Below are 141578 nucleotides of genomic sequence, written 5' to 3'. Positions count from 1 at the left end.
GGAGGGAGAGGTTATTATAGGTACGGTCACATCCTGTGGTTGTTGTCAATTGGGAAAAAAAAAAAAACAAAACCTATTGAATTTTCAGAAGCCTTTGAATGTGTGAGTGATTACTGCTCCAAAAACTGAGATGCAGCCACAGTTCCCATCTCCTCTGTGATCTCAATAAAAGGCTGTAAATCCATTGCAAATTTTACATCTCTGTTAGTTCAATTTCTGTGTTGAGAAAATCCCTTGGTAAAGGATCTGTCTGGCTCTGGAAGGAAGATTGCAGAGGAAGCATTTGGGAGTCATTTCCTTCAGCGTGAGTACGAGCATGCTTTATGCTATAATAGTTTAAACATTCCACAGGCTCTTGATGGAGGTATCAAGTTTTCCATTCCCAGAGTTACTTTTAGTTTAAACTGGAGGGAAGAACAGGCAAACTCCCATTGTTTTACAGCTGCTTTGATAGAGCTGAAAAAGATGCATTTGCTTAGTTCTTCCTTCCCTCCTTTGGCTTCACCCCTCCCACACACATTTAACTATTGAGAATTTTATTTTGTTTGCTTTTTTTATATTCATCTGAGAACAAAGAGCTTCTTGTTTGTTTTAATCCATTTGTTACATTTTCGAGTATGTAAATTTTTCCTTTTAAATTTCTTTCTTGACAAATATTTGGATTTTTTTTTTGTGCTGTGTAAGATAATACCTTCTAAAATGAGTTGTGTGCATTCCTTTGTGTTAAATTCAAGAAGCTGCTGAACAGGTTGCCGTAAATACCACAAAATCTGGCAGACACACTGGATTTTGTTTTAATATTCTTGGCTTACAGTTTACCATTCTGTAATGTGGAGTTTCCCAGGGCAGGGATTTTTTACAAAAACACTTTTGAGTTTAAGTGTTGGGCCCTACAGAGAAGAGGAAACAAACCAGAGGAGAAGTACCAGGGAAAACAAGGTGATTTCTTTTCCCCACTTCTGTCTTCCCAGAAAATGCATCCTGTACTTCTGGCTGAATTTTGCCCTATTTGAGGTGCAGCTATCTTAGATCATTGCCCTAGAATTGCGTATTAAACCTGCTGTGTCCCCTTTTCTTTCTCAGGTTTGCTTCTCCTTGGCCATGGGGGTTTGGGGTCAGGGGTTTCAGGAGGGTTTGGGGTCAGGGTTTCAGGAGGGTTTGGGGTCAGGGTTTCAGGAGGATTTAGGGTCAGGGTTACTCTCCTGGCAGAGTTGGGTGGTCAGGAGGGGGAGCAGGGAGCAGGGGCTGTGCTGGCACTGCTGGGAGCACTCATTTCATTGTATGGGCACCTGGGAGTGACCTCTGACAGGGCTGGGCACTTTCTTGTTGCCTGTGGTTGGTTGGTTGGGGTTTTTCTGGTGTTTTTGATTTGTTTGTTTTCCCCAACACTTCCTAAGCCAGGCCTTCCTGTAAAACCCTGCTTTTCTCACATGTTAGCATGTGAATTGCCTTCCTCTTCACAGCTCCCTGGGGGAGCCACTGTTGCTTTTTCATTCCTACTGTGACAGAAACAGCGTTCATCCAGGATGCAGTGCAGAAACAGCCCAGGGGATTTCTCCCAAGCACACACACACATGAGTTCAGCAGCCCTGCTATCCTTGGAGTGCCTGTCCCCGTTCCGAGGGATGCTCTGCCTGTGCCAGTGGCAGTTTTTGGGCTGTGGCACGGGGGGGTGGGGGGGTTGAATCCGAGGCAGTTTTTACCTCCTAAAAACCAGTTGTACTAAGGAGCAGAAAGGAGCAGAGGTGCTGGGAACGATCTGGGGTTCATTTCTTTGGGAGGTTTGGTTTGTGTTTGTGCATTGCTTGGCATCCGTGCCTGTCTGGTCACTGGGGTTTGCTCAGAGGTGTGACCCCGGGGCTGGCACTGGGGCTGGCACTGGGGCTGGCACTGGGGCAGTTGGTGGCAGTTGCTGTGACAGTTGCAGAAGGGCATTGCCTGCAATTCTTGGGCTCTGGGGTCGTTAATAAGAGGCTGAAGTTGCTCAGACTGTTCTGTGCCTGGGAGAGCTCTCTGTCCCCAGCCTTGATGCAGTGCTAGCGTTTAAAAGTGACCTGCAAGGACTTAGAGGTTGGCCAGAGGTCACCTGGAATATCCTGAGCACCACGTAAGTACTGGGAAGCAGTCACAGTTCTTGAGCCATAAAATGTGTGATAGTGTTGGTAATTTGGTTTAACGGGAAACCTCACCCCAACAAAACAAAATCTAACCCAGCAGAAAAAGCCAAGCCTCTTAAGGTCCGTGGTCTGTAAAGGGTACAGATTCCTTTAGGGGATTTGAGAGAGGCAAGAAAATGGCTCATCCCAATTCCAGCTGTAAACGAAAATAACCCTTGGCACGCTGGTTTGTGAGAAGTTCTGGGTGTGTAAATGTGGTGCAGCAGGAGGGGCTGTGGCTGTTCAGCTCTGTGCAGAGTTCACAGCCTCCCTGGGCTGCCACTGCAGCACCAAATGGCCTTTGGGTTGTGCTGGGGCAGGAACAGCATTGCCCTGAGCTTCCTCACGGGCTGCTGGAGGAGCTCCCAGGTGTACCTGGAGCACAGGCTGGCTTGGTGCTGTGGCTGCTGCAGCTCAGAGCAGGTTTCCTGTGGGTGCTCACAGATCTGCAAGTGCAGGCACGACTTCTCCTGCAGCAAGGGATTTGAAGAAATTGGTTTGTAGACAGCAGCAATGTCTTGTCAAGATCTGGGTATCGGTTCCTCTCGCTGTGTTTATGCCAAGAAAACAGCGTTATTTACACAAGAACAGAGCCTCACCCCTCACCTGACCAAAGGTTTTGTGTTTAGATAGAGCCGGGGTGCTTTGATGTCCAAGTGCAAACAATGAGAATGGGTTACAGACACTGCTGCTGCTGGGAGCAGAGGGAGGTGACCTTTCCTGCTGGCAGCCCAGCCAGCGATCCCTCTCCTCTGCTGAGACATCTCCAGGTGGCCCCTGGAATTCTCCAGCTCACTTTCAGTTTAAGCTGCCTCTGTGTCAGGTTTTTGTTTTACTGGAGGTGCCCTGGGGGTTTTGGCTGGGGTTACACCACTGACAGAGACTGGGAGACTTGGGATGAGCACTGCAGCTGATGACACACAAGGAAAACTGCTGGGACAACATGAAGCTGTTAGTTTATTCTCCATGAACCTACTCGTTCCTGATCCCCCCTGCCCAAGGCCAGATCCGAGGGGAGAGCTTGGTTTACGTGGAGCTCTGAAGACAGTGTTAAGTCCCCTTTAAACACAGGTCCAGCTTAGCAGGGGGTTAGTGTTAGACTCCCTGCTTGCCTAAAATGGAGAGTTGTGTCGGCTTGGCTTTTAGGAAACACTTGTCATGTTCACATCTCCATGCGTTATTAAAAAAGGAGTTCAAGGCTTTGTGTTCAGTCTGTGTGAGCCACCAGTTCTCCAGCCGGTTTTAAGAACTGACTGCATGGGTGAGCTCCGAGTCAGAGGGAGCTGCTTCCAAGTGTTGGTGGCACCTCTTTGTTGTGAATGTCTCTGGAAAAAAAAAAAAACAATGTACCCATTTAATCTGTATAATCTCATGAAGCCTGTTTAGGGTTAGTTTGTGTTCCAAGTGTTTGGGCACCTGGGAGAGCCGGAATTGCTCCTTTGGAGTGGTTTGGTTTTTCCAGTCGGTGGAATGTTTGTGTGCTCCCTGGCTCCTTCTGTCAGAAGTGGGGAATGCTGCTGATTGATGGGTCTTGTGTCTTGGAGGGATTACATCTTTATTTAATATTCCTCCAATTTGTGTGTCTGTGTTTAATATTCTTCCAATAGGGTCGGACTCGTGCGAAGTTATGAATTATTCGCGTTTGTTATGAGTCGTGCATCTCGAAAGCAGCACATTTTCCAGCCCTTTGAAGATACACTGTCTGTCACTTCTCAGTGCTCAATCTTTCATGAGCTGAAGTGCGTGGGTACAGGATACAAAGTGTTACAGGATTCGGGGGAAGTGCTGAAAGCCCAAAGCTGTGAGTTAACAGGTGCTTCCCAGATTTTAGCTGCGAGAAGAGAAGGTGTGCAGGGCTGCATGTGCACACGTCTTTGAGCAGCGTCAGGAATTACTGACAGCAAGTCAAAGCCTTATTTCTTCAGATTTCCAGCTTCTGTTGTTTATTGCCACGACCTTAATGTTTCTTCAGCTAGGTGTTCTATTTAATTATGATGTTTATAGTAAATATCAGCTCCCTTGGCTGTGTGCTCAGGCCTGTAGCATGCGGAGTGCTTTGCTTGTAACTGCATCCCTTGTCTCAGTTCATTATCTGTTAATGGTACTCGACATGACAGGCTTGTTTTGATAAATGGAGCCTGCCAAGAAAGCTGGGATGGATTTTGCAGGCGGTGGAGTCAAGCTTTGTTGCATTGTGCAACACCAGAGGGCTGATGCACCCTGGATCAAACACCACAGAGTGCAGTGAGAGGTCTCTGGGCAGTGGTTCCAGCCCTGGACATTCAGGGAATCTCCACTCAAGGTCTCCTCTTCCCAGTGTATTTTCCTGACCCACGTGGAAGTAGATTTTGCCTGGTCTTGATGGGCTTTGTGAGTGTGTAACTCACATTTCCCCCCCCTTTTTCAGATACCCAGCTGTCAGGAGGGATACAAAAAGAAATGCTCTTGTAAGTTTATAATGCTGTGGCTAGCAAAGGTGTATTTCATGACCAAGAAAAGATCTTTTCTAGTCCATTTTCAAAAGACAAGATAAAAAGTCCCTGTTGCAAAATGGAGCCTGAGGCTGTACTTGGTGCATGTTTTTTATTTTAGTCTCTGAAATGGGGGCAGATCTCCATATCTCTGAGGAAAGGCAATTAGTGAAAGTTGAGTTGTCTCTGATGTCGGTGATTGAGTGCTGTGGCTGTTCTGCTCATTCAAGGATCTCCAGCATGCTGTATACAAACAGATGGGACTTGAGACGATTTCTCTGCCATCTCCCACACTGCTGAATTCGGAAGTTGGTTTGTGTTGGATTTGCAAGACAGTGTCTGAGATTCAAGAATAGTCTCCAGTTCTGTTGCTGTGTTCAGACTGCCAGATGCTGTGCTCTGCACTGTTTGAACAACTTCATCCTAATGGGATACAAAGAAATCCACACATTGTAAAATGATTATTATCATTATCTGAGTGCAGTTTTCCAATGTATACTGACCTTAGAGATTTGTTATCCAAGCTGGCTGGGTCAACTGCCCTAGAGGGACAAGGTGCTTTTGAACAAGAACCATCAAACAGGGTATTTTTCAAATGATGAAACCTGGCCTGAATTAACTTCCTGCTGGAAAGCTCTTTTGGAAGTCATTAGGAGTAAATGCTGATTTAAATACACTCTGGAGCAGTCAGTTCCCTTCTACGATCTGCCAGGTGTTGGGCCACATTTGATTAGGAAATAGAGCAGTGAGGATAAAGGCAATGTGGTCTCTTTGTGCTGACTCGAGGGTTGAATTTCAGCTCTGGCAGGTTTGGAGCTATCACACGGCTACTGGGTTACAAAGCTTGTTTTGCACCAGGTCTGGCAAAGACAGGCTCTGGTTCTGGAGCTGTTGTACCATGAATATTGCAGGAGTGCAGCTCGTGCCTGCACCACCCTCAATTTGTATTGATCACAGCAGCCCTGCGACGCAGCGAGGGCGCCTTGGAATTAATCAGCTGCTCTGGCTGGCTGGGTGGTTTTTGGGAGCTATTTCTAGAAAGTACAGAATACATTTCAAACTTAGATCTTTGTCTGTTGAAGGACTCCTGGGCTCTAGTATGAAAACGGTGGAAACGAGCATGGATGAATAGTGGGAAGATACACAACTACAAATAATTAGCAGCCTCTGGAAAGATGAAGTTGGCAGGCAGTACTTGAGGGTGTTGCTCTAATTAACCGGGTCTGTGAACCTTAATGATTATCATTTTTTTTTCCTAATTTTTTTTTTAAACTTGGCTTTGTAAAAACTAGCTCGAATGTGGTGTGCTCCCATATTTGTTTTATAGGTAAAATACTACTGTATGGCTAGGAAATGGATTTGCTCGCCAGGGATAAAGTGTACATTGCCCCAAGGTAATGGATTACATAGATGACTTGTTTTGCATGTTACTCTGCAAGGGAAATAGCAGAGCTTTGCTCTAAAATTAAGTCGGAACTAACAACTGAAAGGTCATGGTTGTGGCGTTGAGGAACAAGACAAGACAACATTGGGAGATGAATTACAGGTTTGCGTGGAGATGCACAGTAAGATAAATATTCATTCTTTATAAAAACTCCAATTAAATGCAATTAAAAGGAACGTGTTCGGCTGAGCAGACGCATTTCTGCTCCAACTGCGGAGCAGAGGAGGGGGGGGGAAGGCAGGCAGGATTTTGAACAAAATGGCTCACTAATTGAACACAGCACGGCCGAGCGCCTCAGGACGCGTCCCTGGGCAGGCAGGCACCGCTCCCCGGCCGCACCGGGGCGGGCAGGGCTCCCCCAGCCCCGTTTATCCGCGTTTCCCCAGCCACCCCCGTGCTGGCCGGGGCCCGGGGGATGCTCGGGCTCGCCTCTGCCGTTCCCGTGCCGCTCGCCCGTGCCATTTCCCGCTGACCGCGCTCTTGCAGCGCTGCCATCAATCACGGGGCTCCCGGTTCCGGCGGCGCCGAGCAGGAGGCGGAGCGGGGCCGGGGCCGGGGGCGGCGGGCCCGGGACGGGACGCTCCGCTCCGCTCCGCTCCGCTCCGCTCCGCTCCGGCCGCAGCTGCTCGGCGGCGGAGGGGCCTCCTTTTGTTCACCAGCTGCGCCTGCCGGCCCCGCTTCCTCCGTGCCTGCCTTTCCCGGAGCCCTCCTCTTCTCCTCCTCCTCCTCCTCCTCCTTCTGCTGCTGCTGCTGCTGCTGCTCCTCCCGCCGGGCTCCGCCGGCGGCAGCGGGGCCGGGCTCGGGGCTCGGGGCTCGGCCGGAGCCGCGGTGAGTGCCCCCCGTGTGCCCCCGGAGCCCATGGATGGATTGCGTGACTCGGTGCTTTGCAACTTGTATTCCCCACGAGGAGAATTAAGGCTGCTCTGCGAGTTGACTTAATTGTTACCTGGCCAACGAGAACTGCCTGGATGGAGGAAAGGCTTGGCTTAATTCTCTTTTTCCGCTTTAGGTTGCTCCAGGTTTTTGGGATTTTTTTTTTTTTTTTGGTTGTTTTTTTATTTTTTTTTTCCCCAGAAAAAGTTGGATCGACTTGGTAGGTGAGGCGTGGGTAGGTTTTTATTGGCCTGGGAAGTTCAGAACGCTCTAAGGGTTGTTTCTGGTGTGTGGGTTTTTTTTTTCCATAACAAATGCTTTACCTCCCTGTTGTAAATATAAACAGTTCGGGTAACCGGACTGCTGTGTTTAATTCTGCTTTTTAAAAGCAAATGAGATCAGGAGATAAGGATTGCATTTTCCTTATCCTGGAAGAAAGCACTTTTTCATTACCCTCGGTACAGTGGAATGCCTTTGAAGCACTGACTGGGACGGTGTGCGGTGTAACTTTTTAACGATGTTTAATGGTGTTCTAAGGTAATGACAGGAGACCTGCTCGGCCACTTTGTTTCCTGAGGAAGAAACCAGCTCTGCTTTGTTTTGCGATGGGTTTTAAGCTGCTCTGGCTCCGTGTGCTTTGCCCTGCACGGGGCATTGTGTGGCTGGGTGGCTCCTTACAGCCATATGGGGCTGCTTTAATTGTCGGGGAGTGGAAATGGAGCTTGACAAGGCCACTTAATTTCTTTCTTTGTTGTTTTAAACTTAATGTTAATGTTGGGCATGAAGTAGAAGGAAGTGGCGAATGGAAACCTAGTGAAGTGTAGTTAGAGATGCTCCACAGATATGTTTCTTCTGGGAACGCAGTTTAAAGCCAGCTGGATTTCAAAGCCCACAGACAGCACTACTCCCATGTAAAGCTGTTAATCTGCGGGCAATTCGTTCCAGACGTGCAACCCACTCCACATTTCTCTCAGTTTTTGTTCTTCCAGGCAGTTTTTGGATCCTTGTGCCCAGTGACCATCACCACACAGACGTTTGAGATGCCCGACAGCAAGCTGAGAATGCTGCAGGAGCAGCATTTAAAAGCTTTTATTTGTTTTTCCAACCCTGTGATTTGGTAGTATTGAAACTATTTTATAAAGATCTCTGGGACCAGTGAAAGGTGGTTTTAAGTCCCGAGCACTTGAGTGCTCATTGTGCTCTGGCAGGCTGGGTGCTTGGCAGGCACTTCTGGAAATGTTATTTGATCTGGCAGCACGACAGAATTGACTTGGATTACACAATCTTTTTTCACCCCCCGGTTGCTGTTTGAAAGTGATGCATCAGCGAGTGTTGTTCGAGAGCGTATTTTAAGACCTAAACTGCGTGTATTGGCTTTAAACAGGATTCCAGAGAGAGGCAGTTCAGAATTTGTCTTGTTTTGTGGTTAGGATTTATGAATTGAGGCGAGGGCTGACGTAATCTATCCGACCACTTCCTTTGTGTGTGTTTTAGAGTTGATAGTGCTTTGTTTTGCTTAAAATAGCCAGGACTGTTTCTTGAATACTTTTCTATCTCCTTTCTGCTGTGGCCTTCAGTGTAAGCAGTCAACTTGTTCCAGTTGCATGTGATTGTCCCTTTGAGGAAATGGTTCCTTCCTTTTGTCACTAAGGTTCAGTGAATCGCTTGTATGCTAAGTAGATGAGACTTTAATTTTAATTAACATAATGATGTGTACAGCTGTTCTGTCAGAACGCATCGCCTGTCTTTGCAATTTTACTACAAGTTGTAGAGATTCCCTTGATGCGCCTCTCAAACCCTCTTTGCTTACTTTTGTTTGCGTAAAGGTGACAAAAATGGGGCTTTTTCTCCTGATGTGTGGTTAACAGCTCACTGCCAGAGAGCCTGGGTTTCATTTTTATGTGTGGGGAAAGCAATAATCTGTTTATCACTGAGCTAATCCTAAACCTCCTTGTCTTTTGGGTGGAAGGGTTTTATGCTACCCATTGTTCTGCTTCAGAGTTGCCAGAAGTAATCTCTGCATTTCTTATTATTTAATTCTGTAATGGCTATACACCTTTATAGAGCCAGCTCTGAGGTTTAGGTCGGTGTGTACATGTTAATTGTTCCTTGTTCTGGGACTTCTTCAGGAGATGTTGAGAGGCTCTGCTGATGCGGTGCGTGTTGGATTGGAAGGCACACACTATTTAGTGTTAAAAGAGTGCAGAGCAGCATTTTTGTAACTTGTTGATATATGCGTGGCTAACAGGATTATTTCACCCGAGAGCCAGGGACTGGTTAAAATAAGCAGCTGCGAAGGTGCAGAAATAGGTGCAGGTGTTGAGGTTGTGACATGCTGTTTTGGCCGGGTGATTTTTGGATGAAGGCTGTGTCCGTGGAGCTTTAGGCTGGGCTCAGACAGACCAGTGGGTCAGAAGGTGCTGCCTGGGGCTGCTGCTGGCCCCAGCTGGTGGCTGCCCCAGACTGGAGCTGGGCTTTGGGCTGCTGGTCCCATCCAGCACATCCAGTTGAAGAAATCCCAGCTCTGCTGGGCAGGGCTGCCCCAGGCAGGAGCTGGGATGGGAGCTGGCTCCCAGTGAGAGCGGCTGGGACTTGACTCCAGAGCCGAGTCATGGCATGGGACAGGACCAGCAGCGTTCTGTGGGCACTGGCAGCAGGAATTCCCTGTACCTGAGGTGCTGGAGGCAGTGCTCAGGCTGCAGAGTAGCTCTGGCTGCTTTCCTGGGGCTGGCTCACACCTGGGACAGGGTCAACAAGTCTATGAGTTTTTGTGAGTTGGAATGTTTTGGCCAAGATACCTATTCTTGCTTTAAAGTAACTTTTATTTTCACTTCAGCCATGTGTAATTGAAGTGCCAGACTCAGTAAATGACACGTGAGAGCATGGAGTAGTTCTGTTTTACGATTTAAAGGTAAATAAAATGAGAAATGGTTTTCAAGCCACTGTAGTCCTGAACAGCAGGCACCCTGATGCTCTGCTGGGAGTGGATATAAACGTTCAGTGCAGTGGGGAGACCTTTTCCTGCAGTAATCAGCAGCCCCTAACAGGCAGATTAACGTGCAAATCTTTATTAGTATGTATAAAGCCATGTCAGGAGGGGCACTGGGGAAGGAGGGCTGTGTCAGGGGAGCTGGAATCACAGCTGGCATAATTCAAACTTGTGTCAACTGGACCTTGCTTAGCCTTGCTCCTTGTTTGCCTCATTCTCCAGCATTTCAGAACACAGGGCAAATTTCTCTTATTACTAAAGACTGGAAAGGCCTTTAGTGATGTAACACTCCCAGATAAATAAAGAGGACCCATAAAATACTTGCTATCAGACAACTTGATGAAAAATGATGTCAGGCATCTTGAAATTAATCGGAGGGAAATCTGGTTTTTAAACTTCAGTTTTCTTGGCAGAAGTGAAACTCTTTCCAGAAGAGTGGACACAAAAATAGTATTTATTACAGAGGTTTGCCTGGGGTAGTAGATCGAGTTCTGACCTTTGGATACAAAGTGAGAACAAATAGTGTTGAAAAATGTAAATGATTAAAAGAAGCTGGCCTTCCCTGGGAAACATGTGTCAAGTTTATCCCAGAAAAGGGCTTGGTAATTGGATAAATGTTTTGCTAGTGGAATAGATAGTATTTGATTGTGATGTGTAGATTTTCTCATAATTTATTTTTGTGTAATTGGTGTGTTTGGAATTCAGGCATTTTCTAATGTTAGCAGAAGTACAGAAGTGGAGGCTGTAAATTCAGCAGTAATGATGTAGCTGTGCTCTTCTCTTGGGAAGGAATGGCAAATTTTGAAAGGAAACTTGGTTTAATTAGTCTTCTGTGAATGGATATGATTTTCATTTTCAGAAGATGACAATGCAGTGTAAAATAACAAATCTGGAATGTGTTAGTATTGGGGCCTACAAGTTTGATATTTGCAGGTTTTTCATTCCTTATTTTTTTCCTTTTTTTAAACAAGCTGACTGTAAAAAGCTGTGATTAGGTAAACCTTTCACTGAAAGCAACCAGTTTTGGTGTAGATAATTGCTGCTTCTGTAACACCAATTTTGTACATGAAATAGATTTTGTCTTAAGTGCTGATTTGAATTTTCTTGAGACCAGCAAGAAAGAAAAAAAAGCCTTGGTTTTGGCAGTGTTTCCTTGGTGAGTTTGCTTATTTGTAGAGATCAAAATTACTTGTATTTTTTTTTTTTTTTTAATAAAACTGAAATGTTGCTAATAGGCTGTAAGTGTTCCAGCAGCATCTGCAGTCTGAGGTGTTCTGTCCTCACTGGGGGAAGTTCACTGCATTTCTGTTCTTGCCCACAGCAGGTTTTTTTACCCAGGCACAAACTGAACCTGGGAGCTCAGTTGTGGCTTTTGCTGTTGAGAGGTTTCCTGGGTTTGCTCAGTGCCTGATGAGCACCAGCAGCCCCAGTGAGCAGGGAGATCACGAGACAGTGTGGAAATGACTGAGCCATAATATGAGTCAATACAATTCAGGCACTTAAGGATGGGGACTTTTTTTCCTGAGTTTGACATAGTAACAGATCCCTACAGAATTTATTCTTCCAAGCAGTCAAAACACACTGTATTTGCTCCATTTCCTATTGAAATCCAACAAAGAAGCCAAAAATCAGATTTCCATTTCCTGGTAATAAAGCTATTCCTTTGAGATTAGAGCTGGGAGTGGATTTTATATATACATATGGCAGTTCTGCTTAATAATTGAATGTTCTTCGGTGTCTTGTGTGCTGATGTGTGAGAGTATGTGAGACAGAACTCATTTGTCCTGTGTGTTTAATATCAAACTGCTGTAACAGGCTTAAAACTGGAGCCCCAGCCTGTAGTTAAAACTGGTATTTAAGAGCTAAGAGCAGCCCAGGGTTATCAGATTGTTGGGAAAGCAATTGCCCTTTCCCAGTGCAATAAAGTAATTATGAGTAGTGTATGAAAATGGGGTGCAGGCTGTTGGAACATTCTGGCTGCCTGTCTTTAGCAGGAATTGCATTGTCCCCTTTGTGTTGATCTCACCATTTGCACATTCAGAGCATGTTTGGTATTTGCCACTTGCAGCTGGAAATGCTAAGCAGCTTTTAAAATCCAAATTATGCCATCTGTTTGTGTGGGGTTTTGGGGAGGTTTTTCAGATCCTGACAGTGTTTTCACCTTGGGTCTGTTCTTTTTCCACGGGGAGGAATCAGTGAGGGAGTGAAGTGTTCTGGGTTAAATGGAAGGGATTCTTTCCCGAAGGGATGGAGGAGCTGCAGCTGAGCAGTTTGACAACTTCATCTTTTGGTATTTCTGTACTGCCCTGACATAAGCAAAGGTGGTGTTTGGAAAAAATCAGTCATGATGCTCAGTTTGTAACTCAATGACCAAACGCTCCCGTGAAGTTTTTAAGATTAAAAACAAGTTTTAGTCTTTGTGCAAAAATGAGATCTGTGGTTTGAATTGTTGTCATCTGTGACTACAGTGATATGAAAAATAAACATAGCTGTGATTTTAAATCCTGATTTACCTTGGGGTTGGTGGTTTCACTGGAATTGAAGAGGGTTGGGACCTCGTGTGCCTTGTCAGGTTTGTGCACTGGTACCTGGAGTCAGAGGCTGTCCTTGCCCTGGAAGGTGCACAACCTCCATGGAGTTGGTAAAAGCAGATACTTCGGGTTTTTAGAGCACATTGCTCTATAAAAGTCAGCAATATAAATGGGAATGCAGCTAAACATGTACACGCTGAACTTTAGACTTTGGCTTTTTTTAACAAACGCTGCTGTATAAAGTTCTGTTTTGGCACAAAACTTGATTGAATCCGTGCTTTTGGCTGGGTTCTTCCCTTCTGAGGGCTTGCTGTGGCATGTGAGATGCCAAAGGTAAATATAACTCTTGTTCTGTTCACTCGTGGGGGAGTTCACAGTGGTTCAGGGTTTCAGGAGCATGACAGAGTTCCTGACAGGGGAGTCTTTGCTCAGTGCACATCTCAATTGAAGTGGAGAGAGTTGCTGGGGATGAATTATAAGCTCTGTGTGTCAGGTTAATAAAATTCTGAGGGTTTTTTCTGCTCTGTGGAACCCTCACTGGGATGTCCAGCCTTTCCATGGAAGTTTAAAATGTTTATCTGCCCAAGAAGAACAGGTAGAACAAGTGCTTCAGCCCTGGGGAGACGAGGAATAAAAGAAATAATAAAAACTTCCTCGTTGTCCTTAGGAGAGGGTTGAAACTTTTCCTGCCTCTTCCAGCTTAAGTGGTGCTTGTGACAACTTTGATTTATTTTTGTTTTGAAGAAGAGTGTGTGAGAAAGATAGTGGTTATGTTAGGGGGTTTTTGTCTATATTTATATAGGGATTTTTTCTTAGACTGTTGCTGTGGGTTTTGCTTTGTTTGGGGTTTTCGTTTGATGTGTTGTTTTCTGGAGGTTTTGGTTTGGTGGGGTTTTTTTTTTGTCCCCTCTCCAAAAAAACTTTTATGGGAGGGTTTTTTTGTTTTTTTGTTTTTTTTTTTTAACTCTGAGCAGCATGTGTGGAATTATCCCTATCTGGGAAGCAATAAAGAAATAATGCACACAGCACTAGTGGGAAATAATGAAAAGTTTCTCACTTGGCTATTGGGCTGAGAGCTTGTGAAAGTCCCTTCTAAGAGTTTCTCTTTTCTTGGTCTTATCAATACCATTAGATACTAAAATGCTCTACATTACTTTTTATTTCATGTTTTGAATGAAAAACAGCGCATAACTTTGAGAACAGTTTTGAAATGTCACTTCTAGCAAAGTTCATTGTGATTCAAAGGCCAGATCAGCATATGTGAGAAGCAGTCAGCAAGTAATAAATCTCAGCATAGCTGTGTGTGTTATCTCAGGGGAGAGGCTGGAGGACGGCAGGAGAAAACAGCCTAATCCCTCAAGTGCTGGCTAGATTTAATTAGGTCCCAGTTGCTTGGGCAACTGGCACCTAGTGAATTTTCCTGTGTAGTATTTTGAAAGTAGCTCTTAAGTCAGCTCCTGATTAGGTTAGTGTTTCAGAAAACACTGCCTGACAGGACATCCTTCTCTCTGCTGCTTGTTCAGCTGCTGGTGCTCACGTGCACTAAATGATGGAAACTTCACAGTCAAGAGTCTTCAAAGCTGAGCTTTTACAAGGAAAACTTCAGTGCATCAGATCCCTAATAAATCATGTAATTTGTTTTGCTGTCTTTGGTTGCTGAGGGATCACAGGTTTTCATTTGAAAGAACAAGGAGATAGGGTAACCCCAGTTTGTTATTGTGGGAATAAAGAAGGGAATAAAGACTTTCCTTGGTCAGAGATGGATCAAACACTGCTCTGAGCAGTTTATGGTGCTCTGCTCAGTCTGCTGTCTCGTCCACTATAGAGTACAGGTTGTTTTATTAAACATTTAGTGTTGTTTCAGAGCTGCTAGTGGTGTCTAACCTTAAAGCTTCACCTTGAAAATAGAGTCAGGAGTTTCATATTGTCTCATTTCAGGAAGATAACCTCCATTTGGAACGTGGTGTCAATATGAGACATGGCTTGTGTGATCTTCATTTGCATGCCGTGGAGTATTATGAAAGCTGGGAAGGTTTGAAGGTTTTCCTTTTTTTTTTTTTTTTCCCTTTTCTTTTCTTTTCTTTTCAATTTTATTTCACGTGTTCAAGGCCACAAACCCAGACTGCTGCCACAGCACCTCTGCCATGTCCTGGATTCTGCTGGTGGCAAGTGATGAGGTGTGGTGGTACCTCAGCCTGAACGAGGCCACCACATTTCATGTGTAGCTTAGTGGTTATTTGCACTGGTTATTCTGTGCTTAATGGCTTAAGGTCTTACTCTGCAGCCTTGTTCTCAGCAGCTTACAAGCTCAGCCCCAAACACAGGATCCAGCTCGTGCTGCCACAGCAGATCCTGCCTGAGTCACACTCGAGTTGAGAGCCCTGCCAGTAGAAATGATATTAATGTCTGCAGCGTGACCACAGCCACAAGTTATTTCATGCAGTGTTATGTATTTCCTCTTGGTGCAGATTAGAAGCAGATTAATCACTTGGAGTATTTCTTAATGTTTTTCTTTCTCCTCTTCTAATGGAAGATGGGGCTGGTGGTGAAGCCCCTTTCAGATGGGCTCTCAGCAGTGGGCAGCTGGGCACTGATGGGGTCACTCCTGTAGCACAGAGGTTGCTGTTTGAACATCATTTTATAGAATTGAAACACCCAATGTGTGAGCCCTGAGAGCTGGTCCTTTTTTTAAAAACAGTGCTTAAAATCTTCTCAGGAGCTCAGTTGGTTGGTGCCCAGGAGCAATGACCTGGCTGCAAAGAAGGTGAATTTGCCAGTTGTCTCTGAAACTTCTTTTTATTTCGAAGGAACCTCTGTGACTTCCAGAAAAGTGAACCAGACTTAAGGGGAAAACCTGTGAAAGTCTGTGCAGTGAGAAGCCATTGGATGGCCTTGGGGCAGTGGGAAATGTGGAAATGTGGGGTTTGGGAGCTGGGCAGCGTGGGGGCTCTTTGGGAACCTCACCTCGGGCACTGGGATGGGTGAGAGACTCCGAGATGCAGTTCTGGGGTGAAAATATGTTAGAAGTCAAAGGCTGACATTGACAGCTTTGGTTTCTCTCACTTAAGGTCATGCAAGAGCTCATATGATCCCTTGAAACACAGACCCTCTTCACAAATCCCTTTTAAGACGTGTTTGGAGCCCTTCACCCGCAGGGATAAGGAGCCCTCGTGTAGCAGACAAACTTATTTTTACTCGGCACTCCTTTGTCTCACAACTTCGTGCTTATTCCTCCTTGCACAGGATTGTGTCTGTTTGCTTTTCAAATCATTTTCCTGCTGCCTCGTGGCAGAACCTGCTCGAGATTAAAGATCAAAGGTCAGCCTCGCACCAGCGAGGTTTTAGTGCTTTAAATCCCGGGTATTTATGAGTGTTTTCTGGGAGTGCAATAAAGGAAGCGAGGTGTAATTGAATCCATCTCAGTTGTTCGGCGTTCTGGGCTGGTGAGGAATGGGCTGCAGCCAGGCTCTGATGTGAGCCAGGGCTCAAGCCTGCATTTCACACATGAATAAGCACACTTAATCTCCTGATTACAGCAGCTTGCAGGGAAGGAAACTCTGACGTCTGCTCTGTCATTAACCGAAATAAGCCGCTCCTCAGAGAAAATGAGACCAATGGCTGAAATTAAAGGCAGTTTCTCCAGACAGAAATATCATCTGTCTTCATGCTTATGCATAAAGTGTTTTAAAACAGTGGACAAGGAAAAATGTCCTCTTAATGTCTCTTGCTCATCCTGATAACCTTGTACCATCCTCCACCCTTTGAAGGAGCAGGATTTCTTTGTTTCCACTGTTAGGGAATTCTGTGGAGCGCTTAAGTGGCGAAGCTTTAGTTTGTCTTCCAGATAGTCTCTAAATCTCAGGATGCTGCTTTCTTTAGAGAGAAATTGCTTTAATTATGGGCACGTTTCCCTGGGAGTGTCTGGTCAGGAGCTCGTGGTGGGAGCCCACCCTGCAGTTACTGTTCCCTTCTGAGAAGCTCGGATGCACAACTGTGTCTGGAGTTAAATAAAACAGCTCATGTGGCTGAAGACCAGAGGTTTTGCCTTTCCTGCTCAGAGGGGTTTTCCAAAAATAACCTGATCTAGTTCTTTTTTTGGGTGATTTAAATAACTATAGTTTGAAGCTTTCTGGAGGATGAAAGGATTGCGAGGGGACAGCTGAGTGTTCAGCCATTTAAAAATGAAACATGCAGTGGAGAAAAGCTCAGCTAAAAACATGCAGGGAGGGACAGTTTGGTAGATATTTGTAGACGTGTCCCGGAGATGAAGGCACCAAAATAAAATTTAGAATGGGAGCTGGAATTAGTTGAGAGGAGAGTTGGAGTTGCACCTGCAAAGCAGCAGTGGGCTAGTTCTATAAACACACACAAATGAATGTGGTCAGTATTGTGCAGAGTTCATTTTTGTCTTGAAATAAGTGACTTAGAGGCAGCAAAGGGTGTGATGTACTGGTGACTTTGATACAGGCATCCCATAAAACCTGGGCTGTTGTAAGAGGGACACGTGGTTCTGTTCCATACTTTCCTGTTGCCATTAGCTTGGCTGTTATTGTGTGTCAGGAATTTCTCTTTATGCTTTGATTTCTTTGTTGGTATTTCCCAGATCTGAATTTGAAGCACTTTGGAATGTTCTTATTTCACCTATTTTAGTAACAATACTACAGACTTCTCTTTTTTTTGCCACAGACTTGCCTGTCAGGAAATCCAATGCATGCTTTCAGGGTTTACCCTTGTTGCTTCTCAAAGTCTGTCTATCTGTTCAAAATAAACTGCTGTGCATAACAACGAGTTTTTGTTCAACTTTTTATTTTCTTTTCTGTTTTAAATGTTGTTAAGCAACCTCATAATGCAGATGTTTTCATGGCTCCAAATGACTTCAGGTTCCCCAGATAATTGTTCTTGTTTTAACAGCAGCTTCTGCAGGTCCTGTGGGCCTGTTCTCCCCTAACAGGGGAGTTATCCTACATTATAGGAGGGAGTTATCTTACATTATATGGTCATTTTTTAAAGTTCTAGTTTTTAATGGTGTGATGGGATGGCTGCTCTACATTACTCAGCCCTGTATTGTGGTAATCATTTACATTAAGCCTGAATGACTACAGAGAAGGGTAAATACACAGCTTCATATTTATTGTCTGTTTGCTCCCATGTGTTATGACTATAGAGGCCATTAAAGCAGCTTCTGAAATGACAAGAGGAGCTCTGAGCAGGCACTTAATGGCACGGATCAGTGCAGTGGGATCTGGAGGGCTGTGCTCACTCCTGGCTCTGCAGCTTGGCTGCTCCCTGCATCTGAGCTCCCCTCCAGAGCACCCTGGAGCTCCTCGGGGAGTGGGATGGGGGGAAAGGGATTTGGGAGAGGCTGCTCTCAGTGTTGTGTGTGTCACAGCCAGGGCTGAACAGCTCAGCTGGTGACCAGAGCAGCAGCCCTGGGTCACATCCTTCCTCCCTCACCAAGCTCTAATAGAATAGAAGGCATAGCTCATTTATCTGCCAATTTTGGCACTGCAGACACTTTCTAAGGCTGTATTGATTCCATGTTGCTGCTCTTGAACCAGTGTGGAGAGACTGTGGCTTATTTTGGATGACATTATTTTACAGGAGCCTGTGTGTAAAACTGTCTAAAAGCAGGTGCTGTGGATGTGGTGCATAAATTGCCCATCCATTTTTGGGGGAGGTAGGAGCTGATACCTTCACTCCAGATCTCATCCTCAGCCCTTCAAAGTGCTCTGTGGTGAAAGCTGACTCTTGCAGAATTTCTCACTCAGTCCTTCCTGAATTTCTGACCTGGCACAAATAGAATGTTGTTCTACTTGTCCTCCCTATGCCCATTAGAATAACACAAAGGGAAATTTTACTTTGTCTGGCCAATCCTTAAAAATCCTCACGATTGCCTGGTATTTCCCTGGCAATTTCCTCTTGAAAATGGGACTGAAGACATGCCAAATAACCTGTCACTTCTCTCCATAAATGCAGGGATGTTTTTGCTGCATGACATCTTGCTTTTCTGCTCTTCCCCTGTTCCTTTGAGTAGTGTAGCATCAGGGTTGTGTTGAAGAGAGGGACTTACGATTTTTTCTGAGCTGTCAGCCTGCATATCTGGTGTGTCACCCAGCTCCTCGACCCGGATTTCGGAGCAATGCCACCAATCCCCAGGCAGGGCTGTGTGAGTGTGGCTGGAATGTGCAGGGCACTGCCCGCCTGGGAGCTGAGGTCTGGCTCAGAAATGTGAGATCTCCTGTTTGCTTTGCTCAGGTCAAGTTGGGTAAACAGCAGAGGGGAAGGAAAGGTCACTGCCTGTCATGGGAAACACCTGGAATTGTGTGCCTGGACTGGAGTGGCAGTGACCTCCCAGCTGGGAGGGGCTGATGGAGCCAGGGCTGCCTCTTGTCCCTGCCCTGGATCTGCTGGGGCTGGTGGGCACAGAGCAGTTCAGAGTGAACAAACACGCTTTAATTGCGTGGACTTCAGGGCTGACAGGGGCTGTGGGCTGTAAAAATGGAACTCGTGGTGAGCAGCGCTGGCCACAGCGTTCCAGGGCTGTGTTTGTGTTATAAACTCCAAACCAGGGGAGGAGATAAGGGAGACAACTGATAAGAGGCACATAAATCACTCGAGAGACTCCTAAGAGCTTTTTAAGACTTTAAGCAAATCTGCTTCCCAGGAGGGTGCCAGACTTTACCCCTGAGCTTTCCAGAATAGGCAGTGGGACCCCTTGAACACCCACTGGGTAGCAGCAGGATTGGCACAGAACGGAGGAGGAAAATGAACATTTTTACTGACTGGGGCATTAACGGTATGGGGAGAAAGTTCTGTGTGTGTCTGTGTACTGCTGGCAGGCAGAGATCTGTGTTTTGGCTCTGTGCGTGGTGGTTGGTTGGAAAATTCTCTAGGTAAACGCAGCAGGATCTGGATTTTCAAAGCTGGGGCAAATGTCTTTGGTAAAACCTCACCCAACAGTGACAGACTGCCCAAGAGTAGTGGGGTAAAACTCTTGCTGTGTTCCCTTTTCATTTTTTCTTGCGTTTCTCCCCTTTTATTTTCTTTCTCCTGCCCTCCTGTGCTGGTGTCTCTGAATTTGCCCTCAGTCTGCAGCTGCTGGATGTGCAGGTGTCAGGAGCACAGTGCCTGGCAGTTTGAGATGATGAATGGACCCTGGGAGCAGGGAATATTCTGAGGGACATCCTGCACAAGCTCTTAATAATCTTGGTCCCTCTGAATATCTGCGGCTCATATTTTCCATGGCAAACAGGCGATAGGGAAAGAATGTGGGAGAAAGTTGATAACAGATGTTCCCAGTCTTTCCTGAAGGCTGGAGGTTAAAGGTGTGTGGCTCTCCTGCAGTTAATGAGCTTTATCAGGGGGCTGGGATCAGTGTGGGCTGTGTGGAAATTCCTCTGCTCCAAGCAGGGTGTGAGGGTCTGAGCCACAGCTCCTGGATTCCTGGAGTTCAGATCTTCTCTCTCTGGCAGCTGGGATTCCCTTCCCTTCCCTTCCCTTCCCTTCCCTTCCCTTCCCTTCCCTTCCCTTCCCTTCCCTTCCCTTCCCTTCCCTTCCCTTCCCTTCCCTTCCCTTCCCTTCCCTCCCCTTCCCTCCCCTCCCCTCCCCTCCCCTCCCCTCCCCTCCCCTCCCCTCCTATTGGGGTTATTTTTCACAAATGATGTTGAACCTTTTCTTAAAGCAGTTCTTAAAACCTTATAAATACACAGGGAAACCTTTATGGGCTGTTTTCTCTGTTACCTTTTTTATTTTTTTTTTTTTATCCCTTGCACTTAAACGGAGTTAAAATTCTTCCTTGACATCAAAATTAGAAAAGCTCTGTGGCAGGAACTCTAGCAGTGGCAGCACATAGTTCCTTTAATCTGGCATTTGCTAAAAACGGTGCCTTTTTATCTGGCAATATGAGACTAAAAGCTTACAGAAGAATGGTCCTGTTGTATTTATTAGACTGGTAACACATGACCAAACAAATCTTGTTAACATATTTATCTGTCCAGCTTAAATAAGAAAAAGGAGCTCTTCTCCATATTTTTAGTTGCCCTGCATTCTCAGATGCCTCCCTGCTACAGTCTTGAAGCAATTCTGGTGGACTTGCTTTCACATTATTTTTATAACCTGACTCTTTAATTCTGGTTAAGAGGTTTAAGTACTTAATGTGCAGAGTGGTGCAGTATGTGCCTTTTGGTCTGACAGGGGTTTCCAGGTGTACAGACAGAAAAACTCTGGAGCAAGTAACTTGTGGGAGTAGCAATAGCCTCTTCTCCAGGCTGGGACTGGAGTGTGAGAAGGGTTTTGTGGCTCTAAAAAAGGTTGAAACTTTAATTTGAACTAGATTTAAAATTCTGGGGGGAAGGGGGGAACGGAACCGGGTGAATATGGGGTAATGATCAGTTGAAAATAATGATTATGAACTTCTGCACTTCAGATGATCAGATGAAGTTAAAGGTTAAATTGTGCCCTGCTGGATTTTTCCAACATCCTGGTGGGAGATTTTAATTTCCTCATCACTGGAGACCTGAGCATTTTAACAGGAATATCAGCCTTTGAATATGATGGGAAGTTGTCAGTATCTGCATTTCCTGCTACAAAGCAGAGAATAGGAGACTTTAGTGCAAACACATTTTTGGCTCATGTTTGATCTCTAAACAATTTAAGATAAAAAAGACCTTGCAAGTCTGATAGCAGAATGGGTGGAGATAAAGAGAGTTATCCCAGAGTCCATGTAGTAAACTTACTTGGAGAAATGGCCATATCCTGGGGCTGGAGTGAACAAATAACGACAGAAAGGTCTTAGAGTGTGACTGCAGTGAAGTTAATGTTTCTCCTCCTCCCCCTTTTCTGGTTTTTCAACTTGCATTGAACAAATAATGGACGGGAGCTATTCTCCCACTCCTTTTTATGGCACACTGAGCTATTGTGAAGTGACTGTTCCCCTTTTAGCTTGCAGGGCTTCTTGCTGGGATGAATTCCCTGTGCAGGGAGCAGTGGTGGTGCTGTGCTGCTGATCCCTGAGTGGCTTTGCTGGAGCAGAATGACAGAAGGAGCTGCTTTGGTGGGGTTTGGTGCAGGGAGAATGAACAACTGCCAGGGAAAAGTGATGGGAAGCCAGAAAAACTTGCCAAAACCCTGTGCAGATGTTCAGGGTGTTTGCCTGTGCTGCAAACATCTGGGTTTGACATGAAGTGTTGGCCCAGTTCACTTCAGGGGGCAGAGTAAAAGGCTCCCAATGCTTTTGTACTTTCTGTGTGGTGTTTTTTGGGCCCCATGTTCATTGCTAATTGCACAGAGAGTGGCACAAGTGCTGAGCCCACTCAGCAGCTGCAAGTGGTGAGTGATGTTGAGTCAGCAGATGAGTTTTCACAGTGCTCACATTTTGGTAAAGAGTGATCAGGCAGCACGTGGAGTTTGGAGCAGCTTCCTGTTCCTTGGTGGGTGAAGAAAGAATATGTGAGATGTGGGGTTTTTTCCCCTGCTGCAGCTACTCTGAAAGTTATGGAGCTGCTTTATTCTTAAGCAGAAGTAGTCAGTGCTTCATGGTGGTTTTGGGTTAATCCTGCAAAATCTTTGAAGTTGAGTATTTGGAGCGAAATAGTCTTGGAAATGTGATATATTTACATAAGAAAGCAATGGCTGCGAAAATTATTTTTTATGGGATCACCCTGTAATGGGAGCTGGGAGGAAAGTGGCCATTTGAGTGGAAATTTCACAGATGAACAGACTGAGCAAAGTGTGGCACACACTGATTCTTGCACAGCCCTCCAGTAAATGAAATAATCTGAACATGGTGTTTGTTTATTCAATGTTAGTCCTCTATGCAGAACTCCGTTGTGCAAAGGAAATAAACCCAGGAAAAAAAATTTCCCCATGATAATTGGACTTGTAATAAAACCACTGAAGTACTTTGTTTGAATGTAATCTGAGGGACCTGTGAGGATTTAACCCTGCAGCTCTGGGCAGTTCTGGGAAGGGCTGCAGTGCTGGTCCCTGGCTGCTGGTGGCCACAACTGGGTCCAGCAGGGTCCCAGCACTCAGAGTCACCCTTGGGTGTGGGGGAGCTCCTGGCAGGATGGGGATGGCAGAGCAGGGCCAGGGGAGCTGGTTTGGGCTGGGACTTTGTGTTATCCACCCAGAGGTCACTGGGTTTGCTGTGGTGTCAGCCTCAGGACAGGTTCTGTGGGTGTAAAGGGGTTCACTTGAAATTCACTTTCAAATTCAAGTTTAGCAAGGAGCAGCCTGCACTGGAATCGTGGCTTTCTCAGAATTGTTTGCACAGCTCTGGCTTCCTGAGACTTAGACAATATGAGGTAGAGCTCTGAGTGTTTTAGATGCATTATCTCTCAGTTATTAATCAACTTCTTTATTTGTCATTATGACAGGAACTTTAAAGTAATTTTGCCTTCAAGTTTGGAGGTGTGCAGTGGTTGGCACCCTCTTAGCTTTTCATCCTGAGGCTTCAAGGAGAAGCCCTGGAGCTGGCAGGTTTCAAACATGCTGTGTCTTTTGCTACCCATCCTCAATAATGAAATGGTGACTGATGGGGATTTTTTTTAATTGGAAACGATTTTAAAAAAAATGGACATTTTGCACTCGCCAGGCAAAGGAAGGTGCCTGTGCTGCAGTTGTGCCAGGAGAGGGGTGTGATCCTTTCACTGAAGGGAGCTTTGTATGAACAGCAGTAGAAAAAACCCCAAGCTTGGCTGCCGGGGAATTCCCTCACCTCTGGAAATTTCAGATATTTCTTTCAGAATCCCTGCAGGTGTTGCTCTCACCCTTGCCTGGCAGCTGGCAGGTTCATTGTGGTGCTCTGCACTGCACTTCCATCACATCCCCTGGGAGTTCTCAGAGCCATGGCAGCTGCTGCCAGGGCAGAGCAAACAGCATCATTTCCTCCTGATGGCTTCACTCAGGAGATGCCTGAGAGACCCCAGGCACTGCCTCAACTGCAGCAGCAAAAGCAATTTAATTTGTCTGTCTTGCTGCTGCCAGGAGCAGGGATGTTAGGGCTGAGGTTCCTGTAGGACTGAAGGAATTTCCAGTGCACAGCATCAGGGACTCCTCAGCTGACTTCTCAAAAATCAAACCAGCTTTTTTCCTTCTCTGATGTGGTTTCAAAAGCTTAATGCATGAACAATCAATGCTCTCAGGTCCCTGCCTTTCAGACATTCTCCACCGTGGGTTAATTCTGACTTGCAGCACGTAGGAGCTTCCTGGAAATTTAGGAATTGGATATGGGCAGATTCAGCATTATTGGTGAATTAGGGAAAAAGAAAAAGAAGATAAATTATCTTTGTGAGTTGAATGCCTCCTTTTTGAAATATCCTCCTTTCATGAAAGGTCCTGTTTTTTTATATGGAAAAGCAGATTTCATTAGCCCAGTTTTAACTACTGTGCTTTGGTTTGGTTTCAATTAATTAATTCCTGTAATCTGTGGATTACAGGTTAGCTCTATTTTTGGAAAAGCAGGGTAGGGACAGGACTTGCTAACAGATTGCCCTGAAGTGGCAGATGGCATCTCTTACCCTGTACCAGCTTTGTAGGGCACTGTTTGTGAGTGTTGGTGAGATGTAAAACAGTACAGCCCTCTGCTGAACTCCCTCATTTGCTTCCAGATAAAAGCTGGAGACTCTTCCTCTTTGCACTTGTCCTTTCTTAAATGTTTTATGGGTTCTGTTTTTTTGCACTGGCATGCTCCCTGTTAGCTCCAGGTATAAAGCAATATCTGCTCTCAGTGAGCTCTGCCCATCCAAGAAGTTATTACACGTCTGCAGTGGACTGAAGAATTTTTTTTTAAGGGGTTGAGGGATCTTTTTTGAGGATGGAGGTAGCTTCAAACATTTCCAGACACTGAAGTTACCATTTCTATAGAAGTCTTCAAAAGGCTGCTTTGTATTTTGCTGTTTGTGCTTTCCACGCTGAATTGCTTTAGGATGCGGGGGTTTATTCGGTTTTAATTTTTATCTTCAGGAACTGAAATAATTTGGAATACTAACATGGGCTTTTCCCTTCTTTCTCTCCCCTCACCTCTTCAAGAACCTTTTTAAAACGCTGGGGTTGTTGGAGTGGTTGAATTTTTCCTGGCTTTGAGTGAGAAATTCAGAAGACTGAAGCCCAGGCTCACTGTCTACCTTTCACGGAGGCCCAGCCGTGAGAGGACAGAAGAAGGCACGTGGCGAATCATGACAGCAGACAAGGAGAAAGACAAAGACAAAGAGAAGGACAGGGACAGGGACCGGGACAAGGAGCGGGACAAGAGGGACAAGGCCAGGGAGAGCGAGAACTCGCGGCCCCGGCGCAGCTGCACCTTGGAAGGAGGTGCCAAGAACTACGCGGAGAGCGAGCACAGCGAGGACGAGGACAACGACAACAACAGTGCCACCACCGAGGAGTCCACCAAGAAGAGCAAGAAGAAACCCCCCAAGAAGAAATCCCGCTACGAGAGAACGGACAACGGCGAGATAACGTCCTTCATCACCGAGGATGATGTCGTGTACAGGCCTGGAGGTGAGGAGCTGTGGGTTATTGGGTGAGGAGCTGTGGGTTATTGGGTGAGGAGCTGTGGGTTATTGGGTGAGGAGCTGTGGGGTTTTTGGGTGAGGAGCTCTGGTTTTGTGTTTCCTCTGGAAGTCCTCGTGCCCCAGAGCTCTGCCAGCACAGTGTGCACCTGGGAGCTGGGGTGGTCCCTGTCCTTCCCCTTGCACACAGATGTGGGTGTGCATGGAACAGCTTCTGGCTCTGCCTCGTGGTGTCTGATTTGGGGGAATGAACTGAGCTCTCCTTTGGAAAGGAGCCACCCTTTGCTTTCTACTGCATTAATTATCTGTGTATCATATAGAATCTCTGTCCCTGGGAGTTTGGGAACTACATTGGATAATGCATTAAATGCTTCACTCCCACTTTGGAGCAAGACCTGCTCTGAGCTGGGAGGATATGGAGACATCTTCAGCTTTTCTGGGAATCTCTGCTGTGTGGAGCTCTGTTCCTGTGCTCTGTGAAATATAACCCAGATGTCTGAGGATCTCAGAGCTGCTGTTCCACTGATTTCACCCTTCACCAATGGCTGTGGCTGTGCCCAGCTGTTGGGCAGAGCAGTGCTGGAATCAGGGGGGTTCTGGGGACAGCAGTGTGCTCTGCATGTCTTGGGTGTGCCTCTTAATTACTGCCAAGTTCACAGGAAGATTTTAGGGTCTACACGTAGGGTTTCAAGGTCTAACCTGTGCCAGGGAATGTTTTTCTCAAACTGCCTTTGAAATGACATTACCCAGCTCCCATTTTTTGAGTACAGACTTCCCTGTCTGTCTGCACAGTGCTTCAGAAGTGCTGCTTGGAGTTTGTTCCCCCAGAAGCTGTGGCTGTGTTTGGCTGCTCTCAAGGGTCCTGGCAGTTTGCTATTGCTGTGGTGCAGAGCTGCAGTGGCACTGCTGGGGTAGAGCAGAGATGGCTTCAGACTGAGAACAGGCAAGCAGTGAGGTCAGATCCCATCTGCCTTTGCAGGAGCTGCTGCACAGCTCAGCTGCAGCAATTTCCCGAGCTCAGATGGGAATGTTGGAGGTGCTGCATCCAGTTTTAGTGGCTGGGAGTGCTCAGAGTGCTCGTGCTGTGTGTGGGGACACGAGCAGCTGCACGTCCAGGTGGGAGATGCTGCGTTCCATCCTCCTCATCCTTCCATGGGAGCCTTGAGCAGTCTGGTCTTCACTTAGCTCCACCAACATTAGTCAGAACAGCTTCTTTCTTGAAATGCTTCAGCTCCAATTTCCACTCATTTCATCCATCACTGCAAAGGAGCTGTTCTTGCCATGGTGTCAGGGCTCGTGGCTGAGTAATATTTGTTTTTGAGCAGTGGCAACTGGGAGCCTGCGGAAGCGTCGGCTTTGGTGGCAATCTTATTTTCAGTGTCAGAGGATGAAAAATAATTCAGAATCTGTTGAGAACAGCTGTTGTGTGGGCCCAGGAGTACAGTGTGATACACTGGCTTTATTGCAGAAAGAGTTTGCTTAAAATGAAAATGGGAAATCAGTTTGTGGTCTCAATTTTATCTTGTAGAAGGATGGAGCAGTGGCTGTGGCTGGTCTGGAGGAGGTTGTCCAGGGAAAGAGGAGGGAAAGCCACACTATTTGTGATAATAGGGTATTTTCTAACTGTTCAGTAACTTAAACCCCTGCTTATTGAATTTTGCATTTTGTTAATAATAATCAGCCTAAGAAATGTACCCTGGCATTGAAACTTTTCTGTTGTGTTGGCTCTTCGTGCTGTTGTAAAACTCATCTTGGAAACTGCTCAGAGTGATGAGAGCAAACATGGGCTCAGCTCTGGAGGGACCTGGGCACGGCTGAAACCTTAACTGAATATACCAGTTTTAAAATTTGATTTTAAAGGTAATTTCTTATCAGGATCTTGAATACACATCCCAGTGCTGGAGGTGTTCTAAACCAATGTTAGCATCCATTACAGAAGGAGCTCTTCCAGCTCCTTAGGTACAGAGAGATGTAGTTGTGGCTAAGGGTAAAAAGTACATACATTTTAAGAGGGAGTAGAGAGTTTAAATTAAGGAGACACAGCAAGGATTAGAAAGATGAAAAATTAAAGGTGTGTGCAGAAGGGATAGTTGTCTTCAGTTTATATCTTCTGGGCTTTAAGGAAAGGAAATCCTTTCCAATAATTTGACTCTTTCTCCTTAACTGTTCTCATCTGATATGGACGAAAGTTCAAGGTCTGCATTTCTTGGTTAAAATCTCATTCTGTGTTTACCCCATTGCTGTAGAGTACTTAATCCAGCACTTAATTCTGTTTTTTTTCCCTGTGCTAAGATCAGCAGCTGTATTGGAGTAATAGCAAATAAACTGTAAATAAACAGACAATCAGGATCATTGAGTTTTTTCAAGGGAAAGGTTTCACTGTATTGTTACCATGTAAATATTGCTCTTATTAATTTGCATAGATATAATGAATGCGTGCACAGTTTTAAATAATGTATTAAAAAGAATTGAGTAGGGCTTAGACAGCACTATGCAATTAATCTTCTCTACTTTGCTGGAAATCACACAGGCCTATCCTAAAAGCTTGTTGGCCCAGTTCCCCATCTGTCCTCTCAGTTTCCACAACCTCCCTCCCATTTCCTCCCAAACCTAATCTCTGGGGTTTTCCTTCTGGTTTTTTTTTTTTTTTTTCCCCCTTGCAGTTCTCACCTTGCTGTTGTTAGAATGCCTGTTGGAGTAGAATTAATTTTTGTTGCACAGTGTATATTCAAATTTGCTTTAGGCTTCCTTACCATAGGGAGATAACAATGAAAGAGAGTTTTAGTATTAAGACTCAGAGTTATTTTTTTTTCCTCCTCTTAGATTTCAGTTAGATCATTTAATGCTGATTTTCCTTCTATTTCCCATGCAGACTGATCCCTTCCATGCCACTGGCTTTTACCAAAATCCACCTGAGGAAGGGCTATTACTGACTTAAAGCCATGGAATTGGTGCTGAGGATATTGGTGCTGCTGTGCTGGTACCTGGAGTGCTGGGTGAAAGTCTGAGTTGGTTTGAACAGGTGACTGTCACCTGCAGATGGGGACAATGTTGTTTGCTTTGCCTACATAGAAACATTTGAAAGGATCTGCAGGAATTAAAAGGATTGATGAGGATCTGTTCCTGCAGTGACATCAGTGGCTGCACAAAGAGCCCATCAGCAGGAGGTGAGGCAGGGTGAAATGCTGTGAATCAGTCCTCTAGGAGAGTCTGTGTGCTCTGGGGTTCCATGGGGAGAGAGCAGTTTGTCACAGCATGGAGCAAAGTGAGGTTCTTCATTCTGCACTTGGATCTCTTCTGGTTTAGAGCCTGTGGCCAGTGTTCAAACGAGCCCTGGAGAAGCTGGGGAGCAGATCCCAGGGTGCAGGGACTGACATGTGGGACTGCAGGAGCTGAGAAAAGTGGCCGTGCTAGAATTCAAAATAAAAATACACGTAATACAAACAGGAATTTTTTCTATTAGCTTTGAAGTTCTGGCAAGTATATTTTTGTGCTGCTGAAGCTGGAAGCAGGAAAGTTAATTATTTTCTGGAAGGTTTTTATTTTAATTTGTTGCTTGAGCAGAAGGAAGAAATGCAAGGAAAGGATTCTTTCAGCTGTACATTTTAATTTTAGCAGGTCTTTGGCCAGACTTTGTTCTGTGCAGGCTGTGTGGGGTGACCAAGTTTGTGATGTGTATTTTTTGCACGTGTGGTCTTCTCTTCCCTCGGAAGCTCCATAGTTGATATGAGCACGTGTTCTAGAGCAGTGCAGTCTGTATTTTCCTCTTCTTTTGAAAGTCTGTTGCCATTGTGATAGGAGATTGTTGAAACAATCCAGTAACAGGCTTTCAGCTGCTGTAAATAGAAGGAACCTTAGGAGCTGTGCTGCTTCATGTGGTTGTGACAGTCCCCTTGTTTTTCACACTTCCACCACTGTTTTCAACTTTTTCTGCATATGTGAATAGTGGTGAGGAAAACTAAGCAAAAATATTATCTTCAAAACTTTTGTTTGAATGGAAACAAATGCATCATCTGCCCATTCTTTCTTTAGTAATGAAAAGAGGAAGGGAAAACATTGGAGAAAAGGCCTGGGTTAGTAGGTGAGTCTTAAAGCATGTCAGGAGAGTTAACAAAATGCATGAGAACATGACAGGAGGGTTTTCTTTGAGGCTGGTTGAAGAGGGCAGGGACAGCCTGTTCCAGCCTGCAGCTGCTTCTGGGGACATCCCAGGGCTGGAATTCCTGACTGGCCATTGGGAGAGGGCTGGATTTTAGAGATCAGCTGAGCAGGTGAATAATTCTGAGCGTGGAAAATAATCAAGGCGGCACAAGAGCCCAGATCAGCTCCTGCTGCACAGAGGGAATTTTTGTCCCTGCTGTCAATACAAATGGTGAGCAGGAGCCAGACTGGACAGAAAAAGCCATTTACTGAGTTCCCATTTCCTTCTAGCAGGGAAGGCACTGCTGTGTCCAGGGCAGCTGCTGGGGCTGGCAGATGGAGCCTTAAGTGCAGATCAGGGTTGAGCTGGCAAATGGATTCCTCTGGCTTTGTTTGGCTCTGGATAAATCTCAGAGAGCAGCTCAGAGGGGCTGGGGGTGCCCAGGGCTGGGTGTGTGGCTCTGGGGATGTGCATTCACCATTAGTTTTCCATCCTGACCTCATCATTAGACATGGAAATGAAAGATAAAGGTGTCCCACCAGTGCTGGAACAAAATAAATACGTTTCTGCTGTAAGCTCAGCTTCACAGCTGCTGCCCTGATCTGTTCTCTAGGAAAGGCTTCTCAGAGCTATTTGCAAATAGGAAAAAGCTTTTCCTTTCAGGAGGTACATTGATTGTGAAACATGAAGGTAATTTTCCAGTGGGTGTTTGCAGCTCTCGGGCTGGCAGGCAGGAGTGAGGCTCAGGGTTTGCATCCCCACAGGTTCTGGGGCTGCACTGCTGGAAGCAGCATCCTGAAAATGCTCCTCTCTCAAGTGACACATTTAATTTTCCTCCTCTGGACATGTCTGTTCAGGGCTGCACCTACAGCTGATGGAATGGGCTGCTGCTGTGTCTGATCAGGGACATGAAGTGATGGCTCAGGTAGCAGGGAAATGGGAATGGCTGTAATTTTTCTACTTGGGGATACACAAATAAAGCCCATCCATATGTTGATGAGGTATTGTGCTGTGTTACATTTTAATTGTCAGAAGGACAGCAAAGGGAGAGGAGTTAAGGAGCCACTTGGTGTTTGTGATGGGCTTGGGAGTAGCAGACTTTTCCAAGCTCTCTTGGTGTGCCTGAAGCTGTTCAAAATAAATAAGTGAGGTCATGTTGTGTGTTTTTGGTGCTGTTTGTCCTTTGTGTCTCGCACATTGTCCATGAAGAGCTTTGGGAGGCAGGTGGCTCTGTGGCATTGGTGAAATATCACTGAGAAGCACCAGGGACAAGTGTGGCACCTCCAGCAGAAGATTTCTGTGGCCTGGAAGAGCCAGAAAAAGCCTGTTAAGAATGGCACGTGTGCAGCAAAGCTTATCTGGTGCTGGAGGAGGAGTTTCAGACTAACTGGTTATTTAATTAATTTATTTTATCAGCCTGGATTCTTGTTCCCACCCCTTCTCCTTTTTCATGTGTTTAATTGAAAAAAACAGGGGGAGCCCCTGGCATGAGGTGGGGGCTGAGCAGCCACGGTGTCTTCGATTGCAGTGTGGCATTTTTGGTGACACAGCTTCATGTAAAAACCTGTTTGCTTTGTACCAGATCTGTTAAACCAAGGATGTGTGAATGCTCCTTACAAGGAGAGCTGTGCAGTGTTGTGGACATGCTTGAAAAGTGCAGGAAAATAATTGGTGTGGGAAATGATGTAGCTGGGGGCCTGAGCTGCAGAACAGTTGCTTTTATGAAATTGGGAACTGCAGAGTACAATTAGCTGTCATTAATTTTGTTGAATAGAAATATGTTCCATTTATTGTACAATCAGGAGCCAGGCTTGAATGGGTTTAAATAGATGAAATCTAAATTATACTGACAGTCCATTAAACAGCAGCAAAACCCCTTAAAGAAAATGGATTCACTATGATACCAGTTTATAATAAAATCATTTGCCAAATAAGAACTATAGTCCAGGCACTGGGAATACTCCTGTGAGCTTCAAATGAACACAGTAAATTGGTTGAACCATTTATTGCAGAGCAGGGCTCGAGCTCGTCGTTCCCTGACAAGGAGCCAGCAGCGTTGCTTGAAATCTGCTCAGCAGGAAGTGACACTAAAAGATCAGACTGGCAATTTGTTTGTTGTCAGCCATATGGGGGAAGAGAGGCAAGTGCTCAGCTCCCTACCTGTCAGTGGGAATTCTGCTGGAGTCCAGAGCACGTGTTTGGCATTCCCAGGGCCCTGCTCGCTGTGTCCCCGTGTCTGTCACGGAGCCGCGGTGCCAAAGGGATCGCTGCTGCTGCTGCAGGTTTGTCTCCTGGTTTGCAGTTTGTCTCCAACTCAAAGGTTGCTGACCTTTGTCTGGCAATTTTCCTGCGCTTGGAATGCAGGCAAGTTCGGATTTCAGCCTTCGGGACTCCCTGAGTGCTGCGAGCCTTGGTGCTGATGTTTGGAAGGTCCCCCTTGCTCAGCAGTGGTGTTGTGGCTGCTGTACCCTGCTCCCAGTCCCACCTCGCTGCTCTGGGGGTGCTGGGGGGTGCTGCCCTTTGACCTGCAGCCCCCGAGCCACTGGCAGCATCCCGGGCTTCCCGCTGGCTCTGGCTCAGGGCAGTTTCTGCACAAGGATCCAGGATTGCCTGCTCTGGCTTCCTCAGGGCTGGCACAAGGCACTGGCACCACCGAGCCTTTTAATTCCAGGCGCCAGGGTGGAGGGATGGAAATATTCCTTAATTCAGGAGCGTAAATATCCTTCAATTGCTGCTCCCACGGCTTGAGGTCAGGGTTTATACGTGTCTGTACACATGTGCAGGGTGAGCTTGTGCCTGGTGCAGCCTGATGGGGAGGGATTGTGGATAATTCCTTGACAAAGGCTTTCAAGGAATATCTTCCCTGTGGAAGTGTGCTGCTGTGCTGAGAGCCCACGGCTTTTCCCTTGGATGATGGAAGTGTTGACTCGTTAGGTAAAACATGAAAGGATTCTAGTTGTGAAGATGGTTACTACAAAAACTGGAGCATTTAAGCTGCTAAGGGTTCAGAAAATGGAGCTGGTTGGGGTGTTTTTCCAAGAGAATTTTTCATGTCCATGCATTGAAGCTCTGATTTTAAAAGCAGCTTTTAGTGTGGGAATATTAATGTAACCCTTCAGAACTAGGGCACATCTGGTGAATATCACAAGCCCAAAGGCAGAATGACTCTGTACCATGTGTTGGGGAAATGCTTCATCTCCAGTGGGACATTTTTACATGAAATAGGGAACTGAGCGATGCACTCATGGCTGCAGACAGCCAGGGAATCCACTCAGTGCAGGGGACTCAACATTTCCTTCCTCTGCTTTGCAAAGGTAATGGAAAGCCCTTTTATTTTAATTTTTGTTAATTTTCTTTCCTTTTGGAGCATTGCTGGTTTGTCACTGCTGAACTCTGTGGTTTAACACATCAGATGTTGAACTTAGCCTTGGAAGCTGACACAGGGATGTTACCTGTGGGGGAAGCCAGAGGGGGAATTTGCAGCACACCCATTTCCCCTGTGCTTGCTGCCTTCATCCATGCTCTTATTTCCTGCTAAATGGGGACATGTGAGGATGGCTGTCCTTCAGTCAAAGAAATTCAATTGCACTTGACTGAAGTTGAGTAAGCCTATGCAGAAGCTCTGTGCAAACAGAGCTGAAATTGTTCCAGAAGTGTGTGGTCAGTGGAGAAAAGGGTACAGTGGCACATTCCAGGATGAAGAAGGGGCTATTCTGCAGCTTTCAGTGGTATAAATCTTACCTATACAGATTTGTTGCATATTAGAGAAATGATAATGCAGTTTTCCTTTTCTTGGGTCCGCGTGGGAGCTGTTTGGATTTTTGGTAAATGGAAGGAATTGCTCTTTATGGTGAGTTTTGAGTGGTTGCTGGGAGTGCACCTGTAAATATTCTCCTTTTCTGGGGGGCATCTTTGGAGTTTCTATCATCCACAACATTGCTGTGCACCTGGATAAACTTGTTTTTCTTATCTGCCTGGCCTCCCCTGCTTTGGAGACTTGTAACTGGATGTTATGGTTGTTTGTAGGGCTTGGCAGGCAGCCAGCAGTGCCTCCCTCAAATGCAGCCCAGAGCATTTCTCCATAGGAGATGCCACATCCCCTCACTCTGTGCCAGCCATTTCGCAGGGATGCTCTGTGTTTGTTCTGCCTGCTGCCTGATAAAACTCTGCAAAATGAGGCTTGCACAGGCAAGATACCGAGGGGGGGGGAAAAAAAAAAAAAAAAGATCTTGCAATTTTTGGTGTTGTGTGTGTGTGAAACCTCACAGCTCCCCAGAGAATCCCAGATTTCTCCTGCAGAGGGGTTTCTGGTGGAGCAGGATGGGAATGGATGGTTCAGCTGATGGAGAGGCTGCAGGCTTGTCCAGGTGCATGGAAATCTGGGATAATCAGGGCTGCAGGAGTTCTTGGATGTGCTTCAATCGCTGGAGCTTCCAAATAAATGGGATTGAATTGAACTGTGCTTTGAAACGTGTCTTGGAAAGTTCAGATTTTGGAGGTTTTCTGTAGAAATCCAAAACACATGGAAGATCCCTCCTAGGACAGTGGTGTTTGTCATCTCCCGTGTTTTGAGCAGCAGTTCCTTATCTGGGTGTGAGAGGGGACACCAGGATTGTCCTTTAAATATTTGCTTGGCTTTGGGGCTGGCATCTTTGTGTTTAGCAAGCTGTGTGTGAGTTTGCTGAGTTCCAAGGTCAGGATCATTAATCAGGCACTTCTCTCCCATCCGTGCCATGTTTTCATTCCGAGGGCACTGCTTTTGTTGTAGTTATTGCCAAGACTGTTTTGAATACAGCAGACCTTATGTTACAGCAGCCTTGGAGAGCCCAGTTGTCAAAAGCAAACAAAAAATAATTACTGTGTTTCTGTCTTGTCAAATGTAATTCGAGAAAGTACAGGCCTTCCCTGAGGTAAATCTAATTTAAGTTTACTGGGTTTCATCTATGTTTGGTTGCCTTGGTTTTCTTCACAATTAGAAGAGAAAATATGTTAGTGCTCGGTTCTTAATGGCAAGCTGACCACAAAAAATTTGATTACTTTCCTCTCTTATTTTGGTCTGGTTCATAGGCTGTGACCTGGTCATTGTTGTTAACTCAATCCAGAGTGGTCTTTAAATTCCTTTCTTTTTGTTTTTCTAGCAAAATGTCTATTCAAATCAAAGTTAATTTTTATGCAGTTAATTCCCTTATTTATCATCATAAATAGTTTCTACTTTTAGATCACACTCAGAATAAATTACACGTTATGCAAATGAAATGGTGGTTCTTTCAAAGTTTAAGCTGTATTTGAATTTATCCTTTTCTTAAGTTCTTTCTTGGAGGCACAGAAGTTAATGCCCATTATTCTAAAATCTTGTGTTTTTAAAGATTGCGTTTATATCGAAAGTCGCCGGCCGAACACGCCCTATTTCATCTGCAGCATTCAAGACTTCAAACTGGTAAGGAACATTTTCACATCTCCTCCCTTCCCCTGCCCCAGTCCCCAGAGGGGGGATGTTTCTCAGCCTGGATGCCATCCTGCAGCTCCTTGTGAGTGACTCTTTACCCTGTGGAACGGGAGCTGGTTTTTATTAAACCCCAGCTCTGTCTTTGGTGCAGCCTGAGTTCACTGGGGCAGTTCAAATTGTGATCCCTGTCGTGTTCAGCTGAACAGAAACGTGAACTTTGAGTCCAGTGTTGTCAGGAAACTGTGGCTCAGGAAGTTAAATTTGTCCCGGGAAGATAAATTTGGCTGTGCCTTCTCCAGCACAGCTCTGGGATGAGGACTGGCTTGTGGCAGCCTCTGCATCTCAGCTGACCATGGGCTGAAGGGACACCAGACCAAGGTTTAATCAGGAAAAATAGAAAATAACATTGAAAATCTCATTAGTTCTTCATTCTTTAGCAGTGACATGTCAGGGACCTGAGCAGAGCTGTTTGGCCCTTTCTGTGTGACTCTGCCCTCCTAAAAGGTTCTGCTGTCCCCCCTGGCTGCAGCAGGAGCTGCTGCCTGCTCACAGACAGGGCTCAGGGGCTCCTTTGGGACCTGGCAGAGTTTTGTGAGCAGGAGATTTGGGAACTTCTGGGAATTTGCTACTGCTGCTGTTCATTATTGCTTTATCAAAGTCCTGAGCACATAATAAACTCTCCTTATCAATGTATTGTCTAGAGATATAGATCACCACAGGCTGTTGCTATCAGAATAAACCTTCCTTCCTTCCTTCCTTCCAAGCTTTTCCAGTTATTCTGTGAGCTACAGGAGGGCACGGAGACTTTCTGGGTGCTGATGTCCTGGTGGTGCATGGCACTGGTGGGCTTGTTCCCTCTGTGCTCCCCTTCTTCCTCCCCCTCTTTTTAGGGAGTCACTGGATTTGTAGTTTGCAGTTCTGGCAGTGGGTTCAGCCCCTCCTGCCCACCAGCAGCTGCTTTTGGGTCTGCCTGGAGTTCCAGTGGGATGGTTCTGGGCACTGAGTTCCTGCTGAGTTGCATTAATTGCTCAGGAGATGAACAAAAGCTGAAGCCTCTTGTCAGCTTGGACTGGAGCACACCTTTAGGCTCTCTGCAAGAATGTGGGAAGTGAATTGCAGCTTTAGTACCTTTAGATGTTTTTGAAGTGGTTTCTCTTTACTCGTGTTTTCAGCACGCAAAGGACTTGGCACCAGGGCTGCTGGCAGTTTTGCATAATTTTTGGCATGGAAACAGTGTCTCTGTTCTGTGTTTACTTTCGCCTGCTCAGAGTTCTCAAATTTCTCTGTTAATTTAATTTTTCTTACTGACATAATGCATGAAAGGAACTTGTATAAATGACAAAACCAAAAACCTCTTGATGCTGATTATACCAGCAAAAATAAATCCCCAGTGTGTGTGTGTGGCTGTTGATTTTCCTGTTGGGGGAAAGGGAGGATGAGCAGTGGAAAGGACACTTGATTTCTCTTCTAGTGTGAGATACCAACAGGAAAACAGCCTTGTTTTGCCTTCAGCTAAATATGTCAAGTGAAGCAGGAAAGTTAAAGTCAACAGCTTTGAAATGTCGCCTACTAATTAAATACATTATCATGGTTGTCACAAAATGCAAGTTTTTGGCTGAGTGTGTGAGCCTTACCTTATGCTTCCCCTGGTTCTAGGTGCAGTCTGGGTACAGAAATTGATGGGGGTGTTTTACTGATAAAAACAGAACATAAACTTACATTTAAAAAAAAATGAGAGGGAGTTAAACATAACCCAGCCAATGGTGTGGTCCACTCGTGCATCATCCTGCAGGGTGGGACTAAAGTACCACTGAGTTTCATTCTTCACATAAACTGGGGTTTAATTTGCTGTTTCCACTAAGATCTGAAATCACAATTTATTTTATGTTTCTTGCTGAACTAGAAACTGGTTCTATGAAGTCAGGCAGTTTGTCTGGTTTAGCATTTGGGATCACTCCCAGCCTGATGCAGTCCCACTGCTGCAGAAGCAGGTGTTAAATATCATTTAATAAATAATAAATATCATTTCAGAGCAGCTTTGTACTCCAGTGTCTCAACTTTGTGACTTGGAGAAAGCAGCAGTTGTTTTCCTCTGCCTGCTCCCTGTAGCTCAGCACTTCTGGCAGGTGAAGTGCTGTTCTGTGATGCATGAGTTTATCCTTCCATCACAACTTTCTCTTGACATTAAGATGAATCAATCCTATTAAAAATTGTATGAGAGGAGCAGCTCTTTTCCTTTCCTGAAGAGCAATTGCACTTCAGCAGCAGCCATGAGCTCCTCACTCGTGGGAGGGAGCTTTGCTGGCTGCTGCTGTCTCTGGGAGATGTCTCCTGGGTGAGGCACAGGCTCTGTCTGGGCTGTGCTGGTTGTGTTGAGCTGAGCTGAGCTGAGCAGGACTGGCAGAGCAGCAGAGGTGGTTCCCAGGCTCCAAGGGCACCTGCAGGAGCACTCTGGGTTTCTTTTCTCAGTCAAAACCCCAAGTGATGCCTTAAGGGAGGCCACGTGAGGTGCTGTTAAATGGTTTGATCAGTCCAGTTGAACTGTGTTGAAAACTGCCATGGATAACATTTTATCCTCTCCTGTTTACCATTCTTGTGGAAAGCTCTTTCCAGCTTCCAGAGATTCATGGAAATACCTCTGTGGAATTGAGAAGTAAAATGATTGATGCCTTAGGGGCACTTCAGTTGTTGTGTCCTTTCTGCTCTGCCTTTGCTGCAGAGGTTCCTGAAGTGCCTTTCCCTGCAGGATCAGTGACATCCCTCGGAATCACTTCCAACAAGCTGCTGATGGTCTGGATGTTTTTGGGGAAGGAGCTAAAGGGCAGCAGCACTGAGGGTGTGACAGGAGCACTGCTCTGCCGTGTGTGTTGAAAAGTGCACTGGCTGTTCCTGCAGCTGGAAAAGCACTTGGGAAAAGCTGAGTTTCAGCCCAGTGAGAGCCCCCCAGAGCTCTGCTGCTGTCCCAGGACCTGCTGGGGAACCTCAGCAGCAGCTGATGGCAAAGAACTGCGAGATGCTGATGGGGAGTGATTCCTCTGCACCCTGTCGTGCTCACACAAGGATCAGTTTTTCCCCCAGCTGCCCACAGAGAAAAGTTGCTTAAATAAAAATGACGTGGCAGTAGAGCAGACGCGTGGTCCAGAGGGAGAAAGATGTGTGGTGCTTGGAGGGAGCATCAGGTTCCTCTGCAGTGCAGTGCTGGGCTGCCTGCCCCGTGCAGCCTGGGCTCTCCCCATCATCCCTGGGTTTGCTCTCCCTGGAAAAGCAGGATACCTTTGCTGGACCTGATCACTGAGGGTTCCTGTTCCTCCCCAGAGCAGCTCTTGGGAAGGAAGGAAGGAAGGAATCAAAGATGTAAAAACACAGAATAATGTTCCAGTAGCTCTCGTGCTGTTTTGTTGCTTGTGATGGTTTGGGTTTTTTTTTTTTTTTTGGAATTTTGCAGAACTTTGAGTTCTCTGGGAATCCCACTGGTTTATTTTTGCTCTCCAGCACTGAAATGTTTGAGTGTTGGCCTTTAAAAGTGCAGCTGCTTCTCCTCATGGAGAAGGACGGGGTGGCAGGTCAGGTGTGAAGGTGTGATATCCATTAATGCTTTTCTTTGTTTGCTTCACCAGCTTGAATTACTGAATTTAAAACATTTTAAAAGTGAAATTGCTGTTGTCTCTCACAAGAGTATGAGATAGTTGTCTGTATTGATAAAAAGGGCACTAGATGATTTTTTTCTTTACTGATTGGGTTATTTTGTGCTGCCTGTGTCCCAGAACGTTTTATTAATCTCTTTTTGGTGCTAATTAATTTTCTTTGGATTAATACTAACCTCTTTCAGGATTCAAGGCCAGATTATTCTTAAGGACTTTGGTTAGGAACAAGCTGTGGTGAAGCAGTGATTAAATCTGAGTTTGCTCTCTTGCCTTGTGTTTTTATTGGTTATCAACTCCTTCTCCTTCGTTGCTGATAATCAATATTAGCTCTCCCTCCTGTGTCAGGGCAGCTGAGCCAGTGCTTTGGTTCAAGTGGTCTCCTGGAAATCTGGATTATGCAAGGTCATGATTAGCTTTAAAGAAACTTTTTAAACCTTGTTTTTCCCTTGGGCTGCACTTCTTTCCCCAGTTTAAGCCTGTGCTACGCAGCATACTTTCAAAATGTTGTTTTTTAAAAAAGGACTCAGCAAAATATAATTGGGAAGCTGGAAGGTGGAGAAAGCCTGTAAAGGGGCAGAGTAATGTGGCTTTAATCCTTTCCTGGCACTGCCTGTTAAACAGCTTTAAGAAGGAGGAAAATGGTGTTTCACAAAGTGGTAAAAGTGGGATCCTTAACATGGGATTCAGGGTTTGCTTATTGTGGGGCTTTTTTTGTTCCAGAACAATCTTACAGCTTGGGGTTTAAATTACCCAGGCAAGTCAATAAATTGGAAGCAGTTAATGCTTTGGTGCATTAAAAAAACATAAGTTTCTCTGATTCTTTTTTTTTTCTGTGAGAAAACATTTGGGTTGTTTACATCAGGAATTGTCTCCTGGATGTCAATCTGCTGCTTTTCCCTTCATTCTGCAATAGCACCAGTGCATTTTTAACAATGCAGTTGTTCCCACAGCAGCCTGCTGCTGTCAGAAATCCACATTTCCTATTCATCAGGAACTTAGGGAAGCATACTTCTCGTTCATTTTAATTTGGCACGAGGCAAACGTTTTAAAAATCTCCAGGCTTGACGAAGTATTCCTTAAATACTCTTTGGTGCTACAAATGCCTTGATCAAAGCACAGCCAGCAGAGCAGGGCTGGCTGAGCCTGCTTTAGTTGGCACAAGAGGGGAAGTGAGCTGGGAATTGTCTCCAGCCCTGCAGTTCTGAACTTCCACAGCTCTGGAAACAGGAGCTGGGAATCAAATGTTGCTTCACCCCCCCTGCCCCCAGTGTTAATTTTTCCTGAATTGATCCATTCTTCACTCATTTCTTGTCCTTCAGCCTGGCTGCTGTTGCTTATCCTGATATTGTGGGCTCTGAGCTGCAGCCTGAGCTCTGCTAAGAATTAATCAAACCTGGCCAAAATCACTTTGATCTCCTGAGTTTCTGGCACAAGAATGGTGTCTGGAATTTCTGGAGGAAATAGCAAAGGATCTGCTCAGCCAGTCCTGCTTATCATTCACACCCCAGAACTTTCTTTGTGCTGCTTCCTTCCACCCCACCACCCCACTGCCCCCCAGAAGGAAAGAAGTCCTTTTTAAAAAAAAAAAAATGAGTTCAAGAGTGCTGTGTTTTGAAAGTGGAAATTCTCACTGAATTGCTTTTCAGATCAGGCCATTTGAAGGAACAGATTTGTATTTTCTTCAGGCTGAGGGTATGGCTTCAGAAATAAAGGATTTTTTATTAAATAGTAGTATTTAATGTGTTTCATTTGTAGTTTACACTGATTGTAATGCAAAGAATTATAAACAGTGGAGTTACCTTTTATCTCTTTGTGGTTAACAAGTCCTAAGATTCTGTCCATTCTCTTTATCTTAATTAAAATGTTCATCTTGATTACTTGTGGCTGATGAAAACACACAATTAAAACTTAGCTAAGTGACTTGTGTGAGAAAACACAGTAAGTGTGCAGAAATTCAGTTCCTGTGTGCACCCAGTGGGTTAAGAGGCATTTTATAACCCCACACCCCCCCCCAGGTATATAAATTAATATATAATTAATCCTCCCTGCTTTAGGGAGAGCTCTGACATGCTGTGATAGGAAATCCAACAGGAATATCCTTGTGAATCCATCAGAATCTCAGCAAAGCTCTCTCTGCAGAGAGCTCAGCCAGGGAAGCTTTGTCCCAGGCTCTTGGGGTGTCCCTGGTGAAGGCTCCTCAGGAGTGGCTGGGAGCAAAAAAGAACCCTGCAGTGTTGGTTACAAGATTGTTTTATCCCAATGGAAGTGTCTCCCTCACCTTAAATAGCCAGCTGTTGGTTTTAAATATATGAAGCAACAGCAGTAATTACATTTCAGATATGAATATATTAATTATGTAGTGCCTCTAAACCCATGCGTATCCAGCTTTGATTAAGGCTCAATTTAAATATCAAAAGTAGTGCAGAGCCATGTCTGTGGGAAGGGGCTTTATCTGCCTGCAGAGATCAGAAGTGGGAGAAGTTGACTGAATTTTGGTGTTTTGGGAGAAAGGCACGAAGCACAAGGTGGGACTTAGCTGAGCTCATGCCAAGGGAGGTTGGGCTGGTTTGGGAATGATCCTGGAGCATCACTGGTGGGTTGTGATGAACCTGCTGGAAGGAAGGAAGGAAGGAAGGAAGGAAAAGGAAAGAAGACACTTGCACAAGGACAGGAGCAGTGGGGCTCTCATCCAAGAAGATGGTTTGCATTTTTCTCCAGGACAACAAGTGGAAGTGAAGGGAGAAGTGGAGCACAGAAGAACAGAAGGCAGTGGGTGAGGAGCTCGTTTGTACAATTCCACTCATTTTTACATTCCTGTGAGCACAGCAGAGCTGCAAACCTGCCCTCTCATCCTGCCTTCAGCCCTTTCCTGGAGCGAATTTCCAGCTTGGATAAATGAGTCCAAATTGCCTTTTGAAGGTTTTCCTGTGTTCCAGAGGGACCCAGAACCCGACCAGCAGATGGATTTCAGCAGCATGTTTGTGCTTTCTCCTATCCCGACTTAATTTGGTGTCACATTTAAAATGCTAATGGCCACACTCTGAATCGGAGCATCAGAGGGAAACTTTACAGCAGAAAAACGCTGAATTTGCCATACAAAAGGAAACGTTGTTAATTGTGGTGCTGTTGCCCTTTGTGCCTCTGTGTTTACTTGATTGAAGCATCTCGAGTGTGGAGCTTTCTCCTTGAAGCCTGATTTGAATGGAGTACACAGCTGGATTGCCCCAGGGCCTTGTAACAATTTATAGTCTGGATGGAAAGGCAGAAGTGCATAAAAAGACAGTTGTGAAATGCTGCTAGTGCCCTGTAATAGAAAATCTGTGTATGATGACCTTGGCTGCATGGGCCTTTGGGATCGCTTTACTCCGATCCAAAGGATTATAAAATGGGAAGCATTGCATCTCACCTGGAATAAAGGAGGGAAAAAATCAAAAGAAATTTGTTTTTCTAAATTGCACCGTTCGTGCTTCCTCTCCTTTGCATTCCTCCTGCATATGGCCTTGCATTTTAGAAAACATGTTAAATTTGTATCTGTTATTCTCTGCACTGTTACAGGAGCTGGGGTTTTTGCATGCAAATATCTGGGTGAGGTTTCTGTAGCCACAAGCATTTATGTATTTAAAAGCCTCATTCTGTTTGCAGATGAATTGATGTTCTGTTCCTGAACTGCAGCTGAATTAATTTGTGGCAAATTTTTCCTGGCCAGTTCTGAGGCAGTGTGACCTTTCCTTTTTGGTGTGGAAAAAATGCTGATTAATGCAGATTTTTTTTTTTTTTTTTTCCCCCGCTTCTCCAGATTTATCGCTCTTTCTGTGGCCAAGAAAAGGCAAAAAAAAAATTTTTCTTCTTCCTCCAAATCACTGCTAAACCTTTTCAGGGTGAGGTTGGACAGAGCTTGGAGCAAGCAGGAGTGGTGGAAGGTCCCTGCCCATGGCAGGGGTGGAGCTGGATGGGCTTTAAGGTCCTGCCAAGCCAAGCCAAGCCAAGCCAAGCCAGGCCAGGCCAGGCCAGGCTGATTCCATGGCTCTGGAAGTGCTGCTCAGTTCTGCCTCAGCACAGCTCAGCTGGCCATTAAAGGACAGAGCAGCCTTGCTAATAAGAGCCAGACGAATGAGGCGTTTGAAGGAGCACTGAATTATTTAAAATAAAAAATTTAGCCTGCAAATGAGATTGGCTTTTATGTCTAATGTGCAGCAGATTGAAGTGCTGCTGTGATTGCAGTGGGGCACGTGTGGGGTGGGAGATGAGGATGAAAATGGGGGTGCAGGGCTTTGGAGGAAGTGGCAGGAGTGATGGAGAATCAGAGGTGACAGTTTAAGGATTGCATGGCAGGGGCTGCTCAGTGATTAAATCCACTGATGCTGTCACTGAGCCGTGAGGCTGCAGATAACATTCTCTCCCTGTGCTGGAAACAAGAATCAATACAAACTCCTTGACAGGGGCTAAATTATTAAATAGAGCCTTCCTTACAATGTTTCATTATCTGGGATTTACCTCAGCTGGTGATTTGTCAGCAGCGCAGGGAGATTTGCTGGGTGTTTTGTATTAAAGTAATTCCAGATGCATATGAATCCATTTTGATAATTCCCCTCCTTTTTACAATTCTTCCCTGTGTATTTTTTTTTTTTTTTTTTTTTGGTTGCTATTACCCAGATGCCACTTTGAATTTTCCCACAGATCCTAAGCTGTGCTGCACAGTGAGGTTTGGGCTTGTCACATCTGTGTAAAAATAAATTCTTTTTGTATGGCAGGCTGTTCTGTAAGTGCTGCTTTCTGGCTGTTAAATTAGCAGGGGATTTGCAGTGTCTCTCAGGTGAGCTTCAGAATTGAGGGAAGAGGCATGAGGCTGCTCTGTGGATTTATGGGTACTGGAGTTTCACTGGACTCGGCTGAAATATAGAGCAACATTCTTTTTATTTTGTTGTACATCTTCTGAAGGGAGGCAGGAGCAGGAGCCATCCATTCTGAGGCAGCTAACACAGCATATTTTGCATTCCCAAGGTGCTCAGGGCTGTGTGTAAATGCTGTGCTCAGACCTGGCTGAGAATCTGTAATTTCATCAGTGCCATTATTTTGTCAATTAATGCAAGTTTAACATTTTTGTGCGATTTTTGGGGTTGTTTTTCTCAGTAGCCTTGACAGTGTAATGCACCAATGCAACTGAATGAATTCCTACAGAGCTGCAGTGTTATGTCACAATTACATCATTTTGAAGAGGCAGAGTGTTCATATTTGGAGGTTTGAAGCAGATGGCAGCATTGTTCAGAGCAAGGATTAAACAGCTGGAAGTTAAGGCTGTATCTGTGTTTTTGAGGGCTGGAATCCAGCTCTGCCTCCATTCCTTCCATATGGCCTGGATCCTTGCAATTGCAATCCAGACCTTACAACTTAGGGGCTACATAAAAAACAAACAAACAAACAAACAAACATACAAAACCACAAAACAAACAAAAAAACCCCGCAGAATAATCCACAGGGGGGTTTTTTTTGTTTGTTTTTTGTTTTTTTTTTTTAATATGATTGCCCTGGTGGGCAATTTTTGTGGCTTGTTGGCACAGGAGTACTGGGGCTGTGGGGGATTATTCCCCCTGGGCTGGCAGGGCTCTGGAGCATCCTCTGCTCCCTGTGCTTTTGATTTGCCCATATTTATAATTTCATCAAGCCCTTTGTCATGGCAGTCTGGTCTTTACCACCTTTAACTGTTTATTTTACCTTTTTCATGTCTTGTTTCCTCCCCCTTTCCTACACCTGTGCTGAGATAACTGAGTGCTAAATAAATCATTGTGTGCCAGCTGGAAAGTATGGAGAAAAAAAAATGTTATCTCTAGCTTTTAGGAAAAAAAAGAAGTATCAAATTTTACATTAGCTGGGTTTTATGTAGCAAGAGAAAATGGAGTTAGAATAAATGTAGCTGTGTCCTCTGGTGTTGAATAGTGAGAGCATCTGTCATGTTTAATAATGCTTCTGACCTTTAGGATTATTGAAGTCGAAATTTTCTCTCTGGTCATTTGGGGGTACTTGAACACTGTCAGATTTCTTGTGGCTCTGCTCAGCTTCCAAAGACACATTGTTATGCTTCGTGAGCTGCTGAAGATAATTCATTAAAGAAATTTGTTTTCCTGCTTTTGGAAGGGTTTCCTTGAGGAATGTGAAATGTCAGTGTGGCCACTGGACTCCAGTGTGTGCCCATCCCTCAGGGATGTGCTTGGAATTGCTCTTTAGGATGGAGGTGATGCTTCTGGTGCTCTTGTGGCAATAAAGGGCCCAGTGCAGGCTTTGGGGGTGTGGGACACCCTAAACCCCCCAGTGCCAGCCTTGCAGGGTGACCTGAGCAGAGCAGGGCTGTCCTGGCAGGTGAGGGGTTGATTCCCTGTGGGGTGAGCCTGAGGTTTGGGACCACGCTGTGCCAGGAGGGGCTGCCCTGTGTAAGGTTAGAAGATGCTGGGAAAGGTCTCCAGCAGGCTGAGAAGGACAGAGGAGCTGGCACAGGGTGGGGAAAAGGTGTGGATGGATGCTCTCTGAACCTGCTCTGTGCTGAGTGGCAGGAAAGGCAGAATCTAATTTTTTTTTTTTTTTTTTTTTTTTTAAATACCTGCTCTGTGCTGAGTGGCAGGAAAGGCAAAATCTTCCCTTTCATTCAGCAGGGACTGATGGAGCCATTTAGGAAAACGCTTCAAGTCAGCTCCACCTTGTGTCTGGCAGAGCTTCAGATGCTCTCAGGCTGTGTTTTGTCCCCTGCAGGACCTGGTGTCACTTCTGGGGTGCTGGTCCCTGCCTGGCATTCCCAGGGATGTGATGGATCTGCATTTTTGACACTGCAGTCACTGCACACTAATCCATGGAGAAATTGGACTTGTAATTTTGATTAAAGTGATTGATTTTTAAAGCAGCCTCAGTTCGTTTTGGGCCATTAGAGGGTATTTGAAAGGAAAATAACTTTTTAATTAAATTAGTAGTGCACAAGCATCCTGCTCTGCTTTCTAAGCAGAACTTCTGGGGTTTTAAAATCCTATTCCCTTCAGTTGTTTGTTGGCACATTTTAAGGTTAAAAGTGATGCAAAATTATTAAAACCAACAAACTTGTGCTGAGCAACTCTTAAATTTCAAACAAAGTTTTTCCTTTGGGGAAACACCCAAGTTATGTTGTGTAAAGCAATTCTTGTCCATCCACCTGCACGTGATATTAATATACCCCATGGAAGGAATGCTGTGTAAACAGCAAAGTGCTTCCCTTTTATTTGTAAAACATCCTTTTTAGACTACAAACACATCTGAAACGTTCAGTTTGTAGAAAGAATCAAATAAGTAAGATAAAAGAATATATATGTTTCACTGCTGTGGAATAGAAAGACATAATTTATGCTCTGTGTCTGCGATTAGTGACCTGAGGCTGTTGAACTTCCTCTTTATGGATTGGGAAAATGCTGTGACAGTTTTCAAGGGAATTGCTCTCTTTGAGTTTAAAAAGATGAAAATGGGTCTGCTAACAAGGACCAGCTTCAGTGTGTGCTTTCATATTCCTCATGTTTAAAAAAAAGAAAAAAAAGGAAAAAAAAAAAAAAAAGCAAAGGCAATTGGGTGCTTTGATATGTGTGAACCCCAGGACCCTGCGAGGCAGAAGCTGCAGAATGTGGAATATCAGACAGGGCTGCAGGGAATCTGCTGGAAGGTGTTCCCTGGGATGCTTTTTTGCAGTGTCTGTGGCTGAGAAGATTGAGAAAAGTGTTTTCCAAGAGGGGAGCTGCCGTTTGCTGCCAGTTTTCCTGTTCCGAGGTGTGGTGGTGTTTCCCATATTGGTATTCCAGGACAGGTCCCAGACCAGGAATTCCCTGTGTCTGTGCTGGGCTCTTGCAGCAGGGTGATGATCTCCAGCCTGGACTGGGATTCAGAGCTCCCCTCCCTCAGCTGGGGCAGATTTGTGAGGAAATACCCAAAAATTGCATCCCGATTTCAGGTGAGGCTTTGTGGGCGTTGCTGCAGCCTCAGAGCAAAATTCCATTAACTGTGGTGAAATCTCATCATGAATCTCTGATCTGGAGGTGATTAAACCAAGGGGCTGTTTGTTACTAAAGACATTGGGCCAGGAAAACAAACAGCTGGGAGCACATCTGGAGCGTGGCTGCGTTTGAGACAGGCACGGTAAATATTGAAATTTGAGCTAATACTGCGTTTTATTACAGATTAATTTATCATGTGCTCATTGGGAGGCACTTGTAGGACGAGTGCTGCAGTTTACACCAGTTCAAGTGCCAGGAAATGGCTTTGGATTTGTCACTGGTGCTTGTGCCAGGGCATGAATATTTGATTTCACTTTTGCGAGGTACTGAATACTCAGGGAGCTCCAGGACTTTTGGGGTCAGGTTCTCAGGGAGGTGGCACAGCCAGAGCTGCAGAGAACTGCACAGGCAGCTAAAATCTGGGTCCAGTTTGATCTGAACTGGCTTCTCCCTAAACTTGTGTGTCACAGAGAGGCAGAGCTCCTCGTGTGATCACATAATCTCTGCCACTTCATTTCCCCAAAGACAGGCTCCTCTCAGCAGTCTGAAGAACCAAGTTCATGGAAGTGTTAGGAACAACTTTCTGAGAGGATTGTCTCTGGTGAAAGGAAGCTGATGTAAATCATGAGCTCTCTCTAAACCATCAACCCAAGTTTGATACAAATCCCCTGAATAACCTTTAGTCGTTTTGCTGTTTTGTAAGGTTCCCTGCCAGTTTCTGTATTTGTGGGTGATGGTAGCACAGAGAATCCTCCTGTTCCCAGTGAGTCTGTGGAGAACTGGCTGTGCTGATTCCCTTGGGGTAAATCCCTGTGGCCAGGCAGGGGGAGGACATCCCCTCATTCCCATGGCAGGAGCATTCTGGAGTCAGAGCCTCTGGATGTGGCACTGATGGGTTCCATCCAGTGCCTCCAGTAATAGAGGAAATTAATTTCAGTTCTGCACGAGGACTGAGAGCTTTCTGCTGCTGGTCCTGGGAGTGAATTAACACCTTGACTTCTTTAATAGAAGTTATTAGTGGCTTCATTTGTTGAAGTTGTAATGCTGTGGTGATTATATGGCCCAAGACAAATGATTAACTTTGGAATTGTGCGGTAGCTTGGCTGGCTGTGCTCACTGTAATTCAAACCAGAGTGCACATGGTGGCCATGGGATGTGCTAGAGGTTTAAAAACCACATTTCTTTATCTCAGAACTGCTTTTCTTGTGGACCATCTCAGTTGTCTGTGTGTTCACACTTCCAGCACCCAAGGAAAGTGGTTTTTTTTAATTAGTATCTATCTCCCAACTTTTCCTTTGAATTTTTTTTTCTCTTCTGGCAGGTAAATGTATCCCGTTTATTCTCAGTGTAGTTATTTCTGATTTTAGTGTTTTCAATATCTGGCTATTTCCAGATGAATGGAGAGAGTCTTTCCAATCTTTAAGTTTAGATTAGATTGCAGCCTGTGGAGCTGGTTTGGGGTATGTTTATTTAGTACTGATTTACATATAAATACAAAGAAAAACTCTAAAGCCCAGTGTTGCTAATTTAGCTATTGATACCAGGGCAGCCGGCACCAATTTGTATTTTGAATTCCCTGTGTGGTGAGATACAGCCGTGTCTTCTGCAAATTGACATTTTTAAAGATTGCTGCTTTGTTTTCTTGATGAGCTGCTCAGGGTGTTGCCCATTAATTACTGGCAGGGTTTTTGTTGAGGCTGTGTCTGGTCCTGTTTGCTCAGCCCCCTCGTGTGAATTTTGGGTGAAAAGCTGATTTTGCTCTGCTTGGAAACATCAATAACACACATGTTGGGGCACTTTCTGAGAAGATGTAAACATTTCAGTAAGTGACCATTGCGTAAGTAAATGACATCCTCTGGGGAGCTGCACAAGGAAACATTCACTTTCCAGCCATTTATTTTCCAAACACACTTTGTTTCCTCCCAGGAACAGCGTTCGCTTTTGTGGTGAAGCAGCCAAGTCACAGGACCTGGCTGATCAGTGCATTTTCTTTCCTTTTCTTTTTATAATTTCCAACCCCAGCCTGTTGGCAAAGGTGCTTTAATTTTTGCTGTTCTAAAATCCCCCTGCCCACGAGGTCGTATTTTAGCAGGCAGTGACTGTTCAAACTCCAGGCTGGGTTTGCAGAGCAAACTCTCCTGATTGTTTTATCCTCCAGCTCTTGGTGTGTCTTTGTTCAAAGGTAAAGCCCTCAGTGAGACAGTAAAGAAAATGTGGCCTCTTGATATTTAAAAGGTGAGAAATCTATTTAAACTGTGTATGATGGCTTCGAGTAGCCCCGCTGCTGAGTGCTGCTTGTTTTAGTAGAAGTGATAAATACTGTGGCTGGTGCTGCTCTGCAATTAGATCTGAGCTCTGTGCTATAAATGACATTTAATGGCAAATGTCAGGCGGGGCCCGAATGGTATCTTCATTTCAGTCCTGCACTTCTTTAGCTTAACGCAAAAAAACCCTTAATGGAATTTAATTACTGGAGCATCCATTCAATGATCAGTTAAATGCATTTGTGATCCCATTAGCTGCTGGTGGCTGCTGCTCCTGTGCTGTGCTGAGCCTGTGCAGGGGGAGATGCTCAGGAGGGTCCTTGTCACTTCTGGGTCAGCAGCTCCCTCCAAACCTGCTGCTGTGGAAAGGCAAAAAAAAATCTGTAAATCTGTAATCAGAGTGGGGCTGGGAGCGAGCAGGAATACTGTGATCAGAAATAGTGCTTATTGCTTTCTCTCTCAGTGGTTTTAATTACAGCCCATTAATGACTCTGGGCGTGTGTCTCATTTTGGGATATTTGTGCAGTAACAGCAGGGATGTGGCTCCTCCACGGCCTCAGCTGGGATATATGAATTTATATGAAATATGGATTTGGAATTTATTGTCAAACAGGGTTTCCCTGCCCAGCTAGGTGTAGTGTAATGCCCTTTAGAGGCACATGTACTGTGGAGATGTGGGTGGGAAAATAAACCCAGGAAACCTGGATGGGAAAAAGGAAACGGAGCAGAAAGAGCCCACAAAGGGATTAAATGAGGTATTAAGCAATGACCCATAACCTTCATGGAAGATCTTAGCATAGTTTTATTTTAAGCCAGTCCATTTTTAAGCCTAACTGTTTTGGGTTTTTTTAACAAGATGAAATTATCTTTTGTCATTTAGGATTGCAATGAAATTGTAAGGGTATTTTTTGCTTGAGTGTATTTCACATAAATGAAAACAGGTGACTTGCTGGTTCTCAGCACACTGAGCAGCTTTGTTTCTGGTAAAGCTGGAAAGTTGATGGAATAAATAGTACAGTTTATTTTAAATACAGAAATCTCTCACGGTCATTGCCTGAAATGAATAATGTTCTTTTTCTCCTTTAAAACCCTGGGTGAGGCTGTGTTCAAGGTGAGACGCAGGAGTGACACTAAATAAAATAAAGGGCTTTAGGTGACACTTGTTCCGTATCAGTCAGCTTTTGCCAAAACGTGCTGGATTTGTTGAACTGTGCCTTAGAACTGCAATATTCTCATGGTTGAAGCACGAGGAATTGCAGTGCTGACTCCTGGTGAAGTGGATATCACTGCTGGGTTCAGCAATGCTCAGGCAGCCTTTGAGTGCTGTTTGTTGAAATTCCTGGTGGGTCTGTCCTTGCTTCAGAGCTGCTGTTGATGCCTGGAAAGGCTGCCTGGAGCAGAGACAGGGCAGAGTTAAAGGAATCAAGTAGGGATTTATTCACAGGATTCACCTTGGGCGCTGCGAGAGCCCGGCCGTGCCTCCCCCATCCCACCCAGCCTGGATTCAGAGTCAGGAGTTCTCACTGTTTGGTCCGTTCACATGTTGGGTTCACTGTCCAATTCTAGCTCCGGGTTCTGCAGTCCCATCCTCCCGGATTGTCTCCTCAATTCTCTGCCGTTTGCACTTTTTGGGGCTGGAGCTGCAGCGGTGTCCTTGGTTGTGGGGCTGGAAAAGGATTTTGTGTGACTGAGCTGTGAGGAGAACTTGGAACACTTTAGATGGAGTTCAGAGTTACACACCAATGCAGTACAGAATCTGAAAAACACAAAAGCTAAACCTTAAGGCATCACCATCATTCTGGTGCCATGTGCAGCCCTGCCTGGTGTGTCCCAGCAGAATTCTGTGCTCACTCCGAGCTGTGCTGGAGCAGCTCTGTCGAGCTCAGGGCTGTGTTTTTGAGCAAGTCTGGCAGCTCTGATGCCAGCCACCCACACTGGGAGACAGCATATGGCATCTCCTCAGCATTAACTGCAGATCAGGCAGCTTCCACCCTGTTCTGGAGAATGCTCCAGCCTTGATGGCTGGGCTTTGGGGCCATGGCCTCACAGGCACCAGCAGCCCTGCAGATGATGTGCTGTGATGTAAAACTGCTCTTGGGCACGTTTTGCAGTGTTTAAAGGACTGCTGTTGGGTGTAGGCTCAGCTTTGCAGGTGGGGCTCTGCTGCCTTCCCCTTTCCTTCTGTGAGAAACAAGGACATAAAAGAATGTCTTTGTGCTGTTTGCAAACAGTGCTGCTTCAAATTTTGTAGAAACTGCAGCAAAGATGTAGAAAAAGCCTTCTGTGAGCAGGGGTGTGCATCCCAGGTGTGTCCCTGCAGGTGTGCAGTGCTCCCTGCACCTGGGAGAGGCTGCAGCTCAGGGCGAGGTGAGTGTCAGGAGTGTTCTACATCTCAGAGTTACTCCTGTGCCAGGCTGAATTAATTTCCAGCACGCTGAGGTGACTCAGTGAATTCCAAGAGGAGTTTTTATTTGTGAATAAAAAGGACACGAGAACAGTTCTCACTGTAAACAGTCAGAAAATGTCAGGCACGAGCCATTGTGAAAAAATCCGATATTGTTTTGTCAATAAATTATGCTGTGCCCTCCATAGATCACAGAAATGGGCCTTTACCCTGGAAACAGCAATATTTGATACCCCAGGCAGCTTATTCCCAGCTCAGCTCACACTTGAGTGGATCTGCTGATCGATTATCCGCGGCTTTCCCAAGGCTTCTCATTTCCTGCCTCCCATTACTGCGCTCAATCAGCCCTGCTTTGTGCCCAGATAAGCCATCGAGGCATGTTTTATTAGAAAAGCCCTTGTAGATGGAGCAGGCATTAGATAACAGGAGCAGGTTTGGAGGTGCAGGATTTGTGTTGGCTCAGCCCTGCCTGGGCTGCTCCGAGCAGGGGCACAGAGGATTAATCTGCATGCGGCCACATTATTGCTTTTATTTCACATTTGTATTTCTTGCTGAACACTGACAATGCTGCTCTGTTTGCAAGGAGTAATTATGTGTTGCTATGCAGGCGTCTGAATTAAATAATCAAGCTGCAAAAATAACATTCATTTGTAGTAATATCCTCTGCATTTCCAGGCTGGGTTTGCTTGGCTTACAAACAGCTGATCAGTTTTCTTAATTAATTAGCAAACAGCCTACAAAAAGATACCTGAGAACGTGCAATTAGCGCGTGCTGTTGTGGAGAGGGAAGAGAAATAATCCTTGCTGTATTTCTTTAGCTCCTGATTTCCAGATAGGTTCATTTATGTCCCCTCTCTGCTGGTTTATTTTTTTCACCCCACAGTGAATCTGAGCGGTCTTTATTTTCCCTTTTCTCTCCTTTGACTATTGGTAAATGTCAGAATTGACCAAGAGTAAAAAAAAAAACCAAAACAGTTCTGTGGCAGGAGTGAGGTTTTGTGATGGAAAACGTGTTGGGAAGGGAAGATGTTCTGTTCCTGTTCTGTTCCTTGTCCCTGTTTTGCTGTTTGTTTCTCTGGAATTGCTGCTAGTCCCAGACTCCAGCGTGCCCATCTGTCATCTCCAGCATTTGGCATTTCTTCCCAAAGCTCGTTGTGATTTAACGTGGCTCTAAATAGGGCAGGGAGTGAAGTGCAGTGATTAAATCCCTCTGGGAGGATCTGCAGGACATCTGTGGTGGTTTGCAGTTTGGCTCCTCACCGCCCTGCACCGAGAACCTGGAAACTCTGAAGATCTGCTTTAGGGTGTGCAGTAACTCTCTTCTGAAGTGTGTCCCAGGGCAAACAGGCACCCTGGAATGGTCACAAATGCTGTGGAAATCAGGACATTCCTGCTTTTTTAAAAGAGAACTGCAGCATTATTTTTTTTCTCCTTTAAGGCAGACGCTCATTTTGAATAGAAGTCGACCAGATGCTTGTGAACTGAGATGCTTTAATCCATTTACAGATCCCATCTAATTCTTGTTCAATGTCCAAAACTGATTCATGCTGTTTAAAAGGAGCAAAACCCAAAATGTCAGCGAGAACAAAACCCCCAAATGAGCACTTTGTGAGTGCTACAGCAAAAGACAATATTTTCATTAAAGAGGAGAATGTGGTTTTGTAGCACAGGGAATCGTTTTGAGCTGACAGAAAGACCCTTGGAATTTAAAGCTCTTGCCATGGCTGCAGTTTCTGCAGGCCTGGATTTGGCATGTGACAGTCTGCAGCTTTTCAGATGTAAAGGTGTAAAAAAGGAAAAAAAAGTCACACTTTGGGAGGTAGGGGACACTTCTTTTGTGTGCACATGGTTTGAAAATAAATAGTCTGCCACAGAAGTTGGCGCCTTGACACCTCTGAGTGTAGTCTGCTTTCTAAATGACATACGTCTTTAGGAAGTTGGCTGACAAAATAGCATGTCTAGGAATTTCTGTGCCATGAGGGATGTAAATGTGAAAAGGGAGATTCTGACAGACGTTTTGTATTTTTAGCAAGATTGAAGCTTCAGGTTAAACCCCACAAAATCGTCTGTGTTAGAAAGTGGGCACAGAAAAGGGGTTGTCAGGGTGCAGCTTTTAAATGAGTTGGACCAAAAAAAATCCCAAAGAAACCCAGAACCCACAAGCCAACCCCAAGTGCATCATTGTCACAGACTTTCCTGTAAACAGATCCTTGCACATCTCATTGTAAATGATATTTTTGTTGCTGCTTTGCCTGTGTGTTGGAGGCAGGGAGCCATTCCATAGGCAGCATTCCAAATCTAAATGGGGACCAGTCTGAGAATTGTTCTGATCTTTACGGTTGGCCCCGTTTATCTTCCCATTTCTACAGCACTTAAAATGCCTCTCTGATAGAATTGAGGTGTTAGGAGTTAAAAGCCTGAGAAGTGAGTGCAGATCACTGAGAAATGGCTGAGAAATGCAGCACCTTTGGGTTGGTTGTGTTATGGTTGTAACTATATATATGTGTGTGTGTGTGTGTGTGTATATATTTTATGTATATATATATATAAACTTGTTTTGGTTATAACTCTAACTTCGTGTGTTTCCCCCATAGCTTTAGAAGACACACTATTTTTGTTTTCTGAGGTGAAAGAAAAGCAGTTTGAGTGTAATCCCCTTTGCTTTGCAGTCATGCCCTGTGCCCAGTGCCATCAGTCCCACCCTGATGTGCGATCTCATCTCTGAGTGATGAGCTGATAAAACTCTGCTGAACACCGTGAACACTTTGCCTTGTGTGTGAATATTCCTGACGAACTCTTGTGCAATCCCTGCTATTCCAGGTTTCAGTGCACATTGGGTGTTTGAACCGGGCCTTCCAGGAGTTGTGGCAATCAGCAAAAACTTCTTTTTGCCTTGCCTGCAGGACCAAATGGTTTTTTTGGGAGATGGGAGAGGATGAGGTGCTCCTTTATGGCAGCAGGGGGAAAAGCTCACTTTGAAGCACTGATTGGAACCCCCCAAATTCCCCCAAAGTCTGGAATTTGCAGTCCTGCCAGGTGTTTCCATGTGCAGATGTGCCTGTGCCTCCTTTGCAGTGCTGTGGAGTTGTGTTATTTGAAAGTCTGCAGATGCACAAACGCTGAAAATCAGAGCACTGATGTTTGTTGTAAACTGTCCTTGTGTGTGTGAATGGGTTTGGTGCCAGAGTGAAGCTCTCTGAGCATCCTCTCAGGGTTTGTGTAACAAAAGAATGGGTTTTTTTGTGCTCTCAGCCGAGAAACACAAAGAGAATTTGCAGAGAAATGCTGGGTTGATGTTTCCAATCATAAATAAATAGAATTTGTGAACTCTTAGCGAGAGGGTAACGGATTATTTACTCGGACTTTTTTGTCTTCAGAATTCAGAGAGACCGCTCATAAAAGCTGTGGTGCACAGAGCATTATTCCAGGAGAACAGACGAGCCTGCAACCCCAATTTTTGAACAGCAGGCAGCAGAAAGCAGAGCCGCCTCTCACTCGTTGTCCTTTTGAATTTTTTCCCGTGCATTAGACAAGCTTTGATTGGGAATGTTTTGTTTCCAGAGGCACGGTCGGGCTCGGGATGCTGGCGGGTTTGGGATGGGATGTGGCAGGGCTCAGTCCCAGCTTTCCTGGCACAATGCTGCCACTGGCAGTGGTGTGCTGGAATTACACGGGCTCTGCTCAGCGAGCGCCTTTCCCAGCAAGGCTGGGATGTTGTTTATTCAGCAGAAAAGCTCTGACACCCAGGCTGGTGCTCCGAGAGGCAATTCCCAGCCCAGAAACCTGCGGTTTAACTGGGAACTGGTGATGGGTTAGGAGCAGTCTTAGACGGGGATTGCAGAGGAAAACAAGCCTGCAGTTGTCTCATGGCAGAAGAATGTTCCTTTCCCTTCAGGCTTTTGTTTCTTCAAGTGTTTTGGAGCAGCAGGAAGAATTGCAGACCAAGGGGTTTGGAGATAAATTGAGCAGAGTCTGTAGTGACTTGATCTAAAAATTCTCTTTAAGTGGTGTTTATGCTTCGCTTTCCTTCTAAGAAGGAACAAATTGGTGGCTGGAGCTTCAATGAAAAAAAGAGCATTTGGGGAAGAGAGATTTGTGTAAATTTTGCTGTGAGGTTGATGAGCAGTCAGAGCCTGTAATTATTGTGATTGAAGTGCAGTATCCTATTCTTTTGTGTAATAAAGAACATCTATGATTATGTCTGGATCCATCTGTCCTTGGGGGAAAAGAAATATCTATTATCTCTTGGTTTCTACTGCTAAGAATGTTGCACTGAATGGTGCTACTGTGGGTATTCTTTTTTACATGTTTGGCCATAAATACTTCTTATTTGTAGAAATGAGCAGAGTGCATGAGGACAAAAATTGCAATCCTTTTCTGATCCCTGCCTTTTTCCTTGGGTTAATGAACACGAATGAGTAGATGGGGGTTTGCTGGTCAGATGCAGAGAGACACAAGCGCAGGGTGATGCAGGAGGCTCTCCCTGCCTTTGTCTGGGCTGGAAATCGATCTGTCACCAGCACAGGAGAAATGCTTTCCTGCCTCTGGGGCTGACCTGGGGTGAGGGCTGTGGGCTGATTTCCCTGCCAGTAACGCCCAGGGTTGTTTTTCAGAGCAAGAGGGACCATCTGCTGATGAATGTGAAGTGGTACTACCGCCAGTCCGAGGTGCCCGACTCTGTGTACCAGCACCTGGTGCAGGACAGGCACAACGAGAACGGTGAGTGGGCTCTGCAGGGCCAGCCTGGCCTCCTCTGTGTCCCTAATCCCAGTTCTGACAGATCCAGGATGGTGAGTGGGCTCTACAGGGCCATCCTGGCCTCCTCTGTGTCCCTAATCCCAGTTCTGACAGATCCAGGATGGTGAGTGGGCTCTGCAGGGCCAGCCTGGCCTCCTCTGTGTCCCTAATCCCAGTTCTGACAGATCCAGGATGGTGAGTGGGCTCTACAGGGCCATCCTGGCCTCCTCTGTGTCCCTAATCCCAGTTCTGACAGATCCAGGATGGTGAGTGGGCTCTGCAGGGCCAGCCTGGCCTCCTCTGTGTCCCTAATCCCAGTTCTGACAGATCCAGGGTGGTGAGTGGGCTCTGCAGGGCCAGCCTGGCCTCCTCTGTGTCCCTAATCCCAGTTCTGACAGATCCAGGATGGTGAGTGGGCTCTGCAGGGCCAGCCTGGCCTCCTCTGTGTCCCTAATCCCAGTTCTGACGGATCCAGGGTGGTGAGTGGGCTCTGCAGGGCCAGCCTGGCCTCCTCTGTGTCCCTAATCCCAGTTCTGACAGATCCAGGATGGTGAGTGGGCTCTACAGGGCCATCCTGGCCTCCTCTGTGTCCCTAATCCCAGTTCTGACAGATCCAGGATGGTGAGTGGGCTCTGCAGGGCCAGCCTGGCCTCCTCTGTGTCCCTAATCCCAGTTCTGACAGATCCAGGGTGGTGAGTGGGCTCTGCAGGGCCATCCTGGCCTCCTCTGTGTCCCTAATCCCAGTTCTGACAGATCCAGGATGGTGAGTGGGCTCTGCAGGGCCAGCCTGGCCTCCTCTGTGTCCCTAATCCCAGTTCTGACAGAGCCAGAACACAGGGATATGGAACCAGGACATGGTGTTAGAAAAAGGGTGGTGGTTTCTTACCTGCCTGGTCTCACTGCTGTGTGTCCTGTTCCTGTAATCCAGGGGCATTCCAGGTATGCTGGAAGTGCTGGGCTGTATTCATAATAATTAATAACAGCAGCAGCAAGAATATCAATAATACTGGGGTTTTTTTTAATTCTCTCCTTGAGAGAGGATAGAAAAGCAAAATAACCCTGGATCCTTGGTAGGCCTCCTGGACACTGTACTGCTAATGAACTGAGCACCAAATTATCTGCAGAAATTGGGGGTTTCTGGTTTTTGTGCTTCTGCCACAGTGTCAGGAGACCTGTGTCTTTTACAGCCATGCTTACACACATGAATATTCACTGAGATTAATATTGCAGTGAGGGATGGAACTGAAGCATCACTTGGAGCTGAGTTTCCCCTTTTCTCTTTGCAAAAACAAGTGTGATCTTGGGTTTCATAGAAGCAGAAGAAACTTTAGTACATATCCCAGTGTCATTTATCTCCTGCCTCCAGGGAAGACATAACATTTGCTTCTGTTCTTACCAGGATATTTCCTTGAGGCAACTGTTAAAAATGCTGAAGATACTCCAAGGTGAACTGTGATGATAAAAGTTGATGATTGAAATATGGAATGCAGCAACTTTCTGGTGCCTGACAGAACAAAGTTGAGCACACGTTCCCCTTTTAAAGGACATTTTGTGTGTGCTTTTAGCAAAAGCTCCACAAATCTAACATTTCTGTTACTAATTTATTTGAAACTTCTAACAATGAGATTACAGGCACAGTGTCAAAAAGTACTTTTGATAGCATGGCTGCTTTTTTATGCAGTCTCCTGTGTGTAGAGAAGTATTTTTGTGTCTTCCTCAAAGGTATTAGAAAAAAAAAGTAATGGAAAAAGTTGTCTTCCAGTTCTTTGTTAACACTCAGAATTTTCCGTGTTTGAACATGAATATCAATATTTACCTCAAAGCCAGAGCACTAGGCAGTTACCACTGTCAGGATTTTGCTGAACATTAAATATGCACCGAGCCAATACCTTATCCTGGGAACCAGAATCCATTTCCTTGGTTCCTTTCACCTGGGGGTGACTGCTCCCAGTGCCCCAGATGTGACACCCAGTGCCCTGAAAAGCTTTTTCCCTTTGGAAATCCCGGGAGAATTGATGGATAAGGATAGATATGATATTCCTACACATGAATTCTTCCATCCCATGCACACTGAGCACACGGACAGCGTGTTTGTCCCCTCGGAGTGTGCATCTGAGGAGCATCCCTGAGCTGTGAGCTGCCAGGAGTGGCACTGCCTGCTGGCCCAGCTGCTGTGTCAGGGGCTGTGTTTGTGTTTTTGTCCTGGGCAGATTCGGGACGGGAGCTGGTGATCACAGACCCGGTGATCAAGAACCGGGAGCTCTTCATCTCCGACTACGTGGACACGTACCACGCTGCTGCCCTCAGGTGAGGACAGGATGGGGACAGCCTGGGGCTGGGACAGAGTGTCTGGGGCTGTGGGGGGACAGCCTGAGAGGGACAGAGGTGTCTGGGGCTGGGGGACAGCCTGGGGCCAGCCTGGGGCTGGGACAGAGGTGTTTGGGGCTGGGACAGAGGTGTTTGGGGCTGGGGGACAGCCTGAATGGGACAGAGGTGTTTGGGGTTGGGGGACAGCCTGGGGCTGGGACAGAGGTGTTTGGGGTTGGGGGACAGCCTGGGGCTGGGACAGAGGTGTTTGGGGCTGGGGGACAGCCTGGGGCTGGGACAGAGGTGTTTGGGGCTGGGACAGAGGTGTTTGGGGCTGGGGGACAGCCTGAGTGGGACAGAGGTGTTTGGGGCTGGGACAGCCTGAGTGGGACAGAGGTGTTTGGGGTTGGGGGACAGCCTGGGGCTGGGACAGAGGTGTTTGGGGCTGGGGGACAGCCTGGGGCTGGGACAGAGGTGTTTGGGGCTGGGACAGCCTGAGTGGGACAGAGGTGTTTGGGGCTGGGACAGCCTGAGTGGGACAGAGGTGTCCGGGGGCACTCGGCCCCAGCCCAGCTGTGTCCTCCTCCCCTGCAGTGAAGCACTGTGTTCTGTGCTCTGCTGCAGCAGGGAGCTGCACTGGTGCATTCTCCTCTCCATCCCAGTCACTCGCTGGTGCTCAGCAGTCGTTGTTTGCCATCGGTGCTGGTTCCTGCAGCAGCACTGCCCTTCCCTCAGAGCCTGATGAGCAGTGGCACCTCCTGCAGCCCCGGCTCTCTGTTGCCCTGGTTAAATTGCATTAAAGGCTTTTCCTGAGTGCTTTCCATGGCCACAGCTCAGCCCAGAGCAGAGGAGAATCTGCCTGCCCAGGAGGGAGTGCATTGCCCAGATGTGTGCCCTGCACTCTGCCCTGCCCTGGGGCTGCTGCTCTTCCACCCTCCAGGCTTTTGGCTGCCCAACCTTGACAGGGCTGAGGAGACACCCTCCCTTCAAATGCTTTGGGATCCCAACAGCAAGGCATTATTTGTCAGCTGATTTTCGGCATGCCAAACATGCATGGATATTGTCAGGATGCAAATTGAATAATCTCCCTGATAATGGTGCTCAGATGGTGTTTCACCAGAGCCATCTGGAGACATTTTTTTGTTCGGAGTCACTTTGCTGAAGCCACTTACTTCAAGACAAACTGGCTTCTGTTCTGGCGGGGGAAGTCTTTGATTTACATATTAAACCTTTCTTATAAACTCAGAGCATTCCAGCAGTGTGTCAGGAGCCCCTGGAATCCCACAGTGCCTCTGCTGAGTCCAGTTTTAAATCAGGAGCTTGGCTGTTCTGATGGAGCCAGGCTGGAAATCTGCTCAAACACAGAGAAATTCAACTCTGTGGCTGCAGTTTTCCCTGGGACTGTTCTAACTCCCCTTCTCCATCCTTTCACTTATTTTTTTCCCTTTAAAGAAAAGATAGAAACTGAAAGATAAAAATGGAATCTACGTGTGTGCCAAACAAACTTGAAAAATAACCTCTGAGTGTACAAGATGAGCAGAAGGATAATTGCACATGGTGTTCTTGCAGAGAACATGGGGAGGCAGAATGTGTCGTGATGCATGAAAGGTTAACATGAAATTCTAATTTGTTATAATATGAGATTATTTCTCTGCCCTCTGCAAAACAAATGGCTGTGGACACACAATGAATTGATGACAAACTGGGGAATAAAACCAGTGATTTTAACTACTGATATTTTGCTCTAACCGGTGGAAAAAATTAACTAGAGGGTACTTGTAGATCTCTGTGGAAGTGTGCAGTAAACATTGTGTGCTTTTTACCTCTCTGGTAAATCTTCCTGGTGAAATGCAGAGCTCCTGGTCTGGAGTGCTGTGAGCAGGATGTGCTGCTGCCATCCATAGAGATAATGCAGCTTGTCTAGAAAATGCTTATGAGCTGGCAGGTGAATTATTGAAAGGAAGCTAAACCTCTTTCCCCAAAATACCTTTAAAATGTGAATTTAATGTGAAATATCAAAACAAACCCCCCTGCTCGTTGTGTGTCTCTCTAAATTACTAAATTTGGAAAGCAGCATCAGCCTCCAGGGAGAAAATCAGTGTTAGTGAGCAAGCCTGGCACTCAGTGTCTGTGTGTGGGGCTCTCACAGACCTTGCTGCTGGTCCTTTACAACCTGCCAGGACCTGGCCAGTGCCCAGGGCTGCTTTGGGTCTGCCAGGAGAGCATGGGCAGGGAGCTTTTATTAAACTGAAGTTTTATTTAGCTTCCTGTATAGAAAGCTGACTTCAACAATGTGGACAGTAGAATTTTGGAAGATGCAGCTGTAACAGGGCTGTAAAATCTTTGCAACTTGGAGTTTGCCAGGACTGCATTTTGAGCTATTGTTTGTTGGGCTGGTTAAGTTTGGGCTCCTCAGGACTGTGCTGGCTGAAGAGAATTAATGAATGTTTGTAGAAATGCAAATCTAACTGCATTTCCTTCCCTTCCCACCGTGGGAAGAACCCACATGGATTTTTGTTAAAGCAGCCTTGTATTTATGATGTTTTGAACATTTATGAGAGCAGGGATGCCTGTGGCTTCTACCCAGATTGCAGTGGCACTTAATTAAAGTAGCTGTTACTCAAGCTAGAATCCTAATGCCATTTTCTCCTCTTTCTTTCAGAGGGAAGTGCAACATCTCCCATTTCTCTGACATATTTGCTGCTAGAGAGTTCAAGGCACGAGTGGATTCATTTTTCTACATCCTGGGCTATAATCCAGAGACAAGGTAAGTGAAAATGGCTTTTAAACTCCACTTCACCACTGACCTGTGCTGGTGTTCACTCAAAGGTTGGACTTGATGATCCTGGAGGTCTTTTCCAACCTTAATTCTGTGAAAATTACTCAAGGGAAGGAAGGTTAAAATCCAGCTGGTAGAAGGCTGGGGTGGAAGGGGTGCCAGGGAGAAGATGCATCTTTCTGAGTGTGTGTTTATATAGGAGAAAAATAAGAGTAGAAAATAAAATTGTGCAATGAGTCCTGATATCTGGGTGCATCTCTGAGTAAATAATGTACTGCTTCTAAACAGCTCCTTGGAAATATGGAAGTTTTCTAAAGCTTCCAAACTTTAGCAGGAATTCTTGGCTGTCTTGCTGAATGTACACCCCTGAAAATACTTGTAAAAATAATTTGCATATTCTAGTCGGCAAGGTTGAAATTTAGATACTTCTAAGAAATCAAATTGAAAGTTTTTAAGTGTGGAAATTCCTGGTTTCATGTGTAAATAATCATCCAGGGTCCCATATCAGGAATACCTGGTTTATTGCTGAACTAGAACAAATTAAGAGGTACAGAAAGAACTTTTTTGGGAATCAGTTCATATTTGAGGAAGGTGTGTCCAGCATGCTCTTCAGTCTGCCTGGGGTTTGTCAGCTCTGTTTGGCAAGCTCAGTCCAGGCTGTAGCTTTGTTATTTTCTGGGTCCAAACATGACACTTTCCCCATTTGTGGGATTTTCTAACACAGAAAATGCCTCACAAGTGCCAGCCTTGAGGAGTTTGCTGTTCAAGGGGGACATTTCCATGAGCACTCCAGTGGAAGATGAATAATTTGGCCCAGGCCTGTGCCCACTGGAAGGGAATTTTTCTTTCAGTGCAGAACACAATCAGAGGGATTGTCCACAATATGGACCTTGATTTCCAGAGATCTCGTGGAGAAAAGTCTCGTTTGAAGGGGGGTTAGATAAACATATAAGTAATAAATATTTGAATTGTTCTGTGGTAGACTTTCTGTTTCTAATGCAGCTCTGAATCTTTGTGCTTCAGGGCATTGCCTAGCTGTTAGGAATGAGCTCCCTGTGTGGGTATTTATTATGAAATTGCCTTTTTCTGAGGCTTCCTGTGCTTGCACTGAAGTGTCTGGATCTGTCTTCCGTGGCTGGGAGGGGTCTGGACTGGTGGAACTCCCTCCTCGGGCATTTCCCATTCTCTGGGAGTCTCTTTAGGGTGGTGCTGAGCCCTGGGAACATCCCAAATTCAAACACCGTGTGTTAAAATGCTTCTGGAACATCACTGGTGTATTTTCTTTGGAGCAGCCCACCAAGGCAAGGCACTGATGAGGTTTTCATGGTGCCCCTCTGATACTCAGCACCATCCTGACCTCTGTGTCTGTCACTGCTTCAGTGCATTTTGGGTTGGAGTGTTGGTGTTGGTGGCTAAGGGATGATTTCTCCTGTGAAATGGCATTTTTGTTGCTGTCACTGGGGTTTTAAACCCACTTTCTGGGTAGAAGTAGCTGTTAATTCTTCCAGCTATTAGAGAATGACTGAGCCTGAGAGGATCGATGAAATGACAAAGCAGACACTTAGTGATCAGCTAATTACTCAGACTGGCCAGCTCTGCAAAGTTGGTTTTTCTTCCTTTGGTTGCAGCCAGGCTTTTTTTTTTTTTTTTTTTTTTTTTTCTCTTTCCCCATCCCTCCTAATTCCAGCTCTTCAAGCCTGTATTTTCTCTTGGAATGGGGGAGGTTCAGAGAGAGGAGCTAAAGGAAGGGGTTTTTTTGGTAATTCCTGACCTGTGTGTTGTGCTGATGCACGTGGCTGTGAATTTCTGCTGATTTCCATTGCTTTGGGAAGTGGAAAGTTGGAGGGAACATTTCAGGCAGGCTCTTGGGCCTTTGGCAGTTTTATCTTCACTTGATCTGCTTTCCTAAAGCAGTGTTTTATTTCACGTGGGAGGATGAGAAGCACTGCTGGCTGTTCAAAGTGATGGTGTTGAAGAAGGTTCTGGATGCTGCAGTGACCCCCAAACTGTGGGAATGTGGGGTGGGATCCACCAGAGACCCAACAATCCTGAGCTGGGGGTTGTGAGTGCCAAGGGCATTTCTGTCTGAGGGACCCTGGGTCCAGCAGGAGATGCTCAGAAACTTTCTCAGGACTTTGAGATGCAGCTCAGCGTGGTGGGAATCTATTTTAGTGTGTTTACATGTTTGCAAAGAAGCTATTTTTGTGTGTTTGTATATGCAAAATAATTTGAAAAAAACACAGACTGCAAAACCATCCCCAGCACTGGGGGGATGTGTGGGACGAGGCCCTTTTGTTGTTGGAGGACTCAGAGTTCAAGGAAAAGTATTTTTGTCCTTTCTGTGCTGTTTGAAACTTGTGATTCTCAGGAATATCAGCCCTGGTCCTGGTGTGCCATTCTCTGCTGTGGCATTGGTCAGCCTGGGTCTTTTGGGATAACTTCTGTACTTCAGGCTGGGTTTTCTCAGAGTTCAGCACAGGACTACGGATAGTGTGCCAGTAATTCTCACATCCCTGAGAAAACTCTGATTGTGGAATAAAACCCTGAGCTAATCTAAAAGGTAGAGGCTGAGTATTCTCACCTTGAGCAGTGTTAATCAAACCAGAGCTGCCTGGTGTTCCTGCCTCTGCAGAGTGGGGGATGCATCTCAGCACTGCCAGCTGAGCAAAAAAAAAATGCATTTTATGTCAAGGACTTGAAAGTAATTAATTTTGTGTCTCTTCAGAGGAGTGACTGCTCTGACAGTGACTAATTCCACTAAGAAGAATCCCACTGCCACCTCCAGTCCTTGCTTTTGTGCTCTGGCATCCAGTGAGGACCTGGGGAGCATCTCCCAGCTCTCCTGGAGGATGCAGATGTGCCAAACCCACCGGTGGCAGTGGCTCAGCTGTGTCATGCTGGCATCTTCCCAGCCAACACTGCTTTGATCCCAGGAGTAAATAAAGATACTAAAAAGTTTTCTCTGACATCTCTAAATATACACAGATTAGATTAAAAGAGCTGCTGAATTTTTGCTTGGAACTAGAAGTAGCCAGGTATTATTCTACAAAGAGTTTTGTGGATCAAAATTCCTCCTCCCCAGTGCTTTTTGGTGTTGTAAAAATAAATAATCCCAAACATTCCAGGCTTGAGTGAATTTCAGAATGGATATTTTGGGAAGCATTTGTTTGTGTTTTGGTTGTACAACTTTTGCTTTTGCTTTATTTTTAATCTTGTGGAACATTCTTGTTGGGGGATGTTGTGAGCTAAGTGAGTATTGGGGTGTTCTGCATCCTTAGGGATTGGCTTTAGATCCTTTCAGCAGAGCTGAAACACTCAATTTACTGAACATTTCAATTATTCTGGCGTGTTCATGGAAGGATCCAGGCCGTTGGTGAAGGTTCCCAAGGCAGGGTATGGGAGGTAACAGAGAATAAGCAACAAGGAAATTGTGTATCCACCTCTGCTACAATGAAAATTCCTCACTGGATTATTGTACCAGAAAATTAAGGCTTGTTCTGGGGCCTGATCTGTTTTGCTTACTCAAAATACAGTATTTAGGGAACTTTTTATCCTTCTTTAGCCTCACGGTAGATTGAGGCATCCCAGGAGGTGGAAAATAGAGGGATGTATCCCAATGAAAGTGCGTGTGCTGTTCCCTTCATGAAAATGGGTACCTAAGGGCATGTTTGGAATTTCCCAGTAAATGGAGGGGTCAGAGATGCAGGTTGGGCCAGGAGGTTCAGGCACTGAGTCAAGCCTGGCTCCCCCAGGGTTCACACTTTGTTCACACCTGCTGGCTGGGGGCAGAATATCCCTTAAATGCTCCCTGCGCTGCAGTGCTGACAGGAGAAGGGCAGAGTTCTGTGTCTCAGCTTCCTGCTCCACTTCCCAGCACACAATTGTGTGTTCAGCCAGGGCTCCAGGCCCTGAGCCCCTCAGAGCCTTGGCATGAAGGACATGAGCAGCAGCAGAGCTTTGAGGTTGCTGCTGGATCACACCTGGGGCAGGGCTGGACTGGGACTGATGCTGGCCATGAAGGATCCCCCAGCCAAGGCCCTTCCATCCCATCCATCCTCATCCATCCCTTCCATCCTCATCCATCCATCCCCTCCTGAGGTCAAAGAGGGCTCAGCTGCTCCCAGCTACATTTATCAAGCCCTGGCTGGGGTTGATTGATCTGTTTTTTAGCAGATCCCTGCCTTTATTAGTGGATCCCGGCTGTATTTATTAATGAATGGATCCCTGCTGTATTTAATCGTGGATCCTGGCTGTATTTATTAATTAATGGATCCCAGCTGTATTTGTTAACAGATCCCTGCTGTATTTAATAGCAGATCCTGGCTGTCTCAGTGGATCCCAATTGTATTTATTAATGCATCCCTACTGTATTTATTAATTATCCCAGCTGCATTTATTAATGGATTCCAGCTGCATTTATTGATGGCTCCTGGCTGTATTTGATCACAGATCTCTGCTGTATTTATTAACGATCCTTACTGTATTTATTAACAATCCTGGCTGTATGGAATCGTGGATCCCTGCTGTGTTTATTAATGGATCCCGGCTGTGTTTATTAATGGATCCCGGCTGTATTTAATCGCGGATCCCCGCTGTAGGAATGTGCGGGGCAGCAGCAGCGGCGGTGTGCCGTGCCGTGCCGTGTGCCGTGCCGTGCCGTGCCCCGTGCCGTGCCGTGCCCCGTGCCGTGCCGTGCCGTGCCGTGCCGTGCCCCGTGCCGTGCCGTGCCGTGCCGTGCCGTGTGCCGTGCCGTGCCGCGTGCCGTGCCGTGTGCCGTGCCGTGCCCCGTGCCGTGCCGTGCCGTGTGCCGTGCCGTGCCGTGCCGTGCCGTGCCGTGCCGTGTGCCGTGCCGTGCCGTGCCGTGCCCCGTGCCGTGCCGTGCCGTGCCCCGTGCCGTGCCCCGTGCCGTGCCGTGCCGTGTGCCGTGCCGTGCCGTGCCGTGCCGTGTGCCGTGCCGTGCCGTGCCGTGTGCCGTGCCGTTCCGTTCCGTTCCGGAGGAGGAGGAAGGAGGAGGAAGGAGGGAGGGAGGGTCACAGCACATGCTCAGTGCCGCCGGTCCGAGGGCGAAGTTTGTGCGTTCTGCGTGCGGGCTTAGGTCACAGCACAAGCTCAGTGCAGCTCGGCACTGCGAGGTCTCGCAGCCCGCATGTGCCTCCATTTTGAGTTGGTAGAGTGGAAAAGGCAGAGTTTGGGCCGGTAGGAGAGGGCTCAGCGATCCAGCCCAGCCCACAGTCATGGATGATCCATTCAGCCCCTGCAGGTAGGCTCCATCCCTCCGGCCTCCCCGAAACCACGGCGATTTCTGCTGTGTTCGTGACTCTGCGCTGCTGATGAGCTCGGTCCGTGTTCTGGAGAGCCCTGCCAGCACTGCCAGGGGGGCACGGGCACCTGCCAGGGGTTGGGGCGTGTTTGGGGCTCCAGTGCAGCTGTGGGCATGCAGCTGTGGGCATGCAGCTGTGGGCAGCTGCAGTGCAGTGGGGATGTCCGGGTGATGTGACAGCGGGGTCACAGCAGCTCAGCACAGCCCTGGGTGCTGCTCTGGGGGCGGAGGGCTCTGACCCTGCTGGCACTGCCAGGTGGGAACAGCAGGAGCTGCTGTGCTTCTGCTGGCCTGGTAGTGCCCTGCAGGTCACACTGGAGCATCTCAAGTGCAGCAGTGCTGCCCTGTGCAGGAGAGCAGCTCGGGGGCAGCTGCGCAGGCACCACAGGGACTCATCAGGCTGATGGAATAAAGTGCAGGGTTTGGTCCCTGAGGTGCTGTGGGACAGGCAGCAGTGTCACTGTGACAGGTCAGGGATGTGAGAGGAGCTGGGTGTTACCTGTGGGACAGGCAGCAGTGTCACTGTGACAGGTCAGGGATGTGAGAGGAGCTGGGTGTTGCTGTGGGACAGGCAGCAGTGTCACTGTGACAGGTCAGGGATGTGAGAGGAGCTGGGTGTTGCTGTGGGACAGGCAGCAGTGTCACTGTGACAGGTCAGGGATGTGAGAGGAGCTGGGTGTTACCTGTGGGACAGGCAGCAGTGTCACTGTGACAGGTCAGGGATGTGAGAGGAGCTGGGTGTTACCTGTGGGACAGGCAGCAGTGTCACTGTGACATGTCAGGGATGTGAGAGGAGCTGGGTGTTGCTGTGGGACAGGCAGCAGTGTCACTGTGACAGGTCAGGGATGTGAGAGGAGCTGGGTGTTGCTGTGGGACAGGCAGCAGTGTCACTGTGACATGTCAGGGATGTGAGAGGAGCTGGGTGTTACCTGTGGGACAGGCAGCAGTGTCACTGTGACATGTCAGGGATGTGAGGGATGTTGTGCAGCGTGGTCTCGTTCCCAGGGCTCTGTCCCTGTGCACAGCAGCAGGGTCTCTGCCCTGTCCTGCAGAGGTGACCTCTCCCCTGGGCTCTGGGCTGGGCGATGCCTCACTCAGGGCAGCCTTTTCTGGAGCTGGGCAGTGTTTGGGTTGAAAGGGGACAGGACTGGCTGTGCTGCTCACAGTGACACCTCTGGCACTGGGAGCAGGAGGGTGGCCCCTAGCCCTGCACACATTGTCACTCACCTGTGACACCCCAGTGTGGCACTGGGGCTTGGGGACAGGAGGGACAGCAACTTCTCACATGGGCACAGAGTGACAGACAAGGGGGAGCAGCTTCAGACTGGCAGAGTGGAGATTTGGATGAGAAGTTAAGAGGAAGTCCCTCCCTGGGAGGCTGGGCAGGCCCTGGCACAGGGTGCCCAGGGCAGCTGTGGCTGCCCCTGGATCCCTGGCAGTGGCCAAGGCCAGGCTGGACAGGGCTCAGAGCAGCCTGGGACAGTGGAAGGTGGCCCTGCCATGGCAAGGGGTGGAACAGGATGATCTTTAAGGTCCCTTCCAACACAGCCCAGCCTGTGATTCTTGTCAGAGGAATGAGTGATAAATAAACCTGCAGGATTCTGACCGTGTCAGTGCCACATCCCTGTCTGTATCCTACCCTAAGGGTCATTCTCATAATTCCCATTTCCTTTTATACCTGCAGAGCATAAAAGAAACCAAGGACACCTATTTCATGTGGATCATTGGTCACTCTTGCCATTGGCTGAAGCAAATTCCTGCTAATGATGAGAGAGCTCAGTTCCCCTGGCTGGATCACCTCATAGTTTGGAGAGGAGTCTCCATAGGCTGAGCTTTGGACACATTCTTATTCCTAATAAAGGAGCTCCTTGCTTGTGTGCAGGAATCCACCAGTGCTCTGCAGGAGCACAGGGATATGGCAGCTTGTGTCCTTAGCACTGGATTTAAATGTTCACTTCTAGGCAGAAGAGAAGGGCTTGGGCAGCCAGTTCATGACCAAGCAGCTCCTCAGGTTTGTGCGTAGGTGCACAAGGCTGTACACTTGGGTTAAAAAGACCAAACAGTATAAATTGAAACCCAACCTCCCTGTTCCCCCCACCCAGGCAAAACCCCCAGACCCCAGAAAAACCAGCCTGGGTGGCAGTAGGGGTGGCTGGGAGGTGTCCTGGTGCTGGCAGGGTCTGCAGTGCTCTGAAGTGCCCCGTGCTCCCTGGGCAGCCTGCAGCTGTGCTCCTGCAGTTATTCTGTTCCTTGGGGACACTTCTGTCCTGGCTGGATGCCCAGCAGATTCTCCCAGTTCAGGCACTGCTGGGAGGTGGTCTGGTGAGTTAATGCCACTCCAAACAGCTGTTAGAAATTGCAGATACATCATGGGAAGTGCTTGAATATTGTCCTTTGGATGAAGAATAGGCTCTTCCCTTTGTTCTGCCTTCATTTCAGCTTTTTTTTCCTGGCATAAATCACTAAGATTACCTCTTTCCCCTTCCTTCCAATTCTTTAGGATGTAATTTGTTTTAATTAGAGCTTGTTTCCAGGTGCGTGGTGGAACTGGGGATACCTTCCAGCTCCTTTCCTGCTTCCCATTCTTCATGCTTATGACCTCTGACACGAGCTGTTGCTGCTGCCTGTGGTTGCTGTTCAGCAAAGCTGCAGATCTGTTTTGTGAGGCAAGTTCAGAGCCCCAGAGGTTGATCACTGCCTCTGATCTGCTGCAGCTTTATGGAGAAGGTCCCTGCTGTGCTGCTGCCCAGTTCAGCTGTGCTGCCCAGGAACTGGGGCTGTGCTGGAGCAGTGCTGCTGCTGTGGAGCTCAGCCTGCTTTACCAGTGGATGTTTGCTCTGGGGAGTGCAAAGGCACTGCTGGCCATTTTAGAAACTGTACAGGACAAACACTGAAACACCATCAGTCCATGCTGAATTCATTTACACATTCACTCACCAGTGTCAACAACATTCTTGTTCTATTAAAATCACATGTAGCCACATAAAAACCTTTGCACTATGCAATGGTTCCCAGTAATTTTTTTTTTTTAACTTAGGATCAGAATGTTGGTGTCTGCCTTATCTGGAGGTAAACTGGTGTTGGAGAGGTGCTCCATGCACCTGCCAGCAAAATATTCCCCACACAGGTAATTCCTGTGTGGAGAGAACCTTCCTTCCTTTGCACTAACTTGGCTGAATTATTGTCACCTCCATCCCACCTTCTGGGGAGGGGACAACGCTGAGGACTCTCTGTAGGCTTTTTTTTTTCTTCTTCCTCTATAAACACGATGAAAAAACAACTTTATCTAGAAAAAGCTTTTCCTGAGTCGAGCTTGTGCAAGTGCTTCCTGCTGCAAGCAGCAGCAGGGTGCAGAGCAGCCTCCAGTCCTTCCCTGCAGCCAGGAGCAGGCTGGAGCTTGCTCTGGAGGTGCAGGTGTTGGGACATGTTTATTCATTCCTGCTCTGGACTGAACAGGGACTGAAAAGGTTCCCTTATAAGCTCATTAACCTGAAATGCAGGTTGGATTTTTCACCCAGAAGACAAAATTGCTTCTGCTTTTTTTTTTTTTTTTAATATTACAAGACAGTTACAAGAAAATATTTTCTGAGCATTAGGATACTATTTCTATAAAATGAAATTTAAAATCTTGCTTAAAGAATGAAGGTTTAAGACACACAGGTGAATTCAGGGCACTTGTTCCTCTGAGGTATTTAACTCAAGTTTGAGGTAGTTGTGGGATTTTTTTTTTTTTTTTTTTTGGTTAAAGGTTGAGTGGCCTGAATGTGTTTGTCCCTTTTGTGTTTTGAAGGGTGCAGTGTTTGAGCATGACATGCATAAGATAATTTGGGGTTAAAATTAAGGATCCCCTTGGCTCAGTATCCTGCCTCCCAACAGTGACCACAAACAGATGCTCTTGGCTGCACTGCCAGTCACTTTCAGGCCCTGATAAACTGATTTTTAATATGCTGAAGTTCGAGTGGAGTAATTTTGTTCTCCCCTGTTTTGTCCCTCTGGAGCTTGAACAAAATGATCCTTGCCAGATGTTTTTAGAGCTGCCTCTGAAGAGCAGGGGTCTTTCATCTTGGGTATTGGACTATTTGAATTAAAGGATTTTTTTTTAAAAAAAAGCCTTTTCTTGGGAGATTCTATTAATTTTACAGAAATCACAAGTATCTAGGAATTGCTTTGCTGTGTCACACTCTCAATGGATGTGAGTGATTGTCTGGCCATGAATAATGGCTGGTTAATCAGTGCTAAGTGTATGACTGCAGTTTATAATCTATTCTGTAACACCTGTATCTAACATGGGCTTGGTTTTATTCACTAATGCCACTGGTGTTGATCCCTGGCTTTATACATAACCCCAGATCTCATCAGATTCATTGTTCAGTGCTACAGCTTGTTATTGCTTTTTAAAAACAAACATACAGCCCAAAACCCTTGATATCCTGGCTTTAAGATGTGTATTTCTTATTTTAATATTTATTAAATATTATATATATATATATATATAGTTGATTACCTTTTCCAGCTGTTTTTGGACACTTCCTTGGCCAGTGACCTGTCCTCACACGGGGAGGGCTGAGAGCACAGGAATCCCTGTCCTGGGGCCACCTCTGGTGCCAGTTCCACACCCTGAGTCTGCTGCAGCTGCATTCCAGGCTGGGGGCACTTCAGAGGAGGATGGCTGAAATTCCTTCTGCACATCAAGTTTGTGTCCCTGATGTGCCCATGTCACACCAGGCCGTGGGTTTGCTTTGAAAACCCTCCTTGGATTGCTCCAAAGAGAGTCAGAAACGCTGTTTGAGAGGAGCCTTGTGGCTGAGTGGAGTGGCTGGTTTAAAACCCTTCTGTTGAAGCATCCCTCTAATTTAATTAGGGATCCCCTCAATCTGCAGAGAATCAGGGATGCTGCTGCCCGGGGTGGTTACGTGGGTAGCACACAATGCTGTCCTGTGTGTGATGTTTGGGTTCTGGTTTTGTTCTGGGGTTTTGTTCTGGGTTGTTGATGTTTTTTCAAACTTAATGGCAGCTCTGAGTTATCTCTGTGGGGTTGGAGCTGTTGCTGGCTGGCACAGGAGCTGTGAGAGCACCGAGGGCAGGGTGACCACAGCAGGACAGATCAGCCCAGCCTGTGCTGGCTGGAAGGACAGGGCTGGGCACAAACCCCCAGGGGCCTTTTGTCATTGCCTCCAGCCTTGGGAGAGTTTTGCTGTGAATTCCCAGCCCTGGATCCTGCCTGGCTCTGGGTATTCTGTAACAGAATGCTGAGCCCAGATTGTCCCCAGGGCTGTTTCACTGTGTTTTGGGGCAGCTCTCATTGCCATGTCCCAGTCCTTCATGGCACTGTGTCCATGGCCAGAGCTGCCAGCTGTGCCAGCCTTGGGTAACTGGTGAGTGAACAGAGGGAGAAGCTCATTTCTGTGTTAGGAATTGTGCAGGAATTGCTGTGCCAGCCTTCCTCCCTGTCTCCTCCTTCCCAGAGCTGGAGAACGAGAGCTCTGCCCCAGCCCATGCTCAGTCCTGCCCATCCTCACCTCTGAGCTGTTTTGTCTCGGTGCTGCTGCCCTTGGCCCTGGACCCCTCCCCTGCAGCTTCAGCAGGGAGAGGATGAGGCTGGATGGAGCTGGAGGTGCTCCCTGCTCCCAGAGCTCTGCCCGTGGCTCTGTGGGTCAGGGTGTGCTGTTTGCCCTGCTCTGCCTTCTGCCTTTTTGATATTCCAGCGCTGGCTCCCAGCTCCTTTCTGACCAGCCCCTGTTTACTTTGCAGAGCACAACGTTGCCATGGCAGCAGGTTACTTTTCAAAGGGAACATCTTGTCATTATATTTAATCCACTGCAGCTGAGGAGGACTGAAATATTAAGTTGTTGTTGCTATGGATACTGCTTTGTTACAGCAGTTTCTTTTGTGTCACATTTCATATACAGTGTTGGCTCCTTTTTTTCCCTTTCCCATCGAATAAACACAGGATGCCATTCCATTCTCATTGTAATTGCTCTCACCAAGATGATTTAGCTTCAAATCTGCAGTGCATTTTAGTTTCCATAGCAAGAATTTTTCTTTCCATTTGAAGCCCATTCCTGGGGATGTGGAAACAGCAGAAATTCTGGAGCAGATCGTGTGTCCTTGAGGAGCCAGGGGCTTTGTGCCCTGTTAAAATCCAAGTGGGATGTTGAGCAGCCTGCCAGAGCTTCCTGCACAGCAGCTCAGCCCAGCCCTCACCTTTTGGGCAGGGGAGGGAGCACCTTGAGCTGTGAATATTCCCAGGAAATGGTGACTGGGTGAGAAAGACACACAGAAATATTTGTGTCCACGCTTCATGAGGAAGGGTTGGAGAGCCCCACTGAGTTCCCACAGAAAGAGCTGGGAGCAGAGATCCCATCCCAAACTTTGCTTTTCACTTTGCAATTACGGGATGTTCCAGCCTTGGTTCTTAAATGTCCTGTTTATCACGTTCAGTGTGGTGCAGCTGAAGAAACTGGGAGCTGGGGAATGTTTGGTTCTCCCTGTCTGAGCTGAAAGCAGCCCAGGAACCCTGCACAGGAACCTTGTGAGCTTTACCTGCACCGATGAGTAGGGATGTACATGGCCTTAAAATCAATTCTGGGAGGAAAGGAGGAGCATCAGCATTTTCTGTTGTCAGCTTCCCCTTTGCTCCTCACAGGGAAGAATTCTGACACCTTGTAGTAACCTGGTATTTAATGTATAACTTTGTAAATAGAAAATTGATTTCCTAGTTCAGTCATTTCCTTGCATAAGCTGAAAACAAGAAAACAGTGTCAGGTTGTCTTGCAAAAATGTGCATTGAGGGAAACATATTGATATGTTCTCACTGTTTTCTGGAGGCTTTTGGCTCATATTTGGAGTGGATTTGCTTCGTGGGGGGGTGGCACTGTCCCAGTCCCTGCCAAGGGTCACCTTCCACAGATCAGGTTACTCAACACACCTGAACACATCCCCTCTTGTTTTCTAAATAATGTGTTATTTCTGCTTCTGCTCCATTTGCATTGGAAATGCAATGACCAAAAAAAGAATATGACCCTGAATTTCATTAATTGCAATTCTTCCTCATTGCTGTTTTTTCTTTGCATCTTAGGAGGCTAAACAGTACCCAAGGTGAAATCAGAGTTGGACCCAGCCACCAGGTAAGGGGTTTTGTGTTCAGCATGCAGAGATGCTCTTCCTCTTGATCTGTGCAGATGACAGTTGTTTAAAATTGCATGTGTTCAGATACAGTGAGGGGTTTTAGAATCATCTTCAGATGATTTTAGAGAGTTCTTTAGTATTCCTAGCTCAGTTACTGAGATTTTTCTGTGTCACATGTTGATATGTTAATGATTTTCACTGGTAGAAGTGCTATGGGGTTAATTCTTGAATAAGACTGAGGGAGTGTGAGTAACTGCTGGAAGTTAAAGAAGTGCTTTAAGTCATTTGGATTGTTAAAACAGAAGTTGAGGAGGCTGCTGAGTGTGTTCATGGCACTGGGAAGCAGAATAAGGTTAAGACTCTAGATGTCCCTGGTATGTTAATTCTAATTTGAGAGAAATCCTTCATAAGCATTGGAAATAATCTGTTCTTAAAGAGTATTAACACACAACTTGCTCTGGTTCATAGGGCCAGATCTGTCACTGGGAACTGAGGCCTCTCCTTTTCCTGAGGAATTGACTTTGTAGTGTCCAAGTGCTGGAGTTTTACATCCAAGTGATGAATATTCATTCAGGCCCTCTTCAAAACCTTGTTTAAGAACTAGTGAAAGTAAATATTTATGGAACCTGATGTCACATTCTTGAGGATGTTTTGCCTTCAGAGGAAAGAAGTCCTTGGCAATTAAACCTGTAGTGTTCTTTTCAGGAGTCATAACAAGGGTACTGTAAATGATACCTTCAAAACAACTTTCATCTCAAATTGTCATCTAATATTTTGGCAGGCATTAGTCACCGTGCTCTAAGGTATAATTACCATGTGCTTTATGGATGGGGAAAAAAAGGAGGAAGAAGGTCCATTGATTTAGAATACTGTTAATTCTTGCTTGCTTCATACTTTAGACTTCCATTGTTCCCTCACTCATCCTTGTTTCTGACAAATGTCATCACTGACACTCCCCTCAGGGAGCAGAAGGTGAAAGCAGCAGAATCCAGAGCCTGAGGTCCCAACAGGGGTTCCTGGTGGCTCTGGTGCCTTGGTTTTCCCCCAGCTGTGCTCATCCCAGATGTCAGGGGTGTTGGGTTGGGTTGGGTTTTCCTCAGTGCACAGATCCCCACAGCAGCAGGAACACCAGAGATAAATGTTCTGTGGGATTGCAGAATTCTGAGAATTCTCCTCCCAGGGGAGCAGAGTGGGTCTCTGCTGAATGTTCTCCTGGGACAATTTCTGCTACAAATACCAGCCAGGGAGGTTTGGAGTCCCCAGCCCTGGACGTGGCACTCAGTGCTCTGGGCTGGGGACAAGGTGGGGATGGGTCACAGCCTGGAGCTCTTCTCCAGCCTCACGATGCTGTGCTGAAGAGGAAGCTGCTCCTGGGAGTACCTGCAGTAATGAAGCACATTCCAAGGGTACAGGAGGCTGGACATGGGCTTGTGCAGCCCCTGGTGCTGGAGTGCCTCTCCCTCACAGAAATCCCAGTGCTGGCTTATCCCTTGCCAGAAGAGAAGTTCAATGACATACCCATTTTCCCAGGCAAGAAGTAAAATAAAGTACAGATTAAAGAGCAGAACATGAAAGACATCTGAACCTGTGACTTGTAATTACTGGTTATGTATAAATGTTGCCTCTCAAATACATTTAGCGTTGTAAGTATAGGAGGTAATTATAGGGCTTAAAAGCTGTTTCTGAAGAGGCTCTCAGCTATCTCATCTCAGAGCAGGAGATGACTAAAGATGCTAATTGGGTCTCTGGATAGAGTGTAATACTTGTTTAGAGGCAGTGTTCATTTCGCTGAGCTATCTCCCTTTCAGGAAATGTCTTTGTTTCTCTTCAGAGTTCTATGATTTACTGAGCATTTAATGTTAAACTTGGTGTCAGATGTGTAGGGTTTCTTGCTGATCTCAGAAGGGACACATCTGCTCTGTACCTTCCTGCCTTCCTTCACGTGAGTGTGTTCTGTGAGGGTTGCAGCCTGGCACAGCAGTTGGATCAGCATCCCTGGGACAGATGCAGCTGCTGTGTCTGGGGGGAATTGTCCATCAGCTCTGCACTGCCAAAGCTCGGGCTGTGCAGTACCAAATGCTTTCCTTTCCATCTCTGCTGCTCCTGTGTGCAGAAGGGCTGCACTGGCAGTGGGCTGAGGTGCTGTTAGCCCTGGATAATGGTCAGGAAAATCACTGCCTTTCTGAGGAAGGGATGCTGGATGAAGGGGATGGGTTGGGGCTTGATGCCTCAGCGTCCTCAGAGCCCTGAAAGTTGGAACAAATCCCTTCAGCACTGTTGTCTGAACATCTTCCACCTACCAGATCCTGCTATTCCAGAGACTGTATGAACCTGTGTGTCCTCCTGACACGAGGAACAAGTGCCATGTGTGTGTGTGACTTCGTTTTCCAGGCCAAGCTCCCTGACCTGCAGCCGTTCCCTTCCCCGGACGGGGACACGGTGACACAGCACGAGGAGCTCGTGTGGATGCCAGGAGTCAACGACTGTGACCTGCTCATGTACCTCAGGGCAGCCAGGTGAGTTCAGCCAGCATCCTGCCGTGCCCGTGGCCTGCTGAGGTGGGGATGGGCAGGGTTGTGGTGGCTGCAGCCCCTCCTTTACTCTGGGGTGCTGCGGGTGCCGGTGGCATCAGCTGAGATGTTCAGTTTGAGAGCAGAACGCTCGGGTTTGGGCCAGCACAGCCCCCTGCCATCATCTGTGGCTCCGGAGTTGAAGTGCAAAGCCAGCAGTGTTGCTGTGGGATGGCTGAGGAGGGAGGAGCTGCTCTGGGTGGAGCAGCTGGGACAGCAGAGGATCCCTGCAGGGAATCCCTTTGGGAGCTCCGGTTTGCATTTCAGTTCTTCCCTGGTGGGTTCAGCAAACCCACTGGTGGGCTTCACAGTAATTCAGAGTCTCAGTAAATTACTTGTAGCTTACAGGAATTCAGAGCCTGGGGAATCTGTGGTTTCAGTCAGTTTTTCTGGTATAATAAAACCAAGATGACAGCACAGAGTTTGCTGTCTCTGCTGAGACTCTGTTCTCCTGTGTGCAGGTTTCAGCTTCTGTAATCCTGATCAGGCTCTGCTCCTTTGGCAGTGCAGACTTTTAGCTGATGAAAGCAAATTAGATTGGATTTTAATGCTGGATTTATTCTGTTTGCTGGGGTGACTCAGCTTTGCAGTTTTCTGGTGCCTTATTTGATCCACAGTGTCGCAAGGCCCTAAAATTCCTGATTTAAGGTGTAAATACAGTATTTGTGTGGTGCACTGTGGGAGCTGAGGAATTCACCCTTTTTCCCTGGCACTGCAGGAGCATGGCAGCCTTTGCAGGGATGTGTGATGGGGGATCCACGGAGGATGGATGTGTGGCTGCCTCCCGGGACGACACCACCCTCAATGCCCTCAACACAGTAAGTGACCCTGGGGAGGAGCCTTCCCTTCCAGGAGGGGCTCCTGGAGCAGGGAGAGCATCAGAGATTTCTTGTCTAAGCCCGATTTTGGGGTCACGTTTTTTGGTGGTAACTTCCTCTCAAATGCCAAGTGATTTTCAAAGCTCTGAGCTGCAGGAGTTCAGTGGGGAACTCGTGGGTGGTGCCTCGAAGGTGACCCCAGTTTTTGGGAAGCTGCTCAGGTCAGGGCCACCAGCTGGACCTGGCGCTTGCTCCTGACCTGGCTCGTGGGGTTTCCACTCAGCCCAGCCAGTGTGGGGTTTTAGCTGGAGTTGAAATGCCTGCACTCTGCACAGGGAAAATGTTCCTTGTGCTCCTTTCCCTTGCACTGGTGCCTCACCACTCTGCACTTGGCTCAGTTGTTCCCTGACTTCCTTCTCAGAGACTCAGACTTCTGTTAAGGACAGTAATCATTAAAGAGGTTTTGGAATTGGAATTTCTTTCCCCTTATCTATAATAATAGCCTAATGCAGAAAATTCATTTAACTTCACTGCTTCTCTATCTACTTTAATTACTCCCTTTAATCGCTTGGCAGCCCAAGGAATCTGCAGTTGCAGTTGTAGAGTTCTTGCTTCTGAAATTAGATTAGTCCCAAAATATTTTGGTTTTGTTCTTCTGGTTCTTTTCTCTTTGTGTTTCTAGTGCATGTCCATTTTAGAAAATGCTTTCCTTGTCCACTTTGAATTTTTCTAGAAAAGAATTTCCTTATAAATAACAGTTCTGTCAGGGATATTTTAAGAAACTTTTGACTTATTTCTGAGACCCTGCTTTTTTTGACTTTAAACAGTTTAGATAGGTCACCTGTTGTCCTGACAAAATGAGACCTTTCTTATCTTTCACTTCACCACCTATTTAAAAGAGATCCAGTTTATCAGATAAATGATTTGTGAGCCTCTTAACCTGCACTAAGTTGTGTCTTTGTTTAGAAATTATCATATGCAACCCAGAAGATGAATGTAAAAGAAAATGGTGTGGTATGATTTCTTATTATGGAAATCCAATAAACTTCAGGCTAGCACTTCACATAAATCAGTCTTGACAAGCTCCTTTGCTGCTGTTTTATTTATGTAATAACAGGTGCTGTAAGCCCCCAGAATGATTTATTGTTAATTATGCCAGATAGAAATGAAGATTATGGAAGGTAGAATGCAACATGCAGACATCACATACATGTATTTATATCTCAGCTCACTGAAATGAAATGATTATTCACTCAGCATTCCAGGAGAATTCCAGCTCCTGTTCCTTTGTTTGGCTCTTGGGGTTTCCTGCCACATTTGTAACCCTTAGGAAGGAAATAAAAGTTTTCATTTGGAATTTGCTGCCCTTGTGGTGGGTGCTGGTGTCAGACTGGGAGGGCTGGAGGAGGACACAGCAGCTCCTGCAAGTGTTTCACCATAATAATGGTGAACAAATGATCCCAGAAAGCTCATCCTGCTCTGTGGGGGGAAGGTGATGCCAGGTCTGACAATCCAGGGAAGGGTGGAACAAGGTGAATATTGAGCACAAACCTTGCTGCTGCTGGCAGTGCTGAGGAAGGAGAGCTGGGGGAAGTTTTGGAGTAGTTCTTCCCCTCCTTCCTTCCTTCCTTCCTCTTTGCCCTCCAAACTCTGATTTAGCATCAGATGTGGTTTAAGATTATTTCTGTGTCCACACCAGTGCAAAGCCACAAAGTCATGACCTCTTTTATCCTTGTGACCTGTGCCTGCTGGTCAGAGGTTCTGCAGTGCTGTTCCCAGAGATCCCAGGAGTTCATTCACAGCTTTGTGCTCAGGTTTGACAGAGCTGCAGAGGAAGAATTCATTCCCAGAGGTCAGCCTTGCCTGCTGTTCTGTGGAACAGCAAAGCCTGGAACAGCCCCTGGGGCAGACAGGGTGCAAACTCAGTGTGGAACATGGAATCTCTGAGGTTTGGTTCATGACTTTGCTGGGGAAATCAGAGCCAGACACTCCTATTTATCCTCTTCACCACTTCAGCTGGTGTAGTGCTCCATGGAGGAGAGCCCCAACAATGATATGCTAATATTGTGTAAATCTCTCTTTACTAATAGTGTTGTTGTGCCTTCTCATGGCTCTGCTGCATGGGAACGTGTCATTATGAGTGACAAACATGACAGGCTAATCTCAGTGCAAGGAAATTCAGTTCTAACTAAGATGTCACCCAGACAAATTACTCCCTGTTTTAACTTGCCCTTAGACCAGATTTTCTTGTTCATTAACTACAGACAAGGTTGAAAGCATAAAAAAAAAATATTTAAATATATGTTAGCATTTCTCCTTATGACTGGTTTTCCTTGTGGATGATGTTAATGAGCAGCTGCTCTCCTGGTTCACATGAGGCAGGGCCAGGCTCCCTGCCCAGGCTTGTCCCAGGCTGGAGCCACCTCAGTGCAGGAGACAATTCTGCCACCTGGAACTTCCATCCATCCTCATCCTCGCTCTTACAGGCAGGGAAAAAAGGGCCAAACCCAGCTGCTGTGATTGCTGTTAAAAGTTTTTGGTGAGTATGCAAAATACTCCTGGTTTTTTGAAAGGTATTTTCAAAGTGCTGTCATCAGTTCTGCAGGTAATTGGCAAGTTGTTGCCTGGCTCTGTGTGGAGCACTGGCCATGCCTGTATTGCCCTACAGCTGTTTTGCAGCTGCTTTTTGGGCTGTTTTGGCAGCTCCCTGGCAATGCCAGTGCAAAGTGGCTGCATCACAAATATTTTTAATGTTCATCATCAACTCTTCAGATGCTTAAAATAGATTAGAACTGGGGGAGAGAGATGGAAGTTGGTTTTTTTTTTTCCCCTTTGGTTTTCTCTGATAACCAAATTATACCCTAAAGGCTGCTCGGGGCTCTTGTCTTGCTGGGTTTTAAGAATGACTGATAAAAATTAAAAGGAGCATATTCTGTTTTCATAGTAGGGCAAGATGTCCACAGCTATACAGAATATCCACAGCCACTGAAATCTGTCAGCTCTGCTACTGAAAGAAGTGACCTGAATTGCATTTTGTATTAAATGAGGTGTTAGGTTGGAGTTAACCACATCCAAAGATGGAGCTGCTCATAATCCTCATCCTGCTCTTCCTTTTCCTTGTGTTTTTCCTTCCCCCTCATCTTGGGATGTGATTTGTCCAGGACAAGTCATCATCCCATGGAAGAGCCAGTCCTGGAACCTGGAGAACTCTGGAATTCCAGTGTTGTCCTATCAATGCTGGACATGCTGCAACTCCATAAAAATGGGTTTGGCTGAACAATCCCTTCTGCTTTAAGGTCCAACCCAAACCAGGCTAGGACTCAGTGACTGTGAAGCAGTGCAGTAAAACTCTCATGAGATAGCAGCAATTTTTCCATGGAGAAAAAGGCTCTGGGACCTCAGTGTTCTTAATGGACTGCAATTATTTAATGCTGAGCCCTGAATGCAGCCTCTCTGAGCTGGGATTTTCAAGGAAGAGCATAATGGCTGTAATTGCCAAAGGAAGCCTTGCTGGAGCAGGAGCTGCCAGATGCAATGGCACTCTGCTCTAAAAAGGTCACAGGAAAGGGACATTTAAATTAAGTTATAAATTACAATTGAAGAACAATATTTTGATGAGTAAGCCCAGAGATGTCAGAGCTGCAAGATGTAATTCATGGGTTCATTACAGACTGGAGGTGCCTGACAGCTGAGCCATGCCAAAGGAGAATTTATTTGCAGCATCACCCAGGCAGAAATGGCAGCTCTGCTCAGAGGCTGCAGCAGGAACTGGAACCTTGTGGGAATGTGCAGCCCTGATGGTGAAATCCCTTCCCTGAGACCTGGCTTCCTTTAACAGCAATGTAAAGGAGGCTTTTGGACATCCAGAGAATGCACATCCAGAATTCTCCTTTAATCCTGTCCAGTGGTGCAGAAGTTGCTGCATTTTCTGGTTTAAGGTACATTTGTGCTGGTTCCCTTTGTTGCAGTTGTTCACAGATCAAATCTCACGATGGTGCCAAATTTGGATGCAAAGTTAATGCTAAAAATGGAGATTCTCTGGCTGGCTGGACAATGATCCAGTGTTTGTAGAAATACCTGGAGAAGTTCAAGCAGAAGTTAATGAAACCAGAGGCAGTCATCATTAGCTGTTATTTTTACATTTGAATCTTGCCAGTAAAGTGCTCAGGAGCACTAAATGGCTGAAAGTAAAAAGCAGAGAATGAACCAAACTGCAACATGAAAATTTAACTCCAGCACTTAGAGAAAATATTTTTCCTTTCTGCTGCATTATTCTACTCCTGGCATTTATAAAGCGTTTTTGGTTTTGTTTTTTTTTTTTTTTCCTCACTCCCAGCTGCTAAAATTAACATTTTTCAGGAGACTCTAAGCCTGTATCATGTTTTCACTGGGGTCTTCTCTGTTCTGTGGCTCTTCTGGCACGTCTGTGCAGATGGGGTTTGGGATTGTCATTAATTACTTGCTCACAAGTTAATGCCCATATTATCTGGTGCTGATCTGGGACAGCCTTGCTGGCCTGTAAACTTTTCTTTTTCTGGAGTAGTTGCCTGTCAGACCAGGCTGTTCTTTCTGGGCTTGTCTGGTTTATTTTTCTTGCAGATTGAGCTGCTTGGGCAATGGGGCTGCCAGGGAAAAACACGTGTTGTCCTTGAGGCAAAATAAAGATGCCCTCCAAGTTACAAAGAGGCTTTGGCATCCCTCCTGTTTTGGGAGGGAGCAGGAGGGGAGGGAAACAGGAGCACCATTCTCCTCAGCACTGTCACATCTCCTGAGTGAAAAATCTTCTAGGTAGTGGCATGCACAGAAAAGAGGCATTTGCAAGGTGAGCTGGCAAAACAAACTGTGCTTTTTTTCTTTGAGATGGATTTGTTCCCAGTGCTGGAGTGCAAACAGGGAGGAAAATTAATGTGTACCCAGCAGAAAAGGCAACATCTTATTTTCATGCCTGTAAGCAGACATTGCATACCAGGGGAGCCTTAGAACTACTTTTCTTTAAAAGTTTTTAGTTTTTTTCAGGAAGTTTTGGTGCTTGGGCAGAGCCAGGGAGGGCTGGCAGTGCAGGCTGAGCTCTGGGCTGAGGTCCCTGTGCCCCTTGAGCCCAGGTTTGCATCATCCCCTGCTGTCCCCAGGGACCTGCAGGGCTCCAGTGCAGGGAATTAATTCATTAGTTACTGCAGCCAGTGCCTGTGGCCTCCCTCAAGGTGCCAAATAAAAGCTCAAAATTAACAGAAAACCACTGTAGCTTAGTTTTCTTTCTTGCCCACCTTCTGTTATTGAAGCACTGGTTTCGCTGCAGAAACCCTGCTTGTATTGTTGTTTTAGTTGTTGGTGAGGAAAAAAAGTTCTGGCTGCCAGTGAAGGACCATTTCTGTTTATTCCAAAAAAACACACTGCAGGTAACAGCAGATGTCTGGGCCCAGGAGTCACCTTTTATTTTTAGAAGTAGTTTTTTTTTTTCTCTTTTAAAATTCCCCTAAGTATTCCAAACTAATGAATGCCCCAATAACTTGGTGGAGGAGGAAGAGCACCTTCAGCAGTTCAGATCTGTTCCTGCTGACGACAGGAGATTTGAGCCAATTTGTGTGAAGTCTAACCCATCTTGTATTAATTTTTATTGTATCGTGGCTGACATCACACTGAGCCCTGTGTGTAGAAGGGAGCAGCATGACTTTGGCTTAGACATTACCTGGGACAGGTTTAGGAAGGAAGGGTTGGTTCAACACTGCTTCTTCTCCTGATAAAACCTCAGTTACCCTTCAGGATGGTTAAACTTCACTTCGTAAAAAATACAGTAAAAATAATTAGGCAGAGAACATCTCATGTGGCTTCCCTGTAGTGGTTTTTTTTTTTTTTTCCCTCCAATATCAGATCACTGCTAATTCTTTTGAATGATCTGTTTGTCTTCTTTATTTTTCAGCTACATGAAAGTAACTACGATGCTGGAAAAGCCCTGCAGCGCTTGGTGAAGAAACCTGTGCCAAAGCTGATTGAGAAGTGTTGGACTGAAGATGAAGTGGTAGGAAATTATTTATCTCCTCCAGCCTTAATGGTTCACGTTGCTGCTCTTGCTTTTTTATGTTTTGTTTTTTTTTTTTTTTTCTTAAAGAGGTTATCTTTATGAGCAAGAAGAGGGTAGGTGTGAAATAAAAATGCAAATGCATGGGTATAGAAATGAAAAAGCCTAATCCAGTGCATGACAGAATTGCTCATGGAAAACTGGCAGGAGAAAAGTCTGGTTCTTTATGTTTTGGTTTTGTTTTTTGCCTTGAGTGGGTCAATTTTTAAGTTGGCTAATTGGTGAAGTGTTTAAGTAAACAAATGAGAAAGTGATCTTGTTAAGCTACTAATAAAGCTGGCATTGGTGTTAGAAAATAGAACCGATAAATGGAGGAAACTTTCATGATCTCTTAGTGGTTTTAATTATTCAGGCAATGGCTGGAGAGGTTTTTTTAAGCTGTAGGTTCTCTGCAAGGCTTTCAGGGAGTTGTTGCAGTGTGCTCTGCTCTCTCCTCATGTAAACCTTCCTGCAGGAGGGCTGGGCCAGCCCAGAGCTCCTGTTTGGGGCTGGTTCCAGCCCAGCAAAAAACCTTTGTGGCTGCCTGGAGCCAGGGAGGGTCCAGTGCTGGCAGAGGTGCCAGGGCACGAGCAGAGCCTGGGACTGGCTCTCATCAGTACTGCACTTCTCTTGTCCCAAAAGGGAGATTTGTGTGGGGTCTGACTGCTGGAGCATTGGCTTGAGATTGCTCCAGGCTGTTCTCTGCACACATCCAGGGGTAAATTGTGCCAGCACCTCTCTTCTTCTCCCTGTGTAGCCTTTTTTCCCCCCTCTCATTTTTTTTCCATCAGCTGCCCTGAGCTGTGAGTGCTGGAGCTGCTGCACTCAGGGGTTTTGATGATCCACCCATGTTAAACAAGAGAGAATTGAGCCTTACCAATGGAAAAAACCAAAGTTTGTTGAAAAGTGAAGCATTACTGCAGAAGTGCAGCCTGTGAGCACAGAGTAATGATCACTGCTCTATAAATCATTGTCAGCCCCAGCTCATTTTATCATATTTGTTCTTGTTCTGCTCCATCCAAGTTTCCAGAAACATTTGGCAGCCCTCCAGCCTGGGCAGAGCCAAAGATCAAACTGTGCTCTTATTTATAGACAGCAAAGCTCCACCTGCACAGCCTCAGAGCCTCTTGGTCCCTGCAGCTCAGAGACAGCTCCAGCCTGAAGCAGCTGTGCTGCATTTTGGGGCATTTTGGGGAAGTTTCTTTACTGCAGGCTTGGGAAACTGAGGAGAGCTCTGATCCACGGGGTGCTAAAGCTGCATGGGAATGCTACAGTGAAGTGTTGGTCAGAAAATATTCAGGTGTCAAACCCTAAGTCTGGCCAAAACAAACTGTGGTGACAGCATTACCTGTGTGTGTCCCTTTCATCTCAGGTGGTGAGGGATGTGGTGGGTGATAATGCCAGAGTTCTCAGGGAAATGGAGACCCAGGTCCAGTACCTGGCCTTATTTGGCCTAGGCTTGTCATTAATCTCTTCTTGCAGCCCAGCAAATGTGGCTTACTTAAATTTAAATACTTCAATTTAAGTTTTGCAATTGGATAAATAAGCAGATCCCACACCTGATGCAGAGCTTTGGTCAGTTAACCTGAATAATAATGATAATACCACCACCAGATTTAAACCTTTTTTTGGTGGACTCTCAGCTGCCCAAAGACAAAGCCTTTGTTTTTCATTAGAATAGCTCTGCTGCCTGTGTCCAAAGTGTGAGGTAGGAGCTGCTTGGCAGTGTCAGACCTGATTAAAACAAAGGATGGGAGTTGTGTTATTTTTCTTGCTGCTGATGTGGTTGCAGATGTTTAGATGGAATTAAACAGGGGATAAAATTGGTCACTGATTGAGTTACACGAGGGCTGTGTAAATATGAAGACTGAGGTTTGTTGTCTCCCTCGTGTTTCTGAACCTGTGGCTATTTTTAAGCCTTTTTTTTTTGTCCCAGCATGTAAATTCAGAGGCTCAGAGTGAGAGGCAGCCTTGCACACTGCCTGTGAGAGGGCTCCAGCCCCTCCTGCACTGATGTGTGCAGCTCTGAGCAGCTGTTTCCTGTTTGTGAAGGCTCCTTCCCCACCTGACAACATCCATTTCCAGCAGAGATTTGATGGGCAGGGCTGGGTTTCTCTTGCAATGCTCACAAATTCACTTCTGTGGGCAAGTTGCAGCAATTGTCACATTTAATGCCTGATTGAGGCTGGTTCTGAGGACACACCAACCTCCAGCAGCATCACCTGCTGCTCAGGGGCTGCAGTTTGCTGAAGGCAGGATGGAGGAGGGCATTATTTGGGGACAAGCCAGGAGCAGAGTTTTCTGGGTTTAATGCAACTCCTACAGGTTTAAATCTCCTGTCAATCCCAGCCCAGGATGTCAGAGCAGTGAGTTCTGCTCTGCACCTCGTGGTCACCTCAAAAAATGCCCCTTTAAGTCTTGGCCAGGTGTGGGGTTTTGGATGCAGGCAGTCAGAAATCCCCCCTAGGATGGAATGGTGCTGCTCTGTTCTTGTCCACTTGGGAATCTCTGGAGCTGCTGTGGGAGTGGAGTTTGGAGCCACGGGATGAGTTTGACAGTGCCTGTTTCCTCTGGTGCTTGCCCTGATGATGGAGTTGGGTCCTTTCCACAGATCCCAAATCTGCTGCCAGGATCAGGAACTTCTTCAGCTGAGGTTGAACTGAACATCCCCATTCCCTGCTGTGGTTGCAGTGGGAGCATCTCCCAAGACAAATTGTCCTTACAACATTTCCACATGTCCCAGGAGAAAATATCTGCAAAATGGCTTTTATACCTCAGGGACCTTCAGTACAATTCTGACCCTGCACTTGCTCCTGGTCCCAAAAGGAGCTCCCATTTTGGATCAATAACCTATCAAAGAGCTGGGATTTATACAGGGTACACTGATCATCTCTAGCTTTGGTAACCTAATGGTGACCTTCTGTTCTGGAGTGCTTCATGAGCTGGAAATGTGGAAGGAGAGGAGCTGGTTCTGACTGCTCCTCACCCAACAGCCCCAGTTCCAGCTCACATTTTTATCTCTTCATTCAGAATGTGCTTTTTTCTCTCTTTATCAAAAGTTCTGAGGACGAAATCAATAGGGCTTACAGGAGAGAGAAATCCGAATCAGAACTAAAGGAACCTCCAGTTTATTAGGTTTTTAATTAAACATGATGAACACATTTTAAATACCACAAAGGCCTGGGGCAGAGCTGCATCTAATCGAAACAGATTAAGTCACCCGTCCACACTTGGGTAGTTATTAATTCTGTTTATTTATGCATGCTTGCTACAGGCAGAGTTTGCTGCTGCTCTGCTGCAGTTTATTGCACAGGGATGCTCTCCTGCATGGAGCTGTGCTCTTCATTAGCATTCAGATGTTGATCATGAAGAACTGGTGAGGTTTAATTGAAGCACCTTTGGAACTCGGGGCTGTGTCTTCCAAAGTTAAAGGAGATCTGGGTGAAGCAGTACTTGAACATCCTTTATTGGGCAGTTCCTCCCTTTTCCTCTCCACTTTGCTCCATCCACGTTCAGTTCTCTAAAGGAAGTTGCCAAGTGTTCTTAGGAAGGTTCTTTCACCGTGTGCATCTCTTTGCAGAGCTGTCAATGCCTCCCTGTGACATCCCTGATAACTGCCTTTTATCTGCAAATATTCTGCCTTTTAAATATTTTACATCGCTCTCGATGTCGAGTAGTTGAGGTAAACAACCTCCATTCAAACAACCTCCTCAATTTATCTGCAGGGTAGTTAATCCTGCCTGGTGCTAAATCCTAATTGGCCGTGTACATCCATTTACAAGTTCATAAATTTTAAAATATCCACACCTGGCTTCAGCTTAGATTCGTTTATCATAACATACAAGTGGAGATCTTTCTGCCAGAAAGGACAAGATACAGCAAACGACTTTCCTGATCTGTTTGCAAGTGTTTGTAATCCAGCGTGGCAGGTCAAGGAGTTACTTATGCAAAACCCACAGACTTATTTGCTTGGCTTCTTTGCCTGGAATCCTCCTCAGATGTCTCATCCACCCTTTTCGGAGTGTGTGCTCATGAAAACATTGTTCTCATGTTCTCCTTTGAAACCAGGGCTCTTCAGATGTGCTGGGAGACAAAGCTGCTTACTGGGGCAAAAACACCATGAATTTTATTTACTGTTTATGTGGCAGCTATAGAAAATGGAATTCAGAGCCAGATTGAAACAGAGCCTCTGGAATGGCTGAATGGAAAAAAAAAATCATAGAGAGGTATTGGAAAAGCTGGGCAGCATTGCAGGGCTGACTCCTGGAGTGGGCCTGGAAGGTTAAGACAGCAGTTAGTGCTCAGTTTCATTGTTTTACTCACAAAAAAATAAACATTGCAGCTTCCCAGTGGTGTGAAAGTCCCACTAAATGAACATTTTCTGGGATTAAGTGATCCAGCCACGTTTGCAAGTGTTGAAACTCAGCTGAGCACTGAGATGAAAATCCACCAAACTGAGATGGCTGTGGCCTTGCAGGACCTGTGTTTTAAGAATAAATAAGATTTTAGTCTAAGCACGTGTGGGAAGGTCTTGTCTGAGTCTTATTCTAAGAGCTCAGAGTGGAAAAGAACCATCAGCCCTCACAGTCAAAAGTGCCCAGTGAAGGGTGAAATTATTCTGCTTGGGGGAAAAAGTTGTTATTTAAAGGTTGCATAAAATTACAGTTACTGAGTAGCTGGCAGGTTTACAAAATGCTGAGGTGCAGTACAGCTGGAAAATACAAGGTGTATTACAGCTCAAAAAGGGGAATTTGGTTTAAACACAGGTTCCTAGATGAAAGATAACAATCTTTTGTTTGTGATTAACTTGCATCAGTCTTTGATCCAAGCCCTTGTTGAAAGGGATCAATACTGCACATACAGCACCGAGTTTATTGTCAAGTCCTTTTGGAAATAAGGCAGTGAATTAAAAATCAATTATACGTGCAGAAAAGTTTGTGTAGGGCAATCAATTCTGTCCTTTTAGTTTGCCAAAAGATTCCATTGTTTAACCAGCTGTGAAAAGGAATGAATTTTAAAAGCCTCCAGCAAATGAGGGAGCCCAAAGGGGCGGGGGGAGAGATTAAAACAAAAATTATTTCAGCATTTCATGTTCAGGAAAGGCTCTTCAGGGATAAATCTGTAAATCCTGTCGGTGACCTTGGCTTCAGAATGGGTGATTTCTCTGCTTTCCCTGATGTTGATCTTTGCCCAGCTGCCAGAGAAGTTGCTGTTTTCTTAACAATATCATTTTGGGGTTTGTTGAACTGCCATGTGCTTCTTGCTCTGCCGTCTCTCTGCCTTCATGTGGAATATTTTTATCTGTTAAGCACTTCCAGTGCTGCTGATCCCAAAAAAACAACAGCACAGCTCCCTGCCCTGGCCAGGAGCCACGGCTCAGGAGCTGTTTGTAGTGGGATGGAAGAGAAACTCCAAAGCCCAGCTCCAGCAGAAACCAAAGCATCCCCAGGTGCCTTCAGGAGCTGCTGGTTTGTTTTGCAGGGCAGGGGCTGTGCTCCACAACCCCCCTGAGCTCCCTGTTGCCAAGGGGAAGGGATCTGCAGCTTGGGAGATTAATAATAAACACGGCAGAGGTTGATTGTCAGAACCGCGTTTTTCATCTCATTTTCAAGGGCATCTGAGGAATGGCACATCCTGGTGCTCTCCATCATCCCCGTGTGAGCATTTCAAAACTGAATGAGTGCTGGGGATGTGAGGGATTGCATTTGTCCTCCCAGAGGGCTGGGTTTATAAACAGGGGCTGTTTGGTGTCCGTGGGTCTGTCCCACCCCGTGGGCAGAGCAGGAGCTGGTGCCCTGTGCTGGGCACAGAACAGCCCTGCCAGGGACACGGCTCCTGCCTGCACCACCCTGACCTTTTATCCAGATTTTATCTGCTCAGGGATCCGGAATCTGGGTTAAATATAGCCTCGTGCTGTATCCTGTCCTGCTCCGAAAGGAAACTGAGTCATGACATTCTGAAGAGCAGCTGGGGAGTGCAGGGATCATCACAATTGGGGATTTTCTGAGCTCAGTGCTTCTGGCATAGCGAGAGAACCAGGGAGGGATTGCAGCTCACCTCTGGTGCTTGTGCTGAAAGTGCAAATGAAATACAGTCATAAATAGTGAGGTGCTTTGATATTTTTCTGGGTTTAGTGTATGATAGAAATCTGCAGCTTCTTTCCAAGTGATTTTGGCTTAGTCCAGGTTGATATAGGTGCAAGTGTCTCCTTTTCAAATGTTTATGTTGGAATTATGCTTTATTAAACTCGCAGAGCCTGGGAATGGATTACTTGACGTGGCAAACGTCTGTTTTATTTTGGAGGAGTTGTTTGTTGTCTAAATGGCAATTTGCTGTTCCTAACAAGATTGCTTTACAAACACAAAAACCCCAACCCCTAAAACAAAGTGAGTGCAAGCAGATGACAGCATTGTCTGCAACTTGACAAGCTGATGCTTGATTTTTGAATGTTTTTTCCCTAGTAGTTTGGGTGTCTGTCTGAGTCTTGACTTTGATTCTTTGTTTGAACACAGAGGCTGACAGCCCCAAACCCCCAAACTTCCTGAATGCCACTGGATCCTCTGTGTTCTGCCCAGCAGCTTAGCTTGGAATTATTTTGTCTGGCCCAGTGGCCATTGCAGCTGCAAATGACAAAATGCTCTTCAAATGGGTGTAGTGACATAATTCCTATTGAAGAAATGTTGATTACTGTCACAATGTGGCTGCTCTGTGTGCTTTAGTGCTCAGGGCTTATCTTTCTTGCACAACATAAGCAGTATGAATGCCAAAATACACCTCATTTGCAAGTGCTGTTTGCATGATAAATTTTATTTTTCTAATCTCCCCTATCAACAGAACCAATTTTTTTTTAATCTTTCTGATGACATAAAAATGCATTTTAATGAAGCAAATTATCAAGCTTTGTCTCTTCTGTGTATGAGCGGGGCGGCCACATTCAATTAGGCTGAAAAATGATCATTTGTTCTATTACAGGCTGTAACAGCAAGTGCAAAGCCATGATCCATCACCAGTTGCTCAGCTTTATGTTACTTAAATCACTTGCCATCCTGTCAGGGGCTCGGAATCCTCCACGGGAGCCATTATTTAATTTAAGTTTGTAAAGGTGTCACTTGTTTGATAATAGGCTGCTTCTGTAGTAGATGAATAGGGACTAAATATTCATCATTTTCTGCATCCATCCCAGATCCCTAATGAGCTACAAGGATGGCAGTGCCAGTAGAGCTAATGATGATAGTGCCACAAAAGGAATTTGACAGCACTGAGGACTTGATCCAGGGGGAACCTCCACACCTTGCAGTGGGAAGAGGCAGAGGGTGGTGGGCACTGGAAGGCTCCCCAGGGAATGGGCACAGGGAGGGATTGCTGGGGTGTCCTGGGCAGGGCTGGCTGTTGGATCCACCCTGCTGTGGATCTCTTCCAGCTCGGGACATTCCAAGATTCTGTGAGTTCTGCTGGAGCTGGAGAGGCTTCCTTTGTGAGCCTGGCCCCATGAGGGGATTCCTGTGAGCTGCGAGGACACCCAGATTTGGGAGTGGAGATGCCCCCCTGGAAGGGGGCTGGGGTCCATCCCTGGCCACTGGAGCTTCCTCCTGAAGCCGTGGCTGGTCCAGCTGAAGGCAGAGCAGCTCCTGGATGCTGGGCCCAGCTCCTCTCTGCTTCCCCCTGTTCTGTGCTGTCTCACAAGTGCTGATCTCTGCCCGGGAGGCTGCAGTTGAAAGCTGCTGCTCCTGCCCAATGTTGTTTTTGTGCCTCGTGCTTGAGACTGTTTTGTGGTGAAGGCTTTGTGGTTGTTGTTCAGCCTCTCCATACCTCCCCTGCTCCCCCTGTGCTGTGGGTTTCCCCATCCTTTTGTTCTTTCCTGCTGCCCCCAGCCCTCTCTGCATCCCTCAGATTTATATGGCTTTTAGGCTGCGTGGGGAGATTGATCAGCCAGGCCTGATGCATTTAGAGGGGCTGATAAATGACAGGGCAGCACATTCCCCTGCACTGCTCTGGAATAACTTCAGCGCTCAAATCAAACATCCCATTTGCCACAAATTGGGGAAGGCAAAGAGGGCACCTCTGGTTTATTAAGGTGCATATTTCATTTATCTGGTATGGGAGGTATTGGCCAGTTCTACGTGTCTGGGGAGGTAATTCCACAGTCCGAGCACCACCTCCCCCCTGCCCCCCTCCCCTAAAATCCACCCTCAAGGTTTCCTTTCCAGCGTTCACCTTTGTTACAGCTGTGTTTCTGGTCCTTCATTTTCAGGTCTTTAATTGTTTCCTCTTTTATTTGTGGTCCCTTTTTCACAACTGGCCCCATGCTCATCCTCACTGAGGATGTGTCCCTCAGCCTGGGATGTGATTTTGTCGTCACCAGGGTTTCTTCCACCCAGATTTACATTCACTCCACTGCAGCCAGTGGCAGACTTACTCTGAGAGGAATTTAAGGAGTTTCCTAAAGTTGCCTGGTGTCATTTTGGCCAGGGTCAAAAACTGGAATTTGTATCTGAATTCCAGCCTGGGCATTGCTGCAGTCACAGCCCCTCTGTTAATGATTTACCTGGGAAGGCACCGACAGAAATCCCTGCCTCTCCAGAGGGATCATTTCCATTTTGTCTCATTTTTCTTGGATTTGTTCATTGCTCCAAAGTCTGGGGGCTCTTGAAGTGCTTTTATTTATTTCCTTCTGCTATTTGCATAAAAATCCCTGTTTGACAGCAGAAACTGTCTCCAGAATAATTGATAATAGTGGTTGAAATCCCAAGGGAACAACATTTCTGTAGTAGGGAGCAGTCCTGAAAATGCTGTGTTTGAGCCTTGAAGGAACACACAAGATATTTCAGGTAGTCCTTGAAAAGGAGCATGTCCAGCTCTTTCTTTTTACTTGCTCTTTGGTTTTGATGCACAAGAAGACTTTTTGTATATTAGCATTTTAACAGCAGTTTAAAATCACCAGAAATTAATCTCTTTGTGTACAGAAAAGGCAATCTGAAGTATAATCAAAAGCTTTCTGTTGTCTCTTGTCAGCAGCACACTGTTTTGCTTTTCTGGGTCACAAATGTGCCAGACCTTTGTTCTGTTTAACTCTTAAAAGGCACCTTTAAAAAAATCATTTCTGTTAAAACACACTCAAATCATTTTAGCTTTGTTTGCATCACTGAGAAACTGTTGATTGCAGGAGACAGAGAATGTTGGATAAACAGAAAGTTCTTTTGTTAGCGAGGGCAGGCCCAGGGCTTGTTGCTCCCTTTGGAAGATCCTCCTGCCCTCACTGGTTTGGAAAGGGAATGCCTCCTCTTCCCACTCTTCTTTGAGCAGAAATTGCAGACTGAGCAGCCTTCAAACGAGAGGCTTCATCTCTGCCTTCCTCTTCATCCCCTGCTGGAATGTGGGACCCTCAGTGACCTCACCAGGCTGGTAATTCCTGCAATAATCCAGGAGCTGTTCTTTGGTTCTTTGACAGTCGAAGCTGTTTATCCAACACCCCTTGCAGAGCTGCAGGAAAGCAAAGCCAGGTTTCCTTTTCTCCTCCTCCTGCTGCTGCTTTAATGCCCAGACAGGGTTGATCCAGCATCAGCTGCTGGGCTCAGGTTGGGTTTCAGATTTTATCTCGTGTAGGGAATCACATTTCTGCTGCCACACTCCGTGGGATTGCTGTGGGATCTGTGGGATTGGTGTGGGATCACTGGGAGATGTCTGGGATGGCTGTGGGATCACTGGGTGATCTCTGGGATCACTGGGAGATGTCTGGGATGGCTGTGGGATCACTGGGTGATCTCTGGGATCACTGGGAGATGTCTGGGATGGCTGTGGGATCACTGGGAGATGTCTGGGATGGCTGTGGGATCACTGGGTGATCTCTGGGATCACTGGGTGATCTCTGGGATGGCTGTGGGATCACTGGGTGATCTCTGGGATCACTGGGTGATCTCTGGGATGGCTGTGGGATCACTGGGTGATCTCTGGGATGGCTGTGGGATCACTGGGTGATCTCTGGGATCACTGGGTGATCTCTGGGATGGCTGTGGGATCTGTGGGATTGGAATGGAGCAGGGAGGCTGTGTTCCTCACAGAAGCCTTGGCAGTTGGACTTCACAGTGGTGCTGGAGCAGGGGCAGGGAGGCACAGGGACCCTGTGTGTGGGTGCAGCCCCTTGGCTGTTTGTCAGCAGCTGCCATCCATCCATCCATCCGTCTGTGCATCCCTGCATCCATCCCTGCATCCCTCCTGCACAGGTTGCCTGGCAACCCAGTGCCTGCTGGAGCCTCCCCAGCAGGTTGGGGATGATTTATTGATGATTTATCGGTGATTTATCAATTATTTAATGATTTATCGATGATTTATTGGCAGGGCTGGGTAGGGACCCACAGGGCAGCACCAGAGCTTTCAAGAGGAACTGCCTGGAACTGAGGGCTTGGGAGTGTTTGATCCTGGATGTGCAGTGAGAGCACCCAGAGCTGATAATCAGGGTGCAATTAGAGAAAACAGAAAGGATCCTCGTTTAGACAGAATTGATTTTTATTTTAATTATTATTATTTGTTTTCTTGCTGGTGTTTTTTTTTTCCTCTTTCCTGTTGGGACTCCCCCACAGACACAGGTACAGAATGGGAATCCAAGTTTTGCCTGGTGCTTGGGGTGAACCTGTAATCTTTCTCTTTATAAAAATAGCTCTGGTAAAAATCCTGGTGGGAAAATACAGCTGGGGTCAGCACAAAAGGTTAGCAACACCCTGACAGCTCCAGGCCTGGGGTGAAGGAAAAGCTGAATTCTCCTGCAGCTCTGGAAATGTCTGAGAGCTGTTGTGTCACCTTCAATATCATGTTGCCTTTCATGCACTCTTGCATTGATCCCTGGCATTAAACAGAGGAGGGGAAGAGCAGTTTTGTAGACTGGCATTTAGGTAGTGGTTCATGCTGTGGTCACAAGGATGGCTCTCACCCCCTTGAAACATCACCTGCAAATAAAAGAAATGGGAGGAAACTGGGGCAGCCTTTGGAGTGGGCACCTCAGTCCAGCTCCTTCTGCTGCCTGGAGCCCTTTTCCCAGCCTGGCTGTGAAGCAGGGTGGGCAATCCGTGCAAAGCATGTTGACAAGAGCATTTGTGTGTGTCTGAGGAGGCAAAGAGGAGAAAAAGGATGATGGATCCACTCTGACCTCCTGAAAAGCAATATAAATACTTTATTGAAAATTCTAAATAAATGTGTTTGTAACCAGTAATCCTGCTCTGCATGCAATCTCATTTAGCCAACTGGGTATGCAAATGTGCTATTAATGTGTTTGCATCCAGTATAAATACACAAATCTAATCTGTTTATATATGTCATTTACACACAGCTGTGCTCACGCTCACTTAATACCAATATTTCCAGCCAGCCAGAGGTACCATGGGAGCTCCATTGTTCCCAACAAAAGCAGCTCGGTGCAAGGGGGGTCATTATCATGGCAGAATCTTTTGGCATCCCCTCGAGGGAGGCTGCTCGTGACTCTGTGGCTGCTGTGGCTTCTCAGAGCTCTGGCTGGGAGCTGCCTGTCCCCCAAAGCTTTGGGCTCAATCCCCCACACTTTGGGGGCAGCCGCTCGTTTTTCAGGATCGTTTTTCAGGAAGACAAAGCGATGCAGTTGGGAGGGAGAGAGCAAATTGTTGGGCACCTTGAAGGCTTTCAGCTGATGTATTCCTTGTCAGTTTGTTTGGAGAGGACACTTGATCTCACGGGCAGATGGCCTGGGGAGTGTAGGGTTTGTGTCACTGTGGGTGACCAGGGCTGCACTCTGCACAGGAGCTTGGAAATTCCAGTGGGAACGTCCGTGCCTTGTAATACTGAGTGGTATCTAATGAATACCACCAAAATATTTTGGTTTTCTGTGTCTTTTGAGTGAGAAAACTGGGTGAAAACATGATTTTATTGTCAAATATCTCTAAATGTGTTGCACACTGAACAGAAGTTTTGCAGCTTGTGAAGGCCAAGAAGTAAAGATGCTTTCATGTATTTAGTGTTTATCTGCTGTTAACTATGAAAACCCCATAAATTTTCCTACCATATTTATTATAAGCTTTAAAATGCTTATTAAATATGGAAGGAGGTGACAACTTCCATTGTCATCTGCCTGGAAAACCTCGGGCCTTTCCAGACATGCATTAAACCGTTTGCTTTCATAATAACATTTTGTTTGCTTAGAGTTAAAGAAAAGGTTGAGATAATAACTTGCTGTTCTTGGATATAGGTTAAAGAGGTGATTTTATTTTATTTTTTATTAGAAAAGTTAAGAAATAAGATCCTTATTTCCTGGATTGAGAAAGATCAGAAGAGGCCCTGTGTGTTTGTAAATGTTTTGCATTACACAATGCTCTTCACTTATTAACCAGGTGGAAATCCTAGGGAGGGAATGAAACAGCACATGGAATTTCTTAGAGGAAATACATTCTATCTAAACTCGACTGCAGCACCACATCAGAAGAGACATCAGTAGCAGTGATGAATTTGCAGGTTCATCAGAGTTGTGCTGCCTTTCTGAAGGTTTCTCTCGGAAACCTTCAGTTGGAAATGGATTAAACAGATCGCTTGTTGTTTTTGCAGTGGATGTTGTGGGTGCAGGAGTTCAGCCACCAGCTTTATTTGGGGTTTTTGAGGTGGAGAAGCACTCGGGGAGCTCAGCTGGCAGTGAAACGTGGGGTGCAGGGTTTGCAGCAGTGCCAGGCTGTAATCTGGGGATAATGGAAACCCTGACGCACGAGCTCTGCACTGGCACTGCCAGCCCCGTGACAAACGTGCCAGCTGAGCTCTGTCAGGCACAGCAGAATGGCTTTGTGTATCTTGTCAGGAGATTTGTTCCTCGGGATAAAATATGGGACCTGCAAGTAACACACAGGCAAACATTAACATGCTTGTTCCTTGTTCTCCCTGGGTTATTTATAGCTCCCTGTGTACAGGCAGGATGCTGCAGCATCTAATGCATTTCATCAAATTATCAGATGGTATTGGGAGGCCTCGTGCTGGGGCTGGTCAATAGCCATGGAAACCACTCCATAAAACAGAACCGTGTCTGTCAGCACCGGCCGCCCCACAGGCCGTGGGATTTCCTAAAGCTGCTTCACAGCACTCATTATCCAGAGCACTTTTTAAATTGTGGCACAGTTTGTCTTCAGTGAGCAGCACAAACAATAATGCTGACAGAATCCTGTCATAAGCAATCTTTTAAAGTTGAACAGAAGTGGTAAAATCGAAATGTTTGTCCTAAAAATCCAAATTATGTACTTGTAAAAATGAAACCATTGTGCTCCAGAGCCACTTGTGCTTCTTACCCAAACTCATCCATAGGTCTGAGCCTCGTTCTTCCCCCAGCCCTGTGTTTGAGGCTGCTTTAGCTCAGCAGCTGTCGCTCTCAGATGCCTCCTGTGAGCAGTGCAGCATCTCCTGCAGTGTTGACACAGGGACGTGGAATTTGGTACATGTCATTTGTGCAGGGGAGAGCAAATTCAATCAGTGTCAGGCAGTCTGCTTTGTGAGACACTGGGGAGCAACAGGTCACCTCTGATTTGGTGTGCAACTATTTCCTTCCTTTATATTTAAAGCCATTTTGAGGTCTCTCTTGGGTTTGGCTTGGAGAAAAGGAGTAGCTATTCTTGCTGCAGGGAGAATGGGGCATGATGCTGAATTAATGGAAGACTAGAATAGGAAGGAAAATCTGAAAATGTTTTTTTTTTTAAAGTACTGTTAAGCTTTAGAATTTTTGTCTGAGTTTCTGAAATTATTTTATGTGTGCTTTGTTGTTATTTGTATATTAAGAAGTGTCTCTCACCTTTCCAAGAGGCACAAAGCTCCTTTATATTGGGTACCTCACAGTGCCTCAGTGGCCCAGGGATAGTTCTGTACAATGTCAATAAAGGTGGCAGCAGAACTGGCCAGAAGGATTGGCTTCATTCCTACTTGGAAATTTGGAACAGCATTCCAAGGTCCCTCTAATTCTGTTATTTCAGATGGGCTCTGTGCTGGGCTTACATTTCCAGTAGGGACTTCTGACATCCCATGGGGTCTAAAGGAACACAGTTTGTCACAGGTTTTGTTAATAGAGTTGAATCACAACACAAACCAAATATAACATAGTTTGGTTAAAAGGAATCTTAAAATATGAATTAAATGGTTCCCTAAGACTTCAAGAGCGCCATAGTAAGTCTTGGGCAGAATAAGGAATAGGAATTGGGTGTTCTCATTTTGTGCCATGGACCAGACTGAGCTCTCCTGTCTCCCCGAGCTGTTCCATCATTGGCTGCAGAGTTCCAGCTCTGGTTTCTCCTTATTCCCTGCAGCTTTTTCGGTCACCTTTTGCAGTGTGTGCTGTGAAGTGATGCTGCACAGGCAGTCCCTCTGAACCAGCCCAGGAGGCAGTGATGGCAGAGCAGGGACTGAGAGCATCCTGCAGTGCCCTTTGCAGTGCCTGCCTGTCGATGTTTCTCCATTTAGCTGGTTTCCATCCTTTGTGAATTCCTGCACAGGGGAATTGGGATGTTGGGAGCGGTGTTGGGCTGTGTTTGTTACTGCTGCTGCCACCTGCTCCTGCCCAGAGCACCAGCCAGAGGTCTCTGGTGCCAGGGAGTGATCCACCCACCCACCGTTCTGCATAACGAGAATTCCTTGGGAAAATTCACCTGATAAAAATGAATACGTGAGTGCATTAGGAACCAGCTTGTGTACACCTCTCTGTGTACTCAGTATCCTGCTCTGCAGGTACTTGGGCAACTTTTGCCTGTGTCTGGGGGCTGGTACCTCGCTCTCAGTAAAATTCTCTGTGTTTGGGAGCTCAGGCACCCCTTGAACACTTAAATCCCGGGTGCTGCGTTGGCTGGTGTGGAAGGAGCAGGTGGGTATGAGTAAATCACACACTGGAAGGGACTGTCATCTCCGAGCCTTTATAACCCGTGGTTAATTCTCCTCTCCGTGCCCCCGGGCACGTTCTTGGCAAACTCTGCAGTCTTGCTGGTTTTGAGGGTCAGGGTTAGGTGAGGATAGATCCCTGTGGGAGCTAACCTGCAGGATGCTGAGCTGGAGGTTTCTTCTTCCCTCGCATCCAGGGCGGTGGTGGGAGCTGCTGGGGTGCTCAGAGTGCTGTTTGAGCACTGAATTTCACCTTTCTGGGGGTCCTCGTGCCTTTCACAACATGGAACTCTGATCACTGCCCACCTCCTTCCAGCAGATGTTTGCAAAAAGATGCGATCCAAAATGCATTACGCCAACTTGAGGCTCGTTTCTCTTTAGGGAATTATCTCATCTCCCTCCCTTCCCTGGAAATAGTAGGGTCCACGTACTCAGCATCCATTATCTTTTTCTGCAGACAGAATTTATTATTTACTCATTGTTTATACCTGTACACAGTGTTGACAGGAAAGGAAAAGGCCTTTTATTTTCTTGCTTGTTCCTTTTTAGGGAATTATGAATTCTCATTTCCCTCCTTCCTCTCGAATAGTAGGGCCCAAACACTCAACATCCCCTGTCGGTTTTGCAGGCAGAAATCTGCTATTTGCTTGTTGTTTATACCTGTGTACGGTGTCGACAAGGCAAGGAAAAAGCCTTTTTGTTTTGGCGTTCATAGGAAAGGAAGAAATCCTTCTCTAGAATGTCCCTTGCAGAGAGAGGCACTTTGTTTACCTTTAAACCTCCGGGTGCAGTTTCGAGCTGCGGGGGTCGTGAGAAGGGGCCGGGCAGGCGCTGGTGCCCCGCGGGCCGGGCCGAGGGAAGGAGCGGGGGAGAAGACGGGACGAGGACGAGCGAGGAGGGAGCGGTGCCGGCCGAGGGGCAGCGCCGGGGCCCGGAGCTGCCGGGGGCGGTGTCGGGGCCGAGCCCGGCGGGCGGAGGAGGCGGCGGGGCCGGGCCCGAGGCTGAGGGGGGCCGGCGATCCAGGCCGCCTTTTGCGGCGCGCCCCGCGGAGCCGCCCGCCCAGCCCCGCCGCCATCACACGCTGGGCGCCGCCGCCTCCGCCCGGCCCTGCGCGGCTGCTCCGGGGCTCGGCTCGGCTCCGCTCGGCCCCGCTGCCTGCACGGCCCCGCTGCCTGCACGGCCCCGCTGCCTGCACGGCCCCGGCCCCGCCGAGGAACGCGGAGCTCCGAGCTTTAACCCCTGCGGCACCTGCTCGGCACCCCGAGCCCGGCACCCCGCATTGCCCCGGCCCCGAGCGGCTCCGGCAGCCCCGGCTGTGGCGGAGCTCGGAACGCTGGAAGTTGGACGTGCCAAGGGGATGCGTTTGGGGGGTTTTCGGTGCCTTTGCCAAGCCCTTTCCCCCGTTCGCAGCCTTGTAGGTGCGTTCGCTTCCCCGGCAGACCTTGGGTTCCCGGCGCCGCTCGGCTCCGCTGCCGATTCACGGCAGCCGTTCAGGGGATTTTTTTTTTTTTTTAATCTTCTTCTTTTTTTTTTTTTTTTTTTCTGCTGCTGCTGACACGCTGTTTTTGTTATCTTTCATCACAGAAACGGTTTATTAAGGGGTTGAGGCAGTACGGCAAGAACTTCTTCAGAATCCGAAAGGAGTTGCTTCCCAATAAGGAGACCGTAAGTACATTCGGACTTTATGTAATTCGCTTTTCGCTGTTTCTCTGTTTGATCTTGCGAAAGTCTTTCCTTTTTACCCCGAATTGTCCTCGGATAAACGGAAGACAAATCCACGAGGCAGCTGCTGATTTTTTTAGTGCAGTTTTTAGGTCTTGGGGTATTGAAAGATGTTACATAAAATAATCGTCATGGCTGGACGGAGCCACTGAGCCTGGGCGAAGTGTATTTATGGAGACCGAATCTAATTTTAAATTCTGACATTATGACTGGATAATATACTTTGTGTCACACGGTCGGGCTCGAGTGGCATCGGGTAATTAATTAAAGAAAACCTAAACCAAGAGGAGATGGGGTCGGGCAGCCCGAGGTGCGCTGTGACCCGCGCGGTGCCGGGCTCTGCTTAACTCCTGCCGTGCCCTGGAGCTCGTGTTCGGGGATGGAGCTGGGAGCTGCCCAGCCTTCTCTTACGTAACCCTTCAACCCTTTGTAACCCTGTCATTGCACCCGAAATCCCAAATCCCGGCAGGGCTCCGGAGACTCCTGCAGAGGACACAGGCTCTGGGACGCCTGCAAAGCCCGCTGACTTTTCCATTTATCCTAAACCAGCCTGGCTTTCTGTCCTGCAGGTGTCCTTTAACTGCCAGGAGCCTTTGGGAAGGTGCTTTCGTTTTGGTTCTGGATTTACAAAGGAGGTAGCTCCATGAAAATGGAGTTGGACTGTTTTCTAGCAGTGTATTAGTGATGTGGAAAACACCGATTTAAAGCATCGCAGAGTGTTTGGACTTGTAGGTGTGGAGTCTGGATGTGCACTGGGGAAGAGCATTGCTGAAATAATATTTAAAAACCTCTCAGTTTCTGTAGGATGATTCCATTCTCCTGCGGGAGGTTCCTGTGAGACAGTGCTGTGATAACACAAATCTTTGGGTGGTAAATAGTAACACTGTGTGAGTTAAAAAGGAAGGGGAGGATGAGACAATTACGAGTTCACTCATTCTGAGAAAGGAAACTCCAATTACTGCTCGGGTGTTGGTGGACTGAGGATTCTGTGGCATTTTGAGGCGTGGAGGCCCAGTGCTGGAAAGGTGACAGCTGGGGAGGAATGCTGGAATAGGATGGATCTTATCAGTGTCTGACAAACCTAGCACATCATATCGTGCCTTTCCCCTTCCTCCAGAATATCTCCCAGAATGGATTTAGAACAGATTGGTGGTTGCTTTTGGAAGTGAATTCTGCTGATGCTAAAGTTGCTGAGGGGCAAAAGTCCTCTTCCAAGTTGGAATTACAGCAGTTCTGAAGTATATAGTGTTTTTATAAATTGAAATTTATATTTTAAATATGAAATGGGGGTGGGGGGGTTGTGATGGAGAAAAACATTTTGCAGGCAGAAGGAAAAAAAAACAGCTCAAAAATAGAGAGTTGGGGGCAGGTGCCTGTCCCTGTTTGTGCTACTTAACTTCTTACACTGGAGCTTGGATATCAGGCTTAGGGGTTTGGTAAAAGTTTTGCAAGTGGTGTTAAACCTCACACAAGGTCTTTTTTTTTTTTTTCCCCAAGTGTTATATTATTGTTTCATTAGGTCTAATTCTTTTACTACAGAGAAGACTAAATATTAAGTCTGAGCTGTGGGAAGTATCATGTTGATGGGTTTGGGCTTAGGGTTTTTTTTAGCCCCTGTGGTAACTGATCTACAAATAACCTTTGACCTACAGCGGGTTGTTTATAATCTCCGCTTCCTATTTTTGCCCACAGACCTCACTTCTGCTTTCTTTAATTCCCAATTTCTTTTCAGTCAAAATTTACAGCCCTTTTGCTATAGGAAGACATTGCAGCATAAAGGATGCAGTAAATATTTGACTGTCCAGTTTAGCTTCTGTTCCTTGAAGTGGAATAATGACTAATGTAAATGACAAGGCTGTGGGATTAATTTGTCTGCATTTTTTCATCACCAGAATAATTTCAGATACTTTGCTTGCCATTTTTCTGATGCAGTGTGAAGTAAGCCTGTAGCAATTCCAGGAACACCAGAAAAGGGCTTTATTCTCCCATTCAGCCTCCATATTAACATCAGTGAAACTTCAAAAAGTTGTTACATGGATGCTAAAGCAACTTCCAGGTACTTAAAGATGTGTCAGGGGCAGTCTTGGAGTGACTTGTCCTAATGGCTCTTGGGCATCTTACTAAGAGTTTTTCTTTCTGCTCACTGAAGGTTTTGGGGAGGAGACCCAGGGGGTTTTGCCTCTGCAATCCCCACCAAGAGTTAAATCTCCTTATTATCATGATTTCTGTGAAATGTGTCCTTTCCTAGACCCTTCACTGGGGGAAAATTCTCCCTAAACCCTACAGCTGGAACACGGGAAACAGTGGAAGAAAAGGAGTGCAACAGAAATGCAGAATTCTTGTAAAGACCAGGTCTATTTTATGTTAAATCAAGCTGAGGCTGCTGGGCAGAGTCGGGCTGTGGAGGTGAACATGACATTGTATTTCTTTTCCACTTTGGGAAGGTGTAAAGTGGCTGTGGTGAGAGATGAGAATCAGGCCATGCTGTACTGAGCTTTCACAAGTGTGTTAAGGAATGCCCTATTTGAGTTGTGCCTTGGCTTTTTTCCCTTCCATAGTCAGTGTGCAGTACCTTTGGAGAAAACCCTGTGCTTAACAACGTGGGCTTTAACATAGCTTTGCAATAGTTTTTAAATTATTTCTTCTAAATGAGTAATCCTCAAGAAAAGAGCTTTATGAAAGAGAATGTTTATTCCATATCTGAGGTGTGTTTGTTTGGGTCTTCACTCCGCTGGTTGATTTTGCATTTCCAGTTTATTTCCATGTTCATGTCCAGGAGGGGTTCCCAGTGGACGTGGGAGTAAATAACTGCAGTGGATCAAGGAATGTGCTGCTTTTATGCTGGATCAGTGTTAACCTGCTCACACTCTGGAGGAAAAGTGCCTCTGTGTAGACAAGCCACGAGCTTTTAAATGAAACTTCTGAAACTTCCTTGAGTTTCCAGTGAGCTGTCTGAAATGCAGTTCTCCTCTATTTCCATGTAGCCTTTTTGCCTTTTATCTTCCTCTGGGTGGTTTCCCCTTAGTTCCCCTGGCACAGCTGATGAACTGCCCTGCTCCCCTTTGGTTCCTTCTTAGCAGCACTTCTGATTCCTCTGCATGGGAAGAAGTAAATTTAGGAGGCTTTTCAGTGACATGAACGGTTTTCAATAATTACTTTCATTTAAATTCCCACGTTGTGAGAATGAAAGGTGCACAGCTGGCAACAGTTTTCTTAACTATCCGGTTTGGCTTTAATGTGGTTTTATTCCCCTGCCATCCAGCCATTTTGGGATAATTTGCTAAAATTTCGTGATAATACAGGATTTTCCGAGTATTTAACATTCTGCTCTGAATTCCTTAGATGATTACACTGAGCTACTTGAATTTGAGAGTTTCAGAAGCACCAGCATTGTGATAGGCCTGAGATAAAAGTACTTACGTGGCTCCAAGGTTGGGGATTGCCTTTCTGTGTTCATGGGAACAGCTCAACTCTGTGCTGGCTGCATGCAGGAGGTAAATAGGAGCAGGGAATGGAGGGGAGCTCCTGCAGGGCAGTGCCTCCTGGTCCTGCCAAGTGCTGGTGTCACCTTGCTGGGATCCAGAGCTGGCTCCTGTTCCTCAGCCTGTCCTTGTGCTGCTCTCTCAGAAACACTCCTGGGAGCCTCAGGCTACACTTGAAGTTTGTTTGAGCTGTTCAAAGCCACAGCCCCAGCAGGAACAGAACTGTGGCTGTGGTTCCTGCAGCCTGCTTTGGGGCAGGGGTGTTGTCTGACCAGTGGGACTCCAGCCCCCAGAAATGGGGATGTGTGTGCCTTCCCTAGGTCCTGTAATCCTGCCAGACTGTCGTGGCCTTTGCTGCTGTTGAATTGAGATTTTGGAGCCCCCTTGTCTCTCTTGGGGATGGACCTGAGCACTTTGGGCCTTTCTGGGAGCTGGGGTGAAAGTTCTGGGGATGTTGTGGGGCTCTGCAGAGGCTCCTGTGTTCCCCCAGGACAGTTCCTGGGGCAGTGCTGGGCATGGTCCTGTGCCTGTCTCTCCTCCTGGCAGCCTCAGCTCCTCCCAGGGCCCTGCAGGAAGCCCAGGAGGAGGACAGTGGATCTTTGTGCAGGCACGCAGACTCCAGGCTAATTTTGGGTTGAATTTCCCTGTTGAGCACATAGGTATCTGTGGTGTGTGTGATTTTTGGTTTGGCTGCTGAGCAAGGGATGACAGAGTGCAGTCGGAAGATCTTGCCTCAGGGTGGATGCTCCTTTATTTAGCTCTAAAGCACGGTGTAAACAGGAGTTATGAATATTGGCTGTTTCCTAACACTGAAATACCTGCAGTGTGCTGTATTTATGCACATAAGAACTAAATATGCATCATTTCTTCAGGAAAAATGGTCTCTCTCCTGATAGTAAAATCTTCCTCTTCAAATTAAATGCTGCTGGGACTTACCTCAGAGACTAAATAAGCTGTGCTCTGTTAACGTTAGGAGGCAAAACGAGTGCAGTGTGAGCTTTCAGCATAAACTTCTGTTTAATTTTAGATCGGGGTTTAGATAAACAATTTTATTCTTGCCTCATTAATGCTTAATCTTGTGTTACATAATACACAATATTGGCTTCCTGAGTAGCTCTTAAATGTAGTGCAAATGTGTAGTAGCTGAAAGGTCAGTGCAGTTACCATATGTGCAGGCTGGCAAGGTGTCTGTCCCCTGTGAGGACAGACGGAGCCCTCCCCATGTCACTCCTGATGGCAGCCAGCAGCCCCAGGAATATTTGTGCAAGGCTCTCCTGAGCTTCTGAAAGGTAGAGCTTCTCCCTCGACACAATTGTTCAAATAGCAGAGTGCCTTTGATCAAAGGAGGGGGATAATTAGATGAATATCTCTTGGTCTGTTGGTATAAAGTGGTTACTTAGCCCTGCACTGGCTTTTTAATATTTGCATTTAGTGGTGAGCCTTGTTTGTAGCAGGAGCTGCATTGTGGCTGTGGCGTGGGCTTTATCCCTGCTCTGCTCTCCCCAAGGAAATCTGGTTTATTTGAGGCCGTATTCCCCTAATGATGGAATATTAATACAGTGCAGTCAAGGCATATTATTTCCTGCCTTGTCTTTGCTGCGGGAGCATTCAGAGAGGGACAAGCTGTGGAGGCCTTTTCTGTTTGAAAGCTGAACCTTTTTCTTTAATAACTTGTTCTAGCCTGGATGCAGTCAGAGCTGAAATTTTCCATTAGAGTTTGAAGCGACTGCCAACATAAACAGCCACTGCTTCTTTTCATTTCATCCTCCTCGCTGCTGCTGCTTCCAGAGCGTGGCCATTGCAGGCACAGGGCTTTGCTCTTGTTCACACAGGGGCTTGTGGGCTTCACATTTCCCAAATGATTTCAGATGATAGGCTGAGCCTTCAGTCACAGCAAATATCCTACTGGGCTTCAGTCCAGTTAGCAGAAGGGGCAGAGGCAGCAGTTGCTTTTCCTGTGTAAGTGAAACCACTGAATCATTTGCATAACAAACTCTTCTGGAGGGAACGTGCTGCCTTTTTGTTGTTTGTTTTTTTTTCCCTGTTTTTGTGAGCGTGGCTGTCTCAGGTGAGGGAGGAAGAGCACTGCATTAATGTTGGACTCAAGGTGAGGCAGGGTGCAGGGGCAGCTCCCAGCCAGGAGCTCACCAGGAGCAGGGGAAGGAAAGCCAAGGAATGTAATGAAATGCTGAGCTCATAGGAGCTGAGCTCAGATGGAGATATTCCTGAATTTAAGTGGCTCTGAGCTGAAGGCTGTTTGCAGAGGATTGTTCAGTGTGTGTGTTCACTGTGATCTGGTTTGTTTTCAAAAGTTTAACTGTTAAACCTATTGCAAATGTCATAACTTTATTGGATAATAAACGAGGAGGTTTGCAAAGGTCTTTAAAGAGACATAAAGGTTTAACTCACACACACCATGGTGTCTTTCTTTATCTGTAAATAGGTGTTCAGGTGAGCAGGCTTGGGCCCCAGCTCCATGTTCATACCCTTGTGTTCCTTTAGTTCCAGTTCCCTGAGTGGATCCTGTGAATTCCCATGTTCTGGAGGTGCATCTTGCCTGGCTCTGAAGAGCCCTTTCACCTGGCCTGTGCCACGTGTGTGCTCGTTGATTAATGATTGATTAATCACTGGCTCCAGCTTCCAAAGACCAAAATAACCCTTTCCCCAACATGCCTGTCTCAATTCCAGCTGAAGAGAGCAAAACCAAAGAAAGGAAGTACCTAAAATGTGCTTTGTTTTTATTGTTCTTGTTTTAAATCTCTTAAGCGTTCTCTCAAGAGAATAAGAGGATTATTTTTCAATTGTATCATTTTACTTTTGTATTCCAAAGGTAATTTACAGCGTCATCAGCTCAAAAAATGAGCTGCTTATTTGACTTCCTTCCTAAGAAACCCTCATAGATGGAGAGCATAAAAGCAGAAGGTGTGTTCACTGTGCCAGCTGGACTCTAGAATTGACTTCAGCATGGGCAATAAATCAGCTCTGCACTCCAGTGGCTTTTTTTTTATTATTATTTTACATTACAAGATTGGATCTCATTGTTTATTTTCCTCTGAAGGTTTAGAGGTAGGTAGGAGTAAAATATTGTTGCAAGTAAAAGAGGGCCATTAGGCAATTGCATTGAATTCTGTCAGGGAGCCAGCAAGGACAATTTCTGCTTTGTAGGGAAAAGTCTGTAGACAAAGATACAAGCCAAGATTATTTGGGTAATTGATACAATATTGTCTGAGCCTTCCTCAACAACTGAGAGAACACAATGCTGCTCCTCAAGATTTCTGTTCCACTGCATTTTCCTTACTTTCTGTTTATAATTCACCATCCTAAGGAACTTTGGTTTGTTTATTTTCCTGTTGTGAATTCTCTTTTGCATCTGTGCTGAAGGGTATGTGTGACTCTGGTTAAAATGCTTTTGTTCATCAACAGCTGTATATTTATTCTGTATTTTCTTTCCCCGTGAGAAAAACCAGCAGCTTTTCTTCTTCCCTGGAAGTTGTCAGATTGTATCAAATACTCAGACATCAACCCTGAGGTCCTGTGAATTGCAGGTACATAAAATAGGTGTCTGGTAAAGGATTTGTGCAGTTTATTTTCATGGTTGAGTGTCCCAGCCTGGCAAGACTCTTTTCCACGGCTGCCATGCATCAAACCCTTCCTGCTGTTTGTTCCCCATCCAGTCAGTGACTGAAGATGAGCTTTAAAACTTGAAAATGGCTTACAGAAAGGCAAAAATAAACCAGGCATATAAGCAGCAGTGCCGTTTGTGGGACCTCCTGTCCCAGAACAGTGCTAATGTTTTAAAATCTGGGTAACTCCTGGAAGAAATGAATCTGTATAATCCTGCCTGGGGACTGACTTTTGAAATGGCTTAGGAGAGAAATACTCTCCAGGTAATCCTCTGTGTGCTGCTCACTGTGTGTATTTACAGTGTGTGAGACAGAGATTACAGTTTCAAGAGCTACTGCAGCAGTTTGCTTTGAATTTTGGAGTTCAAGGAGTAAATAAATACAAACAGCTTGGAGTCGTTGTGAGCCATGATCCAGGGGAGTCAGAGGAGCTCTGCAGAGCAGAGTTTGGTTCCTTGAAACACACAGGGAATTGTGCCTGGCTTGTGTTGGGGCAAAGGATTGTGCACTAGGAGAAAAACCCTCAGCTGGCAGAGAATAAATAAAGTGTACTTGGAGTGTGCCTTGCTTCCACAGAGCATGGGATGAGCTCTCTTCTTGCCCAGGAGATCACTGGGCTCAGTCATCACCTCCTACCCCTGGGAGAACAGCACCCACTGGCTCCAGAGCAGCCCCCAAGCACATCAGTCACTCCTAAATATCCTGTAATGTGCTGCTGGATCTGGGAGAAAAGACAATAACAACTCCAGGAGACAGATGCACTCATTTTGTCAGTTTTGTTTCCACCCAGCTGTAAAAAAGAAGCAGTGCTTGATTACTGGGGTTTTTTTGCTGCTTGGTTTTTTGTGTTGTGTTTTTTTTTTTGTTTTTTGGTTTTTTTTTTTTCCATGCCAAGGAAGACTCCCAGGAATTCTAGAAATGGTGGAATAAAGTGAGAATGAGGAGTTAGAAAAGAGTCTGTGCCATAGGGGAGGTGAAGCAGTTTGTGGGTAGAACTGGCTCTGTAAGCATAAGAAATACTTAATATCACAGGTTGAAATCTGCTGCATTGACTTTGGCTTTTTTTTCCTTTCCATTCTGTATCTGAAGGAAAAACACTTAGGATATGGCAGAATTGAGATTGTCAGGGCAGAAAGATGCTGGTGGTTACTTCTAGGTGAGGATGATGATGTTCTGGGTGAGCTTCTGTTTTCTCCCAGCACAGGGAAGGGTGGATTGCTGTTCTGCAGGGTGCCAGGAGGGCTGTAAGTGTCAGAGCCCTGCACACCTGCACCAAGGTGGATTTATGGATAAATGGGATATGGAGGAGTTCCTTTCCCTGCCAAGAGGTGCATTAACGTCTCCTGGTATGTGGAAAAGCTGTGAAATGCTCAGGCTTTGGGTTTCCTACTCCTGCTTGTGAGGAATAAGGGTCTTGCAAGGCTGGGATCCCCCATTTATGGTGTTTGTGCCTTTTCCCTGGAGCCAGGGGTCCTGCAGGACAGAAATCCAGCCCTCCTTCCCTTCCTGCTTCAGGCTGCTGAAGAGGGTGCAGGTGATGTCCCAGCAAGCCCTGAGTGATCAAAGCAGATTCCACAGGAAACCTTCTGCTTCTTGCATCTCTTTTTAAAAATCCCATAATGCTGGCAGGTGTGTTTCCTTCTGATTCAGGTCTTTCAAGGCTAAATCTGTTGATTGCCCTTTTCTTTGCAAACTTTGTGAGCTTAGGAGCTGGGGAGGTGTAAGTGAAGGAGCTGCTCTCAGACTAATTGCTGTGTTTGAGCACTTGGAGTCTTAAGAAACAAACCAAGTGTTACAAGAACGATGACAAAATCCCAGCTGCTGACGGTGGTGGTGGTGGTTGGGAAATCCTTCCTGACTCTGGTCACCTGGGATGAGGAACACTGGCAGGAATATTGTTTGTTTTACACCACCAAACTCCTGTACAGCAGGAAGGGATCTGGCGTGGACAAGGTGCTGGCAAGTGCTTTTATTGCCATGGTGGAATAGTTTGTCCTCGGGTGGAACAGTTGAGCTGATCCTCCCCTTCCCCCAGACACTCTGTGGGCTCCCTTTTCCCTTGCAGTGCCCCTGACACAAACAGAGTTATTTTGTAGGGTGCCTTCAAAGAGAGGAGAGCACATTCCAGGTTATAAAGCAGCTCTCTGCTCCTGCAATCTGAGAAGTCCTCCCTGGTGTTTAACCCGGAGCCTGCTTTGTGCCTCTTGTGTAAAGCACCAGGACATCCCACAGGAACTCTTGATTTATTTTGCTAACTCTGCCCTTCTCTGTGGTTCACAAACCTCTAATGGGCTGTGAAGCTCCAAGATTTCTGAGTTGAACATTAGAAGTTTTAAGATCCTCCTCTACTACATGAAAGACTTAACACTTTCCACATGCTGGGTTTTTGGATCATGAAAAGCTGATCTCCTACAAGTAGAGTTTGTAAAGCTGAGGCATCCTGGGCCAAGGCTGGTTAATGCTGTTGTGAAATTGGGGGAAAGGAAAAAAAAACGCAATGAAAACTCTGGGCTTTGGGCCAGCAAGGAAGATCTGATACAGTGAACGTGTTTCTGTTGCCCTTTGTTACTGTTGAGTTTGATTAGCTTTGTTTCTGCTAAGTTTAATTACAGCTCTTTTTTATTTTTATGGCTAAGGAGGGGATCTTTGCCAAAGCTTAAGTCTTTCATTACTCAGTGGCAATGAGAGGGAACTGGAGAAATAAATCATGCCAGCTCCCCAACAAACAAGCCAAAGTAAAACCAAAAGACACCCCACTAAGCTATAAACCCAGCCCTTTTCTCTCTCCTTGCCTTGTTCCTGCAGTCTGCTACTTTCCATCTGCTATTTTCCCTTTCTGAAGCTTCTTTTAGGCTTTTGGGGTTGGGGGTGAATTTCCTTAGTGCAGTAAGTTGTTTTGCCTGGCCAGGGTTCTTCACCTGTGGTTGTTGTGCTTCCCTGGAGCTTGTCTGGCTCCTCTGCAGTTTTCTGTCATACAGACAACACTTCCTACATGGATTCCTTCACTGCATTGCAGGAATGCAGCTGGGATGGGAAATGGCTCAGAACCTGGGAGAACAGAGTGGACAGAAATGGGAGGGGTTTGGTTTGGGCCCGTTGAGATGTAATTAAAAATATTTGCCATAAATCTTGCTCAGTTTGGTCTCTAAAGGTGTATACAGAAAAACTCATTTCTCTTGATCCCCACTGCTAAAGGAGCTCCAGACTGTGGAACAGCTCTGGGTTGTGTAACTGGACCTTCACCTTGCTGTGGAGAAGTGACAGGGACAAAGGCCTCCCTCCCTCAGTGCTGTGCTAAAGTTGTATTGATTTAACAATTCCACCTCGTGTTCTTACTCTGTGCCATTTGATGGGAGAGATTTTTTTTTTCTTCTTGTTGTTGCCCGGCTTAAGAAGAACATTGCTTTTAGAGCTTCTGAAAAGAAATTGTCTGCTCGCTGTGGGCATGAAACTCCCCTTCCTATCTGCCACCTATTTATTCTATATTAAGGTTCATAATGGTTTTGTTTCAGACAAATCTGTGTGCCTGGAACTTGTAAGACTTTAAAAATGATGCAGATGATTTTCAGCTAAAGGATGACGAGGAGGGAAGTCTAGATGTGAGCAGCCAGAGAGTTGTAACCCAGCACTGGCAAGGAGATATTTGGAAATCCTGCATTTACTTTGGGAAGGTTTTATTGAGCAGGAGCGTGGCTGCTGCAGAGAAACACGGACATTGTGAGTGGTCGTGCATGGGAGTGACCCCACTTGCTCCTCTCTTGGGCTGTTTTTCCACAGAGCACATCACCAGAGCTGCTGAAACAAATCCAGGGGTTGGTCTGTGTGTCAGTGAAAATTCCCTCCCGGCTCCCACCTCATCCTTTACAGCCCTGAGTCACAGCCCTGCCGTGCTGGCATTTACAGATTGCAAGTGCACGAGTTTGCATTGCTGCAGCAATTAAGGAACACGTAACAAATGCCTGTGAATCATGGCTGGGTTAGGTCTTTGTGTCTGTGCCAAACCAGCCTTAAGGTTTCAGGTTTCTTGGAGTTGCTGAAGTTCTGCTTTGACCTTTTCAAGGGAACTTACCTAGCAAAGGTATGGGAAATGTTTAAAACTGAGTTTGGCATTAGGTTTGACTGCTTTAGTTGTCATGTCTGAGCTGAAATGGTGGATGGAATCCTGCAGGCTTGTGGATAAACAGCGTTTCTGCTGCACTGCTCAGTCTGACTTTGCCATTCCATAAAGGTCATGTCAAAATGAGAGGAAAACCCCAAAACAAATCAGCAACAACAACAAAAAACCCAAACCCAGAGTAGCAGGGACTTCATGTTTTAGGAATTAGAAGTTCTGATTTTTCAGGTATTTCTGCTTCAGTCTCTCTCTAGCAATGCACCCTCTCTCCTTCAGTGGTGAGAAGAGCCCGTGGTGTAGCGTAATTCCCAAATTCCTTGTTCCATCAGCCTGGAGCTGTGAACTTGCCTTGTTGGCACCAGGACAGCTCCTGAGGAGGGGCAGTTTCTGCAGTTGGCTCTTTACAGATGGAGCAGGGAAGCAGCTCCTGGAAATCAGTGTGTGGACATTGATGGATCTGCTTTGCCTGACCCTTAAGAACACCTGCAGGGTGTGAATGGTTGTCCTCAGGTAGGACAGGGCTGGGGACACCTGGGACACGAAGCTCCCTGGGGTCATATCATCCCCTCCAGCTTCCCAAGGTCACCTTGATCTGCAGGAGAGAGAGGGAATTTCCACTTTGTGTCACAGCAGAGTTTGGAAAGGGCAGCAGGGAAGTGAGGAATGAAGTCAGGGAGATGCTGTTTTGCCCTGTCTCCATTATAATTAGTGTTGACAAGGCTCATTCCAGGGCTGCTGGCAGCTCTGCTCCCCAGGGATCCCTTGGGATGGCATATCTGCCCTCAGACATGCAGGGAAAAGAATTTGCAGGTCCCTGCACCTTTGAAGAGAGCCAGCATGCACCCAGGAATAAATTCCTTAGGGGTGCAGAGCCCTCCTGCAGGAGGAGCTGAGCTCACCTGAGCTCCACACCTGCTCTGGGCCCATGGGCTGCAGGTTTTCCTAAACCTGCTGAGGAGCCTGAGCACAGCAAAGCCCAGCCAGTGAAGCACAGCCAGGGCTTTCTTTGTTGGTGTGTTGGACAAGTGGAGTGGTTTCAATTAGGAGCCCACTCTGCAGTAGCACGGGTGTGATGGATTAGGGGAACACGAGCAGCACAAACCTGTCCTGCTGCTTTGGGGCTCTCCTGGGGGGAGCCTGCTGGGCAGGGGTGGGCTCAGCAAGGAGTAGGGGTTTGGAGTAGAAAATCCACCAAAATAAATACAGCCACTCTAAGAGCTTAGCTGTTTTAATTCAGTTATGTGTGGTACTCACTTACAGACCTTTTACCACCCTTAATGTGGTTTTGAGAACTTGAGTTTTCATGGGTGCTGTGGGAACTTCTGCCTGTTTGAGCTCTGGTTATTGGGTGTTTGCCTGCTCAAGGCAGCTGCTGTGATTGACTGTGAGGAAATAATTTGTATGATTTCAAGCTGCAGGTTTGCTAGGGTTTTTTTTTTTGTTTGTTTTATTTGCAAGGAGTGTTTCTTTGTGTCTGCTCCCTCATCTCCCACTCTTTTTGTTAATGTTGTAGTGTTTGCCTAGTTTCAAGTGTAGCTCCACCATACCCATTTCATTGCAGTGGGAGGGTTTGCAGTGTTGTCCTCCTGCACCCCTGAGGCAGCTCAGCCTCATTAGGATTTACACAGACATCACAGGAGTTGTCCCTGCTTTTGTCTCCAGTGTTGTATGTGGATAGGTGGGAGTGGGGTCAGACTCCTGGATTATTCTGCTTCCCCAAGATCCTGTTTTCTCCTTGGGATGCTGCTCAGCTCTGCTGTCACTGATGTCCCTGAGAAGCAGGGAGCTGGAGGTGAAGAATTCCTCATCCCTGCAAAATCCCATTCCCTCCACGGGGCTGGGAAAGGCCTGGAATTCCCAGGCACTGCCTGTGCTGGACGAGGGTATTTTTATTTTACATGCTGGAAAACAAGCACTGTAGGAGTCCTTACGTGCCTGGGCTGCCTGTCAGGTGTTCATAGAGCCTCTTGAGTGTGTTTGTGCATGAAATATTCATGGGACATTTGAAAGAGGTGGCAGTGGTACTGTGAGAAATAACACTGTGGAAAAATTCCACTCAGATCCCAGGGTTTTAGTGCATCATTTTCAGTGTTTTCCCTTCTAGTTTTATCATTAGTACCATTTGCATGAGAACACGTGTCTTTATTTGCAGCTTTTGTTTCATTCCCACCCAAAGATGCCTCTTTTTGTCCTGTTTGCTGGGTAGCAGTTGCTGACAGCAGTGAACAGACACAGGGAATCCTGGTTATCCTCACATCCTATGGGAATGGGCTGAATTCCAGACTGATTGCACAGTGAGGCCTGAGCAAGAGAAATAGGTAGAGAAATTGCTTGTTTTCCTTACAAACAACACCTGCAAGAATGGACCAAAACCAAATTCTGTGTCTTAGCAGTGTTACTGTGATGAGTTTAATGAGGAGGGAAAGCAGGAGAGTTGGAATTCCTCATGGAATGATACATGAGACACCCAGAACATCCCCTGTGCTTACATGTGGGCAGATCAAGCATAGTAAAGTGGATTTTTTGAAGGAGAAAATAGCTTTTGTGGTGTGTCTTTCACATGGCATGGGCTTTCTTTTCCAGAGCTGTGTAATGTCTCAAATCCCTGTTATTGCAGGATCTGTGCCTTGGTTGTGGCAGCTGCTTGGGTCGTTGGATGTGTTTCTAATTAAACAGGAACTGGCATCTTGAGTCTGTTTTTTCCTAAGGCTGTGAATCTGGGGGTTTGTGGAGGGTAGAAGCAGCTTAGGAGAAGCTTTGGGAAGACCAGGATGGGTGAGGAAAGGCAGGAGACAGGAGCTGGGGGTTCCCAGGGAGGTGTGTCACCTTCTGAGGCTGTTCCTGCAGGATGGATGTGATGGGGCAGCACAGACAAACCCTTCACAGAAGGTGCAAGTGTTCATGTCTGCAGGAAATGTTCCTTGTGCCCTGCCTCTGGTTGTTCACTGAGCTTGGCCACAGGCCAGGCACCGTGTCAAACACTGCTCTTGTTCCACAAATGGAAATCTTCCTCAGCCAGAAGGGAAAATCACAACGTGTCCCCCCAAATCCGCTTCTGTCACTCCAGTTTCCATACATACACGTGGCAGCCAAATCAGCACCCTGAACATCCATGTCAGGCTTTTCTCCAGCACTCAGTTGTGTCTCTGGGTCTCTGCATCTTTCTGAAGAATTTAAGTGATATTTTGCTGTAGTTAATGAACTCCAGAATGAAATGAAACTTTCTAATAAATGAAAGCTGTTGTGCTGTGTCTAGAACCACAGGATGCTTGGTTTGTTTGCAGGGGACGTAAACCTGTTTCAGAAAAACAAAGCTTAAAGAGAAAGATGCAGTGGGGAATTTTGGCTATCAGGGATGTTTGGCTAGCAGGATGTTTCTGTGTGCAGTTTTGTTTGCAGACAGTGCACGGGTTGCAGATTAATATTTCAACACTTTCAGAAACTCTGTGGCTTTAGCTTATCAGTTAATAACAGTTTGTCCTTCCAAGAGCCACACAAGTAGAAACATCAAGCAGGCAACTTCGCTGTCTCCCAGAGGAGGAGGCCAAGTACTGATGGAACATCTCCCTTTCCTGTTGGTTTGAAGTTCCCTGTTCTAAGGGCTTCTCTCTTGGTTGCTGACGCCTCGCTGCTGTGTTGAATTCAAGCTCTGATTAAGCCAGGCTGGGCAGGGGCTCAGTGGTGTCACGTCCTGCCTGTGGCAGTCCCTGTCCCCAGGGCTGCTGGCACAGTCTGACTGTCCCAGCAGAGAATTCCTGAGCTGCCAGGGGTGAGACCCTGCAGGGTTTTTGTGAGGGATGGGCTGTGCCATGGAGAGGAGGCTGACTGGGGTCTGCCCCGAGCTGCAGTTCCATTTGCAAGACCTCAGGAGTCAGAGCCCTATGTCCTGAATTCCTGCTGCCTTTTTGCCTTCCCCCTGATTGTGGGGATCAAATTCACCTTCCGAGGGAGCAGCTCGGATTAATGTTTGCTGGAGACACCAGGGCGGAACAGAACTGCAAAGAATTGGTAATTTCTTTCACTTCTGAGCTCACTGTATAGGTATTATAGTGAGCTACAATGAATTGCTCTTCCTAATGCTGCTTTACAACTCTTAGCTTTGTCTTCTAGTTACATTTTGCTTGCTAAGGATTTTTCCTGACAGAAAGAATTTGAGACTGGAGGGAAGCAACAATAACTGAGGGATAAGCAGCTTACGTGGCAGTTCTTTGTGGTTTGGGGGTGGGGGGGTTGCTTGATGTCCTGCTTCAATATTCCTTTTTTTCTTATATTGCTCTGATAAACAGGAAAACACTGAAATACCCCTCAACCTTCCACACTTAATCTAGAAAATCTACTGGTTTAGGGAGCTGTTCTTGGAGAGCAGTAAAAGGAAAACAGCTGTTCAGGGAGCAGATCTGAGAGGAACAGAGTCTGTTTAAAATCAGGGCTTAATGACAAGGACTCTGCTGGGAGGTTGTGCTTGCTTTGTCCAGAACTCAGGGCAGGAGCCCGTCCTCCCTCACCCTCCATGCCCTGGGTGAGTTTTTGAGTTTTCAGTGATAAGCTGCTGCTTTGTCTGACTTCAGTTGATACTTTCCAGGTGTAAAGTGGACAGGATTCTTCCTCTGTCTGGCCTCTTGGACATCCTGTGCTAGTGATGTTTATTATGAGGTCACATTCTGTCTTCTGCATGGAATCAGAGGGGTTCATAGTTTTCAACGTGGAATAACCAGGTTGTCAGGACTTCTAAAATTGTTGTTTCCAAGGGATTAAATCTTCCCATTCCTCATTAGCAGTGAGGATAATTTTACAGAGTTTGTCTCCTGTATCTAATTTGCAGTGTTTTCTGATTGCTGCTGTATTTGTAATAAAGTCTTAAACCCCAGCAGCTCCCCCACAGGTCACGAGCTCAGAGAGGAGGAAGCTGTGTCAGGGAGGGGAGTGTGTACATTTGACAAGCCAGGCTTTGTGTGATTCAGCACAGATGTGTTTGGAAAACCTAAAACATCTGGTGCATGAAGTGTGGAATGCAGGTCAGTGGTCAGACACATCAGGAGTTCAAACACTGCTGCTGGCACAGTTGCACTGCTGGTGGGTGTCACAGAACCAAGTGGACCTGCAGTTCTGATCTCTGTATTTTAATAAAAGCAGTTAGAGAATGTGACATTGGAGAAATAAGTGGTTAATTCTTCCTCACCTCAGCTCTCCTTGCCCTATTGAAAAACAGAAAATCGGCTCAAAATTTCAGGTTCTGTATTTGTTGTTTATTTGAGTGGGTTTGTTTCCTTGGTTTTGTGGTATGTTGCCTTCTCAGTGTCCAGCACCTGGTACTGTAAAACCTGCCAGTACAATGTATTCTAACTTAACCTGGGGAGGCCAGGGAACAGCTTCATGCAAGGAAGCAAAGAGAAGCAGCAGCTCTAATGAACAGGAGTCATTTCCAGCTGGGCAGGGGGGATTCCCTGAGCTCTGGAATGCTGCTGGGGCTCTGGGGATTATTTTGTTGGCCCTCCCCAGTGCTGCAGTGAGAGAACCCCAGCATGACTCTGAGCTGCAGGCCAGTGTTTGCCATCAGCCCTGCAGGGCAGGGCTGCACTGATGAGAGCAGTGATCCCAGGTGACAGTTTCCTGGGAATGGTTTGGTTGAAATAACCAGCTGGAATTACTGCTGTGAAGTAGTTACCTAGCAGCCAAAAACAGCTCTCAGGTATAGCTCAGGAAAGGTCTTGGTAAATATAGTTTGATTCTGTCTGTACAACTGGCATGATGAAATAATGAAAGTATTTTTGAAGTAGTAAAACTTTCTTAATAACTGCAAGCCTAATTTCAGTTGTTGGGAAACAAATGAGCATCTGTACACCTTCCTGAGATGCAGGGGGATTAAGTCCCCTGCTGAATAGCAGAATTAAATTTTTAATACTTTGTTTAAACAGGAATTATGAAAGTAGACAACGTTCTGTCCTTGTGTTTGGAGTGTCCCTTTCTCATGCACATGCACAAATTGGCCTTTCACTTAAATTAATTGAAGCTGACATGCAAACCACAACAACAGGCAATCTGGGTGGCAGATGAAATGACCAGAATCCTTTGGTATTTTTTTTTATTGGCTTGAGTGGCTGATGGTCCTGGTTGTGGTTCTCAGCCCCGGTGTAAAATCCCTGGAGCAGAGGAGCTGCTGTGGCTGAAGGAATCATTCCCATTTCCTGGCAGCCATTACATGCTGCCAGCACAAAAACTGTTCTTCCTTAACAGTCCTTTCCGAGGCTCAAAAATGGATTTTCCTCCCAGCCACTGTCATTCAATTATCACCTCAGGAAATGCACAGATATAACTGATGATCCCTTTCAAACATCCTGCGGTTTTCCACTCCTCCCATCCTTCATTTCCCTGCCTGCTCCAGTCATTAGATGTAACATTGCCCATGTATATTTTATAGGGTGACCCTGACGGCTGTCGCTTTGAGGATGTGCAGAGATAATAAGATTGTGCATGTAATGAAGGGCAGATAAATAGAAAAATGTTTACAGGATGGAGTGTGGTGGTTGGAAGTGCTTTATGGCTTCATGGCTGGCTTCTCCCTGACACGCCCCCACAGGAAAACCACAGGTACCTTGGCTGGAAAGAGTGAAAATGGGATGGGTTTTAGGGCAGCAGCAGGGAAATGGGGTTTTGTTCTACAACCTGAACTCCAGCAATACCCAGTCAAGAAACTTAATTACCAAGCTAGTGCAAAAACAGAGTGCAGTTAAAGGGATAATTGGCACCTCCATTGAGCAAATCCTGTTCTGGGCATTGTGCTGCTGAAGTTCCTTGTACCGGTGTTGATGGGGAGGTGGAAGTGGAGTGGGAAAATCACAGTCCAGTGCAGAGAATGCCCTGAAAGCTTTCCTCAACACCTGGCATGAATGTTTCTGGGTATTTATCCTACTCTCCCTTTTGTCCTGCGTGGGAGTTCATGTATTGAGAACTTGGCCCTTAACAAGAGGCTGGCAGGGAGATGCTGCCTGGGCCAGCTGTGAGCCCCAGGACTTTGATGTGGGCTGTAAAATGGAGCAGAAGCATTGCTGGCTCAAGAAAACAGCACCTTGTGCCATCTTTCAGAGGCATTTCAGCTCTGTTCCTCAGAGCCATGTTAAGCTTCATTCCGTGGCCCTGCATGTGTGCCCAGGGGTGAGAACATCCCAGCAGTGCTGCAGAACTGGAGAGGCTCAGAGGTGTGTGCAACACTAGAGGGTAAAGTTAAATTATTGGAGAGAAAAGTGGTCAAGAACATCGGGATTTCTAACTCCAGAAATGTTGATAATGCAAATTACAAAGGGAAGGCTGAGTAGAACATAAATACTCAGCAAATGTTGTGTAAGGCTGAGGTCCTGAAGTGTCCCTGTTTTGATAACCCTGGGTGGCTCCAGCCCCAGAGATGGCCCTGGGACGTTCCTGGTGACCCTGGCAGTGCTGCACAGGCCTGGGGAGCCACCACTGCTAAAGACAGGCTCTAATAATTAATAATGGATGCAGCCAACAGTGTGTGAGTTCCTGTGGGGATTGGGAGCTCTGTTGATTAACAAAGGGGAGTCTCTGGAGGAAGAAGCCTTAATTACAAAAGCTTTCTTTCCATTCTGGCCTGATGCAGAGAGGGGCAGCAGCTTTTAACTGGGGGTGAGCCTTAAAACAATGCCCCAGTGTGCTTTGCATTTGTTTTGCAGAACTGTTAAAGCTGGTACTTAAATCCCTAAAAATGGAGGGGAAAAAGAATTGTTTGTGTAGAGCCGATAGCGGAGGGTAAGTCCATAAAATGTTAATTATCTTACTTGCTGCCAGTTTGTGCAACCTTAATTACAAACACTGGAAAAGATGAACAAATAAACTGCATGGAAATGGGGAGTTAGATGTGGCACAGAGAGAAGTTAGTGCTGCTTTTTTTTGGGGGGGGGGAATAATTCAGATTTCTCCATGGTTTGCTAAAGCCATTGAGGCAGGAGGCAGGAGTGAAACAGGGATATCCAGCTGTAAGAATGAGCAGCTTGTGTTGAGAGCAAAAGGAAGGTGAGTGTCGAACATTCAGCCAGTGCTGTGCTTAATAAGGATGGATAAGGCTGCCCAGTAGGTCTGGGTTGGAATTCTGAAGGAATTTCAGAGGCTCTCAGTGTTGGAGCTGCTCACAGAGTTGAGGTTAATTGGCACAATCGTCCTTCCCACTTAGGATTGATCTCAGCCAGTTTATAAATCTTCTGTCTCTTTGTTGCCCCACACCATAAAACTTCAAAAGGATTTGCTGGGACTTGATTTGTAAAACTTCATTGACTTGGTCATCAAATGGAAGATGCTGTACAGTGTTGTGAGTGTTGCTGTGTTACTGCAGATAATGTTTGTTTTGAAGGAGAGATTATTTACATCCAGCTCATGTATTCCTTTCCTTTTTCCCCCCGATTTTGCAGTCCCTGCACTGAGTCTATCCTCTGACAGTGATTCCATTGCTCACCCATTATGTGGAAGAATTAGTAGGAGTTAAGAAGGACAAATTCATTCTCCTGGAGCTGATACAGAAGCGTGACCTGTGTGTTTAGGTGACATTATTCTAGTCTCTTCACTGCTTGAGGAACTTGGGAGTGAAATCTTCAGGTTCCAAGCTTATTTTAGCACTCCCAGGAGTGCCCCAGCTCTCTCAGGACCTGTGGCAGCTCTTCAGACAGAATCTTCATTTGTGAGAGAGAGGAGCTCCCTCTTCCCCTGGTGAGGGGAGGACTAAGCAGGGTACCAGTACTCATTTAGCAGAAACAATTAGAAAACATAAAGCTCTGTCTGACTGCAGGTTTTTTCCACAACAAAATGAAATCCAGAAGATGCAGATGGAGCCTCGGCTGGGTTCCCAGGAAATTCTGTGGCTGTTCCTGTGTTGGGAGTAAATTGACAGCATAAAACCCAAGGAGTCAGCCTGGCTTTGTTACACACCTGTCTCCTCTTTGGATTCCCACTTGCCCAGCCTGTTTGCCAGGAGTTTCAAATAAAAAACTGAAACCAGAGAGCTTAACCTTTCTGTGTGCAGAGCAGGGAAATAGTGGGGGCAGCCAACCTCCCAAAACTGGAGCTGGAGTTGTGAGCAGGGGTCGTGGGGCCAGGGCTGTGCTGCCATGCAGGAGATAACAAATGGCCAGGGGAGCTGCAAGGTAAAATGGCTGCACTTGTAAAATCTGCCAGAGAGCTGAGACCTGCAGGGGATTCTTTAGAGAGCATCCCACGATTTTTAATGGGTTGAGGGGGTTTTTTGTTTTGTTTGGTTTTTTTTTTTTGTAGTGTTAAGTAAAATATTGTTTGATTTTTTTCAAAGCCTCTCTTAAAACCTCAGTAATATGTTTGAATATGCAGGATTCCTGTGCACCCAAGGTGGACATTAATCAGTGCTACTGAACAAGCTGCTGAGACTTACTGCTTAATTAGAGCATGTGCAAACCTATTTGTCATGGCTGGCAGAGGCACCGAGCCCGAGCTTCGCACTGGAGAAATGGCCAAGTTCAACTCCTGGAGCTGCATCCAGCTGCTCCTCTGGGCCCTGCAGTGTTTTCAGTCCTTCAGCTTGTTCAGACCAAGGCAAGAGTTTCCTCCTTTCCTCTCTCTGGGGATGGATTCATTAGAAGAACCAGCCATAGAATCATTAAGGCTGGACAAGCCCTCCAAGATGGAGTGTAGGCTTTAACCCAGCCCTGCCATGGTCACACTGAACCTGTCCCCAAGTGCCACACACCCTGCCCTGGGCAGCCCCTTCTGCTTGCAGCTCTGGCTGTGTGATGGAAGGGATGGGTGGTCTCAGTATTGTCTCCTCACAGTGCAGGGCAGTGTCCTGGGTTATTCTGTGAAGCTGTAGGAGCAGTGTAGGAGTTCCACACCCTGCCATGATCCAAACCCATGTTCTGATCCTGCCCCGGAGCAGATGCTGGGACCCAGCCTGTGCCAGGATATCCAGTGGAGGAGGGAAGCACTGGACACTGTTTTTACTGCAGGACTTTACAAGAGTATTAGCTGAATTGAGTTGACTTAATAAAATCTTGAAGCATTCCAGAAAGATTGTGAATTCATTAAGGCCACAGCTGGACAATCTGTTCCCCTCTGCTCTGCCGTGGCTGGTTACAGCCTTGGAGGAGTGCTGTCATTTACCTTTTCTCTTTCATTACTGCAAAGCTATTCCCTTCCCCCATGATTTTTTTTTTTCTTTTCCCTGGCAGAGCTTGGCTCTGGGGAAATTAAAGAGCAATTATTGTGTTTGCTCACTGTGTTATACCCTAACAGATACTTGAAGGGAAGTTGATGTGTGTGTGATGGGCTTGCACAGGAGCTGTGCTCTGCAGGGCTGTCAGAACCTTCCTGTCCAGGGATGCCCACCCAGCCTTAATCTTTTGTTTACCCAGGACAGGACTAAACCCCAGCACGGGGCACAGCTCAGGATGTGGATTTTACATGTAAAAACTGCTGATAAGAAGTAGGAAACCAGGGACTGCTGAGGGTGTGCAGGTAGAGGGGATGCTCCGGTGGGGGTGATGTGCTTGGGGGAAGGATTGAGCTGGAAGAACACACAGGTGGGAGTGAAAGAGTGGGAGAGGCAAGGGAGAGGTGCCCCTGGCAAGGACAGTCCCCTGCTCGAGCAGCAGGGCTGGCTTGGGCAGGTGAGAGCTGGGAATGGCAGAGAAACCTCCCCTCTGTGAGCTCCTGCAAGGGGGATCTCAGCCACATCTTCTCTGCACAAATCATCTGCACAATGGAGCTAAAAGGAGAGGAAGTGTGACTTTTTTATATGCATCTATGTGGGGTGAAATGGCCTTGGCAGGAGGAGGCAGGAGGCTTGAGTCGTGAGCTCAGGATGTGTTTCAGAATTGGGGAAAGCTGATCTGGTGTTTTTAGTGAGGAACATAATCCCCTCTGCCTTGTGAAACTTGGGAATGTCGATGTTCTCAGGGAAATGTGGCCTGAATAAAAGCCTGAATTATGCTTCTCATTTTGCTTGATGTATGTTTGGGACAGTTAATCGGATGTTAACATGTTAACTCCATGGAAACATGGAGTTGTGTGTGCAGAAAAAGAGGTGGTGGTGTATCAAGTGAAGGTGAGGCTGCTGTGAACAGGAAGGGATGAATCCTGGAAGGGAAAGGGATCTTCTCCCCACACCTGTGGAAAAGAAAAAGCTGGGCTTTGGAGTTGGTTTGGGAGGGCATTAACAGCATCTTCCATGGATGTGGCACGCTGCAGTCACCCTAGGGGTTTCACCCTTCCCGACTGAGGAATAAATGACATCTCCTTCGAGGGGTGTCACTCCGAGGGATGGCTCAGGCTGCTTTCACTTGGCTCTGTTGGGTGTTGTGGCAATAGCCAGCCTGCACAGGGCACCCAGAGGAGCAGGACAGTGTGCTGGCAGGGCAGGGCTGGCCCCGAGGATGGTCTGGTAGCCACAAAAAAGAGCTTTGGAGCAGCTGCCCCAGCCCTCCCCAGCTCCACATGGGGGATGTGGGATGTGCTGACTGCAAGACCTTGTGGTGAGGTGAGGTGAGATCACCGGGAGCAAAATGATCATTACAGGCCATTCATGTCCCAGCTCATGCCTCTGTGTTTGCTTGTGAGCAAAACCAGCAGCTAATTTGCAAGGCAGCCTTTTGTCCCAGGGCCTTTGATCAATGCTGGCCCGTGTTAATGTTTCAGGAGGCTATTGATTTCTGCAGCAGCTTTTGTTCCTGAATTTATGTGCCCTGGCTTTCAGCAGCACACACTGTGCATGTTTGATTAAAGCTCATTTGACTTCCTTGCAGTGAGGCTGGAAGCTGTTTTTGCTCCCTGTTTGGGGAACCAAAGCTTGCCTGACTTAATCCTTTGTGCTGCAGCTTGTGCCACCCATGCAGCAGCAGGATGGTGGGTCTGACCCTGCCAGGCTGGAGCCATCCAGCAGTTCATCCCTCAGGCAGGCAGTGGCATCCTGGGCAGCCAGGGTGAGGAGATCTGGCATGGAGTTCTTCCACTGGGGTACCTGTGGAAGGTTGCATTCTGTGCGTGCTCCCCCTCTGACTTCTCCTTTTCTCCCAGATCCCTTTCCTGAGTGCTGCATTTGTGCAGTCTGACCATGAACTGGAAGTACAGAATATTCTTTAGTCCTTTAATCTGTCCAGATATCTAGCTGGGGTAAAACTGGTTGTTGAATAAATAGACTTTGACTTCATCTTTATCCGTGTGCAGTTGTGACTGCACTTCTGAGTGAGTCTCAGGGGGGAAAAAGCATTATGGTCATGAGGTTGGCATTTTCTATAAATATCTACCATTTCTTTTTTAAAGTTAGGTTTATGATCTGCATGTATAAGTTGTTAAACTTCCCTTGGGACACGATGGCTTTGCAATGTGTAAATTGAGCTCTAATAGGTTCCCATTCCCTATTTTATGATGGAAAGAGAACAGATTGGTTTGTACTCTGCTGTTGCCATGTGTCAGAAGACACATTAATTCACTGACATAAAGACATGGAATTTACTGACTTGCTCCTTGGTGCTGACACCTCAGATTTGATACAAATGAATTTATAGGTAAAAAACGACTGGTTTCATTTGCAAGAGACTTTCTGCCTGTGCAGAGCATTGCAAAAGCCTCCCTGCAGAGCCCAGCCTGGCTCCTGGCACAGGCATATCTCCCAGTGGACAAAGAGCTGGCCTGGGTGGACTTTGAGCCCACTTAATGGGCTCAGGGAAATGGTATTTCTAAAGCAAACACGTGCAGGGAGCAGGCAGGAGCAGAGCAGGGTGCTGAGCTCAGAACTCTTGTTCTATCTGCCCGGTTTGCCATGGCTTGTGTGCTCATCACCAGCCAGCTTCAGATTCTCTGCAGGAAACACACCTTTAATAGTTTTAGTAGTGTTTTTGTCCTTCAGAATCAAGAACTGTAGGTAATGTTTTGCCCACTCCTCCTCTTCACCAACCATCACTCCGAATATATGTTATTTTAATAAATAATACACGAACACAGTTCAGGTCTGTGGTGGGGATCAGTAGCATCATCCCAGTCCGTGGCAGCACAGATTAAAAATGATCTGTTCTGCCTCTTGCCAGAAATCACCATTGTAGGCCTGTTCTTTCTTCTGGAGTTTCTATTTTTGAATTAGGCACTGGTAAAATTCTTAAGTGTCTTAAATGTCAGCAGTTAATGTCTAGAACAACATCCTCCCTTTGTCTTTGGAGTGTTTCAGTGGTGCAGGTATTGGTTGTGGCTGTAATTGCTTGTTTGGGGCCCTGGGGAGGGTTTGGATTCAGGCAGGGTCGTTATTGGAGTTAACTCCTGCTCTGCCCGGAGCAGGGGCTGCAGGATTTCCCCACGGAGGCAGCAGGCTGAGGTTATTTGATCAATAAAACACAGTTCAAAGAAACCCTTTTTGTGGGCAATTCAGGTATGTTTGTTCTGATGTCGATTTTTTTCAAGGGGCTGGTTAGAACTTCTCCGTTTTTCTCTTGCAACTTGAAAGCAACAACACCTTTTACCTTAGAGGCAGACGAGTCGCCAGGAAATGATGGGGTTTCAAAGTAAGGGAAAAGAGATTAAAACCACATGCTGTTCTTTGGTTCAGCATTGCATCCGAGGTTTGAATGGCAGCTGCTGCACTTCCTGAATATAAGCCAGATTCATTATGCTGTGAAATTATCACTCATTTCTCTAGGTGTACTCTTTTAACTGCTTAATTAATTTAGATGTGGGTATATATATTCAAATTAAAACATGATTTAGTGTGGTAGGATTGTGTTACGGTTATAGACTTGTTGTTGAACATGTTTTTACTCAAACTTTCAGCTCCTTACACAGGAATATTGAACAATACCTGTCTGTGGAATGTAGGTTGACAAAATGGCAGAGTCTGTTTGGGCTGAGCTGTGTTCTCCCCATGGACAGCAGGAGTTGGGCAGGTTTGGGGTGGTTGTAGCTGTGTTCTCCCCATGGACAGCAGGAGTTGGGCAGGTTTGGGGTGGTTGTAGCTGTGTTCTCCCCATAGACAGCAGGAGTTGGGCAGGTTTGGGGTGGTTGTAGCTGTGTTCTCCCCATAGACAGCAGGAGTTGGGCAGGTTTGGGGTGGTTGTAGCTGTGTTCTCCCCATGGACTGCAGGAGTTGGAGCAGGTTTGGGGTGGTTGTAGCTGTGTTCTCCCCATGGACAGCAGGAGTTGGGCAGGTTTGGGGTGGTTGTAGCTGTGTTCTCCCCATGGACTGCAGGAGTTGGAGCAGGTTTGGGGTGGTTGTAGCTGTGTTCTCCCCATGGACAGCAGGAGTTGGAGCAGGTTTGGGGTGGTTGTAGCTGTGTTCTCCCCATGGACTGCAGGAGTTGGAGCAGGTTTGGGGTGGTTGTAGCTGTGTTCTCCCCATGGACAGCAGGAGTTGGAGCAGGTTTGGGGTGGTTGTAGCTGTGTTCTCCCCATAGACAGCAGGAGTTGGAGCAGGTTTGGGATGGTTGTCGGAGCTCAGCAGAGCGTCAGAGGATGCTGACAGTGACACAAGGGCACCCTCTTCCGAAGCTCCAGGTGGATCCTGGTGCTTCCCAACCTCTTCCCTGGGGAAGAATTGAAAAAGCATTTATTTACTTGTTTTCCTCCTCTGCAAAAACAAGCAAAAAAAAATGAGGAGTTTTTTTGTGTGTCTTGTCTAAATATTTCTTCCTTTTCAGGCTGAAATACATCATGATTCTTCCAGGAAAAATCCCTGCGTGCACACGGAGAGCCAGGGGAGGCGGAAAGCTGACAAGTGAGGTCTGCACGGTCTCTAACCCAGCGTTGTGTGTTTGCAGGGGGAGCTGATCACCTTCTATTACTACTGGAAGAAGACCCCCGAAGCAGCGAGCTCGCGCGCGCACCGGCGGCACCGGCGCCAGGCCGTGTTCCGCAGGATCAAAACCCGCACCGCCTCCACCCCGGTCAACACCCCCTCCCGGCCCCCCTCCAGCGAGTTCTGTGAGTGCAGCCCGAGGCTGGGCACAGCTCTGCTCAGTGCAGGGAGAAGCAGTGGTGCAATGGTGCCACGCTTGCCAGGGGACGGCGAGGAAATGGAGTTGGGGCTGTTCCCTCTCTGTTCCTGCAGCATTCTGCTGGAATGTGGAAGGTGGCTTTGATCACCCAGTGCTTTGTGCAGTCCTTAAGCATAAAAACATCCTGTAAGGATGGAAATATTGCCCTGGGATTGGATTTCCCTACTCTTTTTCTTGGTGGTGTGTTGTATTTTCTCCGGTAAAAATTTTTCTCCGTTTCTCCCGCTTATTACGGTAGTGGGAACTGGGAAACACAGAAAGGAGGGAAGTCCTCCCTGCTTTTGGAAGGAAGTGCCTTCCACCCTTCTGGGTGACCCCTGCCTTGTGCTGCAGCCAGCACTGTCTCAGGCAGTCTTGGAGGAACATTGGCCCTGCCTGGAGCAGAAGTGTCAGAACCAAGAGCAGTTCCCCAGAGCAATGCTGTGCTGCATTGCACAGGGTCCATACAGGGGTAGAAACCTATGGCCATGAGGGAAAGGTTTAAATCTTTCTAAAGCTACGTGCCTCATAGAGAAAAGGGGCTGTGGAAGGCAGATTGGAAGATGTAAAAATGAACATGGACAGGTGGAGGATGTGGTGAGCAGGCAGGACACAGGATTGTGGCCAGGGTAGATGGGAGGGGGCAGGAAAGGGCTGGGAGCTTTTCCCTGCTGATGTGGTTGGATTTACTGCTGATCCCTGTGTGCACAAAGAGTGAGGGTCTGGATTCCACAGCCCAATCCAAAATACTTGGTATGTGAGAGCTTGTGGCTGGGAGGACCCATCCTTATGGATCCAGCTGCAGGATGAGAATAAAAATTCACTTAGCAAAAGAAAGCAAGTGCTAGCCTGGGGTCAGCTCTGCAGGCAGGGTTTGAGCACCTGCAAGTATTAATGTAGGAATTACAGCAGTGGTAGCTATTAAATGTAACCCTGTGTTAATTTGAAGGGTAACAAGTTGCTGACAAATGCTGATGGCAAGTACTGGAGGATCTGTAAGGTTTAATCCATAAACTGTAACCTGTATGTACAAAACATCCTCTTGGAGCCTTCAGAAAAACACTGTTCCTGTATCAAGGACTTCTCTTGTAATTAAAGATTCGAACAGAAGAAGCCAGAGGGCTTCCTGCTTGTGCCAAATTACAGCCCTGTTTTGTTGTGAATTTATAGTGGTGGGACTAAAAAAATGCAGTGCTCTCAAAAGGGAAATATTTACTCCTGAGGTGTTTAGAAGGTAAGATACAGTTTTTGTGATGTCTGCATATTTTCAGTGGTTTAGGTGCTGCTTTTGAGCTCACAGATGTGTAATCAGCTAATTTGCCACAAAGGAAAGGGACCCTTTATATATAGATGATGTAAGATTAAGTATATCCTCTTCTTCAAAACGTGACATTTTTGTTGTGTGACTTTGCCACAGGTTAAAACTTAGAGCCCTGAAGTAAGGACAGGAAAGTTGGTGTTATCCTTTAGTGCCTCTCCAAAAAATCACAACACGATTTTCCAGCAGGTCTATTGTATGTAAGCATTGATTCCTCCACCCACAAAAATGTCTGCTGCTGGGTAACAAAATAAAAACCAGAAATGTCACTACAGGACCTGTTAATGGAATCTTGTAGGTTTAAAATACAGAATATTTGATTTTAAATTTGACCAGATTCTAGAGATAAACCCCTTTTCTCTTGAAAATCTTGGGTTTGGAGCACAGCTTCCTGAAGTTACCATGGATGGTATTTGAATGCCAGCTTGCCTGAAAGGGTACCACGTGCTGAAACAGAGGCTCCAGGAGTTGTATCCCTTGGCACATTCCTGGAACCCTCCTTTAACCTGCAGAGTGACAAGGACTGGTTTTGCTCAGTTTGAAAAATCAGAAATAATGGCTGTGCAAGGCAGGGTGGGCATAGGGAGGCGTGATCTCTTTTACTTAATGCTCATTTTAGCCAAGCAGGAGGAAATAGAAAATCCTGCTGAGTGTTTATTTTCCATTTTCCTCTTTCTCCCACCCTCAGTGGACCTGAGCTCGGCCAGTGAAGATGACTTTGACAGCGAGGACAGCGAGCAGGAGCTGAAGGGCTACGCCTGCCGCCACTGCTTCACCACCAGTACGTCCCAGTCCCTACTGGTTTCTCCCCTCTGCTGCTGCCTGGGGTGTGGGTGCAGCCAGCAGGAGCAGCTCCTGTGCTGGTGCAGCTGTTCACAGCAGTGTGGGGGTGAATCAGCTAAAATATGCAGCGTTCCTAACAGAGTTAATCAGGCTTTGCCATTGCAAATTAATACTGCAGTGACAAAGGAGAACCCTGAGGTAGACATTCAGACAGGAATAAATCTGCATAATCCATAATCTATGTAATCAATTTGTGACATAATGAATCAGTGTTGGGCTGTTGCTGTCACACACAAAACTTCCTGATGCTGCACCAAATCTCCTGTGCCTCAGCCCCGTTCCTGGGGCTGTTACTGAAGGCTGCCTTCAGGATCATGAAATGTTGGGGTGTTTGCAGATGGAAGGGGGAGCCCCAGAATAGGGAAGGAAATAAGAGGTTCAGAGCTCATTTCTCCTGCAGAAACCACAGCTTTGGAGAACAGCAGCTGCTTGTTGGCTCCCAGGTAGAGCAGATCAGGCTTCTTCCTGTACCTCAAAGCTGTAGTTTCTTAAGCAAACAACCATAGTTTAAATATTGAGGATGTGCACTGGGACAGGACAGACTTTTCCAGAAACTTCTCCAACTTATTTATCCATAGAAAAACAGATTTTAAAGCTGTACCTTTTTTTTTTTTTTTTTTTTTTGTTTAAACAATTCCCTGTTTTTGTGCTGGGGCTGGGGTGCTGTGTGAGTTGCTGAGCTGTTGCTTTCCCTGCCCCAAGCCTCCAAGGACTGGCACCACGGCGGCCGGGAGAACATCCTGCTGTGCACGGACTGTCGCATTCACTTCAAGAAGTACGGGGAGCTGCCGCCCATCGAGAAGCCCGTGGACCCCCCACCCTTTATGTTCAAGCCTGTGAAAGAGGAAGATGATGGCCTCAGTGGGAAGCATAGCATGAGGACACGGCGGAGTCGAGGCTCGGTGGGTTTCACCCTCTTCAACGCAGGGCGTAAAAGGAGCCAGAGCCCTGATCTGGCTTGTTTGCCGTGGGCTGTGCCTGCTCCTGCTGCACTGGTGTGTGCCAGGGGAGCTTTGCTGAGGCTCAGGCTTTCTCTGGAAAAAGGAGATGGAATGTCCCTGCAAGCTGTGTTATTTCTCTGCAATGACTGGCAATGGGCTGTCATCACAAGGGGGCATTGGCAGTGCATTGCAGATCCTGTGCTAGTGCATGTCCTTCTTCCAGCTGCATCCTGTCGCAGTTACGCCCTTGGGAGGAGTTTAAAAAAATTAGATGCTGTTCATGTGGGCTTCTTATGTTACTGGAGTTGAAGTCTCTTCCCTACAGAGGGCTCTGCTTTGCCTCTCTGCTCTGAGTTGTTACTCAGGTGGGGCACCAGGAGCCTTCCTGGGAGTGTGGCACTTGGGAGGGCTCTGACAGCAGCTCTGGGTTGGAGTTGGGTTTAGCTGATAGAAAGCAGCAGACAGATTTCTTTCCTTGCCCTCCCCTCTCTGTCTTTCTGAACAGGATGATGGAACCATTGATTCTAAATACCTCATGAGGTTCCATTCTTGGAGAGTGTTGGCTCCGTTGCTTTTTTGGTAGCCAGTCCTCAAAAAAACTGCCAAAATGGCAGGGAAACAGCATTAATGATTGAAATGTCCTCTACTGATCCCTTACTGCATAGCAGGAGCATGCAGGAGCTGGGGGTTTAGACCTTGGTCTTGACTGCCAACAGAGTATTTTTAATGGAGCATGGGGGTCCTCTCCTGCCTCACGCACCCCTGTGTGTGTGTGCTGTGTATTGGAACATCTTCCTAAATGCCGTTTCGAACAGACACTGCTGATTAAATAATCAGCACTTAATGTTTGTGAGCAGAACAGATTAGGGATTTGCTTCCTTATACACGTGAGTCCAGTTGAGCTTTGAAGGCAGAAGTACGAAGGTGAAACGCTGCAGGTTTTTGCTCCCAGGCTCTGTCTGGGGTTCATTGTCCCTGCCCGTGCCGAGGCAGAGCACTCTGAGGGGCTGGGCAGGGCTGAGCTGGGTGTGTTCCTGTCCCCCCAGATGTCGACCCTACGCAGTGGCAGGAAGAAGCAGGCAGCCAGCCCCGATGGCCGCGCCTCCCCCATCGCCGAGGACGTGCGCTCCAGCGGCCGCAACTCGCCCAGCGCCGCCAGCACCTCCAGCAACGACAGCAAGGCTGAGTCTGTGAAGAAATCCACCAAGGTGAGGGTTTATAAATCCAGCCAGCCCAGGGCTGCGCACCTGAGACCTCTCAGCAGCTACAGGAGGCAGGAGAGTCTCTCCGTGTGACCTGGGTGTCCCTGTGAGTGTGAGTGAGCCAGAGGTGCAGTGGTGCAGCTCAGAGCTGCTTTGTAGCTGGCCACGGAGGGATGGGGGTCACCAAACCACTCCAGTGGCCCCACATAACCTTTCTGCTCTCACAATAAAGTAATCCCTCCATTTCGGATGCAAACGCAAGCATTAAGCTCAGGGGAGTAATGCAGATCAGAAATGCTGTATTTAAGACAAGTAAGACAGTGTTGGGGATTTTTTCTAAGTAGTACTTAATCTTTGTTTACAAAGGAGTATGAGCATTTAGTAACTGAGTCTGCTTCTGCTGCTGTTTTTCTGGAGGTGTATTTGCTTGATTGTTCAGAGCAAGCTGACAGTTGAGTCTGTTCAAATGAATTAAGTGCCTTTCCAAAAGAGTTCTAAAGAAACAAAGCCACATGAAGCAGGGAAGGCTTACTTAAGCAGTGTGAATTGAGAAGTAGCAAGTTAAAAATAAATATTACCAAAAAAAAGTGAAAATGAGTATGGAGCAAGTTTTCACATTATAAAACTGAAAACTTGGCAGAATTTAAAGTTAGGTAATTATGTGATGCACAGAGCTTTTCCAGGCCGTGGGAGAAGGTAGTAATCTCAGAATAGCTCTTCACTGTTGGCCCTGTATTTGAGGGGATCTAAAAATATTCCTCTCAAAATACCAAGAGTAGAGCAAGACTTTCGTGTAGCAGAAGGAGGCTTATCCTGTCTCCTGCAGAAATTCGGGCTCCATCTTGCACCAGTTAATATCTGGTGTTGGTCTCTGTTAGAAGGGTAACCTGGGCCAGTTGATGTGCTCTGAGTTCCTGATGGACTTGGTCCTGCCCGGCTCTGTTTAAAATATCCCTTCATATGAGGAATGTTTTATGCACTCTGCCTTTTTCCTACTAGTCTGATGTGTATTGGATTGCTCTTAAATACTGAGTCAACTCCTGAGTTCTGGTGCTTCTTAATTTGTGTTAAATAGGGTAGCACTGGCCTACACTCGACTTACTTGTGCATTTGCACTGCTGGTAACTGTTGTTCTGCTTCCTTTGTGGCAGAAGATAAAAGAAGAGGTGTCTTCTCCTCTCAAGAACTCCAAGAGGCAGCGGGAGAAGGCAGCATCGGACACGGAAGAGCCTGACAGGTCCAATGCTAAAAAGTCCAAAACTCAAGTGAGTCCCACAGAGAAGTATTTCCTCCTAAGAGAATGGTTTGAGGTGGGGAGGGGGTGCAAATCTGGTAACAAACTGAAAACATTAAATCGGCTTAAGCTGCAGCAAATTGTAACTCAGTCTGTGGCTGGAAAGCAACCAATGTTACAATGTGTTCCTTGTGCTGCAAACAGTGCAGTGGTGCGGGGTAAGTCCAGAAGTTGGGATTTTAATTTGTTTTAATATTATTGTCAGCCATATAGGAGTACACTGGCTTGTTCTCCACTTCTTTCCTCCATTTCTTAAAAAATTTAAATTTGGGTTTTTGTCTTCTGTGACAAGTTGGAAGACCACCACTGGAGTTGTCGCAAGAGCAATCTTCTCCATTGCTGATGACTCTCATAGCGAGAAGGGTTTTGCCACGTTGAGCAGGACCCCTCCTGTATTTCAGTTTGTTCCCATTGCCCCTGGGCGCCGTGGAAGGATCCCGGTTCTGCTGTCTTTGCACTTGCCTTGGGTGTTTGTGTTGCTGTGCTGGTTCAGAGGGTGCCTGTGCCTGTGTCTGCACAGCTCGTGTGTGACAGACCCCGTGCTGTGGCACGCCGGCAGCGTCCCGATGTGCTTTCCCAGGCACGGGGCTCACTGGTGCCTCTCCCCACAGGAGATCAGCAGACCCAACTCCCCCTCGGAGGGAGAGGGCGAAGGCGAGAGCTCCGACAGCCGCAGCGTCAACGACGAGGGGAGCAGCGACCCCAAGGACATCGACCAGGACAACCGCAGCACGTCCCCCAGCATCCCCAGCCCCCAGGACAATGAGAGCGACTCGGATTCCTCTGCTCAGCAGCAAGTGCTGCAGGCGCAGCCCCAGGTGCTGCAGCCCCCGAGCAGCTCTGCCCAGGCCGCCGCTCCCACGCCGCCGGTGCCTGCCCCGCTGCCGGCGCTGCCGCCCGCCTCCAGCGCTGCCCCGGCCCCCGCGCAGGTGTCCCCGCCGGCGTCGCAGCCCTCGGGGCAGCCTCAGCCCCCCGCGCCCCCCGCTCCTCACTCGCACATCCAGCAGGCCCCCGCGCTGCACCCGCAGCGGCTCCCGTCCCCGCACCCTCCGCCGCAGCCGCTGAGCGTGTCCCAGAGCCAGCCCCCGCCGGCCCCGGCGCAGCCCCCGCTGCACGGCCAGGCCCAGCCTGCCCCTCACGGCCTGCCGGCCCAGCCCCTGCTGCCCCACGCCGGGCCTGCCCAGCCCTTCTCCCTGCCCGCCCAGTCGGCTCAGTCTCAGGTGCCCCTCCAGACGCAAGCCCCGTCCCACTCGCACTCGGGCCTGCAGGTGACGCAGCCCGTCCTGCCCGGCGCGACCTCGCTGCAGCCGGCGCAGCCTCCCCGGGAGCAGCCGCTGCCCCCCGCCCCCATGGCCATGCCTCACATCAAACCTCCCCCGACCACCCCCATCCCGCAGCTGCCCACCGCTCCGGCCCACAAGCACCCTCCCCATCTCTCTGGGCCGTCTCCGTTCTCCATGAACTCCAACTTGCCTCCGCCGCCCGCTCTGAAGCCTCTGAGCTCGCTCTCGACTCATCACCCTCCATCCGCACACCCTCCTCCCCTGCAGCTGATGCCTCAGAGCCAACCACTGCAGTCCTCGCAAGCCCAGCCTCCCGTTCTGACCCAGAGCCAGAGCCTTCCCCCTCCTGCCAGTCACCCCCCCTCTGGACTCCATCAGGTTTCCTCCCAGCCCCCCTTCTCCCAGCACCCCTTTGTGCCTGGGGGCCCCCCTTCCATCACGCCTCCTTCGTGCCCCTCCACTTCCACGCCGCCCACCGTGCCTGGCATCCCTCTTCAGACCCCCATCTCCACGTCAGCAGCTTCTAGTGGGACAGTGCCCGTGGTGACAGCCTGCACGCTGCCACCCATCCAGATCAAGGAGGAGGTCCCAGATGAAGCTGAGGAGCCGGAGAGCCCTCCACCTCCACCCCGCAGCCCATCCCCAGAGCCCACGGTGGTGGATATCCCCAGTCACGCCAGTCAGTCAGCCAGGTAGGGAGCTTTCAGTGCTCTGCTTTCCCTGTTTTTGTACTCCACTGTCTGTGGACCGGTATGGTACAGTTAATTTTCTCCTGGCTTTCTGGGAAGCTGGTAATGTTTGGTCTAAGCACAGAATGATATTTTCTAGTTTGGACAGACAGTTCTCAAATCCCACAGCATTGCACCTTTCCCAGGGCTGAACTCTCTCTCTTGTGTTCCTTTCAGGTTCTATAAACATCTGGACCGTGGCTACAATTCATGCTCCAGGGCAGACCTGTACTTCATGCCTCTGGCAGGATCCAAACTGGCCAAGAAGAGAGAAGAGGCCATTGAAAAGGCCAAAAGGGAAGCGGAGCAGAAAGCCAGGGAAGAGAGGGAGAGAGAAAAAGAAAAAGAGAAGGAAAGAGAGAGGGAGCGCGAGCGTGAGAGAGAAGCGGAAAGAGCTGCGGTAGGTCCAGTTCTGGCTGGGAGCTGGGGAAGGGAGTTGGTGGCTGGATCTGACCTGGATGATGACTGCAGGATGCAGATCCCCAGGAGCACTTTAAACCTGTCGGGGTGTCTGAGCATGGAGCTGTGTGTATGGACTGAAACCCAGCCCGCTCTGAGCATCTCCTGACCTGCCTGGGACTGTCTGCTTAAAGGAAATGGAGAGTTTCAGGCCCTGGTCTGGTTCTGTGGCAAGCCAGAGCAGCTGGGCAGAGCTAGGCCAAGTGTTGACATTTACCTTGCAGTAGGAGAGCACAGTGTGGGTACAGCGAATGCCTTTGTGTCCCTTGCACTACTGTGCAGGCACACGAGCGCTGTGTCCTGGAGAAGGGGCTGGAGGCAGAGGGGAGTTGTATGTGTGTGTGTCTGAGGTGCTCTAAGCCACGTGTGTTGACCTGAGCTTCTCTCCGGTTGTGTGCAGCAGAAGGTGTCCAGCTCCTCCCACGAGGGCCGTCTGGGCGAGTCCCAGCTCAGCGGGCCAGCCCACATGAGGCCTTCCTTCGAACCCCCCCCGACCACCATCGCGGCCGTGCCCCCGTACATCGGGCCGGACACGCCGGCGCTACGGACGCTGAGCGAGTACGCGCGGCCCCACGTCATGTCCCCCACCAACCGCAACCACCCCTTCTTCGTGCCCCTGAACCCCACGGACCCGCTGCTGGCCTACCACATGCCCGGCCTCTACAACGTGGACCCCACCATCCGGGAGCGGGAGCTGCGCGAGCGCGAGATCCGCGAGCGCGAGATCCGCGAGCGGGAGCTGCGCGAGAGGATGAAGCCCGGCTTCGAGGTGAAACCCCCGGAGCTGGACGCGCTGCACCCGGCCACCAACCCCATGGAGCATTTCGCCAGGCACGGGGCACTGACTATCCCACCCACGGCGGGGCCTCACCCCTTCGCCTCCTTCCACCCAGGCCTGAACCCCCTGGAGAGGGAGAGACTGGCGCTGGCGGGGCCGCAGCTGCGGCCGGAGATGAGCTACCCGGACAGGCTGGCGGCCGAGCGCATCCACGCCGAGCGCATGGCCTCGCTCACCAACGACCCCCTGGCACGGCTGCAGATGTTCAACGTCACCCCCCACCACCACCAGCACTCACACATACACTCGCATCTACACCTACACCAGCAGGACCCCCTACACCAAGGTGAGCCCTGGGAGCTGGGCACTTCCCTCGGAGCGGGCTCGCTCTGACCCTGGAACTCAAATAGAAAAATCCCCGTCTTCGTGTCCCTGTTGTGGTTCTGTGCTGTGGAAGGTTGTGGTAACTGAAATGCAGTTTTTGTGGGAGTGATGCAGGACGGCAGCACCACGGTGATCTTCCTTCAGACTCTCACTGTGAAATGGTTGCTGGTTCATTGTGGGTTGGATTTTTTAAGTACTGCTGTCCTAGAGCAGCACCTTACAGTTGTAATAGTTAATAGTCTCAGAAATGAATCTGTGCCTTGCCCATTTCTGAAGCAAGATACACGATTACTGCTCTGGAGGTCTGGAGTCCTGGAGATGAGGTACTCGGCAGAAATTTTCACACTTTCTGGTGACAGACTGGAGAGAACATGGCAATCCAGGCACTAGGTGCTGCAGCTGCCAAGTAAGGCGGGGTGGAAAGTCACAGTATTTAAAATGCAGGCTCTGGTGCCCAGCTACTAATGCAGTGTTTGTGCAAACAAATGTAGCATTGTTTGTCCTGGAGCAGTGTCCATGAAATGTGCTGGGATGCCCACTGTTGGAGCTGGAGGGAATGTGAGTGCTGTTGCAGCAGCCAGATGGTACAGCAAGGGAAGCAGCAGGGTGCTGTGACATTCTTGAGGGCTGCGGAGTTGAGGTAGGAGATGGCAGTGCTGGGTTTATCAGCATGCCTGAAGCTGCTGAGGCTCACTGCAGAAATCACATATGGGCTCAGTTGCAGGCAGGTTTGCAAACCCCCTGACAGCAGAGGAAATTTGACATAGGCCACGTCTGTACAAGGATTCTGTTGCCAGGTGAGTCTGTCACTGAGCACCTCTGTGCAGGTAAGTGTAGATGCTCCCCAGGTGCTTGTTCCGGACAAAAACATGGCTTGTGCATGGTCCCTCACAGTGCAGAGAGAGGGTGGTGCAGACACAGCCAGGTCAATTCACTGCCAAATCTCTGTGTGTGTTTGAGAGGTAATTTGGCTTTGTGCTCTGCCAGGTTGGAGCACAGTGAGGGGCTCTCGGGTGGTTGTGGCTCCCCTGGTGCTCCAGGCTGTTACAGCTCCTGTGTCTCCTTAGGCTGGGTATGAACAGAGGGTGCAATGACCCCATGTTCTGTGCAGCAGCTGAGGGAAGTGTTCTGGCTCTGGGTTCCTTTCCCTGGCGGTTCTGTGCAGTCCCTGGACAACTGATGGGTGCTTTCTCTCCTTTTCTCCCAGGCTCAGCAGGACCTGTTCATCCCCTGGTGGATCCTTTAGCAGCTGGACCCCACCTGGCACGTTTTCCCTACCCACCTGGGACCATCCCCAACCCATTGCTAGGGCAGCCACCTCACGAGCATGAAATGCTCCGACATCCAGTCTTTGGTGAGAGCATTTTATGGTCCTTTGCAAGGGTTGGCTTCGATCTGAAATGTCATCTTTGCTGTGGAGTTCAGCATTTCTCAGTGGGGGGAGTTGAGCTGTGACTTTGGGTGGTTGTGGTGGTTTGTTGGGATGAACAAGAAGCAAACAAGAGTGTAAAAGTGGTCCCTGTCCCCCAGGAACTCCGTACCCTCGGGATCTGCCTGGTGCCATTCCACCTCCCATGTCAGCAGCCCACCAGCTGCAGGCCATGCACGCCCAGTCCGCAGAGCTGCAAAGACTGGCAATGGAGCAGCAGTGGTTGCACGGGCACCCTCACATGCATGGTGGGCACCTACCCAGTCAGGAAGATTATTACAGGTGAGACTGCAGTGAAGGCTTCTGGGGACCTGGGAATTCCATCGTATTTCCCCACATTCCTTCTTTTTTCCTGTGAATTTTTGCCTCTCTTGCTGTGTACTGAGCCCTGAGAGGTGAAGCTGTGCTGAGACCCAGTTTGGGCAGGTGGGAAGTGAGGTCCAGGTTTCTGGCACAAGAGGAGAGTGGTTGAGTCTCGCATTTCAGAATCCCCTCTGGTTGGGGTTTTTATTGGGATGTTCAGTGCAATTGCTGCTTTCACATCTCTCTCTCTTCCTTGAGAGCAGCAGAGGAGGGTGGGCAGGGCTTTATGGAGGAGAACTGGGGGGGAATTCAGTAAATCCTAAGGCGTAACTGCGGGCAGTGGGAGCTAAGTGTGTGGCTAGCAGGGGTCCAGCAGTGCAGGCTGAGAATGCCTGGAGGAATCACGGGGCTGTTTTTCCTGGGAATGCTTTGTAGGGGTGACCCTGGAGGGCTTCTCTGGCCTGCCTGTGTGACACCAGAGACTGCCACGTGTCCCATCTGCAGAGCTGGCACTGGTGACCGTGCCCACGTGTGGGGATGCCCTGTGCTGGGACAGTGCCCGTGCCAGGGCAGTGCCCAGAGCAGTCTCCTGTGTCTCACACCTCCTTTGGTGTGTTAAAATGAGTTTTCTTTCTCTTGCAGTCGACTGAAAAAAGAAGGCGACAAACAGTTGTAATAAATTATTTATTTGTAATGCTGGCTATGGAAACCCCAGTCCTTGGGAAGGAGTGGAACATTTTTACATACAAGAAGAGCTACAAAAGGAAAAGAATATCTTATAAAGATTTCTTTATATATTTAAAACAGAAGCAACCACCCAACAAGTAGAGACTTATCAGCATAGTGTTCATTTGTAGAGAAGATTTCTCAAGACTGGTGTGGGTCTCCCTGCATGAAAACGTATTCAGAAGCCTATTGGAAATACAGGACTGTGTGGAATATTCAGAGAACTTCCTGCAATCTTGTTTTTTTTTTTTTTTTCTTCTTTTCTTTTCTTAATAGTTTGTTTTCAGTAGGTGCTAGAATCAGGTTCACAACAAAAGTCACTGTGCGTGAAGGGACACTCAATGCATCTATAGATAATTAAAAAAAAAAAACAAGGATTGCAAGTAGGTGACATAACAAGCTCTGAATCCAAGTGCTATAATAATAAAAAATCTACTTTTATTTTAATACATTGTAGGAAATCTTCATAATTTTAAAGAGAGCTCAGTTCTGCAGCATGGCTTTTTAAGTCTGTAAATAACTTTTTTTGGGTAGAGGGGAGAAACAAAACAAAACAAACTCCAGAAACGTTTATCTTGATTTTCAGTAACATCACAAATTGTGAATTCCTACCTGGTATTGACAGAATACAGAGTTGATTTTTTAATAAAAAATATATATATAATTATCCCTTTAATTAAAGGGAATGATGGGTATCAATAATTTCAAATGGGTAAAAGCTTGAAATTTGGTTTGATATCAACAATAAGCATTAAAGGGATTTGCAGGGATAATGTTGCAAATGACTGTTTCTGTTCTTGGTTTTTTGGTTGGTTTGGTTGTTTGGGGGTTTTTGTTCGTGTTCCATCTCTCTGTTCTGCAGCTGATTTTGTTGATTTGGGTTTCTCAGCAGCTCAGATGTCCCTTGGACCCCACTGGCCCTTTTGATGCCACCTTCAAGGGTTCATTTTCAGTGTGGCCATAAAACTGGTTTCCTGTGACCTTTTGAAACTTAATCTAGCTCCACTGGGTTTAGACTTTGGGCAGAAAGTTCAGAGAAATAATCTGTTTCTAAAAATCTCTTTTTAAAGATGTTCCATGGCTCAGAGTGGTGCAGCCACAATTCTGTATGCACATACATACTTTGGGAGGACGTGCTTCTCCTGGCCTCCCGTTTGATAAGTTCTTAAGAAAAGTGGACTTGGCAACTTGCTGTTCATTAAGTTGTCTTGCAAAGACAAGTCTGTTTTTCTCTTTGACGGTTTTAAGTTTGGGTTTTTATAAGCAAAAACTAAGTTTAACTGCCACCAGTGTTTGTCCCTGAGGGACTGACTGCTCTTGGACGAGCGGGATCCGTGGACAGTGACATTCGGTGCCTCCCAGCCCCTCAGTCCCTGCAGGGTAACTCCTGCTGGCTGCTTCCCATCAGCATGGGGAGAGCAGAGGAATTCACAGTGGGCATTAATGGAGACAGCTCTGCTTAGGAGGCAGATGTTTAAAGTTTTGTTCCCCAGTTTTGCCGCAGTTTTTCTTTGCTGGAGCAGAGGGTGATGCGACCAATGGACATCTGAACGTGCTGGTCATTTTTTTCTGCTGGTGCACAACTCCCCCCATTCTCTCTCTCCACTCACGAGTGCTCTCTCTGCTGTTGTAGCCTGTTCAGTGTGATGGTTGTGTCCTAGGACTGTACTGAGCCACTCTGATGAAGTTGTAGTTAATCTGCTGCAGGCACAGTGCTCATCCACCTCCTGCTGCTCAGCCCAGAGCTGCTGGCAGACAGTTCAGCAGTTTAAAATGTTCTAGGCTCACTAAGGCATGGGTGGAGGGGAGAGGGGGAGGTTTTAGAGCTGATTTTGCCTTTTTCCTGTGCTCCACTGCAGATCAGTCAGTGCTGAAGCCCTGCTGTGGTGTTTAATCAGTCCTGCTGTGTTTAACTCTGGGTGAGGGTGTTGGGAGGGGCAGATTGTGTTTCTGAGGTGGGGAGCCACGAGGTCAGTCCAGAATCCAGGGAGGTGAAGTCCTGGTCCGTGGGTGTGGGCAGTGATGGGGTGAAAAGGTTTCCTTATGGAAAAGGATTATTTTTGCTGACTGCTGAGCAGTCAGGAGGATGGGCTTGCTCAGCAGAGGGTGCCTCAGTTTGCTTTAAAGGTCTCATCAGGCACATTTCAGTTCAATCTCTCTCCTCTTGTTTTACCATGTGAAATTTGGATGTTTGGGAGAGTTCAGCCACTTCAGCCATTTCTTCTGACCTTTCTCTTGCTGCTTTTTAGCCATAGTTTTTTCAGTAAAAGGAAAAGCTAATTCCCTTCAGTGGTCCTCTCTGGAGGGAAGATAATAAAAAATATTATAATGAAAAATAAAAGTTCTTTATTTTTCAGCTGAAGTTGCAGTCTGTGCTAAAGCTGCTTTTTCCCCAGAAGAGCTTTTTTGTTCACATCATTCAGCAAATAAGCACTGAAATTATTTTAGCCCAGTGATTAACTACAACTTTACCTGCAGTGGCTTCTGAAGCCATCTTGGTGTTTGATGCCATGTTAAAAAAACAACCTTGACCTTTTGATTTTCTTTCAAGAAATCTCTCTTATTTTTCCTCTGTTCCAAAAGTTTATTTTTAAATTTTGCTTTAGTGTTTTTGAAACGTCTCTCTTGTTCTATGTCGTCATGGTTGAGCTTGTTTCACTGCACCGTTAAAGCAGAGTGTACATTCTGACTGCTACATTTATATATATCTTGAAGCTTAATGTATATATGAGTAGTTTGCCATGGGATAACACAGTGTAAACAGAGTAGAAACCCAGAAATCGTGACTTCTGTGTTCTCTCCATTTGAGTATTTTGTAATTTTTTTGAAATATTTGTGGACATAAATAAAACCAAGCTACACTACAGCAGCCGGGTTTTGCCTGCAAGTGCAATGTGTCTCTTGATTCTTGTTAGTGGGACAGGAGCTACTTTCACCTGGGATAATGTGGGGTGCTGGCACGGCCACCTTGTCTGGTTCAAACCTGTCTTTTCTTGGATTTATTTTTCTCTCTTTGAGTTAATTTTGTTTTAAATACACAGTACACAAACACCAACATCATGTCCAGTTCCAGTTCTGCGTCCTTGAGTCACATTGCTGCTCTGCTGCTCAATTTTCAGTATAATACACTGTGTATACCCCAGTAGCTGCATTTTTGGGAATTGTTATTCCTGAGAGGTATCTGTTAGTGCCAGTAGAATCGTGTTGAACACAACTGATCCAGAGCTGACAAGAGATGCCTTCCAAAGGGTAATTGCAGAGAGGGAGATGCACAGTAACTCAGTTTGCTCATTATCTTCAGAAAGGCTGAAATTTGCCTTGGAATTCCATCAAGTTACGTTTGTGTCCACGGCGGTGGCTCCCCCAGGGGCTGCAGTGTGAGTGTGGCTGCTGAGTGTTCCGGAGTTGGTGAGGATCAGCATCTCCAGAACGCAGTGACATGATGGGATGGGCACAGAGAGCTTCGAAGAACAAATGTTTGGTCAGGAGGGAGGTGGGAAGGTTCCTTCTTGCTTTGTTCTGTTGCGTGATTATCGTCTTATCAAAGAAATGGATGCTTTGATTCCAGTTCAGGGAAATGGTTGCTCTGAGCACAGTGAGAAGTGTCCTGATGTTGGAGTGAGCCCGGGGCAGGCAGACAAGGCTTCGTGACAAATGGCATCAGAGGCTGCTCTATTTATACCCCGTGGCATTTTATGAGGGGAAGGTCAGCTCTTGTCTGCTGGAAATAGCTTTCTGAAAGTGCTTTTTCCAAGCCTGTGCTATTTATTTTGACATTTCTTTTTTAATTCCTTGTGCTCAATGTAGAACTCGAGTGGGCTCAGACTGCCCTGTGCTGCTTAACAGGTTCTGAGCTGCTGGACATAAAATGATGAATTCCACAGGGATGGGGCTGAAGAGACTTCTACCTCTGGATAAATTGAACAATGCAGCTCCTGAACTGTGGTATTGTGCTAGCGAGGTCGTGCCATGGCAGGGTGAGACTGGAAGCCATCAGCTGCGTGGCTTTGTCACCTGCACGTTGGCAGAGTTCTGTGAGGCCGTGTTGGCTCCAGTGCACGGGTGGGAGTTGATCCCCTTCAGAATTCCGTGGAATTCCATGGAATGGGGTGGGTTGGAAGGAGATGGTCTCTGAGATCCCTTCCAACCCCCACCATGGGCAGGGGACTTGCTTTTCCCACCTGGATTAGCTCAGGGATTTAATGAGCAGAGAGGGAAAGGCAGGGGGTGTGAGGGGCTCCTGGAGTGCCTCATGACCAGCAAAGGTGGGAAAGCCAAAATCCGAGTTCTTTGAGGGATTCCAGGACCCGTTCAGGACGAGAGGAAGGATTTCTCAGGTGGTGTGAGGGATTCCGGTGCCAGGTAACGAGGAAAGGCCACTCGGGTGCTGTTTGCTGGCAGCTACTGGCGCTTCTGACGCCGCTTTGGGGGAGCTGGGGGTGCTCTGAGGGGAGGGCGGGGCCCGGAGGGGCGGGGTCAGAGCTGAGGGAAGGGCGGGGTCAAGTATGAAGGAAAGGGCGGGG

At 47.0% G+C, this 141578-nt stretch overlaps 1 protein-coding gene across 1 annotated transcript; it reads left to right on the top strand.

The window, feature by feature from the left end:
* The first annotated feature begins 24640 nt into the window (after window positions 1-24640).
* On the top strand, window positions 24641-139918 carry RERE (arginine-glutamic acid dipeptide repeats). The gene is made up of 21 exons (XM_062507424.1): window positions 24641-24965; window positions 34484-34554; window positions 55486-55591; window positions 57820-57916; window positions 60579-60683; window positions 73094-73142; window positions 75535-75659; window positions 76432-76531; window positions 82449-82547; window positions 99027-99107; window positions 125152-125314; window positions 127374-127466; window positions 128231-128430; window positions 129516-129677; window positions 130823-130936; window positions 131577-132940; window positions 133154-133376; window positions 133839-134559; window positions 135805-135951; window positions 136128-136308; window positions 136972-139918. Exons 1-21 carry the CDS (start codon window positions 24641-24643, stop codon window positions 137003-137005), a joined length of 4560 nt encoding a protein of 1519 aa, XP_062363408.1. The 3' UTR covers window positions 137006-139918.
* The last annotated feature ends 1660 nt before the right edge of the window (window positions 139919-141578 follow it).

Source organism: Cinclus cinclus, chromosome 23, assembly GCF_963662255.1.
Source record: "Cinclus cinclus chromosome 23, bCinCin1.1, whole genome shotgun sequence".
Lineage (NCBI taxonomy): Eukaryota > Metazoa > Chordata > Aves > Passeriformes > Cinclidae > Cinclus > Cinclus cinclus.
The sequence above is the reverse complement of the archived record's forward strand: the minus strand, read 5'-3'. Positions and strand labels throughout refer to the sequence as shown.

What these genes read in the sequence shown, in the direction of transcription:
- RERE (XM_062507424.1), top strand. Translation starts at nt 24,641, where the DNA reads ATGACAGCAGACAAGGAGAAAGACAAAGACAAAGAGAAGGACAGGGAC. An exon ending in GCATTCAAGACTTCAAACTG is followed by an intron (nt 34,555 to 55,485) that starts GTAAGGAACATT and finishes GTTGTTTTTCAG; the next exon opens with AGCAAGAGGGACCATCTGCT. An exon ending in TGCTTCCCAATAAGGAGACC is followed by an intron (nt 99,108 to 125,151) that starts GTAAGTACATTC and finishes GTGTGTTTGCAG; the next exon opens with GGGGAGCTGATCACCTTCTA.